At 43.4% G+C, this 144,179-nt stretch overlaps 1 protein-coding gene across 1 annotated transcript; it reads right to left on the bottom strand.

Annotated features, from left to right (window-relative positions):
* Window positions 1-29,340: 29,340 nt before the first annotated feature.
* RSPO3 (R-spondin 3) lies at window positions 29,341-116,623 on the bottom strand. Its single transcript, XM_006139432.5, has 5 exons — window positions 115,663-116,623; window positions 73,542-73,733; window positions 71,235-71,381; window positions 69,155-69,352; window positions 29,341-30,401 (listed from the first exon to the last, which is right to left on the bottom strand). The coding sequence occupies exons 1-5, from the start codon at window positions 115,757-115,759 to the stop codon at window positions 30,208-30,210; spliced, it is 828 nt and encodes a 275-aa protein (XP_006139494.1). The 5' UTR covers window positions 115,760-116,623; the 3' UTR covers window positions 29,341-30,207.
* Between the last annotated feature and the right edge of the window lie 27,556 nt (window positions 116,624-144,179).

Here is a 144,179-nt window from a genome sequence, read left to right as displayed (position 1 = left end):
ACCTTTCTTCCAATTATCTCAGCACTCCTTTAAAACAGTGGTTTTCAAACAAGGGGTCGTGACCAAGTACTGGATTTCAGGCCTTGGGTCTCATTACTGCAGAGTGATCAGATGACCAGTGGGAGTGCTAAGGCAGGCTACCTGCCTGACTTGCACCACATATTGTGCTGTGCTCCAGAAGCAGCCAGCAACAGCCCTGGTTCCTACGTGGGGGGGGGGGGGGGGAGGGATGAGTCCACAAGGATCTGCAAACTGCTCCTGCCCAGAGCACTAGCTCTGCACTCCGATGGGCTGGGAACCTGATGCTGGTTGCTTGTGGTGTGCAGGATGGTCCGCAGGGCCAGGAGAGGCAGGAAGCCTGCCTTTGCACCCTGCTGCATTGCTGACTCAAAGCCGCTTAAGGTAATTCTCTCCTGCCACAGCCCTCACACCCCCAAAGCTGACACCCTCTCCTATACATCAAAGCTCTCATCCTCAGCCCCACTTTGGAGGAAACACTCTAGTCAAATTATGTTGGGTCGCAGGCATCCACATGTAACCCCCTTTTTCCTCCCCGGGTTACTTGAGAGCAGGTCACACTCACAGGTGTGCCTGGGCACCTGATGGTTTTAACCCAAAAGGAGATCCTGAGCACCCCAGTAGTGATGGTGTTTAATTTGGGGGGGGGGGGAACCTTTTCCACCCCCTTGCTGCAGTCCCTTGCTCGTAATGAATGCACAAATGACGGTGCCTCTACCTGGCTGGCCCTGCACACTCTCACTGGTGTGCCTTGAGAGCCTCCAGGAACATACTCATTCCAACTATGACCTGGATCTAATTCCAGAACAACTACAAATCATATACATCTAATAGAATACTTTAAAATAAACCATCTTTACTTAACTTAAATAAATAGGGGTTAACAGATCAGCAATGAACAGCATTAACAAAACGCACAACACTATCTTATATAGCTAACATATGTACTGACAATAGTGATCCCACCCCAGAGTGTGCACACCTCTGGACTCAGAGTCCCAGACTCTTGCTTGCGTTGGCGCGCTGATGTTGCAGCTGTAGTGGAGATTCTGTCCAGGCTAGACAGCAGCTCTGTCCCAGGTAGCACTTTTTCAACAAGGCCCCAAAACTTACTGCCTCATGCTGTGCCTATCGGAAGCAGCCTGCTAAATCTCATCTCCTTGGCAGCAGCCTGACTCCCCTTCAGTTCCAATCTCCAAGGCAGAGTCCCAGACTGCTCGGCCTCTTTACTTCATGCACATGGAGAGAGAGAATCATCTCCCACACAAGAGTCCTTCCTTCCTGTTTTTCCCAAGGGCTCATGGGAATTGTAGTCTGGATTGCAGCACACTGGGTCTTTCCAGGGAAAAAACAGATGCCCCTTTAGTAAGGGGACTACACACAATTTTCTTCAACTAGGTCATGAGAAAAAAAGTTTGAAACCCACTGCTTTAAAAGGAATCAAATAAATCCCAGGTCTCCTAATTCCCCAATCCTCGCCTGAACCACTAGATTATTTCCTTCACTAGGCACATGGGAGTCAAGTCTCCCCTCACATTGGTTTTATGAAACTAGAGCTCTATGTCCTTCACTGGAGTTTCTCCACATTCACGCTGGATTCTGAGACTAGAATCAGACCTTTAGCATTCATGTAACTGAGAGCATACTTTGTCACATGTTGTAGTAGACTGTCCTCAATCATAGGACAAGGAATTGAAAATCAATCCTCCTGTCTGGCCACAGTATCAGTTTGGGGGAGGTTCAGAATAATCTTTTCAGTCCCTAAAGCTTTCCGTGTCTCCTTCACTGCTTGCTGTGTACAAATTATTGCAACGCAAAGGTGGACCCTGAGACAGAGGAGTCAGAGAGCTGGGATCCTTGGGTCTAGACTGCATAGTGGCGGACCAGCTACTTTATATCACCTCTACATTGACATGACCATCTTCAAAGCTGGTTAAGCAGTGTGGTACTCTCCTGCATGGGAGTATGGGGCCTGTACAAAAGATGTTCAAAGGCGGGTAATTGACTAAACATGTAGTCTATACGATTTGTATTGACTATGTCGGGGACTTCTAACCTAGACGGCTTCAGTTCGTTGTCTGACCGCAAAGAGACAGGCAACACCAGCAAGGTCTAATCACAAAGCTCTTTATTGAAGAGTGCACACGACAATAGAGAGCAGCCCGTCTCTACCAAGAACCAGCCCCCAATTTCTATAACAAGTGGGGTTATATAGACAGTTCCGTCGCGTCATAGACTATTTACTTAAGCAACCCCCCCCCTTTGTTAGTTAGAAACTTCTAGCATGGGTGCATACCTTGCCAACTATACAAGGTGGCCTTGATACATTAGCAACTTTCTTATTAAGACAGAAAGCAAGTACCAGGCAACGAGGAGACAGGGAGTTTTCTTATCAGTTTCTTAAGCAAGCTGTTCAGCTCAGCAAGTACAAAAAAGCAGCTGTTCGCTTATCTCATGCCCTTGCTCAACTCATGTCTCAAATTTTGTTCAGGGACTACCCAGAACCCTTTGCTGGACTCTTCTCGGTCTGTCTTAGCATAACCGCCCTAGGCCCAATTTTCTGTGGCCTAACAACTACATGATGAGTTGATAAGGAAAGATGCTCTGTAGCAGCCCCGCTCCTACTACAGTTAAACTGCAGAGGCATAGCGGTGAAGGTTCCAGACTTGCATGAGCTGAGACTCAGCTGGGACCGCTGCTGCTCTGCATTTTAAATGTAGCAAGAGCCATTCGGTTCTTACTACATTTCAAATGCAGAGCTGCAGCTGTCCCGGACCTGCTCAAGCCGGGACTGCTTTGTCCTGGCTTGTGCCAAATCCAGCAGCCTTTGTTTGCAGTGGCCCAAGCTGGCTGTAGGCAGAGGCTACTTCGGCAGCTGCCCCGTCCGCGGCCAACCCTGGCCACAGCGAACAGAAGCTGCTCCGCCACAGGCAGAGGCTGCTTTGTGGCATCTTCTTCTCCCCACTTCTGCTTTTGTCAGATGGGGAGAGGCAGTACCACAGAGATGGTGTTGAAGGGAACCAGCTGTTAAGCCAGCTCCCCCCAGCATCGACTCCTGTTCCCCCTGTATCAGAGGCAACAAGGGGAGAAGGGAAGTGAGTAGTCGAGTACTCAGTTCAACTACTCACTTACATTCCTAGTCTGTACATTCCTAGTCTGTTCTCCCCCGCCTCAGGATTTAACCATTGGACAGCTCAGGGCATAGCAAATTAAATACATGTCAAAGGTTTTTTTTTAATTCTTTGTTTTAAATTTGGAAATATATGGAAGGAAATTTGTTTCTAAAAAAATATATATAGTCTAGTCCAGGCATGTCAAACAGGCCTCTGGCAGGCCGCATGCAGCCCGCCACTACATTTTTATAAAATAATAAAGTGCAGCCTGCTGGCCGCTCAGAGCACATGGCCGAGTGCAGATCACTGCCGGCCGACTGGCCGCTCTGTGCACGGCACCGCAGTGACTGCTTATGGCTGGCTGGGACGTTCTGTACACAGCACCCAGCATGTGCTCATGGCCGGCCCAGCCAGGCCGTTCTGCGCACAGTGCTGCAGCGACTGCTCACGGCCGGCTGGGTTGCTCTGCGCTGAGCGCTCCAACACGAGCTCACAGCCGGCCGGCCGCTCTGCACAGGCATTACGTGCCTGTTCACAGCTGGCCGCTGTGCTCCTGCCACCCCAGCATCTGAGGAAGAAATGTGTGGTGGCGGCGGCAGCTCCAGGACCCAGGCATTAGGTTAGGGGAGGCTGGGAGTGCCTGGCTCTGGGGGAGGAGGGAGGCATTGGGTTGTGGGGGAGGGTGCTCTGGGGGAGCGGAAGGGGATTATGTTAGAATGGGGGAATGGGAGTGCCTGGCTCTGGGGGAGAGGAGGAGGATATTTTGTTAACACTTTGTTACTTATTTATTCCCAAATAAAATAAAATTAATATGCATTTTGTGATATCAATAAATATGTCAATTTTTTGCAATTGCATGAAAATTATATGTTTATGTAAAAATCTCAAACTTACTAAGTATCTGAAATTTTCACAGAAGCTTGTTCTATTTGATTAACCATAGTGTATACTTGTTTTTATTTCAACAAAACAAGTTGTCATATAAAAAATTAAAAAGTACCTTAAATTTATATTTAAATTAAAAATTATTTTATATGGCAATTAACAATTTTACACATCAAATTATTGTATTATATTAAAACAAGACCTGAAAAATTATAAAATATACTTAAAACATAATCTATAATAATAAATAATTATGACTTTCTGATAGAAGTACATTTTCTTCGGTGGCCCTGAAAGCCATCAGTTTTAGTTTGTGCAGCCCTCAGTAGGCTTCAAGTTTGACATACCTGGTCTAGTCCCTTGTTTTTTGTGTACTCAAATTCCCCACTGCTCCATCCCTGACAGCTAAAACCAGCCACCAAATGTGCAGTTGTAGTTAAAAAAGCTCACAAAATGTTAAGAACCATTAGGAAAGGATTAAATAATATGACAGGAAATATCCTAATGCCACTATGTAATCCATGCTATGCTCACACCTTGAATACTGAATACAGTTCTGGTCATCCCACTTCAAAAAGGATCTACTATTAAACTGACATGGTATAGAAAAGGGCAACAAAAATGATTAGGGGAATGGAACAGCTTTAGGATGAGAAGACATTAAAAAAAGAGGGACCTTTCCAGTTTGGAAAAGAGATAACTAAGAAGGCATATAAGAGAAGTTTGTAAAATAATGGTGTAGAGAAAGTAAGTGTTATTTACCCCTTCACTTAATACTGGAACCAGAAGCCACCCAACAAAACTGATGTGCAGCAGGTTGAAAAGGAAGTACTTCACACAATGCATAGTCAATTTGTGGAACTCATTGCCAGGGGATGTTGTGAAGCCAAACTATAACTGGATTTAAAAAAAAAGCAGATAAATTCATGAAGGCTAGGTCCAATAGTGGCTATTAGTCAGGATGGTCAGGGATGCAACCCCATGCTATGGGTGTCCTTAGTGTTTGATTGTCAGAAGCTGGGAATGGACAACAGGGGGATGGATCACTCTATGATTGCCTGTTCTTTTCATTCCCTCTGAAGGATCTGACCTTGGCCATTGTTGGAAGGCAAGTTACTGGGCTAGATGGAGCTTTGATCTGACCCAATCTGGCCATTCTTATGTTTAAAAGACTTTGCAGTGTTCATGGAATGCTGCATCAGGCCTTTGGTTTAAAGCATTTAACAGCTATGCAATAATTAGCATGCCATGCAGCAGGAGATATTAACCTCATGTGTATCATAAAATACATATGCCAGTGTGGCAAAATAATTTAAATCAGGGAGGAAAAAATACATTTGAACTCTTCCTCTGGTCTTTTTCCCTGCCGAATATGGAAGGAAGACAGACTTGACCTCAAAAACCTGAAAGAAACTTCAATAATTCAGTTTTAAATATTGTAATTGTCATTTATGAAGGCAGTCCTTAAGGACTGTATGGAGCAATATACTTAGAAGAACAATGCTGAAAATTAAAAATATATGCCATCATCTGCTTTGATGTCCGTTTTCTAATCATAATGAGTCACTCTTTAGATGGTGCTGCTCTATAGTGCAGAATAATGAACTTCACAGTGACAGTGACTCTGAGATTATAGGATTTTGCTATGCACTCGGGGCATGCACTAATCAGCAGGGCTGCACCGTCCGTTACATCTTTCTCTTTAATTAACAAATTCAGTGAGGGGAAATAGCATCCATTGCCGATAATGTGATGTTCAGTATAGCCTGCAAAATAGTGGGACACTTTTTAAAAATTTGAATATTTATTATTATAATTACAGACCATGGCTCTGATCCTGTAAATACTTAACCTCTTTGGCTGTGTCCACACTCAGGGGTTCTTTCGAAAAAAGTAGCCTTTTTTCGAAAGAACTTCCCCTGCATCCAGAATCAAGCCGCGTTCTTTCGAAATTATTTTGAAAGAACGCGGCTTTTCTTTCGACGGCGGTAAACCTCGTTTCACGAGGAAGAACGCCTTCCTTCGAAAGTTCCTCTTTCGAAGGAAGGCGTTCTTCAATGTAAAGAGGCCGTCTTCGAAAGAGAGCATCCAGACTCGCTGGGTGCTCTCTTTTGAAAAAGCGGATTTCCTCTATCGAAAGATCCGCCTGCTGTCTAGACGCGATCTTTCGAAAGAGGCTCTTTCGAAAGATGCTTTCGAAAGAGCATCTTTCGAAAGAAGCCTGCAGTCTAGACACACCCATGGTTTATACAGATGAGTAGTTCTGTTGGTGTCACTGGGGCAGCTCACCTGTGTAAAGTGCAGCACATGCTTCATACTCACAAGACTGGGGCCCAACGGCTCAGTCTATCCTGTCCACTGAAGCCAAAGGCAAAACTTCCACTGGTTTCAGAGGGAGGAATCAGACATCAAGGCAAGGATAGGAAATACTAGTGAGGTCATGCAGGAATTGCAAAAGAAAAGCTGAGCAATGTTCCCTCTAATCTTTTCCATCATTGTGTGTTTTTTTTCCATCCATGTGCAGAATAAATTGTTATGTGCACTGACACGTGTGAATGTGCACCACGAATAGAAATAAAAAGCCTAGCTGTGAGCACTCTGCTAATCAGCTGTGCAGTGTTTGAATCTCTCCTGAGTGGCTGTACAAGTGCACAGCGTACAAAGAACACCAAAGCTGTGTGAAGGAAATAAACTAAGATTTAGTGAATGACAGACCTGACAGATCATATATATATATATATATATATATATATATATATATATATATATATATATATATATACAGGGCTCAACAAATAATACAATCTACTCACCCGTGGCAAGTAGATTGCAACCCGGAAGAGCCGGGTTCGGGCGATCTGCGCATGTGCAGAACGATCTGCGCATGCGCAGATCGCTGGACAGCGCGGCTGGCGAGAGGGGCTCGCTGCGGTTCGGCGAGCCCTGTATATATATATATATATAAGTTTGGTAAGCCCAAATTTTACCTACCAAGGTTCCTAGACCTTATCACCCCTTCTGATGGGAAAAAAAGACTTCATAGGGAAGGCCAGGAAAACTCAGTGAGATTCCTCCTATGCTGTTTCCCTCAGATAGTTTAATGGGGATTGGGAATGAGTTTTCCTGCTTCCTCCTCCAGAATAGGAAGAGGCGCGAGATCCAGAATTCATGGATCCATAGAGATCTGTAAGCATCTTGGTGAGAGCTGCATTCACACTGGTTCTAGTGCAGCTGTATTTTTAGGTAATCTTCACTAAGCGACTGTCCCAGAACCTTGCTGGTAGCAGTGCCTGTAGCAATGGGGTAGCTCCACAGAAAGAGTAACATGGCCACTGGCCATATCAATTCTTCTGCCGATTCTCTGCATGTTTACTGAAAGGAAGCCTGAGAGCTACTAAGGGTTCTCTCCCCACAGGTTGGATACCTGTATTCTGCAGGAATCTAGTCATGTATTTGTTTTCACATCCACTTAGCAGACTCACTATTTTAAAACTAGCAGCACTGTGTATGTGCCAGTGACGCTGTGCAAAACTGGATATGCCTCAGCAAAGCTATTAAAAACTGGATATTCAACCATGAATTTCTGGAGGAGCCATGGATAAGTATAAGTAAATGTGTATACAGATGAACTGGATATGTAAGCAAATGTGTGGGAAAACTGGGCATGCATCACTGAATCTGTGAAGGAGCAAATCTATGGAGGGGAACTGGATAAGCATCAAGAAATACATGGGAGGGAGAAATGAATAAGCTTCCATCTAATTAAAGTATTTTTGCATTGTACCCATCACCACTGTGTGTCAGTACCCAGGAGAGAGAAATAGAGGATATGTGCATCAATGTAGAAGAGAACAGATACTTTAAGCCAGGGGTGGGCAATAATTTTTGAGCGGGGGGGCCACTTCAAACATTTTTTAAGTGGTCATGGGCTGCCTTGGAAGGAAGGGGCAGAGCCTTTAGAAAGCTGGAGTTGAAAGGGTTCACGCCCCCCTGCAGCTCCCAGGCATCAGGTTAGCCAGAGACGGGAGCTGCAAGCCCTTTCAATTCCTGCTATTTAAAGGGTTCGCTGCTTCTGGCCTCACTGCTAGCGCATTGCCTGGGAGCCAGAGACACATGAGCCCTTGCAACTGCATCTGGTTAAAGGGTTTGCAACTTCACTGGGGCTGTTGCCTGCCAGCCAACACAGCTGCCCAGGAGGTGCAAGCCCTTTAAATAGAAACAGTTAAAAGGGCTCACATGGCTTTGGCTCCCGGGCAATGCCCGAGGGGACGGAGCCTGGACCAACCACATGGGCTGGATCAAAGCCCTAGATAGGCCAGATCTGGCCCACTGAGTGGCTTTTGCCCACTCCTACTTTAAGCAGTAGCATGCATGTATGGGGAGAAGTAGACATATATCATCATGTATGTATGTGCATCAGTGAGCATACTTGGAGAACTGGATGCATAAGAGTGAGGGTGAATAGGAGACCCTGAAATGCATGAGTGAGCATGTCTGAAAGAACTGGACATGGATCAGGTTGTGTGAGGAGGAGAACTTGAAATTGTGACATCACATATTGTGCCACTGGCTCCTTTATGACACACAATTGCCTACTAAAGAATTCTTCTTTTCATATACTGCTCCCTTCTCTTGGCTGTTGCAGCACCAAATAAGCCTCCCACTGACTTCCTCCTGCAAATGTCTAGTTAACTAGATATGCCTAAGCTACATTTGCAGCAGGTTGGGGGAGGAGAGAGCGAGTGAAGCCTGACAAAGAGTGATGCCGGTGGAGTAAAGCCAGAACATTCTACAAGCAATGGACTATTAAGAGGCAGCTTCTCCTCTGCATTTAGAATCTATTAGGGCAGTGTTTTAGCAGTTGGCCTGGCTTACAGCTCAGCATCCATTTTAATTTCTATAAAGGTTGTCCCCTCTTTGGGCCCAATTCTGACATGACTTGAGTACCTCCTGAAAAGTTGAAACAAAAGACCATATATACCAAAGGGATACAATCCAAAAAAGTGAACACATATAAAAAGGACAAATCAAATTTGAGAGCAGAGGGAGGATAAGGGGGGGGAGGTTAAAGTCTGTGAGCTAATGATATTAGCAGTGATAATTGGGGAAGCTATCTTTGTAATGGGTAAGGTAATTAACATCTTTGTTGAGACCCAGTCGTAAAGTATCAAATTTAAGCATGAATGACAGTTCAGAGGTTTCTCTTTGAAGTCTTGTGTTAAAATGTCTTTGAAGCAGGATGCAGGTAGTCAAGTTGTTGAGACAATGCCCTTTCTGGTTGAAATGGCAAGAAACTGTTTTTTCTTTGTGACACTGTCTGATATTTGTTTTTATGTGCATTGATTCTTTGGCGAAGTGTCTGAGACATTTGTCCAATGTATATAGCAGATGGACACTGTCGGCACTTGATGGCATGAATTATATTTCTGGATGAGCAGGACAGATTTGCTCACAGACATTAACCTCCCCCCCCCATCCACCCTCTGTTCTGAATTTGATTTGTCGTTTTTATATGTGTTCACTTTTTTTGATTGTATCCCTTTGGTATATATGGTCATGCCAATATTCTTCCACAATTTGATCTGAGGAAGTGGGTCTGGCCCACAAAAGCTCATCACCTAATAAACCATCTTGTTAGTCTTTAAAGTGCTACATAGTCCTGTCTTTTGTTTCAGCAAGACCATACTAACACGGCTACATCTCTATTACCATTCTGAAAAGTTGTAAGCACTCTCAGTCATTGCCTTCTGAAGTCAAAGAGAGTTGAGATCATTCTTCGCCTTGTGAGGACCCTTTTTGTAAATCACAGTACAAACTTTGATTGACCAGCTCACCATGAAACAAAAGCCATATTTGCTGGCCTTGGCAGATGCTGCTGCTGCTACCTGTTCCAAAGGCGGACATTTTGGAGGCAGACATTTTTTGTTGTAGAGCTTTAACCAGACTTTTCAGACCCATCACACATCGTTCCATATCTTTGAAAATCAGCTCCCATTTTGGCACACACATGTACATTAGCTGGAATTAAAAGGGTTATAGTAGGACACATAACACTTCCCAGAGGGCAAAATTGAACTGGTAATCTGGAGTCTGGGTGTTTTTCAGCAAAGGTTTTGAGTGAGAGATGAAGGGAAATCTGAGCCCCGTCCTGGTAAAACACACTGGAATCTGTAGTTGTTTGGGAGCTTTAGAAATTTAATTTTCCAGTTTAAAAATGTTGGTTTAAATATTTGAGTGGGTGCAATGGGGAAATAGGAAAGAATGTAAATAAGTGCTCAGGTAAAAGAAACAGGGAATGTGAGGCTTCCGCTACACTGCCGTTTTTTGTTTTTTTTAAGAAGAAGATATGCAAATCACACTCACATTTGCATATCTTCTTCTGATTCTTTTTGCGGAAGAGGTTTTTGCTGCTATTTGGCCCCATGTAGACAGGGCCAAATATCGGGAAAAAACCCCTCTTTCGCAAGATCCCTTATTCCTTTTAAATCGAGGTTTACAGAGTCTTGTGAAAGAGGGGTTCTTTTTCTGACATTTGACCCCATCTACATGGTGCCATCTAGCGGCAAAACCTCTTCTGCAAAAAGAATCAGAAGATATGCAAATGCCAGCGCAATTTGCATATCTTCTTTCAAAAAAACCTGGCAGTGTAGCCATAGCCTGAGGGAAAGGAATTAGGCTAAAGAATGGAACAGAAAAGGACAAAAGACACCTTGGGATTCTAGAGAAAGATGGATTCCAGCGTCAGGAATTATTGTGTTCTAATCACTGCTCTGACCTTGACTTTGCCAAGTCACTGATTAATCTCCCTGCTTCAACTTTCCCATCCGCAAGAGCGATAATAATACTTACTATCTCACAGTGTCCTAGTGATGATTAAATAGTGAAAGTTCTTTGAAGATGAAAAGTGCAAAATAGCATTATCATCCCAGTCCTCTTGAGGTTTATAATGTCACCAGGGAACCCTATGATGTATTCCTCAGCCGCAGTTGCTTATTGTTTGTTGTCTACCATAGGCATATAAATCTATACGTACGTGACTTAACTTTTTTCCCAAAACAGGTTGATTGAAGCTTAAACTGAAATTGATTTGCTCAGTTCATGGGGTGTTGCTCTGGGGAATCAATACACCTGATCCTCAATCTTAGTCTTTGCATCAATTAATCATTATTGGTTCTTATGGAATTAAAGGGAGAGTGAACTCTGCTAATGTGCTTTTTTTGTGGATTAGGTAGCTTGAAGAGCCTTTGTTTTTTAAAATCCCTTTCAATAATACTGAATACAAACCTGTGATTTGTGGCCCTCTGTATATTTTTTTTAAAGAACTAACAAACAAAATGTTTATTTTATAATTTTATTAAATACTCACATGAATTATAATAGAAAACAGTTCCAATTAAATGGGATATGGAAAATATTGAAAAGAAATTAAATATTTTTTTTCATTTCCTGCCTGTTGTTGGTGCCTAGTTAGTTCGCTGGTAGGAGAGGGTTAGAAATAGATTAGGGGCCTCATTTTGCATGAATAGTATAATACTTTGGGCTTTATTCTGGTATCCTCACTCATGTTGAGGAGCACATTACTCCATGGCTACATCTAGACTGGCATGATTTTCCACAAATGTTTTTAACGCAAAAGTTTTTCCATTAAAAGCATTTGTGGAAGAGCGTCTAGATTGGCACGGACGCTTTTGCGCATAAGCACTTTTTGTGGAAAAGCGTCCATGCCAATCTAGACGCGGTTTTGCGCAAGAAAGCCCCGATCGCCATTTTCGTCATCAGGGCTTTTTTGCGCAAAACGGTTTTCAGCTGTCTACACTGGCCCTCTTGCGCAAAAGCATTTGTGCAAGAGGGCTTTTTCCCAAACGGGAGAGTCATTGTATTTGCGGAAGAACACTGACAATCTTACATTAGATCGTCAGTGTTCTTGCGCAAATTCAAAGCGGCCAGTGTAGACGCAGCCCATGAGTAGTTTTATTAGATTTTACTCTCTTTTATCACAATTCCTTCTATTTACAGTATATTGTTTTCTTTTCAGGACACTTATGGAGGGATTTTTTAAATACCATCAATAGATTGGACAGTTTCAATTACGAAAAGGGATTTGAAGATCATATTCTGCATGTCTATTCAATTTTATATCAATGTTCGATATAATTTATCTTAACCATGTTTTGGATAAATCCACAGAGATGCATTTACTGTTGGCATACATTTCATTTCCATTCAACTTAACAGAACTGCATCCACTTTACCTAGTAATTAATAGTGCGAAGTCTGTAACTTACAGATATTGTGAACGGTAAACCAAAATCATCCCCACTCTAAATTTATGGATATCTACTAGGGATCAGTTTATGTTATCTGTTTATGTAGAAGTTCAGTTCTGTCATTATTACTCAAGTTGAACAGTATCTTACCACATGAGTAATCCTATTGAAAAATGACTAGGTTCAGTACTAGGAGAAGCAGCTGTAGCTCCATTAAATTAAATGCAATTACATTGGGCTACACCAAGATTGAATAGTTCCCTGTTGCTTTGTCCAAGATGAGGTTAAAGTTCACAATATTGGATGGGGAAGTAGAACTGAATGGGTGACTATAGTCCTGGAGAGTGCACAGTAAGAATAGGAAAGGGATCCTGATGTATGTGAATGAATGAATTTATCAGTTCAGATTCACACCACAAAGCTTGCAGGGCTAAACATTTTGAGGATCAAGTGTTAGATTTTATAGGAAGGGTGGTTCTGCCAACATGGAACAGTAGGGAGGGATGAGTTTAAGGCATTGCCTGTTGTTATGGTATGCAAATCAGGCACATTGATGTGTGGGGGAGACGAGGAGGCAGATGTCCCGGGGCTCCGCAATTTAAAATGGCCTGGGACTCCCAGCCTCCGCCACTTCTTCAGTGGCAATGGCCACGGCCAAAGCCTTGGACCCTTTAAATTGTCTTTGGAGCTCTGGATAAAATTGCACCAGATGGTGATGATGGGCTGGATGGGGGAAGCTAGCTCATAGTCCTGCTCATTTTGCTTGAAGCTCCACCACTTCTCAGGGCCCAGAACAAGCTCCCTTCCACACCTTGCCCAGGGCCTAAAGAAGTCTGTTAGCCATGTTGGTGGAACCATCCATATTTTGTATTGAATTTAGTCATCTTAGGTGGGAATAATATACACAGTTATCAAGGGCTTGCATCTTCCATGGCAGATTTGACCTACATTCTGTGGCAAAGTTTCTATGACAGGTAGCCCAGAGCCCCAAAAAGGAATTAAGATTTAAATAGGAGATAGATGCCTAAATGCCTTTAAGGATCGAGACCTCCAATTCAGGAAAATAGAAATTCTATAGCAGTTCCAAGCAAATTAAAAATGGAGATTTCAATTCAATTAAGTGTGAAAATACTAATACAGGCAGTCCCCGGGTTACGTACAACATAGGGACTGTAGGTTTGTTCTTAAGTTGAATTTGTATGTAAGTCGGAACTGGTACATATTGTAGGGGAAACTCTAGCCAAACATTTCTCCAGAGCTCAGTTTTATTCTCCCACACCTCACTTCCCTCAGTCCTTTATTCTCAAGCTGAGGTGTCTGATGAGAAAAGCCGCTCCGCGTCTCCCTGGTCTGCTGGGGGGGGGGGGCACTAGCTTCGCGTCTCCCTGGTCTGCTGGGGGGAAGCAGCTAGTGCGGGGTTGCCTCACCCCGTTTGTAAGTAGGGATCCGATGTAAGTCGGATCCATGTAACCCGGGGACTGCCTGTAGTGTCAATGCCATGATTCATTTTGTTATTTGATAGGAAATTTAGGGTTTTTTTATAGCACCCGTCATATCTTCAGTTTTTAGGATGGTGAAGAATTTTATGTTGAAAATTCCTGACTGAACTGCAGAAATTGTAAAGGAAGAAAGTGGACGCTTTCCAGCTGGGTTGAGGCCAGTTGGGAATGTAAGGAAGATGTACGAAGCAGTTTAGGATTGTATGATAATTAAATAAGCTGGACACTTTTACTGAAAGGTTCAGCAAGGAAATAAGTAGTAATTTTAACATCTGAGCTGTCGTCATTAAGCTTCAGTGTTAATGAATGGGTGCCAGTGCCACTTCTTTCTATTTCAGACTGTGCACAGACTTTGCCAGGTACCACTGTTGCATATTTGGTGGCTGCAGAATTGTAGAACACATGGGCTCATGCCATAATATTTTCTTCTTATAATAAACAGGAAAGAAGAATCACTATGTTAAATATGGCAGCATAGAGGAACTTGTGCAGGCTTTGAGATAACATGCAGGAAAAGTGTATTTCTATAGATAGATCAGCCAAGAAAAGGTATTGACATTGAAGTTCTAATTGAAGAACTGAACAGGTGCCAAGCAGTAAAAAATGACAAGACAATTTATAAACCTGGATAAAAGCCTGCCTTTGATTGTACTATCTAGGATGGATAAATGAAACTGGAGCACTGTGTCATAGGATCAAGTGGCCACTACACTGGAGTTTATTGGAAAACTAAATCAGTACTTAGCGCAGACCATTAAAGTCCAATATTTAAGCATTAGGTTTAATTTTTAAAGCATATTCTTTTTATGGTTGTTTCAGTCTAAGCATATTAGATCATATACTCTCAACCTCAGTGTTCTGCAGCTAGCTCCTGAAGAGGAATTTACACCTTAGTAAATGAGCAGCAAGCGGACTGACAGCCTCAAGTCACCTGCCTGCCTACCCAGAACCCTGCCTCCTAGAGGGAGTTGCTGAGGGCTCTATACTAGCTCTTCCCTTGCGTAATGCATTGTGCACAAGTCAGCATCACCAAAAGGATGGAATGGAAGTGGCAGTAGATTCAGCAGGCAAATTTCTTTACCAGACCTACATGACTAAACAGGCAAACAACTGCCAAATGTTGTCAAGCATCATCATTTACCCGGTAACACATAAAAACTGGGTAAAGATGGTTTTGAGTAAGGCACAAGATTAGGCATCATGAAATCTGAGTTCTGTTCCTAGCTATGAACTTTAACAAGTCTTTTGTCCTTTTTTTTCCTGTTGCCTCATCCAATAAATGTAGATACCTACTCACTTCACCAGGATATTGTGGGGACCACTACATTACTGTGTATAAAACCCTTTGTGTGGGAAATGCCATAGAAGTATACAATATTAATAGAGTTGAAAACTGTCTTCACTGAGTGGAGGCAGAGTTTCAGACTGTTAGGCTATGTCTACACAGCAGACTTGTTTCAGAATAACTGACGTTATTCCAAAATAACATCGTCCGCATCTACACACAAGAAGTTTCCACATACTCCTGTAGCCCTCATTGTTTGAGGGATAGGGAAAGTTGGGGGAAGAGTGCTCCATCTAAAAATAACTGCAGTGTAGACAGCGCCAAAAATCAAAATAAGCTATTTCGACTTAAGCTATGCAATTAATGTAGTTCAAGTTGTGTAGCTTATTTCAAGTTTAGCCCTGCTGCGTAGATGTGCCCTTACAGATCTAGCTGCATGGGAAGAAATGTATTCCTTCTATTTCCTGCATGGCATCTGTTAGAACTTCTAATTGTCCCTTTTGTGACTTCCACACAAATCCTTTGAATCATTCTTAATAGATGATACTGCTCTGTAATTCCACAAACTTGTTGGCATCTGTATACATGAGTGCTGTGTGGATGGGCTGAGAGAGCTCAATGAGCTAAAATCATCTTCCACTTATACTTGACACAACACAATTAGCTCAACACCTCATCCTGACTTCCCAAAGGCATGAGGCTATCCATGCCAGTCTTGCTACTGGAGGGAAAATATTAGAAGAAGAGTTATTGAGTCTTCTCTGGGAGTCTGAAATCCTGAGTGGTCTTACTTTTGATTAAAGCCTGTCCTGGCAGCAGGAGCAGCAGAGAGAAAAAGAATCATTGAACCGAACTGGTGTGAATCCATGTCCAATGTGAAAAACAAGAAAGCAATATTGTATGCTCTGAAATAAATATGGAGCTGGTAGAATAGGATGATGGAAGTGATCTGATACTATTTTAATATAATTTCCTAGTGCAAACCATGCCTATACATTAGAAAATTGTTGGGAGATGTGGGAGAGAAAGGGCAATACGCTCTCAAAGTATGTGTAAGCAAGAGAGATGCTACTGATAATAGGGTTTGTTATTCTACAGGGCTGCTAAAATCACTTGGTGCCACTTATGAAGCTTGTATCTGGTGGAGGATCAGGTCTTTTGCAGTTATACATTTGAGATATCCAGTAGTGTTAATGAGAACTACAGATGAAAATTCCTTGAAGATGAGGAAAATTAACGGATTCTCCAACGTACACGGGGACACTAAAATGCCCATCTCACCACTGTCCATATTAGTGCAGTAAGGCGCAATAACACAGTACTAGAATAATTACCATAATATTCTCTAACAATGGAAGTCTTGTTGATGGCTGAATTTATTTTAAATTAAGGAATTAATTTTCTGAAAACATAATGAAAGGGTAGTATTGTGAACTGCCGGTGTCCCTAACTTAATACATAACTGTAGCTATGCATGAGCCATGTGCACGCCTGATTAAACTGATTTAACCAGTAATTGAAGGCTTACTGTAATATCTATATAATGCTATTTCCAAACAATTGAAAGAGTAAGGGCTAAAGGCTAGCCAGTGAAACTATCTCACTGTGTGCAAATAAATTATCTAGTCACTATTATAGATTAAAATGCATTGTGTCCTGGCAGACTTGCAAGAAAGAAATCATTATCTGTCTGGCCTATGCACTGGAGAAAAATTATCTGTATTTCTCAAATTAAAAATCTAATTAAAATATTATTATGGCTTCACAAAACAAAGTGTCAATCCTTCTATTGCCATGATTTAGCTCTGTGTCTCAGGGCCCAGTTCTTTACTTGCTAAATCAATAGTTCACTCTTTCCCCATCAGCTAATGTTGTGAACAGTATGAAGCCTGTGTCATAGTTCTTACATAACCCCCTTCCCATGGGATAGACTTGGCTGGGAGAGAGGGAGCATGCTGGAACTCCTCTCCATCACAATCGTTCTTAGTTGCCTATTGGTGCTATTGGTAGTTAGGGTATTAGCAGCCCTCAGCCTGGTGCACAGCAGTTGCAGGTTGGGAGTGGGGCACGGGAGATTCATGAAAATGGTTAAAGCCAACTTTGCACTCTTCTCTTTAGTTGCACTGACTGTGCACCCCATGGTCTCAGCTGAACAGCCACTGCATTTTCAGTGGGAGTAGGGTCTAGCCCTTATTTATATAATGACAGAACAAGAAGCTTAACTGTTCAAGAGATATTATTGGCCATCTTTTAGATAGACAGATTGTTCCCTCAGATGAGAAAAAAAAATCCTTTTGGGATGGGCTGAGCTCTGTTTCATTAGCTTTTAAGGGGCGTGGTTTGTATACAATCTACTGTGTTCACCTCCATTTGTTCTTTGCCTTTTATTTTGTTCCTTCAGGTTCAATGCTCTGTACCTGTTGAGACAAGATGGGCCAAGTTGCCAGTGATATTAATTGAACATACAGGAAGTCAAAGAAGCAAAACAGCAATTTTGTGTGCTCACCTATTGTGATGGTTTGTACTCACCTCTGGAGCACCCTGGACTCATGGTGCTGCTGTTCTCTTCAGATAGCTGACAGAGGGCTGTCAGTTGGCGTCTGTGGTTCTTCTGGGACTTGAGCCTTCTAGGAAGCTCATATAGTCCAATCTACTTCCCCAGGAAAACAAACTAAACAAATAGAAATAGGTTCTTGCCTGTCAGGGCCAAGTACAAACAAAATAGTTTCTTACCCTGTCTTGATTAACTTCCTGTTCTGGAACTGAATCAGCAGGGTTCCTTCTTAGACTTTGTCTACATTACAAAGTTTTGTCACCAAAAACTGCTTTTTGGTGACGAAACAGTGAGAGCATACCAGGGTCGCCAGTGGGGGAGCAGAGTGGGGAGGGGGGAATGGAAGAGCAAAGGAGCAGTTGCCATGGGGCCCAGTGACTTAAAAGCACCTGGGGCTCTAGGCCCTTTAAATTTCTGCTGGAGCCCCAGGCAGCGCAGTTTGGGCAGCACTGAGGGCTAGCTGGAGCATGCACAGAGCAGTCTGGGTGGCAATGAGGGCTGGCTGCCCTTAACCCTGCCTCTTCCCTCAGAGGCCCCGCCTCTTTCAGGGGGGCCCACAGCCTCCCCACATTGTCCAGGGCCTGGCGCCATCTGTTGCTAACCCCGGAATATACACACTGCAATGCAACTTTTGTTGGGAAAATTGACCTGTTTTAGCAACAAAAACTTCTATCCTTGAGTGCCTTTTTTTCTTTTCCCCTCTCTTCATTGTCGACAAAGAGCCAGTGTGGACTTTGCTGTTTGTTTTGTCAACAGAACTGGCTTCTGCCAGTATCCCACAATGCCTGCCCTGGTCACTCTGCTCAAGTGTTTTGATCTCTATTGCCCTGGAAGCATGCATCCCTCCCCTTTCAAAGCTCTGAGAAGCATCTGCTGTGACAGGCTGCTGTGTTGCTTTGACATTCATCACAGAGCTACTCAGGATGCTGCTCCCAGCAATTGAAGAGGCTGTGGGAGAACTCAGGAGAGAATCCAAAGATGTGCAGCGATCATCTCTGCCTTCTCACAGCACTACACTGGTGGGATACACACTGTTGATGGTGGTGTGACACAATCTGTCAACAAAGACAGCAAATATGAACATGCTTTGGCCAATTTTATTTTGTCAATTTTGAGTGTTAACATAAGTTTTGTCAATAAAACTTGGTAGTGTAGATATACCATTAGCTCTTGCCATTGGCTGGAGCCACCATAAGCTTGGTCCTTCCTCACTCCTCAGCTAGGAACTGATTTGCTGAAATCAGACAGCTGCTTTTATTTCAGCCTAGTGGGTCTTGATTTTCTACTGCTGGTCTCCAGACTAGATCTTGATGGTTTCCAAAATGGCTTCTGTTTTCTTCACAGATAACTGTGTTTCCTGAGGCAGTGTTCAGCAGAGCATCCAGGTGGGGACAATGAAGGCCTGGTACATTCATTACCTACAACAATTGGTTTCCCTGAGGGAGAAAATGTGTTTGTTGATGGGACATTTTTATATTCATTGAATATGCTTCTATTGACATTCTGTGCTTCAGGGCCTTATCCTGTGAAGGGTTGAGTTCTTACTGATTGCCATGGGATTTGAGAATAATCAGCACTTGAAAAGAAGTGATCGCTTGGAAGGTTTGGGCTTTTAGTAAGAATCAGGAGATAAGCTGTAGGGGGAAACTTCCCTAAAGCTTCCCCAGTGATGATAGTTTCTCACTTTTGCATCTATTAAAAGTCACCTCCTAGACGAAAAGTTAACAATATTGCTAAGTTTTGGTAATAAGTGTTGGACTACATTATCATATCTACAAAATTATTTGATGCTGAGAACCCCTTTCCCTTTTAGGAGAGATTCCTGTTTTGTAATATGCGAGGGCATTGGGTCTGAAAAAATATGTAACAACCCTATTTTATAATTACTTGCTCAGATACCAGCGTTAGATTTAAGGCTAAGAGTGGTTCAACAAAAATCATAGCAGGATTTTGAAATTAAATCAAGCATGATGACTAGAGTTTTCTTTTTGTGATAGAAAAAAATACCATGAGTCATGGTAAATGTTAATAAAATCACATATCAAAAAATTGTCTCCTCTGTGTTGCTCACACCAAATGTTTTATCCCACCTGTTGCATGTACTTCTTCCTGGTCCTCCATTCCTCCTAATCAGGTCCTTATGTACTGACCCAGCTAGATTTGAACTGTAGTGACTTGAGATTTGACTTGAACTTGACAATGACGACTTGAAGACAACACTGATAATGGGCTTTTGGTTTAACATTTCAGCAAAATGAGAACCCTCTAATAGTGACATTCTTTTTAAATATTAGGTGGGAAATGGTTTTCCTGTCAATTGAAAATGTTGTGAGATTTAAAAAAAAATCCTTTCCTGAATTAGTACAAAAATGTGTAAAACTTTTCACAAACCAATAATCTAGAAAATCATTCAAATCAGGCATCGGAAACATTTCATTTTGATAATTTCAAAACAATTACAGTAGATTTCAATCTTATTCAAAACAATTATACTTTTATTACAAATAAACTAACATTTTGAGATACAAGTAGCTTCTAATAAAAAAAATGACAGACCATACTGATTTTTTTAAAAAATCAGGATTGTTTTTGAAATTGACCCTTTCTGTTTTCAACAAATCAGCATTTTCTGACAGAAAAAAAAAGATTTCACTGGGAAATTCCTGACCAACTCTATTTAATATTGCACTAAAATGTGCTTTCCAACCCAATATATATTAAATAACTAGGAGATGGTATGATCTTTTCTACTTATAAAAGCATAGTAGTACACTATACCCTGCACAAATTAAGCTTAGTGATTTGAAAACAATGCAGCTCTGAAAGCAAGTTTTGACTGATCTTGTGAAAAAAAATCTTTCTTCTTAATTTTTCATGAATATTATATACTTATAATCATTTAAAGGGACATTGTCACTAGATTTAGGCTGAAAATTCAACTTGCTTTCCCAAAATGGAAAATACTCAGGGCTTCTCAATATCATTGCTGTTTAAAATTTCTCATTTCTTCACTGAGAAATACATAAATAAATGAATTAGTTTTTGGGCTGGTCAAGCATGTTTTGTGCTCCCTCTGCTGGCTCAACAGAAGCTGTTACCTGATAACGATGCTGTGTCTCATAAATAAGCTTCAGCACACAGATATGTTTTTAGATGTTTTGCCACTGTGATGCACATCATATCTCCAAAACTAACAGTGTTGGGATGGATCGATCCTTCAGTGAATAATTTCAGAATGTAGGTGTAGCAGAAAGCAGCATTGCTGATCTAATGGCAAGCTTTCCTTCAGAATCCGTAATGAACCCCAGCATAGCAACATGAAATATTCTACTACAGGTGATGTCTTTCAGATGAGATATAAATCCCTGGCCCTGACTACAGGTTGCCATTACAATTCACATGGCATTTTTTATATAAGGGAAAAAAATTTCAGACTTAAGTATTCAATAGTTCTAAACCAGGGCTTCCCAAAATCAAGAGATTCGTATACAAATTCTGCAATTAAAAACCATAGAGTTTTTTACTTGCACTGTGAATTTTGAGATTTTAGGGTTTACTTGACTTTCCATGACTATGACAACTAAAGCCTTTTAAAAAATAAATTTGGGATTCTCATATTAACGCATGAATCTGGGAGCTGGGGATTTAAGAAAAGCACCAGATATCATGATACGCACAATAAAATTGAAAGCGCTAGCAAGACTGAGAAAATAAGTGAAATGTGGTGCCAATGGCAAATGCTAAGTTGGGTCCCAACTTTAATTTTTCTTGCCTAGATTTCTCATAACTTTTAAATTGCTTATTATTTTCTTTTTCACTTCCTGCCCTAAGCTAGTGCTCTTGTGCATTTGTAAACAGAGATGAGCGGCAGATATGACTGAATAACATATTTGAAGACCAGAGAAGATCGTTACGATCATCTGATCCTAATATTTTCCTAACTGAGGCCATAGATTTCAAATTAAGTGGCTTCTGCATCAAGCCCATAACTCCTGGTTGAACCTAACTTTTAGAATGTTGTCCACTCTTTTTTTAAATATAGGGAATATACCACACCCTTGATAGTGTTTCTATCTCACTCTCACGGGTGCTGTCAGATTTGCGAGAAGCTGCATTACAGGTACGAGTGCAAGTCTTCTCATTCCCCATCCAGGTCCTGATAGCTATCACAGTTCCTGTGTTCCCCAGAACATAAGGACTGTGAATGCTACTAACACTAGCTATTCCAAAATGGGTGTGAAGAGCGGTGATATCCTTGACTTCTCTCTATGCCCACAGCTAAGCAGGCTACTTATGGAGGGCAGTGCATGCTGTGCTCAGCCATAGGTTGATCCTCTGTGGTCCAGCACCCTCGGGACCTGACCGGTCCTGAATGTGGAAATTTGTCAGACCAGGGGCAGTCCCTCCCCTCATGGCCTGTGTTGAACGCTGCTCTCCCAGTTAGAGCTCCACCCCAGCCCTGCTGCTGCCTGGCTGGCCGACATTCCCCAGTTCAGAGCTCCCTCGCTGCTGCTGGGGCTGTAGCTCCCTGGCCTCCGCCAGGGCTGGAGCTTTGCAGACAAGGCGGGAGCTCCACAACCACTGTTGATCCCCTGCTTTTGCCCAGCCACTGAGGTCAGAACTCCCTGCTGCACCACCCACCCCACTCCCTGACATGGGCTCCCAGTTGAGTCACTGGTTACCCCTGTCATGCTCCTGCCCTGCAGCCAGACCTACCTATATCAGGGCTGTGGTCTAGAAACATCTGTGGTCATGCCAGACAATGAATGTTGCTGGATCAGAGGCAACGACATGTGCTTAAAGGGATCTTCCTGGACAGCCACTGCTCTGCTCCTGCTTCTGGCTTGCCTACCTCCTAGAGCAGTGGTCCCCAATGTGGTGCCCGCCAAGTGATCGGGGTTGGCCCTGACCCCAGGCGCGTGGCGCATGGGTGGTGTCGGCTCCGGGCGCACGGCGTATGAGCGTCCCCGCCCCTGGGCATGCGGCACAGGAGCAGCACCGGCCCCGGGCATGCAGCATATGGGTGGCCTCGACCCCAGGCACCCAACAGCCCGGGGACCACTGTCCTAGAGGGACAGCAAAGCTGCTGCAGTGCTTGCTCTGGTTGCCCTGCTTCCTCAGACACCACAGCAGTTTATTTGCAGGGGGTTTTTCTGCTTTTCACCTTTTAGTTGGCCGTGGAGCCTGAGCTGCCCCTGGGCAGGCGATGGCCCCATGCTGCCATACTACAGCTTCTGCTGCATCTGCATGACTCTGTCATTAATCTCCTGCCCCATATAGTCTTGGACCACTCCAAGGAGACCCTCCTCCGGGATACAAAAGCTCTGCCCTTGCCCCCAAACTTTTCTGGGAACAGGCAGATTTGGAGGCATGAGACAAGTTCGGACTGGTGGGACCGGCTCGTCACTCTCGTCTAGGACTATTACCACAGGCTCCGCAACCTCTAGATGCAGAAGGCCACATTCCTGGAGCTGTGTGCCTGGCTCGCCCTTGCTCTGGAACACCAGGACACCCACCTGCGGCCTGCCACCCCCCTGCAGAAGCGGGTTGCAATTGCCCTGTGGAAGCTGGCCACCCTGACAGCTACTGCTCCATGGAACACCAGTTTGGCGTGGGGCGGTCTACCGTCGGGGCTGTCTTGATGGAGGTAAGTCACTTTCCGGGGAACAGGCCCTGCTTTGGGGGGGGGAGGTAGGGTTCTCCTTCCAAGTGCTTAGGTAAACTGTCTAAATCCCTGGCTTCTGTCTGTCTATTTGTCTCGTGCTGCAGGTGGTGAGGGCCATCAATGCGGAGCTGCTGAAGAGGCTTGTCCATCTCGGGGACCTGGACAACATCACTGCTGGGTTTGCCACCCTTGGATTCCCGAACTGCAGAGGAGCCCTCGATTTATAAAGTGGAAGGGCTACTATTCCATGGTGCTTTATGGACATTTGTGTCGGGTGGTCGGGGCGGGCACATGATGCCCACATATTCCAGAATGCCTACCTGTACCGCAGGAACATTTTTCCCTCCAGCAGCACCTTGCGCTCGGGGACGTGCAGATGCCAGCATGCATAATGGCTGACGCGGCCTAACCTCTGATGCCATGGCTCATGAAACCCTACACTGGCCACTTGGATGCAAGCAACATGCATCTTAGCCAGGCTCGCATCCAGGTGGAATGCACCTTCGGCCGTTTGAAAGAGACGTTCCATTGCCTCCTCACACGGCTGGAGATGGGCAAACGCAATATCCTGGAGGTGGTGGCCGCACGTTGCTCCCTCTATAACCTGGTGGAGAGGAAAGGGGAGGCCTTCCTGCCGGAGTGGGGGACAGGTGCTGATGGCGAGGGGAGGCCATTTCAGCAGCCCTGGATGGCTGCCATCCACCAGGCTGGTGTCGAAATCTGAGAGGCCCTGAGGGAGAGATTCTCCAAAGGAGCCCACTGACTTTCCCCAGGACCTCCCCCATGGGGAGAGGGGGGGGTTGGCCTGGCCCACCTCTACCTGTCCCTTGTCTACCCTCACCCTCTTCCCATAAAGAATACATACACACCCGGTTTTCTTTGGACACAGACATTAGTTTTTTATTAGAAACACTATCAGTAAAAAAAATGTGCTGTTTTAAAAAAAATCTCTGTTTACTGTTCAAATGTTTATAGATAAAGTAAATCTTTCACTCAAAAATAAAGATGTTGTTATATAACTGAAATGACCTTTAACTGGGGTGGTAGGGGACTGAAAACCTGGAGAGGGGAGGGGGGCTCAAGTAGGCCGCTGCTTCCCTGATCGCAGGGTCCTGCCACCTTCCTGTGTCCTGGCATCACCATAGCCTTGGGATCCGGTGGAGTGAGTCCTAGTCCTGGCCTGGGGCGGGGGGGGGAGGCAGCTGTTGGGCCTGTGAGGGCTCAGGAGCAGGAGAGACTGGGGAGGAAGGGGGGGCTGGGGGTGAAGAGGGGACTGAAGAGGAAGGAGGAGCAGGGGTCTGGCATGCAGGAGGAGCGGTGCTCGTGACAGGGGCAGGCAAGGCGAAGATCTCCCGCATTGTGGCACAGATGGTAGCGCACTGCTGGACCAGCTCATCCAGCAGCCTGGTGAGCCACTCAGCCTCTGCCACCGTCCTCTGCTGGAGGGTCCTGTTCAGGTCCTGTTGGGCCACTACGTGCTCCCTCAGCAGGTCCGTGTAGACCCGCCAGTGCCTGCGGGTGCCACGGGTCCAGGATGGTGGTGGGGCGAGTGTGGTGCTCCCCTGTTGGGTAGAGGGTCTGGCTGTGGAGGAAAAGAGGAGGAGACAATCAACATCTGTATGCACCCCTGCTGTCCCTGAGGGCATGCCGTGGCTGTCAGGCTCTCCTTTGGACAGGAGACTCAGGGGTGTTACATGTGACACCGCGTGTGAGTTGGGCAGTGGCCTGAAAGCCTCCCAGGGGCCCTACAGTGGCAATGCAGCTATATGGCTCCCCACATTGCCAACCCACCCATGTGTGGTGATGCCTCAAAGCACTCACCTGATGTTCCCTCCCCAATGTCCGCAGATGCCTGGGAGGTCTCTGGGGTCTGGGTCTCTGCTGCCTCCTCTTCCTCCTCCTCCTGGTGCAGCTCTTCCGCCTCTCCTGCCTGGTCTTCCTACCTCAGGAGGGGTCGGTCCACGATGTGGTGGGGTAACCTGGACACCACCACACGCAGTGACGTCTGGGCTTCCCCACCTCCCAGGATCTGCTCCAACTCCTGGTAGTAAGGGCAGGTCTCAGGGGCTGCCCTGGAGTGGGAGCTCTGGTCCCAGGCCTTGGCATATGCCTGCCGCAGCTCCTTTACCTTGGCCCTGACTTGTGCCATGGTGCGGGGGTGATGCCCTTTGGTGGCCAGTCCCTGGGCCAGGTGCTCGTAGATGTCCACATTCCTGCGGTGTGTCTGCACGGCCTGCAGGACTTCTTCCTGTGACCAGAGCTTCAGGAGGTTTTGAATTTCTGGCCCTGACCAGGCTGGTGCCCGCCTTTTGGTGCCCCTGGGTGGGTCCTCGTCTCTGTCCCAAGAAGGGCCGGAGGGGCCTTGAGGCTGGGACACAGTTGTCACAGCTGGCACGAGTGCTCTGGCTAGCTGCCGGACAGCAACGCCTGTCTGAGTGCCTGTGCCTTTAAGAGGCTGTGGCCGGGAACCACAGAGGTGCTGTACATGTAAAGACTAGACTGTCTACCAGGGCTTCTTCCTGGAGGCCTTTTTTGTTGCCAGAACTGGCTCCCTGTATCCACACACACCTTTTTTTGACAGCTCTCTTTCAACAAAGGCGTTCTTCCTCGTAAAACGAAGTTTACTGCTGTCGGCAAAACTTCCGCGTTCTGTCGACTTACTGTCGACAGAACGTGGTGGTAGTGTAGACGCAGGTATAGTTTTGTTGACAAAAGGCCACTTTTGTCAACAAAACCCTGTAGTCTAGACATACCCAGAGAGTCCTGGTTAAGGGAGGTACAACTTGTGCCAGGTGAAATTGTAAATTATATATTATTTATTAAGCAAAAAATTGTAAGTAAAGGAATGTTTATTACGAGTACTCTGAAAAGATAATACAAAAATGGCATGTTAAAAAGGAAATCTATATAAAGAGAAGGATTTGACTGCGTTTGTGTTTTTAGGTGCAACAATGCTCATTCAAAGTAGGCTATATATCTGTTGTCTTTTAACATGCTGAGAATGTGCACTTTTTCAAGTGAATATTGAAATTCTCCATGATACTGAGCTGTATTACAGAATGTAGCAATTATTGAATACCCCAAGTTTGGTATGTGTTACCTGAGTGATTATGACTCCAGCTTTGGATATTAACTTTATAGCTACAATTCATGTTGCTAGTCGAGTTATTTTTCTTAAGTAGCATTTTAGCAGAAATTGGCCATCAGACAGACAAAGTAGGCTGCATAGTTCTGAAATCATGATTGTCATTATTCCTTACCAATCGCTTGTTTTATGTTGTAATTAAAAAACCAAAGCCTTCTATATTGGAAAATATCTAGTATGTCTTTAATCACATTTTGGATACAAAGAAGACATTGTGCACTTTAACCTCCTACTGAAATAACTGAAGTTCAGTGCTAAGTTCATCATGCACCCAAGTTTTCTAATATATGAAATTGCTTGTAGGGTTCTTTAGCACACAAGAGAAAACTGCAAAGAATTCTCTCTCATCCTGTGAACAAGTGTTTCTTCACTGAATAATATCTCAAACATTTGTAAAGCCACACCGTGTACAGTTTTTAGTATCTTAGTGTCAGGTGACACCTTAACAATCGACTATTGTCTTTGCTTATAGGGCACACCTGACTTTTTTTAACTCTTACTTTTAAAATGCTATTCTTTTTTTACCCGCTTAATTGTCAATTCATAATCTCTACAGAATTTGGCTTACTTGATAATTTCCCTCTTCAAAAATAAAACAAAACATTGATTTTCTGTTAAGTAGAATTTCTAATAGGAGAAATGTACCAGGGTCTCTCTTCTCTTTCCACCTAAGCAGACAGTGTAATATAGACTTTAGCAAAGCATTAGACACAGCAAATGTAAAATTAATATGCAAATGAGAACAAACCACATGACAGGTGTTAGTCATGCCATTTAGTGCATTCCTGGAGGGAAATGATGAGCGTAGCATAAGAATCCCCACATAAAACAGCATATTAGATTGCATGAAAATTATCTGAAGTGCTGCGAATGACACATACTATAAAAGGGAACGTATCAAGATACTGGGGATGTGCTAGATATGAAGTCACAAAAAATGGTAAGTGCCTCACTCTTATTTAACATTGTCACTTGTATTTTGGATGTACAGTTAAACCATGTGTTTATTACAGTCACCAATATGTTAGGAAGTGAGACCAGTGGAGACAGAGAATACAGAGGGGCCTGTGGTCAAATCTCAGAACAATGATGTCACCCTAACTAGCCAGTCTGTGCTTTTGGGCTCTTCACATTGATTTGGAGTGGGGGAAATTAGCCTGTGTTTCATGTGGCCCTGTTCTTGGAGAGAATGGCTGGCAGAGACACACGCCTCTCACATGTGCTTTCCAAATCCTGACACCCACAGTGGTTAGAAATGTCTAAGAGAAATAATGGGATTAGCCTGGATCTGAAAAATGGGAACTAGCACACTTGGGGAATAATATGAATTAGATATTTGATGAAACAGAGACCCTGGGAAATCAGTAGGGCCAAGATAGCCCTTGGAATGCAAGTGAACAGTAAGGTAGCAATGCTTGTTATCTGATACAGAAGCAACAACACCCAGTAAGGTAATTTGTGCCTAGTTAGCCATTGCACAAGGTAGGGGTGTATGGAGATGCACAGTTCCAGTGGGATAGAGGCATTATGCCTCACTCAGGCTGAATGTCAAAGAGGGTATGTCTACACTACCCCACTAGTTCGAACTAGCGGGGTAATGTAGGCATACCGCACTTGCTAATGAAGCCTGGGATTTGAATTTCCCGGGCTTCATTAGCATAAGCGGGGAGCCGCCATTTTTAAAACCCCACTGCTTCGAACCCCGTGCAGCGCGGCTACACGGGGCTCGAACTAGGTAGTTCGGACTAGGTTGCTATTCTGAACTACCGTTACTCCTCGTGAAACGAGGTGTACCGGTAGTTTGGAATAGGCACCCTAGTCCGAACTACCTAGTTCGAGCCCCGTGTAGCTGCGCTGCACGGGGTTCGAAGCAGTGGGGATTTTAAAATGGCGGCTCCCCGCTTATGCTAATGAAGCCCAGGAAATTCAAATCCCAGGCTTCATTAGCAAGTGCGGTATGCATACATTACCCCGCTAGTTCGAACTAGCGGGGTAGTGTAGACATACCCAGAGTGTTTCTGAACAAAGAGCTCTATAATGTGTGGAATAACCTGCCAAATTAATGGACAAAGTAGCTGCATCTGGGACATTTGATTGACTGGACAAAGTATGGGGGAATGTTGTTATGAAATATTTGCATTGCACTGGCACCTAAAGGCCACAATCAAGAATCACAGCCCATTATAGTAGGAATTTTTTATGAAATAAAAGGTGGTCACTGCCCAAAGGCTAAGTAAAATAAAGGAAATAATCCTGCATTACCAGGGTCCTTCTCCAAATGCCACTGAAATCTTTCTATTAACTTCAGTGTGCTTTTGGACTGGACTCTTGAGGTGAAATCTGGTTCCACTGAAATCAAAGATCATTCTTTGTCATTGGCTATGATGGGGTAAGGATTTCATTGATGTCCTATTAGATATTTTCCATCTTTCCACTATTCTATAAGGGTATGTCTACACTACCACCCTAGTTCGAACTAGGGTGGTTAATGTAGGCAACCGAAGCTGCAAATAAAGCCCGGGATTTGAATTTCCCGGGCTTCATTTGCATCTTGCCAGGTGCCGCCATTTTTAAATGTCCGTTAGTTCGGACTCCGTGCCTGCGGCTACACGCGGCACGGACTAGGTAGTTCGGATTAGGCTTCCTATTCCGAACTACTGGTACACCTCGTTCTACACTGTATCATGATTTTCAAGCAAACAAAAATGGACCAAACTTTATCCACTCTTTCCACAAATATATTTATTGTAGTGGCTTCTCTTTCACTAGATATACATTGTTAAAGTTTTCTCTTCATGTTTCTACATGTTTCTCTCCATGGCGTTCATAAGGCTGATTATTAAAGTAGTAGATTCTTCCAGTAAAAAAAAAAAAAGGAAAAACCCCGCCACAACTATGAAAGACACACATTTCTGTGGTCTATTTTCTGTTCTTTATTAACTCAGCATTGTCTTCTACAAATACGATTTGTCATTCACTGGAAGATTGGAAATGTAAATTTAAGTTACACATAGTTATAAAAAGCATAGAACAGCACACACTGTACCACTGTTTAGACCAGAAAACATTGTGTTGTCTCATAGCAAAGAGTGCTATATGAGCAAAGCGTCACCACTTCTCCTTTAGGGACTTCAAGCTCCAAAGTTGCAGTTGCTTCCACTCCTTTTCCTTCTTTAACTTTCAATGACCTGTAGGTATGCTTCCCCTGGTATATCTCACATGAGTCAGGAACAGGTACCAGGGAACTCCAGCATAATTCAGTTCAGATCCACCACAGGGTAGCTTTCTACTGGCTCTTGAAAAATAGTTTTCCTCATGCTCCGCTCTGAATAGTTATGTAAAATATATGATAGGATGATGTGTCTTTGATTTTGACATATCTCTTGTCTCATACTTTGCTTAAACAATAGCTTGAAAATATTTTACAGAGGAAGCAGGTTGCTCTTCCAGATGTCATTCATTATATTGCTATATTTTATACCCTATTAATAAGTATATACACAATTTCTTAATTGCCTCTTACAGATGCATGGAAGCATATAATATAATAGTTTTAATGTATCCCTTTTTTAGATTTATTTTTTATTCTTGGCTCATGTCAGTCTCTTTAATAAACTATGATTGCCTGGAGAATATAGGAACTATTTGGAATGTTGTTTAAGGTTTAACAATAACTGATAGCAGTGTCCATTTGTGGTTTGAATAGCTCGAGCATCTGTCGTGGGGATCTGGTTGAGATAGCAGCATCATAAGTGTAAAACAATCAGGTAAGGCCATTAGTGTACAGTGCTGACAGGTGCTGGGTTCTGTTGTTTATCTTGGGCTTTTCTTTTCTTCTGCTGCATTTTGTTTTTGTTTTCCCGCTGCTCTCGGTTTTGTCTTCGGGATTCTCGGTCTTTGTTTTCCTGCCTTGTCTCCCTACTTTCTTCTTTGTTTGGCCTTTTCCCTTTCTCATCTCTATTTTTTTTCCCTGAAATAAAAATACATGGCACATTATAAGCAATACTTAGACCATCCCAGTCTTTGAATCCCATCAGTTTGCCAAGAGACTGAAAATTTGCCCTTTGATTACAAGCTCATGAAGCTGACACCGAACAATAACCCAGTAGTCAGGACATCTATCATAGTTTTTCTTCTGTGAATCAGATCTTTACTCTATGCCAACTGCCCCCAACAGAGGTCATTGTGAGCATGGCAGAGTGCACCTGCACTCTGCCACTTCTCATTTCGTGTATACTCCAACTGATGTAAGTTAGAGCACTCCACAGGATGATACAACTTATGCCTGACACAGAAGCCACAGCGAATGTGGCTAGTAAACCACAATGCTGTAAGTGGCTCCCTGCTTATTCCCCTTCTCTGTCCCAGAGCTCTGCTCAGCACAGGAGAAGATCTGGGATCTACAGTCTTAAACTTTTCTCTCTCCTGCAGGGGATGTCCTTCCCTTCAGGGAGAAATATCCCTTACGGAATATTTAAATATTGCTAGTGGCTGTGGACTATCTGTGCAATGTATTTATCCTTTTATTTCTCACGTTCATGTTAGAAACCTCTCCAAGTATGAAAGACTTTAACAGTTAAACTTGGCTTTATACACAAACCAAAACTTGAGTGGGTTTTATATGGGAGAACTGGTTCATATACTGAGCCCTATAAGTGAAATTTACCCATATGCAGAAGAATCCTTCTGATGCTATAGAACAGTATTTGAAATGAGATATAAGTAGCATATGAGGCCTTGTGCTAGCTCCCTCCACAAGGGAAAATTTCACTGTTTGTGCAGTACTGAGAAACACCTAGTTAACTCTGTTTTACGGCATCATGGCAAATGTCATGTTCTGAAAACAACAATCACTGCTTATTACAGCAAAAAATACTTTAGTCCATGTCTCATAAGTGTATAATATTAGAAATACCCTGGGTTTGGTGACGTCTGTATTTGGAAAACAGCTATAACCAAACCCGGTTACTAGGAGATAGATCTCTGTGTTGTCTGTAATGGAGAGGGTGATGAATATAGGGAACCAAGCCGATCCAAGACATGAAAAGCTGAAACAGGAGAAAAGGTAAAAAGCTCTGGCAACTTGTAGGGGATTGAAAACCAGTTCAGGATGGAGGGAGGGAGTAGTTCAGTCTAAGGAAAGATTAAAGGTCAAGGGTGTCAGATCAGGGGAAGAGGAGCTAGAACAGCATGAAGGAGACTGGGAAGAGAGGCAAGAAGTAAGGCTAGAGAATGAAGGGAAGTGTGCAGTGGCCCATGTGCGATGCATAGTTAAGTTTATGATTTAGTCAGGGGTGTTTTTAATAAAAGTCATGGACAGATCATGGGCAATAAGCAAAAAATCACAGTCTGTGACCTGCCCATGACCTTTACTATAAATAACTGATTAAATCTTAGCTGAGTGACCCTAGAGCACCTGCTGGGGAGGGAAGGGCACAGGAGGCTGTTGCTATAAAGGGCCTGTTGCTATAAAGGGACACCACTGCTCAGGGGAAGGGGATGGGAGATGGGGGGATCTGGGACAAGTACCCACCAGCCACTGCTGAGGTGACCACTGGGGCCAGCTGCACTCACTATGGCTCAGGCAGTCCTGATGGCTAACAGCCCAGGGCCATCCAAGCAGCAGCTGGCCACAGGCTGTTCCAGCGGTGGCTGGTGTGGCTGACTGCAGGGCCGCTCAAGCGATTGTCTGCGCGTTTGCTACAGAAGTTAAAGAGGTCATGGAAAGCCATGCAGCCTTATGCATAATTACCCGTCTTGTTTCCCAACAAGTCCATTCCTGACCAGTTCCAACTGATAAAAGTTTCAGATTAAAGTTAAGAGATTTACACTTCCTAAGCCAATTATGGATGAATAACTGAGTCTTTCTTCTGCTACGTCAGAACAGAACAGCGTTGCTGTTAATCCAATGAATTTGGACGGTCAGACAAAACAAGTGTACAAGCCTGTTAACAGCACCAGTGCTCTCTAAATGGCAGATAAGCTTACAGCGTGAAGGACAGCAGACATTAAATGGTGACCTATGGAATGTGTGCCCAGTTCTCAGAGACGACTCAAAGTGTTGGGTTACAAACCATTTCCATTTTGAGTTCCTTTCAGTATGTGAACATGCATCAAGTCCTAATAGTATATATCTATGTGTCAGTGACAGTTTTGAATTCAGTTCCAAACCTCTGTAAAGACTATCAACCCCAGAAGAAATGTTATTTTGATGGAAATCATCCAGATGTTCAATGTTTGACATTGTTCACTTGGTGATGGTCCAATATTGTACAGCTGTAACCTCCTAACCTCAATGGTTTGGACACATTGGAAATGCACTCCCCGGCTGCCTCTTTAGACACTGATTGATTTGGAATTTTTAGACACTCATGGCAACTCACTGATCTAGCCCTGGGAGATAGATAGATAGATAGATAGATAGATAGATAGATAGATAGATAGATAGATAGATAGATAGATAGATAGATAGATAGATAGATAGATAGATAGATAGATAGATTTAGAAAACAAGTGGAATTATTACTCAAGACAGGCAGCAATATTGTTTGGAAAGATCTTGAAACTCAGTAATATTTCTGTTACTGTGCAGTGGGGTGGCAGGTGGAAGGGGAGTCCTGGGTTGCCCGGGGTGCTCTGCTGCTTTTAAATTGTGGCACTTTCAATTACTATCTAGGCTAGCAGTAGTGTGATGCATCCAAAGTTGCCGACCAAGGCGGAGAGGCAGCTCTCTTGGGCACTTTAAATTGCCCCAGAATTTCAGGCTACCCAGGCCAGGCAGTGATGAAGGGTTGTCTGGAGGAAGCTAGCTTCCAACCTTACCCCTTCCACCTAAATCTGAGAAATGATCTAAAGTCACAATATGAGTTTACTACACAACACCAAATTGAAAGGGGGTACCCCTTGTGGCTGCCCCTGGACAACACACTAGAATAGCATATTCCCTCTTGTGCTTCTGCAGAAGGGTTGGTCTACACCAGAAAGTTAGAGCAATCCAGCTATGTTGCTCAGGAGTATGAAAAAAATCACATACCTAGAAGACGTGGTTAAGCTGGCCTAAGCCCTAGTGTTGACAGCATTAGATTAATGAAAGAATTCTTCCCTTGACCTAACTACAGCTTTTCAAGAGGGTGGATTTACTATAGCAGCTACAGTGTCTCTAGTCAAGAGAGAGCCTAAAACTGGATGGAGGTGGAGGGGAGTGTGTACTGAGTCTATTGAAAGGGTGTCAGGCCTGCTGCAGCAGCATACACTCTGCAGGAACAGTAAGAAAAGAATCAGGCTGAGTCAGCCAGTTATACTTGGAAGGTCCCACTGCAGCCCAATCACTCCACTCACCCCTCTAGAGAGGGGAATTTCTTAAAAGTTACAACCTTTAATGAGTTATGCAAAAGCCAGCATAAGCTTTGGCAGTGACTGAGCATAAGCTGCATTGGTGCTCCCTTTGCACACAGTGGGGTAGATTGCTAGGCCCAAGTCAACTTGCACTTGGTGCGGGACCCAGGGTGATGGAGAAGATGGATCTAAGACAACTTCATGCTCCCCAGTGACTGTCCTGACTCGGAGCTACAGCAATTGCTAGCATAATGTAAGAACTCATCTAAATTAGACTGGCTAGAGCAGTTTCTGGGCAGAACTGGTCAGAGAAACTTCAATGGAAACAAAGTCCATCAGAATTCACAGAATTCTATTAAGATCACACTTTGTGAAACTGAGTCAATGTCACTGGAATTTCATTTCAAAAGAAAATGTGGCAAAAAGTTTCCTCGATTTCAAACCTGTCATTTTTGACATCTTTGGAACAATTTTTTTTGCTTTTTTGCTTTTTGCTTTCTTATGAATGTTCTTATTTATTTTTCATTATATTATACATTTTAAGACACAAATCAAAACCAAAAATCATTGACATCAACCCAAACCGGTGTTTTAAAAAAGTTTTATTGGTGAAGATTTTAAAATGTTCAGGTTTCACACCAATTCAGAACTGCAGCCAATCTGGAAATCCCTCACAAAATGGAATTTCCATCGTCTGCACAACAAAGGGATTCCTGGACTCTGTACCGTTAAACTTGCTTTGCACAGCAAACAGCTTTCTCTGCATAGCTCTTCATGTGAAACTCTTAACGCAGTCTATCACAAATGCACACATATTGCCACTTTTTGTGAAGGAGCCTCTGTTCTAGAATGTTGCATTCTGCTTCTCTGGAAAAACAATTTGACCAAAAAGAGTAATCTTTGCAGTTTTTGTAAAGCAGGCACTCATCTATCATCATGCGGTGCTGGCTCATTAGCGCTTTTAACCACACTTTTTATAAACATGTATATAATGGTGTTACTTTGTTTCCATCCTCTCTGGGATATAGATTCTTCTGGCACTTGAAGGTTAGGGGGAGAAGGTGAAAGTTCCTCTTCTCTTAGTTACCCATTAATAAATGGGTAGCGTTTGAGCTTCTTGCTGCTTGTTGCCTTCTCTTCACCTCCCCAACCCCTTTCCCCCCCATCACATGGGCAGCAGCTGGGAATATTTGGAGACACATTTAGTAAAACACAAGTTGATGCCTTTTGCTGTATTTTCACACCAACAAGGAACAAGAACAAAAACTTCCTTGTTCTGTGTGAACATCCTGTGACACATTTAATGAAAACAAGGCTTTTATGCCAGAGGGGAAAAAAAATCTCCTCAATATTATGTAGCACATACTGCACTGTCCTCCAGCCCAGAAGTGATGGCATTGCATTAGACCTTCGGGTAAGTAGCTATAAAGTGCTTAAAGGATTCTATGAAACGAAATGTGCCATATAAAACATATTGTCTTTATAGACGGAGTGCACACTGTGGGGCTGATGGACTTGCTGGGCCCCTGAGCAAGGCAGGAAGGAGGGGGAGCGTTGGCTCTGTGCAACCGGAAGGGGTGGGGCTTAGGGCGGAAGGGGTGGGACCTGGCAGCTGCCCCTGCTGAGGTAGTTGCAGCAGTGCCTGGGAGCTCTGGACTCTTTTAAATTGCTGAGCCCCAGGGCAGTTGTCCCATTTGCCCCCCCCCCCCTTCCCTTGCACTGCCAGGCCTGCGTGCACAGCTTTCTGTAGTATTACTTTCAATATGTCACCTATTTCCATCTAAAGAAAAATGACAGACGAGGAAAGAAGAAAAGTTAATGTTGAATAATGATATAAACTAGAATGAACAATAAAACCATAAGAAAATGTTCAATTTCTGGCATGCAGATTATTTCATGGCACAGAAACTCCCATGATGCATTAAGAATGAGTGGTCTAAAGAACTATACCCTACAGTAATAATCAGTAGAATTAAGTTATTTCCCTGATTCTCCCATAAACTTAATATGTGACCCTAGACAAATCATTTAACCTTATTATCCCTCTCTTCTCCTATTTATAAGATGGCGATAAACACCTGTGTTAAGCACTTAAGATTCAGGGATAAGGAGTATTATATATATACTAAATCATATTATCTCTTTAAGACAGAGGTGGGGAACCTCAGGCTTGAGGGGTCGGATGCAGCTCTCGGCCTGCCTGGATATGGCCCCTGAGGCTCAGGGCCCTGGTGCTGATACTCCAGCCCTTTTGCTGCCCCCCAGTGGGCTGGAGTACACAAAATCTACTAGGTTGGGCCCCTCTAGGCTCTGGTGTGTGAGAGGAATGTGGGAAGTGTCTTTGTCCTTCTCAGTTGGGGACTATAGTGAGGTTTTTTTTCATTCCTCACTTGTGTCCCCTGACTGATTTTTCTGTGGGTCAGTGGCCCCCAAACCAAAAAAGGTTCTCCATCCCTGCTTTAAGAAGTTACACGTGCTGTTACAAGGAGCTGGTGTAACATTTTACAGATTGATGGCTCTGGTAAGCAGAAATTTCCTGGTGAATGGCATGCTTATTGGTTCATTTTGCACGAATACCTTAAACAGAAACTCTTACTTTAAAAGAGTTTTCATAGCTCTTTTAAAATTATATATACATATTGGCATTTATATACACATTGTGGAAGGAAAGTAGAATAAAAGAAAAAGGAGCATCCATCCTAACCTGTTAGGGCTAAAATGCAGGTGCACAGGGACAAAAATGTGCTGCTCAACAGAGACTTGCTCTGATTAATCAAGTGGTTGTATTACACTTTCTTTGATGAACTACAAGTAAAATTCCACTAGGGGGCACCTTTGAGCTTCCCTAGGTCATTCTGGCTGCTCAAAGGAAGACTTTTTACACTGTGAAAAGGGGAATTCACATTGTAAAAAGGGGAATAATCCTGTTACTCTGAGAGGGGGTCCCTCCAGGCCAGGATTGAACCAAGCGAGCATGATAATGCAGAGGAAACTTCTCTACCTATGCTATACCTGCTTTTGGATTAAACTGAGGACTTCAGTGTGAATGCTTCCAATCCAGATCCGTTCCCGGCAATACATTCACTATTATAATTCCTTTTCTACTTAGTACTGTATCTATATTGGGGCAGTTTTATAACTTCAGAAAGAGGATATGAGGTGATGGTGTATTGTGCTGGGACATACTGATATCAACACTCCCACCTGATTGCAGCATTCTGCCATAGCAAGGCCTTTCTTAGTACAACATACTTCCTATACCCTATTGAAAGCAATGAGTAGTCCTGCGGCACTTAAGGCTACGTCTACACTGCAGTGCTATTTTGGGATACCAGAGGTATCCCGAAATAGCTATTCTACGTCTTTTGAGCATGCCCGTTATTTTGAAATATAACTGGCTCACTAGTCCAACCTCCCTGTAAACCTCATTCCATAAGGAGTAAGGGACATTTTGGAATAGCGATTTATTTCTAAATAAGTGCTGTGTAGACAGTACCAAGTTTCAAAATAAGTTATTTTGAAATTGACTTGAAATAAGTTACACAATTTGAAGCTATGGATGCAGTGTAGACGCACTCTTAGGGTATGTCTACACTACCCTCCTAGTTCGAACTAGGAGGGTAATGTAGGCATACCGCACTTGCAAATGAAGCCTGGGATTTGAATTTCCCGGGCTTCATTTGCATAAGCGGGGAGCCGCCATTTTTAAAACCCCGCTGGTTCGAACCCCGTGCAGCGCGGCTACACGGGGCTCGAACTAGGTAGTTCGGACTAGGCTTCCTATTCCGAACTAACGGTACACCAATAGGAAGCCTAGTCCGAACTACCTAGTTCGAGCCCCGTGTAGCCGCGCTGCACGGGGTTCGAACCAGCAGGGTTTTAAAAATGGCGGCTCCCCGCTTATGCAAATGAAGCCCGGGAAATTCAAATCCCGGGCTTCATTTGCAAGTGCGGTATGCCTACATTACCCCGCTAGTTCGAACTAGCGGGGTAGTGTAGACATACCCTTAGAGACTAACAAAAATATATATAGTATCATGAGCTTTTGTGGGCAACCCTTCCTTACTCCCCCATGATGAAAACAAGAATAAATAATTGTCATTAGAGCTGGTGGGAAATTTTCGAACAAAGAACATTTTTCCATCTGAAAATGCTAGTTCATCAAAAGCTAAATAAATTCTACAGAGTACCTTTTCTGGAATAAAAGGGGAGTTTTAGTTCAGAGTAATCTATTCTGGAATAACTCTTTCTGGTCAATTTTCCCATGTAGATTATTATTATTAGTTATAAATGAATTTGTTTAGTTCAGTAAGTCTAGAAATAAGCTACCAGGTTGAGCAGTACTTCATATAGAAATCTGGTGGTGAACTTGAGCATACACTATGTGTCTGGTCACACAACAGAAGGCTTGAAGGCTCTTTGTTTTTGTAAATCTAATTTGTTTTAAGAAATCCCTAAAATATGTATTTTATATAATCCACATTTGAAAACATCTTTAAATATGTAGCCACATAATAGATTGCTCCAGAGAAGCGTTTACATTATTACATTCACTGTTGTGCTTTCAGGTGGTAAATATTTTCATTTCCTGAGGGGGAAGTGAGTGGTCAAAGGGACAGGTATTTTAAATATTTAACAGAATACTCCACACCAAAAACATCAGAGCTGACACAAACAGACTAAGGCAGTGGTCTCCACCCTTTTTACCACAAGATCACTTTTTCAATTTCAGTGCAATGTAAGATCTACCTCAAATCCAAATACCCTTGCGCCACTTCTTTCCTGCCCCTTCTCCGAGACCTGGCCCTTCTCCACCCCTTCTCTGAGGCCTCACCTTGCTCAGTCAATCTCCCTACCTGCCCCATCCTCACTCACTTTCACCAGGCTGGGATAGGCGGTTGGGGAGCAGGCTCTGGTCTTGGTCCAAGCAGTTCGAAGTGTGGGAGGGGCTCTGGGCTTAGCCCTGTGTGGGGATTGGGGTCCAGATGGGGGTTCAGAGTGCAAGCTCTGGGAAGGAGCTTGGTGCAGGGGGACTCATGTCTGGGGCAGGATGTTGGGTGTAAGAGGGGGTTCAGGGCTGAGACAGGCTCAGGAAGCAGGCTCTGGCTGGGCACTGGGTGGTGGAGCAGTAGAGTTAAGGCACCTCACTCCTGCCCTGGCCCTGCACCACCTCCTGAAAGCAGCTGGCATATACAACAATGGCTCCATGGTGCCATGTGCTGCCCCTCATCTACAGGCACTGAGCCCACAGCTTCTACTGGCCATGGCTCTGTATTACTGATCAATGAGCCACCATTTTGCGCAAGGGCTTTTGCACAAGAAGGAGCAGTCTACTCTGCTCCTTCTTGCGCAAAACCCGCCTCTTGTTCAAGAGCCATTCTGCCTGAAAAAACCTTCTTGCTCAAAAGCCCCTTGCTCAAAGATAACGGCTTATGAAGTATGCAAATGAGGCACGTCAATATTCATCGCTGTGCCTCATTTGCGTATGTTCTTGCGCAACAGAACCCAATGTAGATGTAGCCTGTGTGTTTTGTGAGAATGACAGAGACACACAGTGTGTGAGAGACACAAAGATTTGCATTGCCAAGCTCCCTCCACCTCCTCTCTGTGTGGAGATGGAGTACAGGAGTGGGAGGGGGAGGGACACCCTGACATCAGTGACCCCCTCCTCACCTTCCCACATCCTGCGCAGAAAGCACAAGGCTCCTAGAGGGGCACCGCCAAGTCAGAGGGCAGGAGCAGCATGACAGTGGGTGGAGGGGCAACTGAAGTGCCAGCGCTTGATAGCTTCCTGGCCGAACCAGTCAGGATCATCTGTGAGAGGCTCCATGGAAACTCCATGTGCTGGACCTATGAGTTTCAACTGACTGAATTTTTAGGGAATTCTTCTGTGCTTGGGATAAAGTTCTGTCCCTAAATAAAGGAAGTTGGACTCATCATCCTCTTAGCCTGCAGATCTCTTGCAAACTGAGTGAACCTTGTGAATTCATCACAGGCAGGGACATCTGAGCACAGACATTTACTTCTTCACTGCTGCTCCCCACCCATTCCATCCATGTAGGTCCTGTTCAGTACAGTTCCTGCAAGAACTGCTGCTAAGAGCTCCCTGCCTGTGGCTATCCCTGGAGACCTCCTTAAGAGGTATTCCATGTCACAGGTGGGGAATTCATGTAAGATAGGGCAAAACACTGTACAATACAATACTGAAGTAACTTTAAGTGAATAATCTCATTTACTTCAGTGGGACTTCTCATAGGTGTAAAGTTACACACATACCTAGGTAATTGTTGGATCAGAGGAAGAACTCTGTCAAGGTGGTGTTGCTTGATATCTCCAAAGTTACTGGATAGGATGAGTGCAGGATTTCTCGGTCATTTGAATGATACTTTAATTTTGTGTAACATTTGCCACTTAATCATCCTATAGCACAGACCATTCTTTCATGCTTGTTCATGCACCACAGTTGGTAAACTTAATTTAACTCTAACTTATCTAATCCTTCTAACTTCATGGAAGGAGTTAAAAAAATTAATCATAAAAACAACATAAGGCTTGGAGAAAGAACATGTGCTGTGAATTCAATCAGGAATTCCCAGTGGTGAAAGTTGAGACTGGAAGAGCCAACCTCTCAAAAATCTTTGCTGCCAATTATTGCTTGTTCCTGGGTCAGATTCAAGTCACCTATAGTCCATTAATGCAATATTATGTGAATTCCTAGGTCCCTTCTCATTTCCAAGAAGCATGACCCATTTTCTGGAACAGTGAAACTCTAAAATATACTCCCACTGAACTTCTCAAATGCCTGCCAAAAAACAGTATTAAGGACCCTATCCCAATGATCCTGTGAGGTCCAAAAAAGATCATGCTTTCATTATAACCCATTAGCAAATGACTCCTCTATTAAGTGTCTTCAAAGTTTAAACAGCCCAATTTTCTCTTCAGTGATCAATTTATGCCAAAGTATGTGTCAGTCCTTGTCAAATAATGGGATTATTAATTTGCCACTTTTATAACTATTGATTATCACAGCTTTGTCTGTTGGTTTGATGTGTTTTGTGACAGATCTGTATGCTCACAATAAGGCCTTTAAACAAAGCAATTGCTCTTGAGTTGGTTAGCAAAATATACTCACACAAGATTAATGAGAAAACAAAGATAGAAAAAACTGTCAGTGGAGCATCTCTCAAAGCCATGAGTCAGTTGATATCATTTCAGGAGTCCAATGTACCTCATGCTTAGGGAACTAAATCAATGCTTTTATATCCTCTCCTTTGTGTAATTATTCAAATATTTAACCATATGTGCCCATGGTTGGTAACCATAATAAGGTCTGTACCTGCCTATTACCCATTTTGTGTATCTATAATTATGCTTCTGATCATTAACTTAAGCATTTGTGTAAATCAGTTTCTTAATACATCATATATGCCAATGTTGTCTAACTGTCTAGTTACAATATTGCAAAAGCCCCCCGCCTCAACAGATCCCTTATTTCAATATAACCTTTTGTAAACTTGTGACATGCCGGTACTTAAAATAAATCCTTAGCATGATCATATTAACCACTAGGCATCAGGTTAATGAGCCAGAACTTTGTCACAGCAAAGCCTAACAGCTCAGTCAGTTATGCTTGTGTACTTCCCCTGCTAGTGTGACCAGATAACAAGTGGGAAAAATTAGGACACTTTTTTCAGGAAGAGAGCACAGCTGCGTACATAAACAAAGCTCCTAATATGAGGATAATGTCGGGATGTCTGTTCACCCTTCCCCCGGCACATTTCAAGCAATTCAAACCTCTCAATAGTGTCCCTACAGTGTTATTACCAAAAGTGTGACAGGGTCATGGGTCAACCTAGCCACTAGAAAAATTGATGGGCAGAGAATGTGTGAATTGTCACAATTCATTATGTTACATGGATCCACGTGCGGTGCATTTCTCACACTTACTTAAATCACTCTTAAAGCTGCACGTATTGCTAAAGTGGTTCTTGGGCAAAATTAAAAGTGCCTAAGTGCCTGCCGCATTGACTTTCAATGAGACGTAGACGCCTAAGTGACTTAGGTACTTGTGACAGTGGGACTCTGACGCCTAAGTCACTAATGTGCTTTTGACTATATTGTCCCTTGTCTTTTTTGCTTAGCTTTTGGGCTAATAATCCCTCTGACTGCAAGAGCATACAGCATTGTGAGAGGGAATACAGACATTGGGAGAGAGCAGGCAGGAATCATCAGATGCTGCACATAAACTATTCACTACTCTGAGCAGGTGGGCAGGAAGGGGCAGAGAGTGGGAGCATCAGTGTGGATTTGTCCCCTAGGCTGGGTGTGCTTGATACCCCCCACCTCCTGTGCCCATTCCATCCATTCCCCCCAGCTTCCTTCCTTGACCAGTCTCTTCCCCACCTCCTTCCCGGAACATGCCCCATCCCCTGTCGGCCCCCTTCTTAAGTTTCCTGTATGCCTGGAAACAGCTGTTTTGCAGCCAGGTGGGAAGTGGTGAGAGAGAGGGAGGGAGGGAAAGGAGTTGGCCAGTGGGGCCACCAGCTGGTGAGAGGCACTGCAAGGAGGAGGGAGCTTAGCTGCTGGTAGGTGCTAAGCACCCACTCTTCCCCCTCCCCATGTCAATCAACATTCCCTCTAATTTTTTCTATCCCTGTGTAAATTTTTTTTCCATCCCTGTGCAGAATAAATGTTTTATGTGCACTGAACCATCTGTGAAATCTAGCTGTGGACATTCTGCTAATCATCCAAGTAGCATTTGAATCTCTCCTGAGTGGCCGCACAAGCGCATACCTTAGAGCAGTGTTTCTCAACCTGTGGTATGAGTACCCCCAGGGATATTCGAGAGAAGTCTGGGGGGTATGTCAGTACCACTGAAATTTGGAGAAAACTGAATTTTTGTTTTAAGTTTTACAGCATTTTATTATTTTTGTACTTTTTACACCCAAAAATTTCATCACCTGCCCAGCTACCAATGTGTTGCAATGGTAGAAAAAAAATGTTGTGTGTCTGAAAACTGTAGGTACTGGAGGTACTTATTTTTTAAACGGGTACTTTATAAAAAAAAGGTTGAGAAACAGTGCGTTAGAGGGACCACTGGTGTCCATTTGCTGCTATTATAAACAGGCAGCAAGTTACTATACTGCTCAAGTGACTGGGATGCAGGGAGAAAATCAGGTCTTTCTCAAACATATCAGGTCCTTCCCTGTATTGCTTGTGGGCTAGTGTGGCTATACACCCTCCTCATTGCACTTTGGAGTAGACTGTCTGGATATTTCTGTCTTGTGAAGTCTCATACATATACTGCCAGAATTTAAAAAACAATAAATAGTAACTTCTTGACAAGCACTCACTTAGTGATGGCAGATTTCTATGTCTAATTGTGTTTTCCTCTATCTAAATTTTATTGACATATGTTGATATGCACACTAGAGCAGGGGTTCCCCAACTTTTGACACGGGGACCAGTAAATCCATTCATGAGCTTTTGGGGGACTGGTAACATTCATTTGCATATTCATTAAGCAAATGATGAATATGCAAATACGTTGCTTCTGGTCCTCCCACAGCCCCCAGTGCCAGCTTTAGCAAAGCTTCTGATAGGGTCACCCACAATATTCTTGCCAGCAAGTTAAGGGAATATGGATTGGATAAATGGACTGTAAGATGGATAGAAAGCTGGCTAGACCAGGGATTTCCAAACTTTTTACTTTAGTTGGAACCTGTCTTTTTTCAGTACTGTTTTTTGCAGCCAAAAAAGAATGAAAAATGAATAAATTTTCACTGTTTCACTCGGCTGCATCCTCCGCCCAGCCCAAGCCAGGGCTTGGGGGACCTGGCACCGCACGGGCATTCCGGGAGGCGGGAGCAGGAGCAGACTGGGGGTAGGGTATCTGGCTAGGAGGGAGGGTGCAAGGAGGGGACTTGGGTAGGAGTTGGACCTCCCTGGTCTGGCACCCTCTGGACCTGACTGGTCCCGTATGAGGGATTTTTTGGATCAGGGGACATCACTTAAGGGCTCCTGGTTCTCTCCCTCCCCATCTCCCACAATCCAAGGGAGTGCAGCACCAGTTCCCTGCAGCCCCTCACAGCCCAGCTGAGCTGCCCATCTGTTCCCTATGCCTTCCCCCATCCACCCCAGCCCAGTTGAGCCCTGCACTGGTTCCCTGCCTGCCTCCCCACAGCACAGCTGAGCCCCGTTTCCCTGCACCTCCCCCCAAGCCCTGCAGAACTGCTGAGCCCAGATCTAATTTCCTGCCTCTCCCTCCTTTCCTCCCCTTGTCTCTAGCCCCCCGGTTTCTGGCACCTCCCTCCTCCTGCAGCCAAACTGAGCTCTGAGCTCCTCACTTTCCACCCCCACGCCCACAGCCCAGCCCAGCACCCCACACTTCCCCACTCCCACAGACCAGCTAAGACCAGCACCCAGCACTTCTTCACTCTCGCAGCCCAGCTGAGTTACGTTTCACTGCACCTCTCCCCAAACCATGCAGACATGCTGACCCCAGTGCTGATTCCCTGTCCCGCCCTTTCTCCCTCCCCTTGAGTCCAGTGCCAGGTTCCCGTCACCTCCCTCCTCCTGCAGCCAGGTGAGCACAGTGCCCCGCACCTCCCCCCCCTCCCCATTGCCCAGCCTGGTGCCACCCTAGCGTGGCGCCTGGGGGCAATTCCCCCCACTTCCCCTTTGCTACGCCTCCGCCAGGAGGCTGGAACATCCGGCTGCATCTTCTGCCCAGCCCAGGGCTTGGGGGACCCAACACCACATGGGCACTCTGGGAGCCCGGAACACGCCAGCAGCCATGCTGAGGCCTGGTATTTTTTTCACGGTATCGGGCCGCAGCCCGTAGTTTGGGAAACACTGCACTAGAGCATTCATTGGCTTATTTTATTTGACATGCATATGCTGAAACAAGTGAATGAGTTAGCTCCTCCCTTCTTAGGCTCATGACTAGTGATATGATGACAATAGCAAATTTATAGTTATATAAAAGGTGGTATAAATTAGACACAAATTAATTTAAGGCAGGTCCATTGCATAACCACTTTTAATACTAATGGAATTTTAAGAAAACACAACACTTTTTAAATGGATATATGTGTCATTGGCAGAACCCTCCTCACCCTAATGCAGTTTCAAAGTATTAGCAGAAATCTGTAATAGCTTATTCTATTGTTTCAGGAAAGAATAATCCAAACCTCCCATTAGCCTCGCTTGAGGTCATGGATCTTGCCCTTTTCAGAGACTTAGTTCAGCTGGTACAGGCATTTGCGTGAACCAGAAATGAAAATGTGATGCTGTATTATGTCAGGACTGCATGTTTAGTCTGCCTTTCTAGAAATAATCAAGAAAAGTTACACATGATATGAGACAGATGCTACTGCCTCGGCAGAGATTAAAACTCTTTCTAGTACAATACTAAAAAGAAGAAACTACCAAAGCAACTTTAGTTTGTTTAGATTTATCAAATTTGTAATCAAATCATTTGTAAATGAGGGATGAACAATGGCAGCTTTTTTTTAAACTTGGACTTAAAATAATTGCAAAAAATGAGTGTGTAAATTCTTGGAATATCCATATAGCAAAAAATTTCCAATGCATCAGTAAACATGAAAGTGCTATAGCAGCAACTCTGTGCTATTTCCCTAATTGACTATGGGTCTGGCACAGGTAAGTGTCAAGTACCTTCAGTGGGTGGAGGACCTGATCTTAAAGCAGGTCACTAATGCAGAGCCTTAAGCTTGATTCAAGTCCCAGAGAAGACAACAGAGACTGTTGCAGCAGCCTGGACTTATATTAGGACTGATAGTATATATGATTGTGATAAAAAGGCAGAAGGAAGAGCAAAGGTGGCTTTCTACCAAATTTCTGCTCCTAGTGTAAATTTAGAGCAGCTTAAAGTCTGCTCTACATTGTACCTGTTTGAGGCTGCTACACTGCGGGGCAGAAGGACTCCCCAGAGTGCAAAACATTCCAGCACACCCCCTTCAGCTTCCAACAGGTGCCCTGCACTGAGGGGGCTGGGAATAGATAAGGTGGCAATGGCTACACTGGCTTTATGACAGTTTGTGACTTTCGGCTTGTTTATACTGGGAACTAGTTTCTGCATAACTACATTGCACAGAATGTGAAAACAACAAAATTAAGCAGATCTAACTGGTGTAAACAGCACTAGGTCAATTCTTCTGTTGTTTAGATTCCATCCCTTGAGGAGGTGAAGTACCTACACTGATGGGAGATCCACGCCTGCGAGTAGAGGTAGTTAGTGTCTACTTTGAAGTGCTACAGTGGCAGAGTTATGCCACAGTAGTATGTCAAATGTAGACAAGCCCTTTGTGCCATTTTCCTTATCCAAAGGGAAACATCTGTTGCTCAGATAGGGCAGTTTTAATTTTCCTTTCAAACTATTGGAGTGCCATGGAGCAGATTGATTAGGACAAGTCTCTGGCTGTCTCACTGTGATTCAGTTGTTTAGACTCTTAAATTTGTTTGCTCTATCCCACCAAAGGTAGCACATGCTGATAGGCGGCTGGATGACTTCCACTATACTGATACAATGGATTTAGCATTAGTCACCCAGTCATCAGTGCCTAATAAACTGAGATAGACACCTTAGTCAAAATCCTTTGATAGACACCTTAGTCAAAATCACCACGCCAGGACTCAGCTGGGTATTATTACATAGCAGACTATTTAAACCCACAAGGAGCCAAAAGCTGCCTTGGCTACACTTGTGCAAACCTGGTATAAATACATGAAACATTTTCTGGGTGGTTCTTTTAAAAAACGGGTTGAAGCGAATCAGTTTTTCTCTCTCCCTCTTCCACCAAAAAGGAGTATAATAGTAGACCTGGCTGTGGGAGATTCCAAAATGGAACCAAAGCATTCGAAAATGGTATGAAAGTTGAAATTTCCTCCAGGTCAGGGATTCTGAGATTTCATTTAGAAAGTCAAGGCAGCATATCTACATTTTCAAAATATTTCCAAGGCTCTGTGAGCTGCTTGGAGCCCAGCAACTCACCAAGCAGTGAGTCAAGCAGCACAGGGAACCTGGGAGCCAGAGCTCCTAGACCACTAAAGAGCCAGGAGCCTGGCAGCCCTGGATCCTTGCCAGTCCAGCTGGCAGGTTGGGACTTTGGGAATCCTGGCTGCTGAGGAGCTGTGAAATGGCAGCTGCCAGGCTTTTCGCTCCCCTTTCGCTCACCAGCCCAGCTGCCAATGAACCAGGAGAGCTGGCAAGAAACTAGGCAGGCTTCTGGTGGAAACTTACCTGGCAAGAAAATTTAGAAATTTGTCTGGTTTCTGCTGGAATTTAATCAAAATCAAAATGTTCCTGTCGAATGGTTTGATTTTGATGAATCAGCATTTTCCAGTCAAAAACTACACCATGGGGAAATTTCTAACCAGCTCTATAAAACGGAGATACTAACATTTGAACAGTAAGGCTCTCTGGTCTTTGGGCAGATTTTTCTGCCTTCCCTGAAACCAGGATTGACTTTTCTTAATCCAGACTTTTTTGTCTTTGCCCCCCAAAAGGGATATTTCTTATGTAATATAAGTAGGTTTTGTCTTTCTTTTCTTATGTCCCTGTATCTGTAGTTTTCTGTTTTCTCTTCTTCTCCCTTTTGGCTCTGCCCTTGTCTTCTGACTCCCTAGTGCGGTGCTTCCCCTTTCTGCTACTACATCTCCTTTCATGCTATTCTCATTTATACATACTCCTCTTTTCTTCTCCTGACTCTTACTTGAGCATTCAACTTTAGCAGGAGTTCTACAGACAAAATTCTCCAGTGACCTATGGGGTGAAATTTTCAAACTAAAAGACTTTCATACAAAGTGTCCGACTAATTTTACCCACCCCCTCTAATGGAAAAACATGCCGTATTATCCTGAGGGATATTACTCATAAAACTTTGGATGAGGATTTTTTGCACAAGGTGAAAGTCTACAACCTAAAATGAACCCAAGACATTAAGCGAATTTCCTAAATGTAGGTTTTATCCAGGATTTGTCAAGTTTTTTCTATTTAAATTCCCAAAAGAACAAGCAGTAGGCCTAAAGCTGTTTGTAATAACAGAATTTGCACTTTGAAATTAACAGCAAGCTTTCATGAGTAGACAAAAGTGCAATGGAAGAAAAGAATACTTTCATTAATCCATGTAATAACATAAAAATCCAGTCAGGTTCATTTCACATCACACTGGACATTTAACACCACATCCCTTAGACTTGGTCTGAGCAGGCTGAGATGAAACATGTCTAGTGGCCCATCACCATTATCCCCACTACCAGTGAGTGGTAGAATGGTGAAAGGCAGTGCAAAAAAGGTAAGAGGTTCTCTCCAATGTCTAGTATAGGGATTGTCCACTATCTCGCAGTACAGCGTCATAATTCTCATTGAGGCTTCATGGTATTATTTCAGCACAAATTAATTATTGTTATTATTTTATGTCCTTATCCTTAGAATCATGAGGGGAAATATAGGACAAGAAATGTAAGAATGTTCACAGCAACATAATGCTGGTCATACTGGATCAGACCCCGGTACGTCATGCCCAGTATCCTGTCTCCAACAATGGCTCATACTAGCACTTCAGGGAGAGTGTACAGAACAGGGTATTTGGAGTGAGCTACCCATCCTCCATCTCTGACTTTTGGTCACCAGAAGCATAAGGTTGTTCTGAGCCTGGGGGTCGTACCCCTGACTATTAGCAAAGATAGAGCTATCCTTCATGAATTTTTTTGAACCCAGTTATATTTTGGGCAACCAAAACATCCCACAGCAATCAGTTCCACAGCTTAGGTGTGCACTGTACACTGTATATTTTCCCTTTTTTTTTTTGTATTACACCTGTTGCCTGTTAATTTCATTGGATTACCCTATAGTTTTTGTACTGTTGAATACAGGAGCTGACTTCTTGTAGCCCAAAAACTGTTACCTGAGCCAATTTAAAACCAGTCAACCTAACTCAATGTCTGCATTTTAATACCAGGTTTGAAACTGCTATGGGTAGCCCATAGGGTTAGCTTATATTCACTGTTTTGCATTATGATCTGCAGTAATGCAAGGCACCTTCTTCTTGATTTTATGCCTCATCCAGAGCTTGTTCCTTGTTCCTTCCTTTTCCTCTAAGCCCAGATCTACACTAGGGAGTTATTTTGAAATAACAGCCACACTACCAAGCCCATTATTTTGAAATAAGAGGCTGGTTATTTTGAAATAACGACTCCTCTTTCCGCGAGGAATAACTCTTATTTCGAAATAGTTCTCTGAAATAGCGGTAGTGTGGACCATCCACTGCTGCTATTTTAAAACAACTGAAACCCAGAGTCAATCAAAGTAATTACTCTCCAGTGCTTCCTGGCGTTCTAAGAGGAGGTAGCACATCCACATTGAGGGAGCCTGACTTGGACTAATTTCAAGGCTTCCCTGTAGTGTGGACATGCTATTTAAAATAGTCATTTCAGGAGTTATTATTCCTAGTGTAGATATTTCCTTAGAGACTCACTCTCCCACACCCTGCCTCCTGGCTGCACTCACTGTCCCTTCTGGGAGGCAACTGTGGATGCATCTACACTGCACCGTTTTTTCCAGAATAATGGTTGTTATTCTGGAAAAACAATACTAGCATCCACACTGCAATTGCATTATTTCGACAGAAAGTCAAAATAACGGACAGCTTTTTCCGACGGTGGTAAACTTCATTGTATGAGGAATAACACTTTTTCCGGAAAACTTTTTCTGGGGAGGGTGTATGTAGATGCTCCACTGCTGCTATGTCGAAATAGCTCCACATCAGGACAATTCTAAAGTTATTCCTCTCCAGTGCCTACTGGGGCTCTAAATCAAGAGAACATGTTCACATTACGGGAACTTGCCTCAGCCTAATTTTGAGTGTGGATGCTCTATTTTGAAATTCTGAGAGAAGCTTGCAGTGTAGACATACCCTGTGTCTGCTGGGATGAGCCGGCAGGGCAGCCAGGGCTGGTCCTGGAGCGAGGAATAGCTCCAGCCCTTAACCACTTAATTGTAAGTATCGGTATATATTTTTAAACATTACCTATTATTAATGTTATAATAATGCAGTATTTCTTTTTAATGGGTGCTCAGTCAACTTAATATAATTTGGAATGTTTCCACTGCATAGTTCTGATTGATTGCCATTGAACTCACTTAAATCCAAGCAATTTTACCAGATGTCCCGTATTTGCCATTACTCTATATCTGATGCTAATAGCCACCTGCTCAAAAGCTAGTAAAGAGGCATCAGGCTCTTTCCCTGCAGCCATCTCACAGAATTCTGGGCCCACCATTTATTTTCCAGTCCCCTCACAGGAACTCACTAGCTTCTGCCGGAACCTGGGCCTATTCTTTGGTCAGCTCTTGTACAGTTTGTTGCTGCTGCTGCTCCACCTGCCAACCCCAAGTGTTTGCCTCTGGCAGCTAGATTTTCTGCATCTCTTTTTGTTATGCCACCAGCCAGCACAGCATCTCCTCCCATGCATGCAGCTCCCCTGCCTTCCTGCTGGCCATCCTTCAAATATCTTTCCCTCAGGTGAGAGGGTGAGATGCAGACGAGCCCCTGAATCTCACAGAGTGCTTCTGTTCAATACACAGTGCGCTACACCCAAGTGTCAGTAATCTTCCCACAGTAATTTATTCATTGGCTTCAATTAAGCCTGCACTCTTCCCATTGCAGTGGCAACTTTAATGATCAGAGTACCACCCACAGTGGCCTGTCACACAACTGCTTTTGCTAGGGCAGGCATTACACTTGCATTATTCCTTGAGGCCCATCTACACAGGGCCAAATTTCAGAAAAACCTCCTCTTCCGACACATTTCTTCTTCCTCATACAATGAGGATTACAGGGATGGCAAAAGAACATGTCCCCTTTTTTGGAAATTGTTCTGAAAAAGTAGACACATTCCTTGGATATGGCATAGCTTTTCCGGGATACCTCTGGTATCCCGGAAAACTCTGCAGTCTAGACATAGCCTTATTCACTAGTTTAACTCTCTTCATCACCAGTGGGATTAACGTGACAACCATGAGGGCTAATAATAATGAATGATCATATTTTCCACATGTATTTCCCCCCAAAGTACTTTGCAGTCTTTATGCCTATAGCTCTTCTGATATGCAGACATCCTTGGCCAGGAAAACACCATCCAATCTGTATGCAACACGCTTCACAATTAGTGAGAGGAATAGGACACTTTGGCCAAGAATTCAATACTCTTCAGTAAGTGCTATAGGAGTCTTTAAGGTACAGGCAGAGCAGATACAGGGTAACATTTTCAAAAGCTCCTAAGTCTATTAGAAGCCACAGTCAATGGGAATTAGGTACCTATATAACTTCAAAAGCTGGCCTGAAGTACCTATGTAACTTGGGCAAAAGGGATTTAGGTTTAGGATTGCCAGGTGTCCGGTTTTCTACTGGACAGTCCGGTTTTTGGGCCCTCTGCCCGGTAAAAAAAATCCAGAAAATACCAGACATGTGCAATGTCTGGTATTTCCTGCTTTTCCGGCTAAGCGCTGGATGGAAGACTGGTGGGGGCAGGAGGAATGACTGGGAAGCGGGGTGCGATCGGCGCTGGGAGCCCTGGTTGCGTGTGAGGAGGAAGAGCAGCCCGGTCCATGCTCCTGCACACTGATTAAGCGTGTAATGGAGCTGCAGCCAGACTGACTCGCGTGGGACGGGAGCACCCTGAGATCTGCACAGCCCGGGTCAGTCCTGCTCCCCACCGGCTGATTCGCTCCCCCGCTTCCTCCTAGCCAGCTGGTTGGTTGATTCTCCCTGACTTCTCCTCCTGGTGTTCCCCGGCCAGTGCCCCCTCCTCCCGCCACCAGCTCTGCCTCCTGCTGGCCGGTTCCTGCTCCGGATCGTCCCTGGCCAGCCCCGCTGCACTTCCCGCCAGCCCTGCTTCTGGCGGCCAGTTCTCCCCTCCTCCTCCTCCTCCTGAGCTCCCCCGGCCAGCTCCGCCCCCACAGGCCACACACACACACACACACACACACACCCGACCTGCCCTGCTTCCTGTCGGCTCCCCTATCTCCCCCGGCCAGACCCGTTGCCCCCTCCCCCCGTTAGCTCTGTTTCCCACCCTCTCCCCACTCCTCCCGGCTGATCCCTCCCCTCCTCCTTTCATGAAGCATGTCTGGTATTTTTTTTTATCACTACATGGTAATCCTATTTAAGGCTCCTAAAACACTTACAGACTTTTGACATTTTACCTATGACTTTCGTTTCCTAAGTGTCTTTCTAAAGATCCTCATAGAGTAAACTGACAGCTACTCATGATATGTCTGTCATGAAAGGGTGATGGGCTTTTTGGAACCAAATAGGATGAAAATGATTTTCAGTGAGAAAATGTAGGCACTATGGGGCCCAAATCCTGCAAAGTGCTTCAGGCAGGTGGGCCCCTGTTTAAGCGGATGGGACTCCACATGGGCTCAAGGGGACTCCATGTACATAGCGAACCCTGCAGGGTCAGCGTTCACTGTCCAAAACAATGTCAGGTTTTGCCAACTTGTCTCCTTATTGTTTTAGCTTGGCTTATGACCATTAGAAAGTAACAGAAATATATATTGCATTAGGCAGTATGGCCCAAGACTAATATACAGAATGTGTGAACCACATGAAACACTATATCCACGCCAGCTCTCTGGCCTGGTTTCCAGTCTCTAACAGAGAGACACTGATACTGTCCTAACTTTGTAAAATGTTTTGAGATCTACAGATGACTGGGTGTGAGTCAAAGCCCATTGAAGTAAATAAAAAATCTCTTCAGTTAATGTTATATCATCCCCCTACAGGAGAACAAGTATCATTATTAAGTGGAATAGGGAGCTCACAATACTCTTTTCGTGGGGGATCATTGTTTGCTTGTGCTTGAAGTCACCAATAATTGGTTCACCCACTGGCATATTCTCCATGCACCCACCCACCCAACCACAGAAGAAACAAAGTCAATTCCTCTGAGTTTACACTAAATCCTTCTGGTTTAGCAATCCACATTTCAACTTAGGCAATAAACATCTGCCATTCATTAATATTAATTACAAATGGACACTAGCGCTTGGGATCCAAGTCCAGCAGCTGAGATTTTTCAAAATCTGACCTCATTAGAGTTTGTATAAAAAGTGTTCAGAAGGATCCTTCTAAATTTTAAGCCAAGAGTGAGTGCCGTTTGCAGTGTACGGCATTTGGATTATGCATTTAGGACAAGAGCAATCTGAAAGGGTGATGGGAAATGGGGGAAGGGAAAGGGAAAGAAAATGAAACCTGGAAGGGTATTCCTTTAAATGTTTAAACATTTTAGAGCTTTATGTAGGCTAACAACAAGGAGAGGCATTGTCCATAATGACACTGTGCCATCCCTTGAATATAACTGTAAATGAAAGGCTGCATGAATTAAAGGTTGTGCATCTTTTGTTTCAGGAATGTAGCTGTGCTTCATGTCTCAAGCCTGTTTTTCTTTTAAACAAAGTTGTTCAGATGACAAATGGGGGCGAGAATTTCAGAAAGCAAATGGGTAAAAGTAAATACAAGCTTAAGAACAAAGAAGAGACGTGAATGTAGCTGTACATCTTTATATTGGGGCTACTGTTTCCCATAGATATAGCCTGGAGAGCATCAGATTTTAATCAAGAAATGTCACTAATGGCTAATCTCACTCTTCACCCAAAAAACTAGTGGGACATGAAAACTGTCTATTGTTAATAATTAAAATCTACAGAGAGGGGGGGTTAACCATGATTTCTGCAGTCACTAAATTTTTAATAAATAATTAGTTCTGAGGGTTGATTTTTTTCAAGTTCCCACTAGTGCAAAAAATTATGTTAATAAAATAATAATATTCATGTTTATCTCTTCATTTTTATTTGTTGCAGTTCATTTAAAATGTATATATTCTCCCAGGCCTTAGCGTACATCATTATTCAAACGATACTAGCTACCGCAAACTGACATAGCTCTACAGAAGCCAATGAAGCTATGTCAATTTATACTAGCTGGGGAACTGGCCCACCAACCTCATAGAAAAAGTTTGTGAAATACTGGCATACAGTCAAGTCCTGCATGTACCCTACCATAGCAATCCTAGGTTTCTGAAAAGCTGTAGAAAACGAGCCATGACAGACAGGGTGACTGCTCCAACCGGTTAACTAATGAAACAGGATTTTTCATCCCTAACATGGACATAGTGAAATGAAGGGATGGGATACACTGAGCTGGTTGTAGGTCCCTGATTCAGGACTGTCTGGCCCACGAGCAAGTTTGGGCTGCACAAGGAAATCGGGAGGATTATTACTGATCTCAATGGGCAGATGATCAGGCTTTATATTTAGTTTTTGTGGATCAAGCTTACCTTTATGGAGAAGTCTTATAGACTGCAACAGGAATGAATACAATTGGGTTCTACAGCCATTTTATAAATCTCTGTAGAAATTATTGTAATCACAGTATTTCATAGAAATGTGTGTATAGAATCTACAACAATTATACATACATATCTATGCATCTATCATATGGATAGACATTTATCTTATATTTATATAAATCAATATGTGCCTCCAACAGAGATACTCCTCCTCCCAGGTATCTCCTATACACCCAGTGATGGACTACCAACATATAAATCAACCTTGTCCTTACTGTTGTATATAATCCAATAGGTGGGTTAAAAAATCTGTAGAAAGATTTTTCACTCTCTATTAACTTCTTTACTATACGGGAGTAATATACAATTCCTGATTGTCATATGAGCTGTGCTAAACTTCTCTCTCTCTCTCTCTCTCTCTCTCTCTCTCTCTCTCTCTCACACACACACACACACGCAAATCAAATTTGAATTTTATAAGTTACTTAGCTATGACTTTCAGTTAGTTAAATACCATGGAACATGGGGGATTTTCCATTGCTTGGAAATTTTAAATCAAAAGTGGATGTCTTTCTAAAAGATATGCATGCCCAAACTCAACCAGTTGTTGTTGGGCAAGCTGAAAGACTCACTGCATGCCATCAATAGCCTGTGATATGAAGCAAGACAAACTTTATGATCCTAATGTTTCCTCCCAATTTTAAGACCTATGATACCTAACGTGGAGCATTCAGAAGCTCCCCTTAGAGCTTTATAATAAAAATTGCAGTGGAAAGTATTTTCTTTTTAAAAGCTGTGGGGAAGGTGCTTGGAAGCAAAGGGGTGTTGGCCCAAGCAAAGCAGGTGGTGACAGAGCTGGGGAAGTTCATTGAGAAGATACAAGACCAGAGATGCAGAGAGCTGGGGTGAAGGAGTGGGAGAAACTGCTTGGGTGGAGATGAACAGACAATGATTCAGCAGGATGAGTAGGAGCAGCAGCTGGAAAGTCTTTCTTTGTTTACATTTTATAATAAAGGAATTTTGAAAATAACCCCATAAAGCCTCATTCAAATCCCACTGACTTCTATGAGCTTTGGATCAGGCCCATTTGAAGTATGGCAAATTATACAACAGTAAGTGAGTTCTTGCTTTTTTGATTTACACTGCCATAACAGCATTGCTTTACATGGAAGTCTTCCATGAACCAGGATTTCATTCTCATTAAACAGTGCTGTATGCATCACCATTAAACTTGAAAACATTCACTGCTTGTTTTACTCTATGGCCAACATTTTCCAAAGGTTTTGCGTTCTTTGACCCTGTTTGTTAGATGTACTAATGAATTTCTTTCCTCTCCCTCTCTGGCTACATCTATACTACACCCTTTTTTCGCAAAAGCTTATAAGTGAAGTGTGGAGTAGAATATCGCCACACTTCATTTGCATAATTAATTAGGGGCCGTTTTTGTGCAAGAGGCTTTTGAGCAAAAAGGAGATATGTAGACGGCTCCTTTCTGTGCAAAAACCCCTTCTTGCATAAGGCCGTTCTTCCTCTTTTTTTCAGGAAGAATGGCTCTTGCGCAAGAGGGGATTTTAACGCAAAAAGGAGCCGTCTACACAGCTCCTTTTTGCGCAAAAGCGGCCCCTAATTAATTATGCAAATGAAGTACAGCGATAGTCTACTCTGCACTTCATTTGCATAAGCTTTTGCGAAAAAAGGGTGCAGTATAGACATAGCCCCTCTCTCTCTCTCTCTCTCTCTCTCTCTCTCATGCTTCTTTCCATGATACAAAGATTAAGTTGGGGAAGAGCCCAGGTCTGGAGAAAGGCTATGCTAGTTGACCCTTGCTGCTAGCTTATTCCTCATTGCCAGTATGTGGCACAACTTCCTAGTCAAGATTGACCTGCCTGCAGCTAGAGAGTGAGTAAATCGGCAGTTGCCACATTCTATTTTTGTGACAGGAAGATGTTCAGAAGCGATGGTGATTATGGACTGACAGACAAGGTGAAGAGGTTTTCTGAGGGGCAGAAGGGTAGAGGTTTGTAATACAGCAGGTTCTTGTATTTTTTGCCCTCTGTTTTCTCTTGCAGAGATGAGACATCTAGGATAAAATCCTCCAGGAACGCGAGGAGGCACAATAAAAGCTCCTTAATAGTAAGAAAACCAGTGTAATGTGTTCATTTATTTGGTTTAGCAATGTGGGAAGGGTGGCTAGAGTGCGGTCAGCACTCTACCATGCAGTCACTAACAGCTTTCTCTGAATTGTTCCCTTCTCAGGAGCAGCTGACCACACACTTCATGTTTTTAAGTTTCAAAATGGTTACGTACTCGGAAACCAAACAGCAAGGTTGTTTACTCGCAGTGAGTCCAGCACATTTCCAGAAGAGCTAAGGGCAGCTGAATGACCCCTGCAACTGCTCTCTGTCCTGCCAGAATGTGGAAGAAAGGAAGAGGAGTTTTAAGAGGACGAGGTGTCCTTTTCAAAAGAGGTGCAGAGGCAGCGACAGGCAAGCAGCCTGCTCCTCTAAGGCCCTTTTGAAAATCCTGGAATTGTACAGTCACCCTTTGGTCACAAACATTTTCAGCTTACCTAGGTGTATAGCACGTGTTCTCTGGTGCATACAGAATAGCTTCATTGCATGTGCAAAGGGTCTTTGATAGTTTGGCCTTTGTGTGTAAAATACTTGCCCAAGCCTGGCCTGTGTCTCTTCTCCTCTTGGAGTTATTAGGCATAAGTGGAATTAATGCTCATTTAAAAAAAATAAGGGATAGAATAAAGGCCTACTTGCTATAAAAAATAGTTTTACTCCTTATTGGGCCATTAGGGTCAGATCTTAGCTGCGTAAAAATGCAAATTGCACCTCGTTACAATTTTGAAAATCCTATTAGGCCTCTATCTGCTTCTTTGGGTGCCTAAATGCCTTTAAAAATCTGGGGCTGAATGATGAAAAGGAGCTAGGTGTTGTCACACAGCACTTAACTTTTAGGCAGCTAGACAATAACAGGCACAACACTGCAATTCATAAAGCTTGAGTTTGACACCTAGGATCCATAAACTATGTACAGGGGACATGGGGAGACAGGTGCCATAGACTGTGATTCTCAAACACCAGCATGTTAGCTGAGGAGCTGCCTATGCTAGATACCAACAAAAAGACTATCTGTTAAGGCCCTCCCCTCTCTTGGAGATGGGCTTCTGAGTTAGGGTTGCAGGCAGATATCCAGCTCCACATAGCATTTCAAAGGTTCATGGTATGGTGGGCACCTTAGAACTTGTAGGCCAGTGCTTAGAGTAGTTGTGTAGGAAGTTGAGCACCCAGGTTCAACTACAACTTGGACAAAGGAGAGAAACGATTTGAACAGGAGACTCATCTCACAAGTGTGTGCTCTAACTATTGAGCTTTGGGACATTGTTAGAATGTGCCCTCAATCTCTCTTGCTAAAGCTGTTCTACCAGGGCTAAATAATAAAACTAAGCAGCTATTGGAGCAGAGGGCCTGGACTGAGGGTCACCACCACCCTAATCACCAAGCTACTTTTTATTGCTCTCTTTCTCCAGCCCAATGATTATTTACAGGGTTCGACAAATAATGTAATATACTCGCCTGTGGCGAGTAGATTACAACCTGGAAGAGCCGGTGCAGAGCGATCTGTGCATGCGCAGAACGCAGAACTGCGCAAAACCGCATGGCTGGCGAGCGGGGCTTGCCGGTGCTTGGCGAGCCCTGATTATTTACATATTTAATCCCTGGTGGAACAGGTTCTACAGGATAGACTGAGCGAGTCCTATGTCGGAAAATCCCATAGGTGTGTGGAAGGAGACCAGGGTTCAAATCCTTTCAAGCTCTGTGTGTGAGTGGGAAGCCATTGAACTTGGGTCACTGACTTCCCAGGCAACCTCTGTAACCATTGGGCTAAAATGCATAAGGCTTGTTGGTACTCCTTTTCCAGCTGAGTTCTGAATGGAACCTGATCCAATAGGCAGCTGCAGGGTTGAGGCATGTATGTGACTTACTTGTCCGAATGCCCATCTTCCTGTGCTCTTTCAATTGCTCTGGGCCTTAAGTGGGACATAGGTGTTCAGACGCTTTGGGTGTGTGTGTACTGCAATAAAACACTCATGGATGGCCTATATCAAGCTGAAGCTAGATAGTAATAAGAGCTGCCAAGGGAGCCTGGATTGCTGTGGGGAGCCCTGGATACTCTACCCGCCCTGGGTAGCATATCCCAAGGGGCTGGGATATGGGCAGGAGACTGCTTTTAAGTACCCCAGGCCCTGTCCAGGGAAGGTGAAGGGTCTGGGGCTCCTCACAGCAGCCCAAACTCTCTGGTCAGCTCTTACCACAGCTAGCTCTTGATTTCTGGCCTGATCGGGAGATGGGGCCTCAAGGGGAAGAAGGCTTCAGGGAAGGCCTGATCAGGAATGGGGCCTCAGAGAAGGAGGAGGGGCAGAACAGAGAGGAGGTGAAGCTGCTGTATGTGTCCCTCTTTTGCCTTTTGAAATGGTGATTACCCTCAGGCTTTGGCTAGAACCTAGGCTCTGGGACTTCATGGCTGAGGAAGGTCTTGGGCCAGCCCTGGGTGTTTTATTGCAGTATAGACACCATGAAACATGTCTACCCTAGGAAATTATTTCAAAATAAATTATTTCTAAATAATAACTCCCAAAATAACTATTTTGAAATAGCGGGCCCACACTACAGGGAAGCCTTGAAATAAGTCCGAGACAGGCTCCCTTAATGTGGACGTGCTACCTCGCCTTAGAGCCCCAGGAGGCACTGGGGAGTAATTACTTTGAATGACTCTGGGGAGTAGTTATTTTGAAAGAGCAGCAGCGGAGCATCCACACTACCACTGTTTTGAAATAACAATTTCGAAATGAGCATTATTCCTTGTGGAAAGCAGGAGTTGTTATTTCAAAATAGCGAGCCTCTTATTTTGAAATAACGGGCTTGGTAGTGTGGATAGTTCACTAGTTATTTCAAAGTAAGTCCCTAGTGTAGACCAGGGTAGGGGTGCCAGATTGTTTAACAAAAAATACCAAACACCTCCCCTCTCCCGCCAAAAAAAAAAAAAAGCACCAAGAGAAAAAAAAGAAGGAGACCAAAGATGTTAATCAAAAAAAAGGGGGAGGAGGGGAGGAGGAGGAAGGATGGAGGAGCCATGACCGATATTTCCTGGTTTTTTTTTACTGGACAGAGCCCGCAAATACTGGACTGTCCAGATGAAAACCAGACACCTGGCAACCCTAGACCAGGGCTCAGAGTGGAAGCAGCTGTTTGCATATTCAAAAGCAGAAATTTAGGCATGGAAGGAACTTTTACCCTGATAATACACACCGTTTGGGCACTTAAGAGTTAGACAGAAGTTCTGTGCATCTCAGTGGAGCCAAAATGGTGACTTAACCAGCTAGATTGGGAGGTAGGCATGTAATTCCTTTTAAACATCCCTGGCCTTAAGAGTCAGACTCCATACTACTCCTTTCAGGTTTGGAAGCTTACAGGTGGTTTTGTGCTAGCTTTGTACCTCTGAAATTCTGGGCTGGTCCAGGGGCCAGTGCTGCTCCTGTTACCAGTTACATCAGCTTCAGCCAATGCTCTAATTTGCACCAGCTCCAATCAGTCATATGTTCTGCTATGTAGAATGCCAGAACCCAAAGCACTAGGGCCAGTCCTTCCCCTCTGAACTCTGTATGTCCCAGGCTGCTATGCCAGGGGCTGTGAATGGGGGTGACGTAGTGCAGTCTACACCAGCTGTCTGCTTGAGAAAACTGCGGGAGGCCATTTAAACTGGTGTTGCAATCCCTGAGCTGCTGTAAAAGGGACACAGAGCTGGACCCTTGGTCTCTGCAATACTACTAATGAAGGCTAGAAATGTGTTAAAGTTAAAGAGTCAAAACCCTAGCCAGGAAAGGAAACAAAGGCCCTCTTGGCAGAAACAAACAGAAAATAAACAATCAAACTCTTCACAAGACCGATTCCTCAATTATAGTAGCTTGGACTCACAAGAGGCCAAAGCTATGACGCAGTGGCATATACACAATGTAAACACAAGCATGCAGTAATTAGCTTCATGTTAATTTTGAAGCTTCAAAAGCCTGGGGACTGATCATGCACTAAGGTCATTAACCACAGCCACACTGATTTATTTCTCACAGCAGGCACTCCTTTACTGTTGCACCAGAGAAATGACATTTCAACTTGGAGCAGTTTGGCCTTTGTTTCTAATGTCACTAGCTTGTATGGCTATGTCTATAGTACTATTCCGCATCCTTTGAGCATGCCCGTTATTTTGAAATATAACAGGCTCGCTATTCCAATATCCCTGTAAACCTCATTCCACAAGGAGTAGGGGACATTTCGGAATAGCAATTTATTTTGAAATAAGTGCTGTGTAGACAGCACCAAATTTTAAAATAAGCTATGTTGAAATAACATTGAGATAAGATACGCAATATGCGTAGCTCAAATTGCGTATCATATTTCGACCTATGGTGCAGTATAGACACACCTATATGTGTGGGGGAGCATGGAAGGGAGTTAATATTACCTGGAATTGGACCAGTACACCTTCCCATGTACCTAAGGGTGAAACTTTCTAATTACAAGAGTAAGTTTGCTGAGCAGTCAGTACCAAACTTGCCAGAATTCCTGGACTGTTCTTTTTTTTTTTTAGAGGAGGAGTAGATATTAAAACATAGTACATTTGGAAATGACAGGCCTGACTGGCCCAGAGCACACTGAAGTCAATGAAATCCTCCCATTGACTAACAGACTCTGTATCAAGCCTTTCATTTTTAACATGTGGAATGGACAAGGATAGCCAACCTGTTTCATTTCCCGTTCTCTCAGGGTTACTTCCACATTTGACTAAGCAGGTGTTGCTCCACTACAAGATGTCCATTACAATGACAAATACGACAGAACTAGTACATAGTGCTGGTTTGTCAAGAGTTAAGGAGAACAGTATTTACAATCTCTCGCCTGTTGATTTTCATTGGGCAGCCTGTGCCTCTCCTGAAAGAATCTACAGTTTTGCCGGGGAGGCCAGCTTCGTCATTTAGACAACACTGGCCTAGGTGCTGTAGCAGTAAGTTTCTTACAGTTAAGTTCTCTTGCTAAACCTACAAAAAGACGCAGCCAGAAATTTCAATATACCCATTTTATAGCTCTAACTCCTCAAACAGCCAACCTCCCTCAAAATGTCTTTGCCTTAACAGGAAAGAAGATTATGTGCAATCAGTGCAACTTGGAACACTCTATTGACACTGAGGGCCAAAATTTCAACATGCTGTTCCACAAGTGACTTCCTCGCAATGCACATCCAATCCTTAAGCAGGCCCAGCACTTCATTGATACATTCAACCCCACACTGATAGGATCAAATGACTGGTCCTGCTGATCTCAATGGATTTTGCATCAGGTCCCTCATCAATACTTTCTTTGGTGACTAAACAATATGGGTGAGTTCCTGGCCCCAGTAATGTCAGAGAGTTTGCTATTGACTCCAGCAGAGCTCTACTTTCAATACACAATAAAATTCTTTTTTATTTCCTGTTTTGTTTATCTTCTGTTACAAACCCCATGTGATTTTTCTGTCAGTTCTGCCTGGAGCTGTTTAATTGAATGCTAATGAAAGCCAGGCTTATAAACAAAAGAAAGTGATCAGAGATCAGCTACACAACTTTTTCTTCAAGAGAAATACTAAATGAGCAGCTTACTTCACTTAGCTGCCCTTTGTTTTTCATTCATGTGTGTGACCGTGTGGTGTGTTAGTGAGTGTAAGGAAGGGGAATTTATCACTTAATATTTTAAGCCTATTGGTATTATGTTACATTGTCTTCAGCTAAAGTAACAGCTACTCTAACCTTGATGAATGGCTTTGGGAATTTTAGCTGAGTCGTGGTTTTGGAAATCTAATGAAAGCCTGATAGGACTTCAACTATATTTATGAGAGCCAAGTGCACATTTATCAGATCCGGTCTGGAAATATGTGGGACACACACACACACACACAAATTAGGGATGGATGAACTAGTACAATAAAACAGCAGAACTGTTCTGAATCTTGGTCTTCCTGGCTATTCAAATCAAACTTGAACTTTTAGATTCAGATATATGAAATGGAGAATAGGAACATTTTTATCTACCTAGCTCTATCAACTTATATGTTATCCCTTTTGCATGAAACCTGCTCCTTTCCAAATCCTTCTTTTCCTCCTCTATTCATTTGACTCTTCCAGTCTTCACCTATAGACCATTCCCCACCCAAAGAAATTGCTCACCCCTCACTTCTGCGATGCATTGAAGAATCACAAAGCACCCACTTGGTTTTCCTTAGCAAAGTGTTAACTATTAAACCCACGAAACTAACCTGCTTTCAAAGAGCACTCTCTCTTCTCTGCCTGATCAAAAGTAATTCTCAGCACAGAAATACCAGGTTTCCAGAGTTCCCTGCATTGACGATCACTGAACTCCAGTCAGAAATAATTGAACCCATTCAGGCAGAAATACTCATGTATGAAAACCTAAAATTCGTTTTCCACAAATATTTGTGCATGTTTGGTTTCCTGCCAGTAAAAGCCAATCTCACGTACACCTTTGTAGAAAGGAACCACAAAAAGGTCATGAGCATGGCCAAAAGCACATTTGTAAAAAAATGTGAGCAAATCTTTCTGAATAATATGCAGTTTTTACTCAGTTCTGCCAATGGTGCTTTTTTCCACTGTGTTCCATAATGCATTTTGTATCTCTGGAAATCACAGCAGTACTTTGTATTGTTTGCCTCATAACAGTAGCCACAGCAAACTGGTACACTAGTTGACTCTCCTTCAGTAGGGTTTTCATTCAAAGGTCAAAATCAAAGAAAGATCTAAACATGGGAAGGGAAAAGACGCATCTCATTAAACTGGAGGGGGCCTGTGTCTTGGAGAATGGATTACAAAAGAGAAAGTGCAGATGAGAAAGGGAAGCTGGGTCAGTTGCAGGGCAAAGGCTCGAGTATAACGCAGATTGGATGACTTTGGGCCCCTGGCTTGGAAAGGGTAGAAAATGCCAAAATAAATCTTCTGAGGATTTTGGCGAGGCTTGAGATACCTGAACATAGGAATTGCCAGGTTGAATTAGACCAGTGGTCCCCAACCTTTTGGGGCTGCTGGGCACCCGGGGGTGGGGCCGCTCACACGCCGGGCACCTGGGGGCAGGGCCACACATGCGTCCGAAGGCGGGGCTGCGCACGCACCTGGGGGCGGGGCCACCCATACGCTGTGTGCCCAGAGCTGGTGCTACCCATGCACAGCACTCCCAGGGTTGGCGCCACAACTGTGCAGCATGCCCAGGGGTGGGGCCACCCATACGCTACGCGCCCAGGGCCGGAATAGCTCATGTCCCGTGCTCCCGGGGGCAGGGCCACCACTGCCCATGCGCTGCATGCCTGGAGCTGGCGCCTGTGCCATGCATCCAGGAGCTGGCAGCGCCCATGCGCCTGGAGGCAGGGCCGCCCACGTGCTGCGCACCCGGGGCCAGTGCCGCCCCTATGCCTTGCGCCCGGGTCAGCGCCACCCACGTGCGTCAAGCCCGGCCAGCACAGTCCTCGCGCCGCGCACCTGGGGCTGGGGCCGCCTAACCACCGCGTGCCTGGGGCCGGCACCGACCATATGCTGACTACCCGGGGCCGGCACCACTCATGCGCCCAGGGGCTGGCACCGCCCATGCACTGCGTGCCCAGGGGTGGGGCCAGCCCCAATCACTCAGCGAGCACAAAGAAATGGCCCGGGGGGGCGCCATGGCGCCTGCGGGCACCGCGCTGGTGACCACTGAATTAGACCAATTGTTCTCAAAATTCATTGACCATGACTCCCTTCTGACGACAAAAACGTACCACATGACACCAGGAAGATGGACCAAAGCATAAGCCTGTCTGATCCCCACTGCCCTGCATGGGGACAGGGCCTAAAGTTCAAGCTTGAGACCCACTGCTCTGGCCAGGGGGACCAAAACCAGAGCTCAACAGCTACAGCCCCAGGCGAAGTGTCTAATCTGAGCCCCATCACCCAGGGCTGATGCCCTCGGGCTTTGGCTCTGGTCCTGGGCAGTGAGGCTTGGGCTTTGGCCCCAGGTTCCAGCAAGTCTCACTCTGTGGGCAGCAGGTGGAGCTCCTCCTCCCCCACTTTGGGTAGGCCAGCCCCTGGGCTCTGCCACTTTCTCCCATCCCTCCCCCCATGGCCAGAGCCCCCAGATCTCTTCCTACCCCCTCCATGGTCAGAGCCACAAGTCACTCCTCAGAGCCATTCAGAGAAGCCCCAAGTATCCCGCCCTCAGCCAGAGGAGCCCCAGGGCAAGCCGAAGTCTGGAGCACCCTGACACACACTTGTCCAGAGGAGCCCTAGTCTAAGCACCGCTGTGTCTGCCCTCATCTCCCCAAACCAAGCTACCCTGGAGAAAAGTCTCTCTTTGGAAATGGGTTTGCTATGCCCCCTATAGGTTCTGGGGTGGCTGAGATGAGTATGTGCTATTTTGTTTCCTGGATTCTTCAGTAATCTCCATGCAGTCCATGGAGATTACTGAGGAACCCAGGAAACTGAATAGCACATACCACCCTCTTTAGCCAATGGCTACTCCAGAAAAATCCATGGGGCATAATAAAAGAAAAGCCTTAGCCCAAACTCTGCAATGTGGGTCGCACAGCCTCCCCTGGCCTATTATACCCACTGCCCAAGGACCTGACCCACTTTGGGATTCTGATCCGCAATTTGAGAGCTACTGATCTAGACTAATATGGGCCTAGGATAGCCTGTCCACAGAAGAATTTACAGTTTGATCCACCTAATTATCCCAGTTGTCTTACACTCCACCTCAGAACCTAGCATCGTCTCCCACGAAGACCTCTCATTCTACTTCAATGGGGAGAAAACGGAAGCAGAATTACAACCCATCTTGACAGACCAAAGGCTACAATAGCAGAATGAAACAAAAGAATCCTTCCATGTGCTTTATCTGAATATGCCTACTCACCATAGGCAAATGCCTATGAGCGATACCAGTGATTCAGCTGACTAACAGCCTGTCTCTAATCTCACCTTCCTGAGCCAAGTCACAGAGACAATTGTGGCAAACAAACTCTGTCATCACTCATCCTTTGCCAATGTCCTAAATCCCTAACAGTCAGGAGACAGACTTAGATGCAGCATGGCAACAGTACTTGCTGAATTAGCTAAAGTTCTGCTTATGACTATGGAGGAATGACTAACATCAGTGCTACTAGATCTATCAGTGGCCTTTAGCAGATGTAACAACATACACATTGCAAAGTGGCTTTTGGTGTTAAGTGTGGTTTTCATTTTTTTCTTAACAATGAACCCAGTTTTGCTTGTCTTCCTTTTGCTTTTTCTAAGACTTTCCCCCCCCCCTGCTTCCTACTGTGTAGTTTGCTGAATGAATTTAACCTGTGGAGCTCTTCTATATTTGAGGTGTCATTCAAGAAGGAACAGAACTTTCTTTTTGTAGAAGAGGGGTAGTTTGGAGTAGGGAGACAGAAGTGGCCTGAAAGTTGAGCTAACGGGCTTCATTTCCCCTACTCCAGTAGAAAAATAATCTTAGACTTTTAGCCTTAAATCTCAGTTTCCAGGCTTGTGTCACCATAATCCAGTCGTTAATATTATTTTAACCCAGTTGTCTTTATATGTGAATTTCCTTGATTTTATTAAAGATCTTTTTTTAAAAAAAAGTCCATCTCCTTTATGGAGGTGTCTGGAAGCAGAGATGTCAGATGTTCGTGGCTACTGTTACTGGATATGGTGTAGCTGTGAATTTAATAACTTTTAAAAGAGTAAAGGGTTCTATTTTGCATTCAGATGTACACACGCAGAGAAATCTCATGGGAGAAAGATGCTGTTGTAATTTATGCTTCATCTAACCACATTGGCTTCAAAGAGGTTGAGCACTGGTATAAAACTGGGAAGACTATGGTCCATTACTCGCTCAAAAGAAATCACCTTATGTGCTTCATAAAGAGATTTATTACCTTAAAGGACTTTTTTGTGGCATACAATATTTTGCAAATATGGTTTGGCACAAGTCCCATAAAGCACAAAGTAAGATTTGACAGTAAAATATATGAGGAGTTTCTTTTAAAGTACTTACTACATATGAACAGCAGACACTTTTCAAAGTGAAATGTCTTGACCAATAAGAAGATGTTGCCAAAATACAATGTACATACACAACATCACCATCACCCAGAGAAAAAAAATTACAGTTCCAAGCATTAAAGTTCACTCCTGTGCTGTTTGCTCAGGCTCTGACAGCTACAAATAAAATGAATCCCCTGTCCTTCCTCTCAAAAAAACAAACCAAAAAAAACCCCATACTGGATATGACTGTTAGTTATTGCAGGGCAGTGAGGTTGTCTCTCAAGCTGTGCAACTGTGTAGGAGTGGTCAGAGGAAGTAAGAACCCATTTCTGTCTCTGGATGAACACCCTGGAACTTGGATCAAGGTCTGTATGATTAAATGGGTGCTATGCTCTTGCTATCCCCAGAGAAACTGGGTAGGGAGTGTATGGGGAATGAATGGACTCTTGGCTCCACTGCTTTCAGTACACTGCCCAGGAAAGCTAACCCAGTACCTGGGAGCATTGAGGGGGTGGGGTGGGTGGGTGAGGGGTAAGGTAGAGATAAGAGTATGAACTGCTGCTCCCCATAGACCAGGCTTGACCACTGACTTCCACAGCAAGGAGGAGGCAGGGAGGGAATTGTAGCTCCCTGAACCATCATTCCATCCCTGTGATGTTCCAGCATGGGGCAGCAAAACTCTTCCCTTTATTGTGCCCTGTGGCTTTATGAAACAATTCAGCCCTAAAATATTAATAGTAGCAAAAAGTTTGTCTGGCACCTGCACAACTCATTGCAAATCTTCCAGCACACACTCTAACTGGCTCCCCAGACACAAATCAACCACACAGCTAGCGCACATATTCACCCCAAACATCACTCGGAAGCTTAGAATCATAGAATAATAGGACTGGAAGGGACCTCAAGAGGTCATCGAGTCCAGCCCCCCGCCCTCAAGGCAGGACCAAGCTCTGTCTACACCATCCCTGACAGATGTCTATCTAACCTGTTCTTAAATATCTCCAGAGAGGGAGATTCCACCACCTCCCTTGGCAATTTATTCCAATATTTGACCACCCTTACAGTTAGGAATTTTTTCCTAATGTCCAATCTAAACCTCCCCTGCTGCACTTTAAGCCCATTACTCCTTGTCCTGTCCTCAGAAACCAAGAGGAACAAATTTTCTCCTTCCTCCTTGTGACACCCTTTTAGATATTTGAAAACCGCTATCATGTCCCCCCTTAATCTTCTTTTTTCCAAACTAAACAAGCCCAGTTCATGAAGCCTGGCTTCATAGGTCATGTTCTCTAAACCTTTAATCATTCTTGTCGCTCTTCTCTGTATCCTTTCCAATTTCTCCACATCTTTCTTGAAATGTGGCACCCAGAACTGGACACAGTACTCCAGCTGAGGCCTAACTAGTGCAGAGTAGAGCGGCAGAATGACTTCACGAGTTTTGCTTACAACACACCTGTTGATACAACCTAGAATCATATTTGCTTTTTTTGCAACAGCATCACACTGTTGACTCATATTCAACTTGTGGTCCACTATGACCCCTAGATCCCTTTCCGCCATGCTCCTTCCTAGACAGTCGCTTCCCATCTTGTATGTATGGAACTGATTGTTCCTTCCTAAGTGGAGCACTTTGCATTTCTCTTTATTAAACCTCATCCTGTTTACCTCTGACCATTTCTCTAACTTGCTAAGGTCATTTTGAATTATGTCCCTATTCTCCAAAGAAGTTGCAACCCCACCCAGTTTGGTATCATCTGCAAACTTAATAAGCGTACTCTCTATCCCAATATCTACATCATTGATGAAGATATTGAACTGTACGGGTCCCAAAACAGACCCTTGAGGAACTCCACTTGTTATCCCTTTCCAGCAGGATTTAGAACCGTTAACAACAACTCTCTGACTACGGTTATCCAACCAATTATGCACCCACCTTATCGTGGCCCTATCTAAGTTATATTTGCCTAGTTTATCAATAGTTATATTTGCCTAGTTTAGGATGTCTGTTGAGTCAGTGTGAAGCAATGGAAACAGCTACAAGCATGGTGAGGCCTCTTTTTTTCCCTGAAGGATCACAGGTTCAATCTTCCCTAGGCTTTGCAGTCTGTTGTTGTTGGGTTTTTGTTTGTTTGTTTGTTTTTTGTGTTTGTAATGTCTGAGCTTTTTTACACACGTGACTTTATAAATTACACCTGTAGGATAGCACAGATTTTCAGTGACTAGCTTCTAGTTACATACTTATTAACTGATTTGGGCCTAAAGCATGGCCTGCCAAGTGCATCTAGGGTGTTAGGCCCTCTCTTACTCTGTGGCCCTCTCTTCACATGTGGGCAGGAGCAGGGAATGGGAGGAGCATGGGTTCCCTTCCCACCCATATGACAGTCAGTGTAGCTGTGTCAATGCATTGGGAGAAAAGACACTGTCAGGGATACAGTTGATGCAATACACTTTCAAACCGAACTCTGTGTGTGTGTGAGTAGCTTATTGGGTGGAACAGAAATTACTTTTAAAAAACAGGAGGACAGAAAATCCCATAATATTCAGCAGCTAATTCACAGCTTAAAGTACAGTGCTAACATTTTCGGCCTCAGCTAATTCAGCTGTGTAGATTTCCTTTAACTACACCCCCCAGTTCTTGCACTAACATCAATGGCAGTTCTGCCTGCAGAACTCAGAGAGAGGAGATGCCTCTAGGGGTGGATCAGCCAGGAGGGATTTCATAAGGGATCCACATGGTTTTTACTCGGTGTGAAAGCACAATTCCATATCTCCTCCCTCAGGCCCAAACACACACTAATGCCAATGGGAGTTTTAGTAGCATAAGGAAAGCAGACCCAGGAGTTCAGAGGCGAATGATTAAACAAACCCAGTGTCAGTCTCATATGATGATGATAACAACATGGTACCTTTTCCTTCCTTCTGACATCTCTTTCTTTGTACAATACATTTTCTGTTTTCGCTGGTAGCTGGGCATGGGTTGCCCTGTGCTGAAGGATGCTGTAGGATTTCTCTGACTCTTGTTTCATTTCCTCTCTTGAAGCCACATGTTTTGCCTTTCTTTGTGCAGGAGCTCCATGGACTCCACTCACTAGCTTCACAGTGCACTGTAACAAACATAGGTCATGCTGAGTGGAGCAGGGGCTGTAGGGCACACAATGCATGCAAGATATTCATTTTATTCTGTATCAAACAAAATGTAAGAAAAGTGAATTCACCTTCAAACTGAAAAGCTGGCTGGCCTTGAGCAAATACATCTTTCTAAGGCCAGGCTCAGATCAGGAAGGGTATGTCTAGAGAGAGGCGCTATTTCAGGATACCGGAGGCATGCTGAAATAGCTACACATGTCTTTTAAACACGCTTGTTATTTCTAAATATTTTTCAAAATAACGGGCATGCTATTTCGGCATCCCTGTAACCCTCGTTCCATGAGGGTTAAGGTATGTCTCGAAACAGCACGTTAAACTTGGAAATCTGGAGCTGTGTAGATGTGCCGAATTTCAAAATAAGCTATTTAAAAATACAGTCAAAATAAATAAGCTCTTTAAAAATACAATCAAAATAAGATACACAATTTGCGTAGTGCAAATTGCATCTCTTATTTCAAATTTAGGGTACGGTGTAGACGCACCCAACCCGGGCTCTCAATTTTACCTGTCCAAACTGGGAGTAACTCTGTTTACCTAAATGGCATTACCTACATGGCATTACTGAAGAGGTATAACTGAGAGGAAAATGTGGCCTGTCCAGGATGTACTCAACATGAAATAATGCAAATCAGTTATGTGTAAGTAGGACTATTTCGCACTGGCTGCATCACTTTTGCCAGCTGCATTCCAGGGGAAAAAATGGTTTTGGCAAAATGAGGCATTGGGCCTGATTTTGCTCTCATGCTGCATTGTACAGAAACATAGTTCCACAAACTTCAGTGGAATTAAACTTGATTCACACCTGTGTGAGAGGAGAATCGGGCCCATGTTGCCAACTCCCTTGGTACTGAACAGCTTAGTCAAGATTCATGAAAACGATGCTATTTGTAAAACATACCGAGTAAAGATGGGCAAAACTGGGACAGATGTTGGGTTTGAATAAGTGACCTAGTTTGGCCCATCTCTTCATTTTTCGTCTGCAGATTAAGTGTGGTACAAGTTTCATACCATAGATCGCTTCTATCATACTCTGCAACAATATGAGAATGGATTTAACGGCCTAATAGATTTTTCCATCTCTGCAACTTATTTCCAAATTTTACAAACCCTAGAAGACAGTTGCTCACAAGCAATCTCCACTTAATTATTGTGTGGCTCATTCTACAAGGGTTTAGGGATGTCTCAAAATAGCACATTATTTTGAAATTTGGCACTGTGTAGAGGTGATAAATTTCTAAATAAGCTATTTTGAAAAGCAATCGAAATAAGATGCACAATTTACGTAGCGCAAATTGTGTATCTTATTTTGAGTTTAGGGTGCTGTGTAGATGTACCCTAAGACACCTCCTCAATGGGTGGGAGGAAGGAACCCCACCATCTACTGCTAGGAGCTGGTTCGCAGAGCAGGTTGGGTGTGCAAGAGGAAGCATACTGCATTTTCTGAAGGAGTGGAGTACCACCAATAGTCTGCTAGAGAGTTTGGGAAGAAATCTGTGCAATAGGATTACTGAAGTGTTCCGTATTTTCCCAAACACTGGCCTATGCTTAACTGGCACAAGACAGCCCATCATAATTGGAAGTTGCTCCTCAGAGGGCAATGGGTTATTCTGATGGGGCCAGAGGACAGATGCAGGAAACACCTTGAGATTATGGCATTGAAGAACACCCCCTGTGACTGAACTTTTTTAAAAATAAGTCAGATGTAATTTTGAGTTTGTGTTTCTAACTCTGAACCTATTCCTGCAAGTCCTGTCCTGCGCAGACTCCCTGAGAGGTCAATATGAGTTCCTCACGTGCAGGGCTTGCAGGCTCAGGTCTTAGGCTGGAGTCTCTACTTACCAATACTGGTGCACTCCATCGTGTGATTGTTGGGTTCCAGCCCCTCAGGGCAGTTTTCAAGGCACTTTCCGTTATGTAAGTAAAACCCACTTTTACACTTTGTGCAGAAATTTTTGGTGAAGCAGGTATCACAGTCAGCTTTACATTCTGTAATGCAAAATGGGAAGAATTACAGCCTGTGTCACCCCAGTTAGACATTAAAGCCCTGATTTGCATGTATGCCGCTGTGCTTTACACCACTCTGACAATGTACAAGGGCCTGCCAGTGAGAGTACATTTTATTCATAGCCACATTAAGTCTCCTTTACACTGTGGGAAATGAGAATTAGGCCAAAGGGGCTGCATTCAAAACTGCCTTGCCCTTTGAATAGTCATTAAGAACTGTGCAAAATGGGTGCACAATGCCCCCAGACCAGAATTGTAACATATATCCACATTGGACTCACATTGCACAGGGGTAAACAACCAGTTAAAATGCAAGGCACTGGAGAATCAGTTCCACCAAGTATATCTCCATTTGTTCAGGAAAAACTAAAAATGTATTTCAGAATTTAGATTTATTTATTTATGTATTTCTGGTCCATTGCATTTTGTTGCAATCCCACAGGATTTTCCAGAACTATTATGTTTATATCATTCATACAGGACAGAAGCAAGCTATCAGACATGGATTTTTAACAATATGAGAAAACCTGTATATCTAATATTCTGCAAGCAAGATACAAAGGCCATGAATACATTTACTCTAGAGAAAAGTTCACAATCATTTAAAGTTGTTTAGTAGCTTGGAGGTTATACAAAAGTAGAATTGAGTTTCAGCATCCACTGGTCAGGAAGTAAGGAGAATTACTTAGCTATAATTCCTATGTCTGATTTAGTCACCTAGATGGCTGGTAAATAAAGTCAATCGAAAAGGGAGTTCTCTAGGTTTTGGTTTAAAAATTTCAAAATGTAAAATTTGATCAAAATTCAAAAAATATTGATGGGGAGGAGGAACTAAGAAATGCAAGTTAGGCATCTAAGACCTCTGAAAGTCAATGAATGGGACCGTGCCAAGTTCACGGCTCATTTTGGTCAATTTCACAGACATGGAATTTTAAAGATCAGAAATGTCATGAGTTCAGCTATTTAAATCTGAAATTTCATAGTGTTGCAATTGTACGAATACTGACCCAAAAAGGAGTGTGTTTGTGGGTGAGTGGGGGATGTCACAAGTTTACTGTAGTTGAGTGGCAGTACTACCATTTTTAGTTCTGTGCTGCTACTGCTGGTGGTGCTGCCTTCAGAGCTGAGAATCTGAAGTAGCAATTACTGGTCAAGAACCCAGCTCTGAAGGCAGGGTCACTACGAGCAGCCATACAGAAGTCAGGATGGCATGATATGGTATTGCCATCCTTACTTTTACTGATGGGGCACTACCTTCCAAGCTTGGCACCTGGCCAATAGCCACCATTCACCAGGTGCCCAGCTCTGAAAGCAGCACAGAAGTAAGGGTGGCAAATACCACAACCCCACTCCCCCAGTATAACAAGGTAACCCACCTGCAACTCTCTTTTGGACCAGGATCCTTAAATGAGAAATGCTGGTCCCCATCCCAGTGACATCTGAATAGTGTAGGGTAAAAGCACACAAAAGTCCAGATTTCACAGGGAAACACCAGATTTCATGGCCCACAGCATGTTTTTCATGGCTGTGAATTTAGTAGAGCCCTTTCAGTGATAGTCTGGCATCTACCCACAGATGGACAGTGGATCAAACATCCAAATTGCAGAAGCACCTTTGTGGTTACGCTATGCACAGAGTATAGTTACAGCGAGGCCATGCAAAGGAGCTCTGGAAACCTCACCGTTGAGCAGTGCTCTCCGGTATCAAACTCTGTCTTATGGAAGAACTGAGGTCCAGCTGGGATGACAAGTGCATTGCCAGTGAATTTATAAACAGCATGGATCTCATAGTCACAGGCTCCACTCTGGGAAGTTGTAGTGGCCCATGACCACTGCTACAACCATTCAGCTGTAGCTGTGGCACTAGGGGATTAGACTACAAACCTTTATCTCTGAATAAGGATGCAGGAGAGAAATCCATCCCCAGTGCCTAGATAGGTTATCCATACAAAGACTTTTTACCTAATATGAATTTCACTCTAACCTTACACTCAGGTGAATACCTATTGTACCAATATAAAAAGACTGACCAAACTAAAGAATTTATCTGTCTACTATTTAACTTCCTTGATTCATTATGATGTTTAGTCTCATATCAGAACAAAAACGCACAAAGATACAGTGTTGTTTCTCCAGCACTTACTTGTACACTTATTTATTTCTGGATACCGGGTTCCAAAGTATCCGCTTGGACATGAAGAAAGACATACCCCGATCTGTTTCATGCCAATCCTCTCCAGAACAAAAAAGAGTCTGGGTTTGCATGACAAGCATCCATTGTAGTCAGAACATGTTGCACACCCTCCTTGGCAACCCTGGCTCACATTGGGATGCACTGAAAAGACAAATTATTTTAAAAAGGAGAAAACTAGATTAGACAACCCAGTTATATGATTATGCCTCTGTACTGAATGCTGTGTTAAAATCTTACATGACAGCCTTCAAGGGCTGGTTCACTTTTGCTTCCGTCGTTTATGACTTGACATGTTGCCTTCATACGTATTAAAATGGGAATCTCAGATGATATGCTCATATGCTGCAGGAATAGCTAACAATAAATTACACCTGAAATTGATTTTGCGATATACCTGCACCTTGGGCAAGATTCAGGATTTTCCATCAGGAGCAATGGCTTTGCTGATATTGCTTGTGTTGGCCTAGTATATGTTTGCACGGCAAAGTAAAATTTGAGCATTAATATGCTTGTGCTTTTTGTTTCATACTTAAGATGATAAGAAAACCCACCCTAGTCTGTAATGGCTTTTATTTAAGTATCTTTTTTAATTGATACTGTGCAAGAATGTGGTAGCGTTAGATCCGATACAAAACTGCCTTTTAAGAAGACACAAAGAACCATCCTACTCACTCATTTTTTCCCTGGAATGTTCACTCTGGCATGTTTAATCTTCAGCAATTACAACCTGATGTTCAGACTTAACTGTGACATTTAGACTACCCCCATCCCAGCATAGAACATAGGTAGGAGTTATACTCCAGTTTCAATGGCTTCATTCTATATTTCTGTTTCTTCAAGAAACAGAGAGAAAAACCATGCCGCCTTTTACTACATAGACATATGTATTACTATGCTTTCAAATATTTGGTACTCGTTGTACTTATGTGCACCAGTTGTTTTTAAAGCAAACAATAGGAAGATATTGTAACCGACCTTTTCAGCAGGAGAGAGACGTCAGTGAAATATTTCTCAGTGTGATAAAGGGCAACAATTTGAGAGGGCATGACACTATGCATCTTTCCACACTTTAGAAGTATTTATACCACAGGTTGTTTTCTGTGGTGCATACTTAACATGGGAGTCTACTCTGAAAAGTGACTATGCATACAGAGGCCATTTTCATAGGCAGGAATGGTCAAATGATTAAGAAACTGAAATTGTTTGAAAACTATCCGTCATTTTCCATCACTGACCCCAACAAGGAGAAGAATATGAAACTGAGATATAAATATTTGTCATCAAAGCTAGTGTATAAAATACACGAGCACTTCTGACAAGAAATATATGTCAGCACCAGTGACAGGTAGATCTTTATGAATAACCTCTTTTGACAGAGCAAACCCTATGAGCAGCTCCAATTAGGGAAACCTTCATGTGTAAGGCCTTATGACAAGCAGAAAGTTTTATTATGCAGAGCTGACAATTTATCAGCATTAATATAAAATCCATTAAAAGTAGCTCGGGATCTACTGGTAGATCTTGGAACCTTTGACGGGTGATACTGACTGGTTTGGTCAGGAGGCTGTCAAGTGCCAGCACTTCATCTGCCCCAAGCACTGCCATGCTTCTCTGGCCCTCTGCCTTGGAGCTTTTTTCTCGTTGTGCAGGGCACAGGAAGAACAGGAGGGGGTGCTGATGTCACAGTGCCCCCCCATCTCCACAGAGCAGAAGGGGGCAGGGATGGAGACAGTTTGCTGCCTGTTTTGGGGAGTGGTGCAGGGCCGGGGAGAAGTGAGCCTGCCTTAGCTTCCTGCACCACTACCCAGCAGCCACCTGTGGTAAATGGTGCCCAGCTGGGGCCTGCATTCCAAACCCTGGCCTCAGTCCTGACCCCCTCATTCACCCTAAACCCTTGCCCCAGCTCTGAATCCCCCTGCACCCAAACTCCCTCTGAGAACCTGCACCCTGCACCTATGGTGCACCTCAACTCCCTCCCCCATGCTCAGCCCAGAACCCCTTGCCACACTCCAAATCCTTTAGCCCAAGATCAGAGCCCACATCCCCCTCCCTTGCACCCCAGTCCTCTACCCCCAGCCTGATAAAAGCGAGTGAGGGTTGGGGAGGGAGGATGGAGTGAGCAGGGGTGAGGCCTTGGAGACAGGGCGGGAAGGAGGCAGGGCAAGGGTGTTTGGGTTTGAGGTGGATCCTGGATTGCACTTAAATTCAAAAAGTGATCTCATGCGACCACTGACATATAGCAATGTAACCAGTTGGGGCAGTAGGGGTCTACAGAAGCTGCAGCTGTGCCTCTGTAGCATTTTAAGTGTAGCCATAGCCTAAGGCTGTTACCCGGGGCCCCCAGACAAGTGGTGTGAGGGGGCCTGGCTCTGCACCCCTGGAAGGGGAGAGGCCTTGGGGAAGGGGCAGGGCTTTGGGGAAGGGATGGGTCCGGGGCAGCCAGCCCTCAGTGCCACCCAGCTCTCCGTTGCTCTGGCAGCAATTTAAAGGGCCAAGGGCTCTGGCTGCTGCTGCCACCAGAGGGTCTGGCTCTAACCCAGGCTGCTTTATAATGTTGATTTTGAACGCTGATATAGAATCATAGAAGATTTGGGCTGGAAGATACCACATGGGGTCATCAAGCCCAATCCCCTGTTCAAAGCAGGACCAACCCCAACTAAATCATCCCAGCCAGGGCATTATCAAGCTTAGCCTTAACAGCTGCTAAGGATGGAGATTCCATCATCTCCCTAGGTAACCTATTCCAGTGCTTCACCACCCTTCTAGAGAAGTTTTTTCCTAACAGCCAACCTAATACCATCAAAAATGAGATGCTGAGAAATTTTTAAATAAACTGAATCCTTTTTAGATTAAATACCTTAAAATGGATCCTTTTTGACTACAGGCAGTCCCCGAGAATACAGGCAGTCAACACTATGTTCTATCATGGAACCCAATGAAGAAAAGAAATGTGGATGGAAGGCTACTTTTGTCATTGATCTCCAAACCAGTGTGGAATATTTTTCAAAATTAAACAGACACTACCAAAGCTATTCTTTGTTGTGGATAAGAGCAGAGATTATTCAGTTTGGATAGCTTTTCCTGGGCCTAACTTGAAATCATCCCAGGAGATACGTAATAATGTAATGGACATAAACATTGTATATTTAAAATACTTACAAGTCACAAATAACTGAATGCAAGGTGTGTCTGTATCTATACCTTTACATTTGAGGAGCTGACCCAGGAACAAACTGGAACAAAAGGTTTAGTTTCTCAATAGATTACATTTTGATTGAAAATATTGTGGATAAGAAAACAATACAGATGAGAAATGGGAAGAGGGATCTGGATAAAGGAACTGATCTGGATGAGTGGGTCTTTATATGGGAAAGGGTATAGACATCTTCAGTTTGTGTACCTCATATAAATGTGTATATACTACTGTAAAGGTTGAGGTGGGCAATGAGAGGCCTGCAGGTCAGACAAGGTTCACCCTGCAGGCTGCCACTTTATTTACCTGCACATCTCCAGATACAGCTTCTCATAGCTCCTGTTGGCAGGCCTGGCTTTTGGGCAAGGCGAGCGAGGTGGTTGTCTTGGGCCCCATGTGTTCAGGGCCCCACAGCTCCACGCATTCAGGACTCTGTACTGCCCACCTCCTGACCCCGCCCACCCAGCCACTCACTCGCTGTCCTGACTGGGGGCCATGCAGCTCAGCCACACTGCCTTGAGCCCCACAAATTCTTTGGCTGGGCCTGCCTATTGGCCCCTAAGGAACTGTGGTAAGGTAAAATATGGACTATCCTTAGGAGAGAAAAACTTTCATGCTGGCTACTTACACAAGAGAACTGACAAGAAGAGGCTAGGTATTTAAAAATTTGGTCACCCTATTTAATGTACGCAGAAGAGGAAAACTCCCCATCCAGCAAGACAGAATCTTCATCCACATTCTTTGAATATGCCCTGGCCCTGAGTGAGTAACAAGTAATGTTGGATGTTAACATTTTACTGCAACTTTGCTTTCAGAAAATGTGTTGGTTTAAAAAAAAAAAAATCTAAAAGGACACTTCAAAATGTGGTAAAACTTGGATGGCTTTCTCTCTATTCAGCTTACCCTTGCATGGGCTACCTTGGTCCGTGGTGGGTGTGTGAAGGAGAGGATGCTGGCAGAGCTTAGACTCTGAAAAAAACCTTTTCCTTATGCATAGACCAGCACGGCTGAGTTGGCATGGAAGTGGGGAAATCATCTACACTAAGTATAAAGCTCAAGTAACAGGATAACTAGGGACAGATCTCTAAGTCACAATCTAGCTCCTGCTCTGCTCCTGGGACTATGAAAATAAGCACTGACTCTTACTCTGGCTCTGTGATAAAGCCACAATTGAATGCTTAGTGAGACCTCACACTTTTATGGGGGCTGATGCTGCTCTTGTCCAAAAAGGGTAACTGCAACAAAGCAGAATGACTTGCCACAGGAAAGCTGGAAACAGAACCCAAATGAGCGACAAGCCCACTCTGGCACTCCAAGGCTACGTCTACACTGGCATGATTTTCCAAAAATGCTTTTCACGGAAAAGTTTTCCGTGAAAAGCATTTTCGGAAAAGCGCGTCTAGATTGGCAGGATGCTTTTCCGCAAAAGCGCTTTTTGCGGAAAAGTGTCCGTGGCCAATCTAGACACGGTTTTCCGCAAAAAAGCCCCGATCGCCATTTTCACTATCAGGGCTTTTTTGCGGAAAACACTACTGTGCTGTCTACACTGTCCCTTTTGCGCAAAAGTCTTTCGGAAAAAGACTTTTGCCCGAACGGGAGCAGCATAGTATTTCCGGAAAAGCACTGACAATCTTACATGAGATCGTCAGTGCTTTTCCGGAAATTCAAGCGGCCAGTGTAGACAGCTGGCAAGTTTTTCCGGAAAAGTGGCTGATTTTCCGGAAAAACTGGCCAGTCTAGCCACAGCCCAAGTGTAGAAGGTGAGGCCTGAAGAGACCTTAAAAATACCTTGCCTTTATACACTTCTGCTTACAAAAACTCCCCAAGGTCACAGATTCACTGGCCCTGGCAGATAGGCTGCCACCATCAAATGAATTAAACCCCTGAAAACCAGGAAGAAACGCTTGAACTTCTTCCTCAGGGGTACCCCCAAGCTCTTTTGCCACAAGAGAGGTTGAAAAAAGAAAAAAAGAAAAGAAAACCAAACTGCAATCTCTGATAGCTGACCTCTCTGGCTAGGCAGGCACACACACAGACCTCCTGTTACTTTTCAGGACACAAGAATCAAATCATCACTTTAAAAAAGGTGATTTTATTAACAAAACAAAAAGATAAGTATGATAAAGCATACTTGCTTGCTAGGCGTTACAAAGCAACCGAGAAAGGAACAGATTAAAACACAAAGAAACAGCGTCTCTTTGGGCTGCAGCTTAGATACAGTGAATGGGGAAGGGAAGGCACATGGATCTCACACAGAGAAGCTTAACCAGCAACAAAACAAAGAAAATAACCTGATAGCAACTAAATAAAAATTTCCCCCCTATTTACTCACAATCCTTTCACAGTACAGTCCATTTCCATGCCCAGTATTCCTTGGAGGCATGGTCGTTCTGCCTGGATTTAAATCATCCTATTTCTCCCAACTCCTGGCTTAAACTCAAAGAGAAATGGCAAGCAAGTAATCATTACAATGCTAATTTCAGCACTGTATCCCATTGGTTCTTCTGGCTCCCTGCCAACACCCCCTCACTAACTGAGTTTAACCCTCTAATAACCTAGTACTGGCCAGCACTACTCCTATCCATCACAGGGGCTGATGCTGCTCTTGTTCAGACAGGGTAACTGCAATACAGCAGAATGACTTGTCACAGGATCTACGAGTGAAAAAAAACATGCTAGGGGAGTGCAAAAGCATCTTTAGGAACTACAATTTCCATATCTGATGGCTAAGGCACAGAGAGGTCCAGTGGCTTGGCAGAGAAATGATGTGGCATAGTGGGTTAGGCACTGATGGCAGAACTAAGAAAGCTGAGTTTTAATCTTGTAGGCCTGGTCAAGAAATGTTCTCTTGTGAAACCACATGACATCTGGTGCAATCTAATTCATTCCAAAGCAAAAGAAAGAAAGAAAGAAAGAAAGAAAGAAAGAAAGAAAGAAAGAAAGAAAGAAAGAAAGAAAGAAAGAAAGAAAGAAAGAAAGAATCCCTATTGATTGGAACAAAAGGCCACACATTAGAATTTATGTATCCCTTTTTCTGTTCTCTGAGTTGATTTGTAGTGTAGCCTGAGACAAATCAGTTATTCTCTCTGCCCTTCAGTTTACTGAGCCTATCACCTTTCAGCTCTAAGATGTAAACAAAGAGACCAGCTTCTAAAATAGACCTGCTCTAGAAATGAGTCTTAGTCCCCACTACGAACACCTGGTTATTGGTATCCTCCTGGACCAACAGTCTCTCATGTGATGCAAATGTTTAATTTGATCAGCCACAACAGATATAAAATGAACCAAATTCCCCAATAAGGTACAAAGCTAAAGGATTCTGAAAGTTGTAATCCTCCATATAGCTCTACTCTGGAGCAGCTAATGAAGTCTATATAATTATAAACCAAACCTCATACTTGACCACATCTGTGGAAACCCTAGTAACTCTTACTTAGCAAGAAGATGTAGTCACAAAAATAGAATAGTTATGTCTGGAGTTCCCCTTGTTTAGGTAAGCTTTCTCTACCTCCTCTCCACAATCTACAAGCAATTGAGTATTTCCTCCAAAAGAGGATGGGATAGGTGGGGTCTGTTTCTCAGAGTCAAAGGACTTGCTTGATTTAATCTTACTTCAAAGCTTTCTTGCCTAATATGGTGCAAAGCGTAGGGTAAGCAATCTCAAGACTACTAAAATAGTTTCAGAAACTGCTCCCAAAAGGATTGCAAAAAATTTCCTCAGATATCTGTCTGGCTTGACAGAGCATTTCCATCCACGTGAGGCACTTTGCCTTTGAAGGCAAAGGAGCCAACACTTTTTGAACATTGTGGCTGTGTCCAGACTGGCATGATTTTGCGCAAATACTTTTAACGGAAAAGTTTTTCCATTAAAAGTATTTGCGCAAGAGAGCATCTATACTGGCATGTGCCTTTGTGCAAAAGATTTGCTTTTGCACTAAAGCATCCGTGCCAGTGTAGATGCTGTCTTGTGCAAGAAAGCTCTGATGGCCATTTCTTGTGCAAGAAATTAACGTTGCTGTCTACACTGGCCTCTTGTGCAAGAATACTTATCCCTGAGTGGGAGCGTCACAGAGTATTTGTGCAAGAATCACTGATTTTGTACATTATAAAGTCAGTGTTCTTGTGCAAATACTCGCGGCCAGTGTACACAGGTGGCAAGATTTTGCGCAAAAGCGGTTGCTTTTGTGCAAAATCATGCCAGTCCTAGATGCAGCCTGAGTGTCTGCAGGTTGGAAGATGATCACAAACATAAGTATGGGACTGCACCACAATCTCAAAAAGTATCCATCACCATTTTATAGCAATATATATCAATAAAGAAGCCTTGATCACACATGGCCAAGCATTCACTGGGGATTGCCTCTGTATTTTTAAACATGTCTGGCACAAAGAGCCTGATCATTAGATATGCTGGCTGCCAGAAACCATTCTGCTTCAGTTTGGTTAGAACGGCCTGTAAAACCTCACTTGGGGGGGAGGGGGGCACAGAAAGTTTAATTCAATTGACGAGCATCTTCAGAATAGCAGAAATAACCTCCAAATCAGCCACAGCCACCACAAATGGCTCATTCTCATTCCAGGGAGTTTTGTAAATAAACTGAAATTCTTTGCATGGAGAGGGAATGGAAGTTGCTGTTTTCTGATACACACTGCATATCTCCATCAAAATTCAGGGTAAAGGAAATTCAGACAGCGAAGGGACTGAAGTAGATCTACAAGGTACAGCTAATTTACTAGGTTAAATAACAGAAAACCCAGGTCATAAATCATATATAAAGCAGTAATATTAGAAAAGCCCTGCAAAGCACCCACAGATCTCACACAAATAGCTGAATTTATTTCCAAATCCCTATCTGACCCCTATCCCTCAAGAGAAGAGGCCTATAAGTCTTTCTAGGCATAACAGATTGCAACTGTTCTATTACCTCCGCTTATTTTTAGACAAGATGATCTATAACATAAAAAATATAAGGAACACTTAGCAGTTACATGACCAATGTCCCGCCACCAGCCAAAGTCCAGCCTGTTTATATCTCTCAGCTATTAGTAGAGAATTGTTCATGCTAAGCAAGGTAGAAAAGATGAAGGGAAGAATTATGCAGTATAGTTGTTGCCATGCCTGTCCTAGAATACTAGACAGACAAGCAGGGACCAACTTCTGCTGAGAGAGACAAGCTTTTGAGCTTACACAGGGCTCTTCTTCAGGTCAGGGAAAAATGTAAGTCTTGAACAGCTGTCATATTTGGTGACTATTCACTCTGAGGGTGCCCCTTTTATGGCCTAATCTTGCAAGATGAAGCTCCCCAGACACACAGTTCTGAGGGGAACAAATAAAATTCGAAATGGACCACAGAATGCCTTTTGGAGATGTGCCTCCATCAACTCTTCCAGACAAAAGAGAAGGTTTATTTACCTCACTGAGCTTCAACATATAAACTCAAGATTTTTATTTTTCTAAAAGATGAGCTGTATTTCAAATGGGCATCCGTACAGGGAAATCCTATGGCATGTGTTATACAGGAGCTGATCACAGTAGTCCCTTTATAACCTATGAATCACAAATGCACCGTCAGAGTCTCTGTATGCCACTAACCTTGTGTTCCCGGTATTAAAGATTGCAATTCTAGGGAAGTACCTTTTAAGTCAATGGGATTGCACTGGTAGAAATGAGAGAGAAGCTAGGTCCCAGAGCTCTGTTTTTTTGTGACTTTACTCCACTAGAGACTTTTATTGTTGAGCATTGCAGCGATGCTCATTTACTTGCAAGCTGTACAAGGATCACTCGGCTCAGTGTGTCAACATTACACAACTACAGTAGCATTTGAAAGTTTCCCACACAGTCTTTTGAGACCAGAGCTTTTCTCTCTCAGTTTATTTCAGAAACCACAGAAAGAACAGCAGGAAATAACAGATTTTACTTTACATACTGGGGAATAGTGAGAAGGGCTTAAACAGTAAGAACCCACAACCCCATATAAAATTATGATTTTCTGCTACCTTGTTTGCAATGTTAAAATAATTAATGAATCATGTAGCCAGCCAGCCCACTGTTTTGGCTTTACTCAACAGATGTGTTTTCTATCAATTGCACATCCTCTTCTGAATCCTCTGTGTAAATTCTAATCCGTGGCACAGAGCGCATGTTTCATGTGAATGCAATAGTGTTTCCTTGTGCAATAATATCCTTACAGGTAAAAACATCTGTATATTTTTCATAAATACATTATCTAATTGTATAATAACTACCAGAAATTTGGCTCAGTTAGTAGCACTCTCATCTCTGAAGTAGAAGATTATGGTTATGGGTTTAAATCCATGTTTCACTCACTCTAATGTAAAAAAAAAAAATGTTTCTATTGTTTCTTCAGTGGCATTACCCTGGATGTACCACAGTATATATTAAATCAGAATTTATCCCCAGAATTCAACCTTTGAATTTCTTTGTTGGGGCGGCCAAATGAACTGGCCCACCAAGGCGCATACAACAATCTTCAGAAGTTCAAGAGGTGAGCACCCCTGCCAAGGGCCAGGACTTGGGGCTTGAGTTCTGTGAGAGATGCCCAATGGGGCTCAGAGCTTCAGCCCTGTTCCTGCTGAAGCCCTGAGCCCTGATTCCCCCACTGCATAGGGATGAATCCCTGGTGCCCCCCTTCCTTATTGGGCTGAAGCCCCAGTACTCCTATCCCTTCTGAGCAGAAGCCCCTACCCCCCCACCTAGCTGGACAGCAGAAGTCTGGTAGGTGGAGAATGCATGGAGGCATAGGGGTTTCCATGAACTGCACTTTAATGGTAAAAAAAGCCACATGTGGTTCGTGAATCACAGTTTGACCGTCCCTGTTCCATTCAACGCTGGTAGTATAATTCTGAAGGATATTGTATTGTTAAAGGTACTATTAAACCAAGTTCCTTTTTGTCTCAGAGCCAATTACTATCTCACCATACTTTTCTAAAAGACATGGGGAACATTTGAAATGTTGGGTCAACATTCCATCTTACTGTGAAGTAAGTTCTAGTGATGAAGGTTCCTCATTTCAGCTGCAACACAACCTTCATTTTACAAACATCTATCTTACAAACAACCAAATATAAAAATCAAATGTTTGGAGACGGGAAAAAAAAATCAAGTCTAAATGTTTTCAGTAGTGCACTATACCGATTTACGCACTGTATCTACTGTAAATCTGAGATGCTAAATTTTATGCACTTTATGATAATATGAACGCCCATCCACAGGTATAGTTATTTTTAAAACCACGCACAATCCATTGAAGCACTGTACCTGCCTTCTGATCTTGTGCTTGATTGTTGTTCAACATGAGCTAGATCCAGTGCTCATGGCAGTTAACTGCAAAACGTCCATTGACTTCAAAATGTCACCTTTTTTAAAAAAAATCAGTAATTTTAAAGTAGCCAATGGTTTTGTTTGACTTTAAATACCAACTCTTTTAGGGTGTGTCTAGACTACCTAGTTTTGTCGACAAAAGTGGACTTTTGTCGACAAAACTATACCAGCGTCTACACTACCGCTGAGTTCTGTTGACATAACGTCGACAGAACTCAGCAGTTTTGTCGACGCTGGTATACCTCATTTTACGAGGCATAACACCTTCTGTCGACAGAACTCTGTCGACAGAAGGTGTTATTGCCTGTAACATTGCGTCCAGACTACGGAGTTCTGTCGACAAAGCAGCTTGCTTTGTCAACAGAACTCAATGTGTCTGGACGCTCTTTGTCGACGGAAGTTTTGTCGACAGTATCTGTCGACAAAACTTCCGTCGACAAAACGCGGTAGTCTAGACGTACCCTTAGATAATCAATTTTTGCTATGTTTTAGTTATATGAGGAATATGATTTAAATTGTATTACTTGGTTCTGTTTTTCTATATTTCTTGATCTTTTCATGAAATATACTTGAAATATGTTTGGCATTCACTTCAGGACTACTTTCATCACTCTTTATGCACTACCTTTTGCCTTTGAGGTATGTGCCCTTCCTCTCTCTCAGAAATATACCTGTCTATACATGAGAAGTTTAGTATGTGAAGTACCATTCATATCCTCCCCTAAAGTGATTGTAATATTGAAATATACCACAACCAAGCATTACAAACCCAGGAAATTCAGAGTTAAGATTACACCTGAATACCTTGAAATATTATGGTAGGAAATGTTCAACCAAATAACCTTAACTTTTCTTTATAATACATTAGGAGGCAGAAAAAAAGAAGAAAAGTTACTGTGTCTTTACAAATCCATTTAATTTAATTAGACCACAAACACTTCACTACCATGATCATTGTTCTATGCATTAAACTCATGGTTTCCTAGAGGTGGTTGGATTTTTTTAGTCAGATACTCTGAATGAATATTGCTGTTTTGTACCATATAATACATGTGACAAATCATTTTCTTGACAAATTCAACCATCTGGCCAAAAACTATTCATTTAACTCATTATTTTACTAACAACAACAACATTTATTAAATAATGTATCCAAAATTACATGTGTCACTAAGAACAGAGATAATAATGGTGCTCGTTTAGGTAAGCGCACATTTCAGAAACATCTCTCTCTGCCCAATCCATGTCAGATGAACTGGTCCACTGGATATTTTAAACTACTCTTTTCAACTGACAGACTACTCGGCCAACTTACAAAATATTCCTTGGCACTTCTAAAATATCCTAACAGGGCTCTGTGGAAGAGCATTTTTTCGAATAGCAATGGTATTAGAAAAATTGGCACATTTGTCCTGCTGCAAAATAACTAATTTCAGAGAATGCAAATTGCAAGATACCACACATAGGATTAGAATCATGTCTAATATAATTTAATTAACATTTAAACGTGGCTTTGGTGACACCCTCCTCCCCAGATATTAGAAAACCATTAAATCACAGCATTTATTTTTAAAGTACCCAATGTGATGAATGGTTGGCAGCCTGACTGGTGGCCAGTGGCTTGCGGCAGTGCAATGGACTGTCATGAGCCAAAGCCTGCATTTGAAATGACCGCAACATCATCACTCCTAACACTGGGCTGCCGCAGCCGAGTTGTGTTTAGATGACACGTTTGGCTCCAAGAACAAGAAAAAGGAAAGGAATACAGGAAAAATTGAATTGTGCTTGGCCTATGTGGGCATTTGCTCTTAGTTGCTCCAGGAGCAGCCTTGGGAAAAATATCTGATGGGGTCATGCATCTTGCCCTCCAGGGGAGATGAGAATTTCATGTGTTTTTTTAACTAGACTCCAATGGATAAAGCAATCACTGTAAGAAAGAGTCTTGCAATTTGCAAGGAAGGAATTAGTGTCAACATTTTCAAATGTAGGTATCTAAAATTAGAAAACTAATCCCTTATTTAAATTGTGAAAGAGGTCACCTGATTTTCTAGTCCTATGAGAGTTGCAGTTGCTTGGAATTTCTGATATGCAGGCCATTTAAGGAATCTAATTATCAGATTAGGTACCTAACTCTAGGCACTCCCGTTTGAAAATTTTGGCCTTATCTTCTCAGTGCTTCAATTTTTTTCATCTTCAAAATAGGAATAATACCTGTCTCACAGGAATGTTGTGATACTTAGTGCACTAATGCTTACAATATGGATTTGTTTGCTTAATTTTAGCTGCCTCTTTAATTTAACCCAAATTCAATAAGCAGCCTCTGATTTGGCATGCACTATTTTTTAACATGCAACTCATTTCATGTCATCAGTCTTTCTGGTATAAAGATTTTCACATATAAATTGGATACTTTATGCAGGAGCATATAGATATGGTAATGGTATTCAACAGCTGTGCATACAAAATATTCAGGCACAGAACTGAAGACTGGGTTGAAGCCAGTTGCAAATTTAACTCTTACTCATTTCTAACTGTGCTTATGATTGCAAAGATTAGAACAGTGATTCTTTGGACGTGTCTCTACTATGCTGGGGATTGAAGCTGCAGTGATTGATCCACCAGCCATTGATTTATCATGTCTGCTTAGGTGCAATAAATCAATCTCCAAGCGCTCTCCCTTTCACATCGGTACTCTACCGAGATGAGAAGAGTATCCAGCATTGATGGGAAAACAGCCCCTGCTGACCTTACCTCACACAAGATGTCATGATAAATAAGTCGACTTCAGCTACACTGATTGACCATAGGGGTTAGTATAGACTGGGTCTCAGTCCAGGAGGCAGTACTTTGGGGATGTGCAGAGATCTTCCAGAGGGTACATCAACTCATTGAAGTCAGTGTTTCTGAACTTGGAGGTTGTGACACTCCCCCAGGGGTCACATAAAGGATTTAGGGGGGTTTCAAGTGCAATGCGGACAAGTGGAACCAAACCTCTGGAGCTTAGTGCATAAGACTCTACCACTTGAGCTAAAAGCCAGCTGACTCTCAGGTAAGGCTGTAGAGCACACTTATTCTTTCTCTCTGTAAGTGATCTAAGTGTCACTACATGGGACACTGAACCACTCCCAGTAGGTGTATAGGTTACACAAGTACAGGCCCAGCATTGGTAAGCAGGACAACTGTGTGAGGCCCCATACCACAGGGAGCCCTGAAATTATGTTATGTGCTTCAGCTCCAGGCAACAGGACGCAAGATTCAGACTCCTGAAAAGGACACAATCATCTGGAAAGGTTGAGAACCACTGGAATAGACTATAATAGGAAAACAGGCTGTTATGACTGGGCATACAGACAAAGGAATCTGCTCTGCCCTCTGCTAGGGGTGCTGTATTTCCTGTAAATTAAGCAAAAAGGATGAATAAGTTACTCCGAAAGGAATGTACCCTTTGGGAATTGTCCCCTGCAAATAAGAACTGTGGTTGGTGAGCCAGGAGCAGCAGGGAAGAAGAAAAATAACAAAAAGAGTCAGAAATTTCAGGGATAGTGGAGAAATTTATAATCAGAAGGGACTTCTCATTCCCTTTGTTCATAACCAACATTAGCCAGCATTAATTTATGCTGTAGTCACTGAGTTAACTTTAAAAACTTCTCTATGTCTGTGCTCCCTTTTATATTTACCGCTACTCACCCTGGCCCCAGCTCACACATGCTTAAATGGTCATGAATGTGTTCTAATCCCTTGACTTCCATGAGACTTCAGTATTTGCTTAACATTAACCACATGCCTGTGTGCTTTCTTGAATAGTTTGTTAATCAGTAAAACAACAAACAAACAAATCCTTATATTGAATTTACCTGCATATAAATGTAAATACAATCTCCTAACCCTTTAACTAGTTCAAAGATCAATTAAAATGTATTTTTTAAAAGAGTATTGTGTAGGGGTGACATTTCAAAATGCAAAAAGCGGACACATTCAGGAGCCTTACCCCCTTCTTGTCCCTGCGCCTGTTCCTCTTCTTCTTCCGTGACCTTATCTCCTGATCAGACCAAAAGCTGGAACCCAACTAGGATTTCCAGATGGTTTCAGAAATACCAGGGGGGGAGGAGAGGAAAGGACCCCGAGAGTTGTTAAGCAAAAAAAAAAAAAAAAAAAGTTGTGGCCCGTTTAAAAACCACATGGTGAGGCTTTTTGGTCCTAACAGGCTGCCGGAGGCCACCTGCTATCTTGCTTCCCTGTGTCGGGCTGGAAGGCTCCTCTGTGGAACCCAGTAAGCACTAGGGTTGCCAGGATGCCTCCGTATTGAGGACAGCCTGGGATTTTCGCCTCCTGGCTGGGAAAAAAAATCAGAAAGTACTGAACATTTTAGGTATCCGGTATTTTCTGAATTTTTTTAACAGACAGGAGGTGGAAAATACCGGACACCTGGCAACCCTACACCCAACAGTGGTAAGAGCCACCCATGTGATTCCCACGTGAGGCTCTTAGCTTTGAAATGTCTGCTCTTTCTTTTTTCATAAAAATAAGTTTTAGCTCTGATGGCTAGAGGATCACGATTGACTCTTAGGGTGCATCTAGACAGCAGCATTATTTCAGAATAATGTCATTATTCTGAAATAACAATATGAGCATCTACACAGCAATTCCATTATTTCAGAATAAACTCCGACTTCTGTAAAACTCATTCATGAGGAATAACGTCTATTCCAAAAGAGCTATTTCGGAATAGCAGTAGTGTGGCTGCTCCACTGCTGCTATTTCAAAATAGCTCCACCTCAGGGCCATTCAGAGTAATTACTCCCCAGTGCCTCCTGGGGCTCTAAATCGAGGTAGCATATCCACATTAGGGAAGCCTGCCTTGGACTAATTTTTAGGCTTTCCTGTAGTGTAGACATACTATTTCAAAATAAGCTATTTCAGAATATTTCTTCCAGAATAGCTTATTTAAAAATATGCGTGAAGTATAGACGTACCCTAAGTAGATTCATTGAGGATCTCCCACCTGAGTACTCGTGCAGAATGTTCCTGGTAAACATGTGAAAACCTAACAGCAGGTGGTATAGCCATTAGGAGGATATAAGTATGCTGGAAAGTTAGAATAGGCTGCTTTTTTTCTACATTTCCAAAGCAGGGAGCAAGTCTTAGCTGTGCACATTCCATTTATATAAAAAATAACTGTTTGGCTGATATTGGCTCACAATACTTTGAAAATGCTGGGATTCATTCCTTCTATGTATAAACAACATAGGCCTGATTCTAGTCTCAGTTATGCCTCTATCAAACAAAAACAATTCCATTAAAATCAATTGAATTACAGTCTGTATTTTTTTCCAAAATCAATTCAAGTATGAATTGAACCAGTTCACACATCCTTTCCTTCACCATTAAACGTATTTTAGCCTAGGCAGTTTAAAACTCAAGGACTACAAGCACCTACACAAGGAGAAAACATCTGCTACTAGAAGGCTATTCAATTAAAGCATATAAACACATAACAAAATCGAATGTCTGGAAGATGGAGTCAGCAAAGTTCAAAATGTAGCTAAAAATTTGGAGTCATTGAAACAGATTACCAAGGGAAGCAATATCTCATCAACCACTGGGAGTTTCTAACTCAAGACTGGATGTCTTTCAAAAAGTGCTCTGTATTTCACTCATAAATTACTGAGCTAGATGCAAGAATTGTTGGGTGAGGTAGGTCCTATGGCCTGTGTTATGCAGGAGATCAGACCAGATGATCACAGTGGTCTCTTTGGGGCTTAAAAATCTATGAAATACACAACTACAAGCTCTTTGACACCCTGCAGAATAATTTAGAGACACTGAAAACAATGATGTTATTTCTGTTTTCAGGAACATAATCCTTATGGCCCCTTCAGACAGAGTCAGATGTTCCCTGACATAATTCATTTGGCTGTAGCTAGTACACATTGATGAGTCAGTGAATGGCATTAGCACTTCTCATAGGATAGCATCAGCATCAGTATTAACAGATCGTATTAGCACAGGTTGAACCTCTCTAGTCCAGCACCCTTGAGACCTGACCAGTACCGAATCAGAGAATTTGCCGAACCACGGGAGGTCAATATTCTCTAACAGCGTTACCAGCACTTACACTGCTTGCTGGGCTCTTAGAAGATAATATTGCTGGACCAGAGAGTGCTGGACTAGAGAGGTTCAACCTATAGTAGATAACTTATCACTAACATTTGGAAGCTCATCAGTGACTATAAGGACCAATAAAAAAAGAGAGAAAAAATAATTGTGGATAAAAACAAATGCAAAAATTAACGCTTTCACTAGAGCATGATCCACTATATTCTCTCCAATTTGAGACCTATTTTCTTCATAAGAATTTTCTGTCATAAATAAACTCCAATTTCTTAAGAACAAACTCTGCATTAGTACCTTATAAACACAATTTGATCTTTATATCTCAAAGGATTTTTATCTTTCTTACTCACGGGATGAAGTTCAGTATAGGCAAACTGATGGCGAGGGGCTTGTTGAATTTATCACAACACATTTGTGTAGAACAAGAAGAGACCATAACCTCAAAATTTAGGTTAGAAAACATCCTTTTGATTTCATATATTTTTTTCTCTTTTTGTGACTGACTTGTCTGAAGCAATTCAGCAGATTTTCCTTCCTGTTGCATGAAATTATTGGCACAATCACAGAAAAATGAAAACTACATATTTTCTCCAGATACTGGACATCTGTCCATACAGTTGCTCAGTATCACACATCTGCTATGCCATTTGCTCCTTTTACACAGCATGTCAGTTTGCTGCATTTATTAATGAGTGTCTTAGTTGAGGAAATGTAGAGCTGCTTTGTATAGGATCCACTTTTTCAAGTTAAAAGCCTAAAAGCCACCTTTCATGTAACCATCCCCCCGCCCCCTTCTTCTCTGGGTCACATGTGTGTTGTTCCTTTCCACATTGGCAGTAGAAATCTTTTTCTTCTAACTACTGTCTGTGTAGGAAAAAAGTGTAGTGGCTTAGATGCACAGCTGATGTGTCCAAACAAGAAATCAGCATATCCCCTCAGTAGGTCTAATTTCAATTTTCTGGATTTTCTTTTCCTGGAGTTTTTGCATTTCTTTCAGGCTATGGCTAGTGTAGTGGAAATTCTGGGCTGGATTCTTTGCTACCATATATCCTGTGTAGTTATTTACAGCTGTGCAAATGTTGCCATTCTGCACTGCTCATATTTTACACCCACCTTGCATGCACCTTATGTAGGTATAAATACCAGCAAATGATAAAAGGCAGAGGTAGAGAAAATCACTGAAAGAATCTCTTTAATTTTCACTGGGATCTTACATGATTAGAAAACGGGAAGGAGAATGGTCTGCAAAATCATAACTGGAAAGAGGGCTGGTCCACCAGATAATCTATGCTACGATGTCGTTCACATGAACAGAAGGTTTATGATCTAAAGGTCTACGTGCAGGAAGAGGTATTACAGATCTCCCAACAGTTCCACATTTCACGGAACTATCTTTCCGCGACTCCCCAAACCATCTCTCTCAATTGCAGCAGAACATTTCTCACATTAAGGTCTGCCCAGGAGTGGAGGTAGAGGGGAGGTAGTTTGCCCCAGGCTCTCCCCCCATTTGAGGGGGCCCCTAAACCAAGTGTGGGTGCAGTTCTACTCAAGTGTGGCCCAGCCATCCTCTCTGACTCTATTTACCGAGGGGCAGATGGGCCAAACTTGTGTGTTGGGCATCCAGCTTTAAGCACTGGAACTGTTGGGGGTTATGGAATTAAATGTGCCGGAATTCAAAACCCTTCTCTGCTACTTCCTTACCTTGGGGCCTTAAGCAAATTGCTTAAACCCATATTTTCAATGTTGGGCCTCCAGTTCCATATTTAGGGCCAAATTAGTCAATGGTGTAAATTGGAGAGTTACACCAAATTACAATAGTAGTGAATTTGTTTCTTAGTCACATCAGTGAACCACTGATTCTCAGAGGCGCTGAATACTACAGCTCTCCTTGACGTCAGAAAGGGTTGTAAGTATTAAGCATCTCTGAAAATTAGGCCACCGTCATTTGTAAATGTTGCTCTTAGACATTAACCTACCTGCCTCGGTTTCCCCATCTGTCAAACAATCTTCTTACCAATCTGTCATGCATATAACTGGAGAAATCATTAATTGGTATTTGTATTTTTTTTTTAAAGACAAAATCCTACATATCTGCAAATTATTAAGAGTATATGTATAAAACTACCAGTAACACTAAGGATGTTTCTGTTACCAAATTCAACCTTAAATAATACATTGATTTGATTATGCTATGAAAAAGAATATATATAAAAAAAATCTCTCCATAATGATGTAGACTTTGCTTAATTTGCTGCTGGAAGATCACCTTAGATAGATTCCAAGGCCAGAAGGAACCATTGCGATCATCAGGACTTGACAAGCGGCGGCGAGCCCCATTCGCCATCTGCGCAGTTTGGCATGCTGTGCACGTGCAGACTGAGCTGAGCATGCGCTGATCGTGCTGCGGTGCCATGCTGGGCTAAAATCTACTCGCCACAGGCGAGTAGATTGCCCTAACTGTCGCGTCCTAGTGATCGTCTATTCTGAGCTCCTGGATTACCTGGGTCACAGAACTTGCCCCAAAATATTCCTAGAATGAATCTTTTAGAAAAACGTCCAATCCTGATTTAAAACTAGTCATTGAGAGAGAAGCCATCAGGACCACCGATAAGTTTTTGCAATGAATGATTAGCATTTAGGCTACATGTACACTGTAGCCTTCTTCCGCAAAAGCTTATGCAAATGAAGCGTGGAGTGGAATATTGCCATGCTTCATTTGCATAATTAATTAGCAGACATTTTTGCGCAAGAGGCTTTTGCGCAAAAAGGAGCTGTGTAAATGGCTCCTTTTTTGCACAAAACCCCCCTCTTGCACAAAAGCCATTCTTCCTCATTTTTTCAGGAAGAACGGCTCTTGCGCAAGAGGCGGGCTTTGCCGTCTACACAGCTCCGTTTTGCAGAAAAGCCTCTTGCGCAAAAGTAGCTGCTAATTAATTATGCAAATGAAGTGCAGCAATATTCCACTCTGCGCTTCATTTACAAAAGCTTTTGCAGAAGAAGGCTACAGTGTAGACGTAACCTTATTGTTAAAATCATACAACTTATTTGCCATCTGAATTTATCAAGCTTCTGCTTCCAGCCACTGAGTCACTAGTTCTGACAGGAAACTATTTCTGCATACAGCAATTCAAATTTGTGACCAAAAATTCCAGCAACACTTTTAATGTTGCTATTTTTTGACTTGCTATATGCAATCCTAATTTCCCTCAGCACTTTTCAACCTAGTTCCCACCAATGTACAGTCAGTCCCCGGGTTACGTACAAGATAGGGACTGTAGGTTTGTTCTTAAGTTGAATCTGTATGTAAGTCGGAACTGGCGTCAGCCGCTGCTGAAACTGATCAGTTTCAACCGTGGCTGAATCTGGGCGCCAGTTCTGACTTACATACAGATTCAACTTAAGAAACCCAGGCATCCCCAAGTCAGCTGCTGCTGAAACTGATCAGCAGCTGATTCCAGGAAGCCTGGGGCAGAGCAACTCTGCCTCGGGCTTCCTGTAGTCAGCCGCTGGTCAGTTTCAGCAGCGGCTGACTTGGGGACGCCTGGGGCAGAGCAGCTGGGGTGCTGCTGGGTTGCTCCAGTAGCACAGCTCCTCGGCGCTACTGGACCAACCCAGCAGCACCCCAGCTGCTCTGCCCAAGGCGTCCTGATTCAGCTGCTGCTGAAACTGACCAGCAGCGGCTGAATCAAGACGCCTGGGGCAGAGCAGCTGGGGTGCTGCCGGGTTGGTCCAGAGTGGGGAGACGGGGGTGGGGATGCCCAAGTCCTCCACGGCTTTGCTCTGTCTCCCTGGTTTGCTGACCTGGGAGATGTGGAGCAAAGCCGCAGAGCACGCGGGCAGCGGGACAGTCCAGGCGCATCGCAGCTGTCCCACTGCTGGTGTGCTCCGAGGCTTTGCTCCCCATCTCCCTGGTCTGCTGGTCAGACCAGGGAGACGGGGAGCAAACCCGCAGAGCCCGTCCGCAGCGGGACAGCCCAGGCACACTTGGGCTGTCCCCCTGTGGGCGGGCTCCACGGCTTTGCTCCCCGTCTCCCTGGTCTGCTGGTCGGGAGACGGGGAGCAAAGCCGTGGAGCACGCCCGCAGGGGGACAGCTCAAGCACGCCCGGGCTGTCCCGCTGCGGGCGTGCTCCAAGGCTTTGCTCCCCGTCTCCCTGGAGACCAGGGAGACGGGGAGCAGCTTTTCTCGCCCCGGAGGACGGGGGCGGCGGACTGCGGCGCATCTGGGAGTCCCGCCGCTCCCGTCCTCCGGGGCAAGAAAAGCCCCGTTCGTAACTGCGGATCCGACTTATGTCCGACATAAGTCGGATCCGCGTAACTTGGGGACTGCCTGTATCTATTCTCCAGATTAAGAACCCATCCTCTACCCACGTAATGTCTTCACATTCAGAACCACTCCCTAGGTTCTGTACCCTACCTGTGTCACACTTATAGAACCCAAATACTCCACCCACCCACATACAGGCCACCTGGCTTAAAAGGCTCAAAACTCTTCCCTTCCTACCTGATACCTACCCCTACCACTAGGCTCAGAAATCCAGTGGGTATGATAATACAGGAGCAGAGGCAGCAGGAAGCATGATAAACCTATGATATTTCTCAGTGGAGCTGGCCCTAAAGCAACCCCTGTTATTCTAGAACTCTTCCCTCTTCACGTAAAGTCTAGGAATGGCTGGGGCAGAAGTCCCACCAGGAGCAGATCCCACCAGGCATTCCCCTATTGCACCCTGCAACACCTTAGCCCAGTGGTTCCCAAACTTTTTGGCATCATGCTCCCTTTTTGATTTTTGAGAAACCCTCACCTTCCCCCTCCCCCCATATAACAGCAAAACTTGAGCAAAAACAAAAAAAAGAAACTGACCGTGGCGGAAAAACAAAAATAGCAGCAAAACTTAGCAGGGGATATTTAAAGGGGGGGCCTGGGTCTCCTTGTGCCCCCCCTGGAATTTCTTCACACGCCCCCCAGTTTGGGAACCCATGCACGCTACATAATTGTGACATCAGTACTGATTCAGCAAGGTACTTACAGCACATGCCTAACTTAAAGCTTGTGAATGGCTCCACTGAAATCAGAAAGATTACCCACATGTTTAAAGCCCAACACATGCTTAAGTAACTTGCTGCAGATCCGTTGTGGGTGGTGGATTTTGCTCCATTTACTTAATACCCCAGCATAGATGTAACTGTAGTGTTCCTCTTCATCCTCACTGCCTGACACGCTCCTGACATCCTTCTGCCAGAGAGGAGGGCAAGAGACTTTTTCTGGAAGGCCGCCTTTAAAATTTTTACCTGCTGAGGATGATTCAGAACATTTCCCTAAGAGAGGGAGGAGTCCCACTAGAAGAGAGAGTAGCCTGCTTCTTTGACACCTACCTACTACGATGACAGAAGCATTAGGAATACCTAACACAGATGATTCCTGCGTTCCTGACCTTGAAAGGCAGATAGCCTAGAACTTGCAAGGTTCAAGGTCTCCAGCCTTGGGAGCTCTGAGACACTGTACACCACCACTGTCTTCAACCTTTACTATACACGTCTCCTCTAACTGAAGCACAGCCAAGTATAGTATGACCTGCTAATGAATGGCAGTGTCAGACCATGGAAGGAACTGAGAAAGGGGAAGTTCCCAATGAAAATTAAAACCACCTACTGAGGAGTACAATACTGTAAAGCTGGGGGGGCCAATCCTACAGTCTTCCTTTATTCTGTTTTTTTACATAGTCTTTCCTCAGGCAAACTGAGGTAAGACACTGAGTAAAAGACCATAGAATCAGAATCAAAGCCTTTCACTAGTTGGAAAAACTAAACTCTACAATGAAATACAACATGCTTGATGTTCACCATCTTCGCAGAGCTCTGTATATCTTTACCTACTAAATTCCTCAGTGCAGGGGGTCCACAGGCCTTCATAAATGCCAAATCAGACACCATAAATCAGTTTTTTCTCCCCTCCACCTGAATTGGCTCCAGTGTGGTGAAAACCCTGTAAATGGTGCTACTACTGTGCCTCCCTTGCATCCTGAGGCCGCTTATGCCATTAACCACTTCACCATCTATAATATCAGAGCACGCCCTGAACCCTTCAAACACTGTTCAAACACTGTTCAAACAGGAAAGCCTGGAATATGATACATGTAGTGAGTTCCATCAGATTAATGCCCCTAAGGCTCAGGCTTTGCTTACAGAGTAATTATGTTATGATGTTTTAATGTGTGACATTAAGATACGGTATTTTTGTTCATGCAAAGACTTTTTTGGCCCTTTATTTTTCACAGATGCTGACCATATAAAGAAAAAAAATCCAGCCAAGGACTGTGAGCCCTTTGTACAGGAGTATATTTTCAGCTTGATAGATATCATTTTATAATTCACTTGTTGGTGTACGTCCTTAGCATGATCTGCCAGTTACTATCTAGGAAGATCTCCAAACATTGTGTGCACACATTACAGAATGCTGTCTCTGCACTGATTATTTATAACGATAACACAGTGAAGCTCAAATTACACTTCGTTCTGGCTCCTGCCTTCTATCTTGTCTTTTTTCTATGCAGTGTGGGGAAGTACACCACATATAATTTTGTACGGTGCCTACAGCTACAAACATTAATAAGAGCTATCACTTAGGAACAGTTACTTACACTTTGTTTAATCTTTAATGGAAAGGATTCTTCTAAATATTTACAGCAGAACAGTTGTCAGAATGAGTGCTGGAAATTACTGGCATTTTCCCAGGGGGGAGGAGGGAAGGAAGGGGAAAAATACAGCTTTGTTGCTATACTCTTATGTTGATCTTAATGTTTCAGGGTCTGCCTTCTGCAACACGATGAGATTGCATAACAAAAAGGTACTTCAAGAATAAGAGTCATTCATGTACCGTGTTTGAGAACCACTTTTGTATCTTACCCCCGTAAAAGCTCCTCTCTCACTGCTAATCTCAAGGGAAGTGATTGTTTGTTTTGCAGACCGTGGAGTAAATAAACTGTATATAAAGAAGGCAGCTACTGCAAGAGAAGGGAGAAAGTCCAAACAATTGTGGGTGTTTCATTAGAGCCCAACCCTGCAAGTTGCTGAGTGCCCTGAATTCACTATCCACTTCTCTGAACTGTCCCGAGGTGGTTACTACTTTTCAGGATTCGGCCTCTGGGTCTTTGGCTTCCATCCCGCACACACAGTTATGCACATGCTTCCCTTTATTCCCAAGTCACAGAAGGGTAGCCGTGTTAGTCTGTAACTTTAAAAACAATGAGTGGTTGTTGCACCTAAGGCCTGTAGCACCTAAGGCCATGTTTTCACGGGGAAATTATTTCAAAATTACTAAATTTGACTTACCTCCCAAGTTAACAAATTTGAAATAGTGTGTCCTCACTAAAGGGAAGCATTAAAATTGGTCTGAGGCAGGCTCCATTAATGTGGATGTGCTACCTCAGACTTACAGCCCCAGGAAGCACTGAGGAGTAGGGTTGCCACGTGTCTGTTTTGAACCGGATAGTCCAGTATTTGAGCTCTCTCAACAAATTGAGAAAATATAAATGAGAAAATATAAATGTCCATTATTTTCTAAATAAGATGTAATGTAGATTGTGATGTAATGTCAAGTGTGTCTGGTATGTTTGTTGAAACCATCTGGCAACCCTATTGAGGAGTAATTAGTTCGAATTATTGTGAGGGGTAATTATTCTGAAATAGCAGTACCGGAGCATCTACACTACCGTTATTTTGAAATAACTATTTTGAAATTAGCATTATTTCTGATGAAAAGCCAGAGTACAGATTTCAAATTAAGCGGCCTGTTATTTCGAAATAATGGACTTACTGGTGTGGAAGCTACACTTATAAATTCAACCAAAGGGGGGTTATTTCAAAATAAAGTCCTAGTGTAGACTAGGGCTTTAGAGACTAACAAATATATATGTATAGGATCATGAGCTTTCATGGGCAAAACCTACTTTCTCCACTCTGCTCATTTGAGGAAGTGGGTTTTTCCCATGAAAGCTCATGATACTATATATATATTTTTGATAGCAAAGTTTCTAATCTAAGGCCATGTCTAAACTAGGAAACTATTTCAAAATGACTAAATTCTATTTAATAACTCCAGATTTAACAAATTCAAAGTAGCATGTCCACACCACAGGGAAGCCTTGAAATTAGTCCGAGGCAATTAGTCCATTAATGTGATGTGCTACCTCGGACGTAGGAGCCCCAGGAAGTATTGGGAAGTAATTAGTTCGAATTACTGGGCAGTAGTTATTTTGAAATAGTGGTACTGGAGCATCCATACTACCATTATTTTGAAACAACTATTTTGGAATTAGCATTACTCCTGATGAAAAGCAGGAGTACAGATTTTGAATTCCACAGCTCATTATTTCGAAATAACAGGCTTGGTATTGTGGACGTTCCACTTATAAATTCAACTTTGGGGTGGGGGGTTATTTCGAAAAAAAAGTCCTAGTGTAGACCAGGCTTAAGGTGCTACAGAACTATTCGTTGTTTTTATTCCCAGGAAGAGTCTCAGAGTCATTGGGATTACGGTGAGTTACACAAAAGCCTACTGAAGTCCATACAAAGACTACCGTGGATATTGGATCACTCCCTCCAAAGTATTTGCAGAACCAGGGCCTTGCTCTGGTAAAATTTTCATTAGTTTCAAACTGGGAGTTTTGCTTAAATAAGGATCTTGGGATTTGTCCTGTTAACTCAAAGCAGAGAAGAGCCCTGCTCTAATATCTACCATTTGTAGGACTTGCCCTTATTATAAGAAGTGTATGTGAATGTGTGTGCGTGCATGCGTGTGCATGTGTGAGAGAGAAATCTTGCTGCCTGAAAGTGTACTGCCAAGATAAACGTTGGAGCATTTTATAAATTAACTCTGTTCTGTGTGTTTATTTTTCTTTTGGAGGTTCTAAAAGGAGACTGTTCAACTCGTCTTATTAGTAGCAGCACATTTTTTAGAGGAAAAAAGGTTAGTACTCTGTACTGGAAAGTATTTGCTATTTTCAGCTGTACGTATTCTTCCTTTCTGACCTGGCATATTAGATAAGATTTATATTTCTGACCTGACATTAGGTAGTTAAGATTTATTCTTCTATGTTAACTTTACTGTGCTTGCAGGCTATTCATTTACATCATGGGAAATATATTTATGGAAGAAGCAAATAAAGTGCATTAAATAAGAGATTCTCATGAACTGGTGAAAATGGTAATTTACCTGGCAGCTGGCTCCCTTCTTTTTCATCTCCCCCTCCTATTTCTTCTTTTTATTTCTTATTTCGATATTAGAATTTGAAAATTCTGAAATCAGATCAAAGCTGAATAACTTAAAAGCACCCAGACAGCCCCCATATATCCATATATATGCTGGAGTGACATGAATGCTTACAGGATTCTGCAGCAATGACCAGGCATAAGTAATATTGGACTTAGTTCTGTTCTCTAATGTAAATCAAGAATAACTCCACTGACGCCATAAAGACTGGTGTAAATGAGAGCAGAATCAGAACTACAGTATTTATATCTGAAGGTATGAGTCCAGACAATTGTTAATGTCTAGCCTATTTTAATAGAGGAACCACAGACACTCATGGAAACCTGGATGTACATCAGCTCTACATGGACAGAAAGTTGGAAAACTAAAGGCTTCCCCAGCTCCCACTGTAGCCAGTGACAAAACTCCTGTTAACGTCAACAGGAACAAAAATAGTCCCTATAACGGTTGGAAGCCAAAGAACCAGATGTCTCAGTGAATAAGTAATAGGAGCTGATGACTTTTACCAATAAATCACCAATTTAAATCCAGCCCTGGTTGGTTTTGACTTCAGATTGCTGTCATCTGATATTTGTTTGCACATGTCTCTACACTATAAAAATTGCTCTGAGAATTTCTCAGAGAAAAATTGCTCTTGCTCATCAAGTGGCCAAGGACTGAAGCGGTGTGGAGTGTCAACTACCCCATATCAGTACAATCTACCAAGTGGAGGAACACAAGCCAGTCTATGGAATACAGCACTTACTTCCTGCTGGGCATTAGAGGGTTTTAATTTCAGTGACTTCAACCTAACACATTTCTCCACTAAATTCACATGCTCTTATATTTTAATGCTCCATAGGCCAAGAAAGGGAGGCAGCTTTTTTCTTTGGTGGATGTTATTCGGTTGGAATCATGATAATGGAGATGTGCACAAAGCATGGAAAAAAAGGTGACCCAGCAGGTCTGGGCCTGCAGGTGTTCTATGGCACTGGCTGGGGAAGGTGTGAGAGCTTGGAGTGGTTATGCAGTGGGCACTCCCCAGAGACAACGTTCACGGCTCTGTGTACGCCATAGTTAATCAATGGACTTTCTACCTTGCTGCACCTGACAGCAACAGAGACAGTGATCTCTGTCTCAGTGGTCCCTTTTGGGCACACCTCTGGGCACAGTGATGTGGAGGTGCATGAGGGGACAATACCTTAGAGGGAAGGGCACCAATGGTGTTAGTTAATAGAAAATAATTGGCAGTGAACTTAGGATCACTCGTTCTGGGTGGAGGGAGATAATGGGTATTTAAGGAAACATGGTGACTTGATGGGGAATTTTTAAAATGATATACAAAGTTAAAAGGAACACATTAGCTTTTAGCCTGTGTAACTGTGTGATGTTATTATTGCTGACTTCACCCTCCTTCCCTGCCTACCCACTTCTCCTGTCTGGTACGTTTACCGGTTGCACCGTGACCCATAGCCAGCCTCATTCTACAAACATACAAATGGGCAACTTTATACAGTTGGCTAGTTGGAGATCCCAAAGGACTTTTCTCACTCTGGGAACACCAGTTCTTTCTGAAACAGACACCAAATTCAACACATGCAAATTAGTAGGGGGTAGGGGAAAGGCTGTATGTTAATTAGGACCAGGAAGGTGACAAAGTATGAGAGAGTAAGAGCTTGCTATAGTCATCAACACTATGCAGTGTGGGCAGGGTGAGAAATTAAAGCAGGTGGAAAGCAGCACAAGTGTTGCTTCCACCCTTTCTAATGACAACTTGCAGATGTCTCATTTACAAATGCCTGGTAATTCTGGATACCTTCCCTCCCTTTAATTGCTGGCACCTTTTGTACAGGAAATGCAGATTGCACGCATTGCTGTTCTTTTTGCCACTTCTTCCCAGCAATGATCATGCTTGTTAATTTATGAGGGTGCATGTATGAAAACTTGGACGGGACACTTATCTCATGCAGGATTTTTTTATACTGGTATAGCTCCATGCATTTCATTGGAGCACCTTGCTTCTGTACTCAAATGTATCTGAGAACAGCATCAGGCTCTTTTTGTGAAGTAATTCATCCTGACCCAGTTCCTATAGTCAATAGAGTCTCATTGACTAGAGTTGGACCAAACCCACAATGAACTGCAACGGAATGACCAGATGTGGTGCGACGGTCCTCAGAGTTGGTGGAGTGTTCCCGTGGTGATTGCAAAGGGCCCAGGGCTCCAGCCACTGCTCCTGCCACAGTAGTGGTCACAGCAGCTCGGAGCTCCAAGTAGGGGTACCATTTCAGATTTTGGGGGGGGTGACCTGTGCATGCTGTGATGGGGGTGAAAGTAAATGCGGGGGAGGGGGTTGGACTGAGGACAGAAGCTTCAGCAATGTTACTGAGCATGCTCAGTGTAAGCCAAGCCCCAAATGGGATGGGGGGGAACCAACCCCATCCACCCTCCCCCACACATGCATCATCTCTATCCAGGGGTTACCAAGGTAATGAAAAATTCTACTTTTGCTGGCAGACAACTTAGCAGCTAGCTGACATGAGCACTGTATCTAATTCCTATATAAAGGAAAGAAAATTAAATGAATATTAGACCCTCCCAGCTCTAATACTAACATATTCTGACATCTTGTGGCAAGTCATTTAAGGGACACTGGTTAGTCTTAAAATTTGAATGTATATTCTTACTTTGTTACTAACTGTGGAGAGAGACAGACCCTGTCAGGACTCCATCTCATCTCTAGAAGCGGACTAGGAGTTGCAGCAAGGGGGCAGATACATGTCAGCTCTATATAAGAATATCAGAATGGCCATACAAGGTGTAGTAGTTCGAGTCAGTGGGGGCTACACTGACTCCCGGTACTCCCCAGTCAGGAGCCTTAAGAGCCTGACGGTCGGCCAATTAATGAGTCTAGGGACCCTCCCCGGTTCAGGGCCGGGAGGTAACTAACAGTTAAATAGTTGTCTGGTAGGCTGCACAGCAGTTCATGAGCCCCGGCCCTGGGTCAGGGCAAAGCAATAAACAACAAGTCAAACAAGAGGAAAGTTCAGTGGTGCAGGCCAGTTTGCAGGCAGCACCAAGGGTCAGGAATCCTCACTAGCAGAGCTGACAAGCGCAGGGAGTTTGCCCCACAGAGGCAATCTGCCACCCAAGGAAAGGAGTGGCGGGGGGGGACGTGGGCCCTCCCTACTCCACAGCGTCCCAGCCCAGGGCACTAGTAGTGGCCGTATAGATGCGACTCGATAGGCAGGGCTCCCACCCATAGCGCGCTGCTCAACCAACCTCCATCTCCTCAGCCGTCCCAAGGTCGGCTGTCCCTGGGCCACTTTCCAGTTCCCCCTACTTTCCAGTTCCTCTACCTGGCTTAGAGTGTCCCTGGGCCACTTTCCAGTTCCCCCTACTTTCCAGTTCCTCTACCTGGCTTAGAGGTCGCTCATTGGCATTGGGTAAGGTCGGTGACAGTGGCAGCGTGTTCATGGGTTTGGGGTCCATGTCTGCTACTGGTCCAGGCAGTCCGGCCCACTTGGCTGGGCCCTGCAGACGCTCAGGGGGTCCGGATTGGCGGGTGGGTACCAGCGGCAGCACCTGTTGATGTGTCTCAGGGTCCTGTTCCAGCTGCAGCCGGCGTGGTCTAGGCCTCAGCTCAAGGCCTGGTAATGGCCCAGGTAGCCCAACCCAGTCGTCCACCGGAGAGCAGCGTAGCAATGCCCTCCGACGCTGGGGCTGGGGGAGAGCCTCTGCCTTGCTCAATGGCTGAGAGTCAACTGAGCTGGGAGCTGCCCTTCTTATACTCCCAGCCCTGGCTTCCTGTTTCCTGTGGCTGGGGCTGGGTGACTCTGGCACCAACCACCAACGGGTTCAGTTGGAGGCCATGCTGACTCACTACACTAGGTCAGACCAAAATTCTTTCTAGCCCAGTGTTTTCCAACAGCAGCCAATGTCAGGTGCTTCAGAAAGAATAAACAGGAGAGGCAATCATCATGATCCACCCCCTGTCACCCATTCCCAGCTTCTGGCAAACGAAGCTAGGGACACCTGCACATTCTGCCATTCTGACAAGTAGCCATTGATGGGCCTATACTCCATAAACTGATTTTGTTCTTATTGGAACCCTATTACAGTTTGGGCTTTTCCACCATCTACTGGCACAGAGTTGATTGTTGAAAAAAATAATTTATTTTGTTTTAAATCTGCTGGCTATAAATGTAGTTAGGTCAGCTTCTTGTGTTATGCTAGTGAAGGGATGAATTTCATTTCCTTATTCTATTTTTCTACACCATTCATGATTTTCTAGACATCTAACATATCCCCCACACTTGAGTCATTTCTTTTCCAAGCTCAAAAATATCCCAGTCTTGTTAATCTCTTCTCATATGGAAGCTGTTCCTTACCCCTAATCATTTCTGTTGCCCTTTCTGTACCTCCAAATACAATATATCTTTTTTTTCAGATGGGGATGACCAGATCTGCATACAGTATTCAAGATGTGGGCATACAATGACTTTATGTAGAGGCAATATGATATTTAGTCTTATTGTCTTTTCCTTTCCCAATTATTCCCAATATTCTGTTAGCTGTTTTAGTTTTTAGATTGCCACTGCACATTGAACAGATGTTTTCAGGGAACTATCCACAATGATTCCATGATCTTTTTCTTGAGTAGTAACAGCTATTTTGTATGTATAGTTAGAATTATATTTTCCCATGTGCATTACTTTGCACTTACCAACACTGAATTTCATCTGCCCTTGTGTTGCCCAATCACCCAGTTTTGTGAAATCTCTTTTTAGCTCTTTGCAGTCAGCTTTGAGTTAGTCTCTGTTCACCCCTTTTTCAATAATATTTATAAAGTTTAACACAGTAATCAAAATGCAAATCCCAGCAGCACAACACTCATTCCTACTGTTTCCCCCGCCCCTATCTTTTAAGTGGCATATTTGGCAATGTTTTCATGATGATCTAACGATTCTTCAATTTTTTGAATGTCCAGCCTTTTGTTATTCTTAATCACCGTCTTCCTCTTTATAACAAACTCCCTGCACCAAATGCAAAGCTGCAAGCAGCTCAAACTCTGTTGCATTTAAGAACTGCCCCTGGAGCCAGGGCATGCAGCTTTAAGACCTTGAGTATGAAATCCAGGGGTTCTAACTCAAGAGGAGGGGCTACTGCCCCCTCCCCAAGCTCCAATTAATGGCCAATTAATGGCACCCTTGGCTCCAGGCCCTTTAGAATTGCTGGGCCCTGGGGCAATTCTCCCACAACTGTTGGCAGGCCTGGGTACATGTCCAGAATGATCTTGCCATATTAATGAAGATTATTTAATGAAAAATGGGGTTCTCTTTCTGATTTGCAATTAGGATGCTAGCACATACATTTTAAGGCTCCTGTTCTCCTTCAGCAATACACACATGCCATAATTACTATTCACAACAGATATAGATATCACTGATGAAAATGCAGCCTCTGCTTCCTTAGCATAACAACATTAACCCCCTCCTCTGATCATCCAAAGCATGGGAGGTAGTAACATTATCTTCCTCCTTTTCAAAATGAGCACATCTTCAGCACCATGGCAAACATTTTACCATGGACTCTATATTTTCCACAGTGAAAGCCAGTGCATGCTGAATGAGTCAGGGCACCACAAAATGTGCACCTTTTGGTGCTGACTCAACTTGGTGCAATCAGAGGGGAAGTAGAAGTCCCACTAGGACTCGCCATAACTGGTGGGGCAGAGGTTCCAATATAAAGGTTGTTTTATTTTTACATATGATCCTGACTAAAAAGAGGTCTTTTGACTGGCCCTTCAGAGGAGTTGTTCCAACCATAGAAATTCCATTGTGCGACTGTGTGATCCTAGGGGTTGAAAGTGACAGGTAACTCAGAGAATTTGATGTCATTGGGTATGGGCTGAGAGAATTCATTCTTTATAAGCTCTCCTCCCCAATGGCAATTCTGCAATTTCTATGGCCAACCTCTTCTCCATGGAAAAGGCCAACCTCAGTATCTCCCAGATAAACAGCATAATACATACTAGGAAATGGTGCTAAAACAGGCAGGAAATAGTAAATTGTTCATCTTAGAAAGCAACTTCAGACAACTAGAAGATTAGCATGGCAGGCTCATCGAGGTAGGCTTGCAGCCTCCCTTACAATAACTTACTGATGGCTTGTAAATGGACTGTGGACATTCATGATTTGCTGTGGTCTTTGGTGCTGGTTCTATATTTCATTAGCTGCCTCTTTGACATAAATGAAGCACATAATGGAAGAGTATGGACTATCAGACTGATCTCCTGAATTAATACTCTATTTAATATTCTGTTGTGGCTTATGTTGAGGCTGGTGTGAGTGGCCCTGTTCCACTGGGAACCAAGGCAAGAACTGTGCTTCAGGAAGAGGTGTGTTGTCTTTGCATCACATTTTGACAGGGTGTGGCATATGCCTCCCACTAGGGCCAGCCAACAATGTTGACACAGAACTATCATTTCCCTTATGCAAATCTAAAGCTCTAGCCACCTTTGTGCTCATCTGTGTGCCCAATCCCTGTCTAGGGCAGAGATAAAAGAAGGGAGAATCACCGAGATCTCATTCCTTCCTTTTGCATCTGTGAAGAGATCAGACACAATCTGACCCTTTAAGCAATCACACAACTGTGATATACTCAAATTGAATTTGAGTCTCTATTTCATTATTGGTTGAGATCCTAGACCATCCTTTCTGTTATGTTACAATGTATCTTTTTTGGAGATATCCAATACTTACAAACAAATGTACAGGAACACTTCTTTATGATAAACTGAAGTGGAAGTATAACATGGAGGCCAATTCGATGAGGGGCCAAATGCTCTCAAATTCCATTTATTTCACTGGGAAATGAGATGACTCAGCACTGAGCAGTATTGTACCCTATTCCTGAGTGAATAATATGATTGAAAGAAGCATGTCACTCTTACAGAGAGAGCAGCATTATATAGTGTATTGAATGTATGATTGAAGTTGATGTATGATTCAGAATGGGCAGTTTATCCTGTTTTCTGTTCTTGAATTGTTGAGGAATAGGTAGCAATTTGCTTAATGTTTGTCACGTTCTTCAGCAAATCGTCTCTGGCCTACAAATTCTTCATGAATGGTTTGCTGCAAATATTTAAACAGTGCATCATACTGGTTACTTACCCACCCCACAGTGATACTGTTTTAGTTCCCTAAATGGGTGACTTATGTAACGTATCTAACTAGGGCCCCAGGTCTCTCATATATTTGGCAGTGGCACAGCATGAATTACAAATTTAACATCATCGAATTCTATATTCACTTCTTATTATACTGCAGCATCTGAGCTTAAAATTCATTTTTCACGAATGGCAATAACAGCAAAGCTAGTTTGTGAGAACGTTCCTGGAACATGAACACAAAACTGGCCCAACTAATGGCAAAGACAAATCATTTCAAATTGTAAACAGTTGTTTCCAGAAAAAGCCTTTGTTTCCCTTCCCATCCTTTGTGAGTGTTGCTTAGAATTTAGATTGTAAATTCTTCCAGGTAGGACTAACTCTTAATTTGTGCATGTGCAGCACTTAGCACAAAGGAGGACAATCTCAGTTATGGCCTCTAGGTGCTATTATCATAGTAATATTTATTTCAATCATCATGCTGATCTAGTGATGTCACCATTTAGCAAATGCAGATAGAAATATTTCCCTCCAACTCTCAGGTTAAATGAATATCCTCTGGCCTCATTTAGTTCTATATTGAGTATGTAGAATAATGCTCTATTCAGCAATATAATACACAAATAAATAAGTATACCTCCTTTCTTCAATAACCCAGAAAAAGTTTAGGAACTGCTTGCCAGAACTGATCTTTGTAACCTCAGTGAACAAGCAATGCAATAATGCAGTCGAGTGCGTGTGTGGGAGGCACACTGTGCAGAAATGGGCTGACTTTCCTCCCTCTGTCTGGCTGAACTAGTATGAATCAAAAATGTTGCTGTTAAAGTAAACTCGCTTCAGTTGTGGTGGGATGCCTGTGTGTGCCGGTAACACACATAAACTTTATGAACATATTAATATGTCGTGTTTTAGCTGTTTTGTTTTGTGTTAATATTAGTATGTGACCGTCAAGAGATATACTACAAGTATTCTAATACCAGATGGTTACTCCTACATCTCCAATTTGTCTTTTTATCCAGGGACAGCTAGACACTTAAAACAGGCCCTGATTTTGCAGGGTTGGCTTAGAAGACTGTCATTAAAAATATTTTCTACCTATATGACTATTCTCAAAGATCCTACCTTGTGTTTGTCACACAGTCACCCAGCAATTCTTGTCCTCTGTAGCTGCCTCAGTGGAAAATTACTACAGCTTTCATAAGTCACTAGTATACACTCCCTAGAGAGATCTGTTCACTAGGTGTTTCTAACCTGTCATATGCTAAGAAGCTATGGAAATCACATGAATCTGTATTCATGAGATTTCCAGCCCAATTTATAGACCAAAGAGATTCACCGGTCACTTTCCTAGACCAAACCTATGAGCTATTTTATTTTAACGTCCAAAAATCTGCAATGCACGCATGAAATATGACAAACGCCATGGCTCCTGTCTAAAAGATATTTCAAGTCTAAATATAAATCATGGCAATGAGTAATGGTGACAAACTATAGGGTGAGGCTGGGTGGTAGAAAGGTGGCTTTTATAGCTCTCTGTGAATGCTACTTAGTATAGACACATTGTTCAGGGTTTTACTTTCATTTTTTTAATATAAATATATACTATTATTTTGTTCAATGAGTCTGTAAAATACCAACAGAACATAATGCTACTATGGAGACCAGGAGGGGTTCAGTCAATCAAAGTCAACAGAAAAATTCTGATTAGCCTCATTGGTGCTTCGTTCTCAGTCTCTTTAGTACTGATATTATTCTGCATGACTGAGGGGTTTAAATGATGTGGCTCCTTCATTCAATGTGTTTTATTTTTAATCACACACATGAAACACACCAACTAAAAATATATGTTAACCAGTTTGTCATAGCATACAATGACGTTTCTCTTTTTTTTTTTTAAAAAAAAAAAAACAATAGCACTATGTATATCTCTAATTACTATTTGTTACAAAAATGTTGTTAAAGCAATCTTAAATAAATCCTGCTGGGATATTCTAGTTCCTCAAAGTGTCTAATAATTAATTATTTTCAATGCCTGGTATGAAATATTTTCCCCTTGCCAGAAGTCCAACTCTTGAAATTATCTACAAAGCATTACTTTAGCATTTCTTGGAAAACTGGGCTGTGTTTTACATGGTGGAATTTCTTCAGAATAATTTGTTTCTGAGGCATTCCCTGTGGTAACAGCAGGCAGACAGACTTTAATATAGCTGTGTATGGTTTCAGCTGCCTCCTGTTATCTGATAAGAGCATTTTGTTATGAATAATTTGGGTACAAAGATGGCAAAATGATGCTGCCTTGCTCTGATGCCAAAATTACAAACGAGAAACATTTTTATTAGTTATTTGATATATGTAACCAGGCTATTGCATTTTTATATTTTATTTTGAGGCCAAGATAAAGCCAGTTACTGACATTTTGTTTAGGGGGAAAAAGTTCTTATGAGAACTCTGGATATTACTAGATGAGATTTCCTGTAGCCATTGGTCCTAATACGTTAAAAACTAAAATGCGGACACCCCAATAATGTTGGTGAATGGCTATTGTGAAATGAGAAGTATGTTTGTATTTTTCAGAGAAAAAAGGGTCCAAACATACTAAACAATAGATAATGAATAAGCCAGATCTTGATGTCTTTACTCTCATTTTATTGGGCAAAACTTCCACTTCAGTTAGAATTTTGCCAGAGTAAGAAGTTAGTCAATGCAAATTGACTAAGCCCTTCAGGATCTGGCACACTAATAACAGTTTTAAAGGGACAAACTCATCCCTGAATTAAATCAATTGATATCAGTGGAATGACAATGGATGAATTGGTACAATTGGCTAAAGAGGTAAAGTGGTAAAATCTTTATTTTTTATTCATAAGCAGGTTTACCTTACCAGACGTACTACAAAGCATAGAAACAAAAATGACAGAGCCTCATGGTCCCCTACATGGATAACTCCTGCATAAGGCTTGGGAAACTGCAAATACCTAAACACAGGATTTATCCTAAACTCAAAATCCTCCCTTGAGGTACTGAAGACTAATGTCTTAGTCTTGCTACACTGAAGTCAATGTGATTTTTTCCATGGCGTTCATACTCTAAAACTATTGTAAAAAGATATTTAATACATTTGAGATGCAAGATAAAAGGCTTTTAAAAAATCTCGTTACACAATCTTGTGTTAGGAACATCAAGAATATGTTTTAGTTTAATTGTAATCTATGGCAAGTGATTACCTCAGCACCTTAAAAAACCTAATTTATAACTACATCAGGTATGGAAATGTTGACACTATGATTGCATATAATGTCATGCGTAACTACATTTAAAATTACATCATTTTAAATGTAGTTACGCATGACATTATATGCTTAGCAAGAAATTAACTAGGCCTAAGAAATCCTGCTTATAATATTGGGGAAGAAATAAATCCATTATATTATTTTAAATGTGGCTATTGCTGAAGATGGCTGTGATTTATGGAAGTATGATGAAACATGACTATGGTTCCTTCACAGAGGACTGGCTTTTGCTTCTAATGAACACAATGGGAATTTTGTTGTCTGCCTCAACTGGATCTGACTCCCAAATATGTGGAATATACTTTCACAAGGAAAAAAAAAGATGGACTTGTCATCAGCAAATTATTACTCTGCCAATACAATCGTACAATCAACAGGGAGAAAACATCATCAGGTGAGCACACAAAATATACTTTAAAATAAAATGCACAATGGATAACATACAGTAATCCCATCCAAGGATGGATTCAGCTTGTCTGCTGGCAGTTTACTTTCAAACGGCTGTTTAAAAACATTGATGTAACAACCTTTATTTTCTTTCTTTAATAAGCATGTAGCATCTATGATGACAATACGTATGTCATAGTGAACCTGTGGCATATTACAGTTGTGAAGGTTCTGTCAAATTTTTGACAATCTCAATATATTTGGAATTTTTAACAACATACGTATTTCAATATTTGATGGACGGAAATATCTATTCAAATAAATTAATCTTCCAATGTACAATGATGCATTTTTAAATTTCATTGTTCTTTGCAGAAACTGTAGCTTTGCTTGTCAAAAACAGAAAATGTACATTTTACTTTCTCATGTATGGTGTCCGCTACTGAGGGTATTAATAATGCAGATACGCAACAAAATGCTGGAGTGTTTTAAATGGTCCTTCTTTTCTGTGTCACCGTTTTCTTATTGGTGTAGAGCTGCTGCCATGCTCTGCTTCTGCCAACCCTTAATGCATATGTTTTATTTACTTTAAGCAGCACTATTAATTTCAGTGGGACTACTCATGTACTTAAAGTTAAGTGTTTGCATAAGTGTTTACAGGACTGATGCTTCAATTAACAATGGTTACTATGGTGGGCTGAAGTAGGTCTACAGTTCTACATTATCACTAGCTGTTGTGAACATGCAATCACACCAGTGAATAAAAAAAGGAAGCAGAAAGGATGTCTCACTAATCCATGCCTGCATGGCAGTTGTGCTTCACAATATCATTAGCTTTGGTTTATACATAGAACAAATATCCCTGGTCCCATGTGTAGGGTCTATGGAACAATCACTGAATTTATAACCCACTTTGCCTAATCCTGTTCTTTTTTGTTCAACTTCTGTTTATTATGTTATTTTATTATCTACACTCTGAGCAAGTTAGTTAATCTCACTTGCAGAGCCTGAAAAAACAACTTAATTTGTTAATCATTAGTGTTCTTATCAGAATAAAAACAACAGATTATTTTACTAACTGTACCTTCTGTTTGAACTGTTATCCATTGTATCTTGTATGTCTGAATCAAGACTCAGACCCTTGTCCACACTCTGTTGTTAACTTCAATGGGGGTCTGGCCTCTTAAATGCAGGTCTGGGCATTTAACTTGATCATGAAATACCCTGAATGCTTTCTATTAATTTCAGTGGCTGTTATACTTGGGCCAGGAATGCAGGTTCAAGCTTTGGTGTTGGTAAATATACTTTACAGAACTTTGTACTACTAAATAAAATAAGTTCAAGTTTCCCGGCCATAACTTCTTGCTGTTTCTAAAGCGGCATAGCTGGGTTGCCATCAGTGATACTACACCAGTTTATGTCACTGAGACGCCAGCCCAACATATTCTGAATTACCCAGAAATCTGTTTTTAAAAGGGGCACATCTAAAATATAATTAATAAAGTGGTCTGGATATTTAATAAAGGAGAAAATACATGCATACAGATTGATAGTTTGTAAGTATTCTGTATTTTGTCCTTTATTTTAAAAAAATGAATTTTGAAAGGGCTTTCCTAATAACAGGTTTAAAGATTAGGCTCCTCTGAAGTGCAAAGCAGATGACAATGTTTCGAACAGTGGTGGGCCACCTGCAGCCCATCAAGGTTCTATGTGCGGCCTGTGAGTTTAACACTGCCCAGGTGTGGAATTGCCAGATTCCACTGATTTCTGGGCGTGTAGGGTTTTTTATTTTTTAAACTGATATTACTAAAATGACATGCATGTAAAACAACGATCCGTGAAGTGAGGGGTGTGCTGATTGCACACAACATTGACTGTGAGAGCTGTGCAGTCCTTCTGCATCCAGTTGAAGCACTGCTATGGTTCAATCGGTGTGCCCCACAAAGTTTAGATATGCAAGAGCAATGAGCAAAACTATCCTATCCCAGGAGATTGTCTTGATTCTGAGAACCTTGCATCTCGCTGTGCTGAAGGAGGGCCATTCATGAAGCCCACTCATTAATCTAGGTTGCCTTTGCTGGTAGAGAGCAAATCTTACGTGGATTGACTAACTTCATTTTATAGGTGTTTTCCCTGTCCACACTTGAAAACTTTCAAGTTCAAAGATTCCCTAGTGTCAAACCGTAGGGCTTACGGCTAGAAGAGACTATTCTGATCATCCTGTGAGATGTCCTGCATAACATGTACAGAATAAATTCACCCAGTAGTGCTTTTATTATACCCAACAACAACTGGTTGTGGCACTAGACCATAACTTTCAGAGAGATGCCCAGACATCAAGGGGATAAGAATCCCTGAGGTAACCTCTTTCAATGATTATTACCTTCACTATCAAAAATGTATGTCTTTTTTCTGGTATGAATGTTTTTAGCTGCAACTTCCAGTAATTGAGTCTTGTTATGCTATATTAAAGGGCTCTCTGGCATGTCTCAAGTTTAACAATGGCATTTTAGACCTATGAGAAATTACAGACATGAATCCAATGCTTTAAAACAAAATCATTTGTGCTGTTCAGTCAGTTAAACCCCAGAAACAACGTTTTCAAACATGCCTACCTAAAGTTAGGCTGCTAAATCTGTAATGGGCACCTAGTGACAATGGCCCAATTTTCAACCAAAGTGAGCACCCTCAAATCCCATTGGCACTTCAGGGGCTTTATAAAGAAGCCCTCTTCTAGTCAGGTGCCTAAGCAGAGATGTAGTAGGTTAATTTTCACGTGTGAAAATGCTGGCTCTGCGTCCCTGATTAGTTTATCCAAAGGGTAAGAAATGACTCTCCAGAATGGGATCTAAACAGCTGTTCCCAGTCACCTGATGGCTTCACTCACCTTTATGCTTTCTAAAGACCAGCGTTTAGGGATCCATCCCGCCCCCATTTTCATCAGTGGCAACCCTTCGATGGGAGCAGGATCGGGCCTTTGAACCAATCTGGCCGGTGGGTGCTACCGCCTCCCTGCGCCGGAGCCCTCGAGCCAGCAACCTGCGGTTCGCTAGCCGAGATCTGGCCCCACGCTCCGTGCTCCCAGGCTCACGCCTACACCTGCAGAGGATCTGTCTCCGCAGAGGACACAAGGGGTCGCACCTCCCACGGCATTGAGCTCCGCGCAAGCGCCTGGAGACGCAGGCAAGGTGCAGAGAGACAGAAAGGCAAAGCCCGGCCCATGGGTGCTGCTCCCCCTTCAACCTCCCCATTTCCCCCAAAAAAACTAGGAGCCTGATCCTCTATGGGACGCCCCCAGGACTCTCCTCCCCCCGCATTTCTCACGCAAGGAGACAGGTGTAGCGGGTGCCTGCGGTCCCCAAGCTCATCAGCAGAGCCCGCCCCACCCCTGCCAGGCCAGGCGATGGGCTCAGGTAGCGTCTGTAGCTCAGGGAGCTCGATGCACGCAGCCTCCCACCCACTGCCACAAGGCGGGTGACCCACACAGGAGGCAGGAACGCACCGAGCCAGCGCTCGGGTAGACACAGATAGGCTGAGGATAGGCCAGATCCCGAGGGTTTCCCTGAGCTAGTCCTGATTTCCATGAGAGCTTGCTGGGGGGTAGAGCCAAGGTCTGGCCCAGGCGGGGCAGCTCCAGCCGTGTATTCTCTGCCCCCCTTCCTCCCGCCTGGACCGAGCTCTCCTTCCACCCTCTTGGCTTGAGGGGCAGAGGGAGGCTGCTTCGGTCTGGGGATTGTGGAGGGCAGGCAGCCTCTCCTATTGGGAGGGTGCCCGCTAGGAGATCCAGGAGTGGGTGGGGCGCTATCAGATCCCGGACCCGGCACTGGCCAAGGAGCACACCTCGGGTACCCGGACTGTTTTCCTTAGCTCGCTCTGCTCCCTCGGCTTGGGGACTGGGCAGGCGCCAGCCCGACACTCTCGGTGAATCAAAGGTTTTAGGGAGCCGCCGTGCCAAGGCGGAGAAGGGAAAGTTGAGTAAAAGCGAGGAAACCACCCCAGGTGCGGTTCGATCAAATATAGGCGGCCGTTGTGCTCGGACACTTCCCCCACCTCCCCATATCAGCTGTCAGAAGAGGCAGAAATAAACAACCCGTCTCTCACGCCGTGGCTAGGCAGGGCCGAAGAGAGCTGGGCTGGCTCTACAGGGGGATGCCGGGGCAGAAGCGATCGAGAAGGATGGTCCTTTCTAGCCCAGTTGGCTCTCTTCAGGGACACCCTCCTTCCCCATCTCAGGGGAGATGACTCTGAGCTAACCAGGCACCTGATCCAAAGCTCTGCGCAGTCAATCGAAAGGCTCCCACCGGTTCTGCATCAGATCTCAGCCCCTTTATGGGGTAGACAGCTAAAAAACTACGGGCATCTTCCCCACCCACCGCCCAAAATGTGGACAGCCCCTCCCCCCAAAAAACAGCTGTTTTCTAAGGAGTGTGCTGGTTGTGGGGGGTTCCTGCCGCGTGTCTGGATGCTGAGCTCGGAGAACCCTGCTCCTTTCTGGCCACGCCAAAGGCAGAGCGCAGCTTAAACCCGGACACTGGGAAACAACGCGACGCTGGAAACCCGGCTGCTGGCTCACAGCACTGCAGCCCATCCTGTGCCAGCGCGGTACGCACCTACTCTCTTCAGCGGCGTTTCTCCCGGGGCTTTTCCCAATTCCCCCTCTCCTCCCCCCAATCCCTTCAGGTGCGCCTCAGGCTGGATTTGGTGCGGGCTCGGAAAAAGCAGAAATCAACCTTCTTAATGCCAAAGGGCTTCGCAATCGCGCGTTTAACGCTACAGCCGGGGGCCTCTCAGTGGTGCGACCCAGCCTTATCCTCACGCCCGTCAGGTACAAACTCCAGGTGCCTACGTACAAGCCCGAGACCCAAATCCCCGGCGCGTCTCCGCAGCCCAGCATCAGCGCCCTCCCGCTGGGCGGGTGATGCTAAAGATGCTAAAGGCAGCCTGGTTAGTCCAGACCCGAGGAGAAAAAAATGCCTTTTTTCCTCATCCCTGAGTGATGCCCGGGGTGGGGTAAGGCGATCGCTCCAGAAAGTTAACTGCCGTTAACTCTGGGCTAATCCGAGTCACCTGTTGTAAGGGAGGCTCCTCGGGGGGAGGGGGGGGTGTTTTCCCGTTATAAAGAAGACCCCCCCAACCTTACAGCACCCCCCCTTTCCTGCCTTATAAATCGCAATGATTATTGAGAACTACAGAAAAGTCTCCGCAGCGTTTAACTCCTGTTCCTGACTCTCTCTTTCGCCAGGACAGCGAGGGGTGGGGACACCGGTGGCTACCTGAATAGCAGAGGATAGACTAAGAGTTAGCAGGTATAAATCTCCGCGCACTTACTTCTTCCCTGTCGCCGTACCCGGGATGCTTGCTGGGTCCGGATGTATTCCATCAAGTTCAAAGTGATAAAGAACCAAGAAACCAGTCGCAATTGCATAGTAACCCCGGGAGAGTTCGCCTTTTCTTCGTGTTTGGGGAGGGGTGGGGAGTAACACCGTAGTAGCGATACCTGCACTGAGCTCTCCCCCCGAGATCCAAGGTCCTCCCGTCTCTATTGCACTTCCAAATGGCCCGAACAACGGTCTTCTGCCAATTTCAGAGGGGAGTCACCAAGGGGAAGGCGCCCTGAAGCAGCAGCGAGGGTCCATGCCGTGGAGATGGCAGGCAACATGTTGCAGGGTTCGGGGGAGGGCGGCGTTGAAGGGGGATAAGGGAGGGGGGACCGACTCCTACTCCGTTACAGCGAAGGCTCGCTTCGCTCACATTCAGCACCTCGGCTACAGCCTCCCTGCGCCGGGGAGGTACGGCCCCCCGGTTTCTCCTGGCTGCCACTGAGCCGCCCACGCTTCATGCAGGAGTCTGCCGACGTTCTGGGCAGCAGAAGTGACCCAGGGCACCCAGCAACTTTCGGGCGTGTGTAGGGTGGGGAGAGAATAAACCTCTCCGATCTCGCCGGATGGAGGCAAGGGTCCCCCTAGGGCTCTCCCCGCGGAGTCTGCACCCGAAGCATCGTCCAGGGCAAGGCGAGCGCACAGGAGAACAAGCGGCAGCAGGCTGGGGGGTGCGAGGGCTGCCCAGCGCTCCCTGGGTTTGGAGGATCTAGGGAGCCTGAGTGGTTTCAGCGTCTCTGGGTTGCGCTGCACCGGGAGGGGAATTCGCGCTGCTTGCAGCCTCCTTCCTGGCAGCACTGGTGGGCTGGCTGCGATCTCTCTGCCTCCCTCTCTCCCCCCTCACCCCGCCCCCCCCCCGGTGGGATTTTTCAAGCCCACATGGAGTGTGCAAAGCGGGCTCCAATAGGCCGCGGGGCAGTCCTAGCGCGGAGCCTCCAATCGCCGCCTGGCTGCTCTGTCTGAGATTAGGGAGAGAGGGAGGGATGCGCCAGCGGGAGCTGGGGGAGGAGTGAGGGGTGGAGGTGTGTGTGTGGGGGGGGGGAGGCTTGTGCCCAGCACCCTCTGGTTAGAAATGCCATTGTGTGTTGCCTCCTTCCCCCGAGCGAGCCTCCGAAGATGCCCCAAAAGGAAGATACCTGGGGGCGAGGGAAGGGCACTAGAGATGCCACGTTCCCATCTAGACGGAGCGTCTTGCTTTGTCAGTTTCAGGAGGCTACCGACCCTAGTGACAAAGCATCCAAGCAGCAGGACCGAAGCAGCCGAGAACTGTACTTCAAGCTATTGTGATCGTGATTCTCTTCCTCTTCCCATCCGATCCAGTTTACGTTGGATTAGATTCCCCCCCCCCCCTGAAGACCCTTTAAGGAAGGGACTTGACTCACACATGCAATTCTCCCCTCTTCGATACGAAGAGGTCTTTAGGGTTAGGAAAGGTAACTAGTGAGAGAGAGAGGGTGTGGATACAGTTGTTTGTGTTGTGACCCCTTTAACAGCCTTTCTTATTCATTTCAAGAGATCTAGTTTGTTTCAACAAAAACAAGAACATTTTAAAGATTAACTCTAAGAAATTCGTCAGTCTAAGTGCCACCAGTCTCCCTGGCTTTTTTTTTTTTTTTTAAATGATGGTTTTGAGGTTTCGAAGTCCGAGAGAATCACCCTTAGGAAAAGAAGAAGAGTCCCTTGCCACAGACCTTCAGAGTCAAAAATCGCCTGTTAGCTGATTGGTATCACATGGCATTCAAAGCGTGAACCACAGCGCTAAGGCGCTGGGACTGCTAGCTTGAGAAAGAAACCAGAAGCCATGGAACAGGTATGGTTTGATGCAACTTTAGTCAATGGGAGAACATGTTACTCTCCGTTTGCAGACATACGATCATTCCCCTCTAACCATGCCTGTTTGCATCCCGTTTGCCTTTCAATCAGATAGGTTGGGATCATTACTAGATGGCTAAAAGGCCCCAGATTACACGTCTCTTTAGCAGGATAATTCCTATTTTTTACTGCAGGGAATTTTTTGTCCTCTCTGAGGGCTGATGCTTTGAAAATCTGCAACATACCACTCCCTTGCTCGCTTTGCATTTTATCTCCCTGTCGGTCTCGGAAAAGGAGAACCAGTAACAACAACTTGATTAAATCAGGGCTCTGAATAAAGTCCCACTTTTAACTGCTTTTCTCCGTCTGCCTTTGCCTCCTCTCCCGGAGTTGTAAAATATCTGTACCATAAAACGTGGGGGATTTCAAGATCTGTGGGAGGCTCCCTTTGAAAAGGACTCCAGGGAAAGCCTTTCTAATCCAGGATACTTGAGCCGGATGGGGTGAGATTGCCACAGAGACATAAAATAAAAAAGAGCAAGGCAGTGGACGGCCGCGGGGGTACAGAGGCTCACACGAAGAAGGGGCCCTGCGCTTTTTGGTTGCGTGAAACAAGCTTTCGTGTGCGAATCAATTTCAGGAGGAGCCAGACAAGTAAGCAGGGCTGGGCAGCTCTCGGGGAATAACGCGGTCGAGCCAACCTGCAGCACATTTTACAGCCCCGCTCCAGAAGCGCTAGCGCCACCGGGCAGAGAAAGCATGTCAAAAATAAACGAGCCTGGAGGAAACATAAGGAAAACATTAAATAAACAGGAGTGCAGTGCGCTCCCGCTCTCCTCTCACAACGTACTTCAGAGCTTCCTTCTCCAGCGCTTGTCTGCCTCCAGCCAGTTCCCTCCTCGGCCCCACTACACAGATTTCACCAGCATATTTATCCGGCTCCGTTAGTCCCCCGATACTGTACGCGTCACTCAAGAGCATCCCAGGATGGCACCCGGCAGACAAACGCAAGCAGAGACAATCGCATCACGAATTTAGGGCCAACACGAAGGGAGGTTCAGCGGTTCGTTTGGGGGAGCGCGAGGGGTCAGGGGTGAAATGGGAGTCGCGGGGAGCAAGATTTGAGTCTCCGCCCTGGAAAGAGGCTCCTAGTCACTGACCAGCGAGAAAAACTGGGTCTTAACTTGAAATGGGATTTGCAAAGAGCGCCCAGAGTCCAGGAGACAGGCAGGTGGGCAAAGTGTACAGCCCGGTGACCGCTCCAAACCAGCTCCTCTGCCAGACTAATTTTACCCATTGCACCAGGTCTGTGCTCAAACCAGAAGCTCTCTCTGGCTGGGAGAGCAGGCAGGCAGGCAGAGGTGGCAGGAGTTTGTTCCAGAGGGCAAGACTCTACCCTCCTGTCACTCATCATGATGAGCCATCCATGGCAAAAATCATGCGGATACCACCACAAATCCAACAGGCAGCGCCTGGGCCCACTGATCTACACAGCAGCACAGAGTGCCCCCAGGAGTCAGAGACGCTGGGGCTGGAGGCACTGAGGCGAATCAAATAAAAAAGCTGCTCTTACTGGGGTCCGAAGAATTCACAGCAGTGAGAGGCTCAGTGGGATGTAATATTTCTTTGGTACGGAAACCAACCAAGGCAGTTCCTGGGGGGTTGGGGGGGGGGGGGGGGAAGAGATATTTGAATTTCTTTAAAAAAATGACTGAGGGTCCATATTGCTTTAGGAAAGTGAAAGATTTCTATGCTTGCTGTGTTATTAATCTACCATTAAAACCAGAAGCAGTAGATTCTAACATCAGCAGTGAGTTGTAGGTTTTGGGGGGGAGGGGGTTTGTTTGTTTTTTGTTGTTTTTTTTGTTACTGAAAATAAATCTTTTAATCAAAAGAGGAATAGCATCATGGTTTTTCCAATTGCAAATATTACATTTACTTCAGATGTTTCGGTTGTTATAAAACACTTTTGCAGTTTAGACTTACTTCTGGATTTTAGGCAGTATTGGCATGCTTAGATTTTCAAATATCTTGGAATAAAAAAGAGCCATTTTCAAGATTTTCAGATTACATCCAACATAAGAATTTTAAATCTTGATGTTCTTCTTAAATCCATTACTAGTTGATATCTTGCATTTAAAATATTTTGGTCAAAATCTATCCACTTGAACAAGAGTGGGTGAAATTGGACCATTTGTCATTTCTCACCACATTGGAAACAGTGTGCGAAAAAGCAAACAAATAGATAATCAACTTACCTTTTCTCTGAAAAAAAAACCACAGCACAAGAAATGAAGGAGTTAGAGTAATTATGACAGATAATCTCAAGAGGAATGTAGCCTACTGTATCAACTCTAATTTTCTTTCCTTTTCAGGTGTGTTGCCTGGGCTTAACCTGTGCAAACCACACAAACTTTGGTCAGAATTTACTCCCAGAAGAATCCCATTTACTTTAGTGAGTAATGTTCACCAGAAACACCACTGCTGGACACCAAATTCCCTGTCACAATCTATCACATCTATTATTACTATTTGTTAAGCACTGACAATATGTTTGGTAACACAAGACCCAAAATAACAACAGTCCTTTCCCAGAGTTTTTACAAAGTAAACAAAACTGATACAGAGCAGCGAGGACATGCTGGGAAGCACATGGAAGGAAATTACTAGGGTTAAAGATGTGTGTGCGTCTGCCTGTGCGCTTCCTAAAATAACCCATTTGTTCCTGAGTCATGTTCAATTTAGGAGGTTAATCTTCTGTAACACTGCAAGCATTCCCAATAGCTGTTAATATCACAAATAGGAGATTATGATCTCATAGTTTAAATAAACTGGAAGAAATGAGTGATGAGAAATGATTTGCTTGCAGTAAGTTCAAGCTATGATGGTTTGTTTGCGGCACTTCTTTTTTAAAATAAACTGGTTCCTAAAAACTCCAGGCCTGCAGTCTTTAAGAAGCAACTTATACTTTAGACATTTTAACAGATGTAATGACAGGGTATTAGTAAAAATGTACAATAGGGAACAATCCTACATTGGCAGGAGACAGTCTGGATGACCTAATTGGTTTTTCCCATCTCTAATGTCTGCAATTCTGTCATTGTAATGAAACCAAAGGCAGTTTTGCCTGTGTAAAATCTGGAACACTGGGCCCTAAATTAGCAAGTTAGTCTGGAGTGTCTCTCAATTTGGGCCTGATCCAAAGCCCATTAAAGTTAGTACAAGTCTTTCCATCAGTGTCAGTGGGTTTGAGGTCAGACCATCTAGATGTTATTGGATATGAGCTGACTTTCTGTTTTATGGTATGTAAGCATAAAAAAGTTTTGTGGGGAAACATGGGCAAATTCTGTAGTACAAATACTTAATAGGCATTTCAGTTAAGCAAGTGCAAGCAGGTGAGCCCCCCTAAATAAACCTGAGGGATGCATGGAAAAAAGTTTTGCTAGTTATATCTGTGTAATTATCCCGATTAAACCATTGCCAAATCATTGTGATGATAGATTCCTCTATCTGTCTTTATCTCATATACTTAGATGCAAGCTCTTTGGGGCAGGGACTTCTTTTTTTATTCTGTATGGCTGTGTCTACACTGGGCCACTTATTCGGAAAATCAGCCGCTTTTCCAGAATAAGCTGCGAGCTGTCTACACTTGAATTTCCGGAAAAGCAACGACGCTCTACTGTACAAAATCAGCCACTATTCCGGAAAAACTATTCTGCTCCCGCTCGGGCATAAGTCCTTATTCTGGAACACTGTTCTGGAAAAGGGCCAGTGTAGACAGCCCAGTAGTTTTTCCGGAAAAAAGCCCCGATCGCGAAAATGGCAATCGGGGCTCTTTTCCGGAAAAGCGCGTCTACATTGGCCACAGACGCTTTTCCGGAAAAAGGGCTGTTCCGGAAAAGCAGCCTGCCAATGTAGACTCTCCTTTTCCGGAAAAACTAGAATAGTATTCCGTTTTAAGCAGTTCCGGAAATTCATGCCAGTGTAGACACAGCCTATTTGTATAGTGCCTAGCACAATCTGTGCTAATCCGTGACAGGCCACCAGTTGCTACAATAACACAAATAAAAATAGTACATAAATGGGTGTAATTATATATGACTATAATTCCATGACTACACACTTATTCCAGAACTAGAGTCTGTTTTTGTACATGTGAGGCTCTTCTTAACTCCCTTCCAAAGCTATCCAGGCTAAACCAAAAAAGGCATGCTTATATCAGAATAAGTGGAACCATGCAGGGAGACACACTGGCATATTTTGACTGCATTAAATTCACACCTTCGTATACATGGGTATAACTTTCCCATGTTGGCAAGCCCCCAACATGGTGGGAGTTTTGAAGGGTATAGGTAACACAGAGCAAGGGTTTCCAGCGGGATCCCAGACTCTGACTCGGTTTGCTTATTTATTTGTTTTTCTGTAGTGCTCCTAGTACATGAGTGCCTACAGACAAAATGCTTTAGCATTTCCCAAAAGTTGGCATTTCTGATTTGTTGGCTCATCTAAATGTATGGGTACCATTTGGAATTAAGACAGAAATGTAGCCATGTTAGTCTGGTGTAGCTGAAACAAAAAACAGCACTATGTAGCACTTTAAAGACTTTAAAGTGCTACATAGTCCTGTATTTTTATTTGGAATTAAATGTCCCTAAATTCACCGACTGCTCACAGAGGGCAAGACTTGTGGCTTTTCAGCTATGCCCCATGCTGGAGCTGCTGTGCTACAGTGGGAGTCCTGAGTCAGCCAGAATTCCTGCTGGGTTTCTTGTAAGCATATCCTGCCAAGGCAATTCCGCCACTCTTTAAACAAGTGTAGCGCGCATTCCTACCCTCTGCATGAGAAGTTGTGCTCACTGATGCATGGGTGGTCATTCTTCTGTATCCTTCCGTCCCTCCCATTCTTCTTTACCCTTTTCACCCACTGCGAGTATTAGAAAGAGTGGCTTCTTTCTGTAGACACACTAGCTGGTTCCTACTTAAAGGAACACTGGAAGGTATCTGGACTAACCACAATCTAGCCCTTAATTAGGATGTTGTAAGATAGAATTGATTGCCAAATGAAGATGATTATTTAAAATTTTATGAGGGGTGATGCTTAGCTAAATTTAGAGAAATGTGTCAGTAATTATGCAATGGATATGAGAAAGTGCAGTGAATGTTTAATAATCAATTAGCACCTTTTTTTTACACTAATCGGCCCCTTTTGTTTATTTTAAAGGTGTAAAGCGAAGGTCCTGAGATTCTGGGGTAACAGATCTAAAGAGTGGCACATGACGTTTAGCACTGATCCAGCAAAAACCCTTTGGTCTTTATAGAAGAAAGCATTTACATACATACTTACATGGATCCCTTTCCTGGATCGGGGCTGGGCAAGATGCAGCTCAGGGGCTGGATCCAACCTGCCTAACACTTTGATCTGGCTTGTGGACTAGATCTGGCCACTTTCTATTTATGATGCCTATGCCACCAAATTTCCAGGTGGAGACTCAAGCAGCAGGATCCTATTTAAATGGCTCCTAGCCACAGTGCTACCTCAGCAGGGATCAGAGCCATTGAGCCCTTTAAACAGCCACAGCAACCCCAAGCAGCTGCCAGGCAATGCAGTAGTGGCAAAGCCACGAGCCCTTTGCTGTGTTTTTAATTCAAAGCCTAAGGTACTAGACAACTGTAGGGGGAGGCTAGTTTCCTTTCACCCCAGGCTCTGCCCCTTCCAGAGGGTGTAGCTGGCCCATGATTATATACCAAAATTCATTAAGGTCCCCCCCTCCCGCCCCGTGAAAGTTATTGCCCACCCCTGTCCTGAACAATATCTAGGTCAATAGGATTTAAGCATGTGCTTTGTGCTATCCTGGATTGGGATGCTTTCCTGAATCAGGGTCTTAAACACACTATACATTTCATGTTATAGGTGCTACAGTGCTGTAGTTATATAGCTGTGGTATAGATGCCTCTTATAGAAACCCAAGGATTTTTTCCCATTAATCTTTCTCAAGCAGCAGTAGCTAAGTCAAGAGAAGAATCTTCCATTCACTTGGCTGCATTTACAACCGTGGTTAAGTTGGTTTAACAACAGTGAATTTTTCACACCCCTCAGGGACCTAGCTAGGTCAGTTTAAATTGTTAAGCATAGACCAGGGCTCAGCATGTCCTACTAAAGTTACTGCTCACCCATGATCCTTATTTATGACTTGGAGGGAACACTTATAAGGTGGAGAGGAGTTATTTATTCAGTCCTTGGCCTTTCCTCTCAGCCTGCCAATGGTGATGGAGCATTTTGTGAATTGGAGACCTTCCCATTGGGGCTTGACTGATCTCAGTGAACTAATTTCATGTAAACAACAACATAGTCATCAGACTGTCACAACATTTGGCTACTGTCAACCTAACATTCTCATGGAGCACAACAAGATAGATACAAAAACATTAATACTTGAACCCAAAACCTAGACAAGAAGGGCCTCTCCGTTTCTTAGATCGTAATATCCCACAAACTGCCTTTTATAACCAACATTAAATCTCCAGCTATTTAATCAGTGACCATTTAAAAATAATTAACTAAATGGGAGGATTTCAGTGGTCATAGATTCATGACAAGGCAACTAGAGTGTGTTTCATAATGGAACTGCAGGATAGTCATCAAGAAATTATATCCTGATGATACAACATTAGTCATAATGTCTGGAATCAAGGTATTGAATCTCAGTGTCTCCTTATGCTGCTGGCAAGCTATTTAACCCAATATACTACATTATGATATTTATTGTGTAAATGTATGTAAATGTATAGGAACCAGAGGTCCACTTTGGAATATGGAGTCAACAGTCTCATTTTGCATTTTCACACAGGACTGTGATTTCTTAACAAAGGCACTAGAGTTGCAAAACAGCAGGACTTTGTTGTAGTCAGTAATTAATGAGGTGCTAAAAGTGCCTAAACAGAAGATCCCAGACAAAGAATGCATGACTCAAGAGGATAAGAAGCCCCCATCCTTTCAAACAACAGTGTCACTTAAATAAACAGAAAGACAAGTAACTCCAGTCTGTGGGATAGGATAGGTCCATTAGCAAACATCACACAACCATCCACTGCCACAGCATTCAGATTAGTTGGCACATTTTACAATTTGTGGGAAGCCAGAATTGTGTTTTCTCAAGAAACCTGCAAAAGATAGTCTGCTCTAAATCTCCAACTGACGTCAGAGCTGTTTAATTGTGAAACATTTGTTTTAGTCACGATTAAAAAAAAAAAAAAAAAAACTCACCCACAATTATTGTCCATATACGTTTCTGCAGTAGTGCTAGTGGAATTATATTAGTCAAGTTAATAATTAAATAGCAGTGGCCAATCTGAAGGGCTGCTACCTTTCAGGCAGAGTTAGGCAGATGAATTAAATACCTCAGACACTTCATTTCTCATAAAAAAATTAGTGCTATTATGAAACAAGTAAGCATTTTTTAATCAATTGATTGTGTCTAGATGCTTGGTTTATATTTCCCTGAATTTGTTTTAGCAAGAATAAAAGTTCGATGTCATCATAAACCAAGTTTTAAAAAAAATAATCCATTTGGTTTCAAGTAAATGAAATAGTTACAGTTATAAAGGGTGTAGATTTCACAAAACACAACAACCCCTCAAATCAGTCAAATATTTCATAAGAAACTAATGTGAAAGATGAGCAAAGGAACACTTCAATGCTATGTTAAGGAGGTTTTTTAATGTAGGGGGAGAAGATGGAATATGTCATATTGACCTTGTGGATACTGTGGCATAATGGCTCAGATTTATTCCTGGGCTACGTCTAGATTGCATCCCTTATTCGTAAAAGGGATGCAAATTAGACGTATCACAATTGCTAATGAAGCGGGGATTTAAATCTCCCCCACGTCATTAGCATAAAAATGGCTGCCGCTTTTTTTTGGCACGGAGCTTTGCCAGAAAAAAGCGCCAGTCTAGACGCGGTTCTTTCGGAAAATAAAGCCTTTTCCAAAAGATCCCTTATCCCTTATTTTAAGAGGACTAGAGTGACTACAGTCAATGGTTAATTGCTGCTGCAACTCCTATCTACCCATCCCTCTAAGTAACTGTTTGCCTGGAAGTCTAGAAAATGCCACTGTTTCCTTAAAAGGAGCTTTAGTACTCAAAGACTAGGTGTGAACCACTATCTTGGAAGTAGCAGTTGAGGATCCATATGATGGGGAGTAACTAGTGAATCATGCACCAGTTGTGGTTATGTTCCAGCATTTAAATCTTATTTCTATCTTTCAGTACCTGCCAGGATTGCATTTTTTCACAGGGTATCTTCCCAATTGCATTTCTAAGTGACCTATAAAGGGATGTGGGAAAGAATGCACAGTTCCCTTTTTAACTTCCATAAAAGTTTGAGAAGTGTTATTCTGTTTTTTACATTATACTTTAAGATGTAATCTGCCTTGAAAGACCCTAACTTTGCTACCCATTTTTTTAAAGCTACCCATTGAAAACAAAGAGAGGAATTCTACTCAAAACTCAACTTGCCAAACACCACTTCCCAGCATCAATGGCTTCTTCTAACAAATGTGCTATCATTGTTCATATCCATGGCAGTTCTACCAATGGTAGCAACAGTGGGAGCATTAAAAAGACACAGGCTGCGTCTAGACTGGTATGATTTTGCGCAAAATCTTGCTACGAGTATTTGCGCAAGAACACTGACTTTGTACTGTACAAAATCAGTGGTTCCTGCGCAAATACTCTGACACTCTCACTCAGGGATAAGCCCTCTTGCGCAAGTATTCTTGCACATGAGGGCCAGTGTAGACAGCAACGTTAATTTCTTGCGCAAGAAAGCCCGATGGCTAAAATGGCCATCGGAGCTTTCTTGTGCAAGAGAGCATCTACACTGGCAAGGATGCTTTTGCACAAAGGCACATACCAGTATAGATGCTCTCTTGCGCAAATACTTTTAACGGAAAAACTTTTCTGTTAAAAGTATTTGTGCAAAATCATGCCGGTGTAGACACAGCCACAATGTCACTGGCCAATGGCATTTTTACCACTTGTAAACAAACATGCCTTGAATATCCATTACCTTGAAACTGACAGTTTTTAAATGAAGAGTTAGTAGCCTTTTTGCCCTCTTCTCTGGTTATTGCCCAACCACAGTGCTCCACACTCTGGGGTCCTCCCACTCTGGGAACCCTAAACCCCCTATTCCTACCTTGCCTCAGTGACCCACTGCCGGTCTTCATCTAGCCCCTGCCTCCTGGGCAAACTGCAGTCTGAAAGGGCCACTCGTCATTGGCAAGGGGATGTGGACCTACTGCCTTCGCCTACCCTGGCTGCCTCTCTGCAGACCTAGTAGCCTCAGTCCTTACTTCAGGCTCAACTCCATAGCTGGAGCAAAAGTGTCTCCAGCCCTCCTGGAACCTTTCTTTATAATGCCCTCAGCTGGGTCCTAATTGGCTAATTCCTGCCACAGCTGCTGGGTCCACAGCTCCACCACTCCAGCTCTCTTCAAGAGCTTAAACCCTTAAAGGGCCAGTGCAGGGCAGAGGGCCGGCACACACCACAAATGGAAACCACCACCAGGGAACATTTAATTGCCCAAGATTAAGTAGAAGTGGCTTAGGAGACAATTCTACTATAAGTCCTTGTTTGTGTAGCACTATTATTATGTCAATGAGGGTTTTGCACATAAAGGAATGATGTCCTTATGTTTTAATGTAGTCATTATCAGCCATATCCCACCCTTTGCTCATGGAAGTAGTCCCTTCACTTCAGTAGGAACAGCTGCTTGACTGAGACAAGCAGGCTTAGGCCTACCTAGCTGGTATATATGGGGACATGTACCATTCCTGCTGTTACATGTTTTTATTCAAAATGAACTTTTTTTTTTCTTCCATGTTTTGCTCTAGTGTTTTTCTTTGCTCTGAGTTCTGCAGGAGGCTGAATTTGAATGGTGCTGAGAGCAATGTTTGGTGTAAGGGTGTTATAAAAAGATTGCATATAGAAAAAGCTGCATCTTTGAGAGGCTGGTGTGGGAGGGTTTCTGTAATAGAAATCTCCGTAATTAAGTCTTTTCCTTAAAAATACTCTAGAGGGAGTCAAATCTAAGAAAGCTTATTTATTTAATACATTTCAACCATTGTTTCTTCTTTGGAAACATTCTATTTGCTTCCTGTTTATCCATTTTAGGCCTGTCTATTAATATAGAGCTTTTGTTTGTATAATTTGTACATTTTCAGATCAGATATGTGCTAATGGCATTTAAGAAAGCATTATTTACCATGATATATCACTGCCATAAGAATAAATATTCTCTGAAACCAGCAAGTATCAGTTTTAGCTTTTAGCTAAACAGAACTCTGGCAACTAAAGAAGAAACAAAAGTAAAGTTAAAATTGTATAAACTAAACAGACAGAGAAAGAGATTGTTTCTGAGTCAGATCATTTCTGTGAGTTCATTGTATGGCTCTAGTATCTGAGAGGCATTGATTGAGCCATAGATTTCTCAGGTGATTTTGAGGAGATTTTGGGTACCTTTTACTGATCCTAAAAATAATAAAAGTAAAATCTATTGTACTCTAAATTGATTTATGTGCGTCTAATCATGAGGTAGAACAGTTACTATATTGTCCCCTGATGACACTCGGGCTATGTCTTAAACTAGTGCTTTTCAAACTATGGGTTGCGACCCAGTACTGGGTCATGGAATGTCAGGCCCTGGGGCTCATTGCTGCAGGGAGATCAGGTGACCAGTGGAGGTGCTAAGGCAGGCTACCTGCCTGTCCCGGCACCGCAAACTGCTCTGTGCCCCAGAAGCAGCCGGCAGCAGGCCTGGCTCTTGGATGGGGGAGGGATGGGAGAAGAATGAACAAGGCTCCATGCACTGCTTCTGCCCCGAGCACTATCTCTGCACTCCCATTGGCTGAGAAGCTGCTGCTGACTGCTTCTGGTGTGCAGCATGGTCTGCGGAGCCAAGAGAGACAGGAAGCCAGTCTTAGCACCCCCACAACATTGCTGACTGAGAGCTGCTCAAGGTAAGTCCCTCCTACCCCAGCCCTGACATTCCCAAAGCCAGAACCCTCTCCTACACCTCAAAGCTCTCAACCTCAGCCCACACTGTAGTCAAACTATGTTGGGTCGTGGGCATCAACAATTTTCTTCAACTGAGTCTTGAGAAAAAAAGTTTGAAAACTACTATCTTAAACTGTAGACCTTACCGCGTCACAGATCAACTGCTACCACTGTGCCACTGTAAGGTTTCCCAATTTAGCTGATCTTTGCCAGCAGGAGAGAGCTATTCTGCTGAAATAATTATACCACTCCCAACGAGTGGCATTAATGATGTTAGCAGGACTGCTTCTCTTGCCAACACAGCAATGACCACACCAATCAATGACATTTCTCAGTCATGGGTGGGGGTAGTATAGACAAAGCCTAGGTTAATCTCTGGCATCACTTAACCATGTAGGCCAGGTATGGGCAAAATATGGCCTGCCCAGCCCCCAGATCTGGCCTGCTGTGCAGCAGGAGCTGACAGACAGCAGCAGCGACGCAACAGCCAGCAAACAGAACTGTAAACAGAGGAGTTTGAGTGGGAGTTCTGTTGAAGAAGTTTGGATTGTGTGACTCGTTTAGGGTTTGTTTTTGCCATAGGGGGGGTGTTTTGGTTTGTTTTTGTTTTTGTGTTTGTGTTTGCCGGACTAACAGGATTTAGGTGAGAAGGCTGATTAACATAGAGATAGCAGTGGCCATAACCCAAGCAGTGGAGGACACAATGAGACTGAGTGGATGTGGCAGCTGTGATATGTATATGATTCTGGAGGGGGTACCCGAAAGGAGTTTTGTTTGTATGAAAGGGAAAGCTTAGACATGCATACTAAATTAGGCTCAAAGGCCTCAGAGGGGGGACTGCTGGGTGAAGAAAATGGACAGTGGAAGCATGTGACTATGAGAACCAGGCAGAGGAAAAGATGGGCCAGTGAAGGAGAAATAGAGCTCAAGAACGGGTATGTGAAGTTGGAGAATGGAGAAGGGATACAGCAGGTGGCCACTGAAGGTGGAAAGGCAAGGAAGCAGAGAAGACTGGCTAGTCCAATACATAAAGGGGAAGAGTCGATGGAGACAACACCAATAATGAGCACAAAGAGGAAACAGGATGGGTTGAAGAAGATTACAAGGGAAGATAGGAATGGAAAGGATGTGCAACCAGAGGAAACAAGGGATAGACCAGAGAATCACAGTCACCAGGAAAAGGCAGGTCTACGTGATTGGGGACTCCTTATTGAGAAGAATAGATAGGCCTGTAACCAAAGCTGATCCAGAGAACAGAAGGGTGTGCTGTCTGATAGGTGCTAAGATACAGGATGTGGAACTAAGGTTGAAGAGGATCCTAAAGGGAGCAGGAAAGAGTCCATTGATCATCCTTCATATAGAACAAATGATACGGCTAGATTCTCGCTGGAATGAATCAAAGGAGACTATGTCAGGTTGGGGAGGACGCTTTAAGGAAATTGAAGCTCCGGTGATTTTCTATGGGATTCTGCCTGTTCCTAGAAAAGGGCAACAAAGGTGTGATAGGATTATGATGCTCAATAGGTGGCTCAGGCAGTGGTGCTATAAGGAGGGCTTCGGGATGTATGGCCACTGGGAGGAATTCACGGACAGAGGACTGTTCTCTTGGGATAGACTTCACCTAAGTAGGGAAGGAAACACACTTCTAGGATGGAGGCTGACACAACTGAGTAAGAGAGCTTTAAACTAGGAATTTGGGGGAGACGGTTGGGAGATGTCTAGGTAATGTCTATGCCGGATTTTAGCATTGAGAGGTAGGAAAACGAAGTAAGACAGGATATAGCCGGGGGTAGGAGAATGTACATAAGGAGGAAGGTCAGAGTGGATACTAGTCTAATAGGTCATATTGGAGGTACAATGCCCATTCCAAATGGGGTAAAGAATGTGAGTGAGGTGAAACAGCAAAAATTAAGATGTTTGTACATCAATGCGAGGAGCCTAGGTAAGAAAATGGAGGAACTAGAGCTACTGGTCCAGCAAGTGAAACCAGATATTATATGAATAACAGAAACATGGTGGAATACTAGGCATGACTGGAGTACAGATATTGAAGGGTATGTGCTGTTTAGGAAAGACAGAAATAAAGGTAAAGGTGGTGGAGTAGCATTGTATATCAATGATGAGGTAGATTGCAAAGAATTAAGAAGTGAAGGTATAGAGAAGACAGAGTCTGTCTGGGCAAAAATCACATTGAGGAAGAAAACTATTAGATCCTCCCCTGGGTGTGCTATAGACCACCAGGATCTAATTTGGATATGGATAGAGACCTCTGTAATGTTTTTAAAGAAGTAAATACTAATGGAAACTGTGTAATCATGGTAGACTTCAACTTTCCAGATATAGACTGGAGAACAAATACTGGTAAAGGTAATAATAATAGCGCTCAGATTTTCCTAGATGTGATAGCTGATAAATTCCTTCATCAAGTAGTTGTTGAACCAACAGGGAGGGAAGCCATTTTAGATTTGGTTTTGGTGAGTAGTGAGGACCTCATAGATGAAATGGTTGTAGGAGACAACCTTGGCTCGAGTGATCATGAGATAATTCAGTTCTAACTAAATGGAAGGATAAACAAAAATAAATCTGAGACTAGGGTTTTTGATTTCAAAAGGGCTAATTTTAATAAATTAAGGAAATTAGTTAGGAAAGTGGATTGGACTAAAGAATTTTTGGATCTAAAAGTGGAGGAGGCCTGGGATTATTTTAAGTTAAAGTTGCAGAAGCTATCAGAAGCCTGTATCCCAAGGAGGAGGAAAAATGTATAGGTAGGTGTTTTAGACTAAGTTGGATGAGTAAAATCTCAGGGAGGTGATTAAGAAAAAGCAGAAAGCATATGAGGAGTGGAACATGGGAGGGATCAGCAAAGAAAGCTACCTTATTGAGGTTCGAGCATGTAGGGACAAAGTGAGAGAGGCTAAAAGTCATGTTGAGTTGGACCTTGCAAAGGGAATTAAAACCAATAGTAAAAGGTTTTATAGCCATATAAATAGGAAGAAAACAAAAAAAGAGGAAGTGGGACCACTAATCACTGAGGATGGAGTGGAGGTTAAGGATAATCTAGGCATGGCCCAATATCTAAACAAATACTTTGCTTCAGTATTTAATGAGGCTAACGAAGGGCTTAGGGATAATGGCAACATAACAAATGGGAATAAGGATATGGAGGTAGATATTACCAAATCCGAGGTAGAAGCCAAACTCAAACATCTAAATGGGAGTAAATCGGCGGGGCCCTGATAATCTTCATCCAAGAATAGTAAGGAAACTGGCACATGAAATTGAAAGTCCGTTAGCAAAAATTTTTAATGAATCTCTAAACTCAGGGGCTGTGTCTAGCTGCATCCATTTTCCGTAAAAGGGATGCAAATTAGACACATCGCAATTGCAAATAAAGCGGGGATTTAAATCCCCCTGCTTCATTTACATAAACATGGCTGCCACTTTTTTCTGGCTCGGAGCTTTGCCGGAAAAAAGCGCCAGTCTAGACGCGGATCTTTCGGAAAATAAAGCGTTTTTCGAAAGATCCTTTATTCCTTATTTTAAGAGGAATAAGGGATCTTTCGGAAAAGGCTTTATTTTCCGAAAGATCTGCGTCTAGACTGGCACTTTTTTCCGGCAAAGCTCCGAGCCAGAAAAAAGCGGCAGCCATGTTTATGCAAATGTAGTGGGGGGATTTAAATCCCCGCTTCATTTGCAATTGCGATGTGTCTAATTTGCATCCCTTTTACGGAAAAGGGATGCAGTCTAGACACAGACAGGGGTTGTACCATTTGACTGGAGAATTGCTAATATAGTTCCTATTTTTAAAAAAGGGAAAAAAAGTGACCCGGGTAACTACAGGCCTGTTAGTTTGACATCTGTAGTATGCAAGGTCTTGGAAAAAATTTTGAAGGAGAAAGAAGTTAGGGACATTGAGGTTAATGGCAATTGGGACAAATTACAACATGGTTTTACAAAAGGTAGATCGTGTCAAACCAACCTGATCTCCTTCTTTGAGAAAGTAACAGATTTTTTAGATAAAGGAAATGCAGTGGATCTAATTTACCTCGATTTCAGTAAGGCATTTGATACAGTACCACATGGGGAATTATTGGTTAAATTGGAAAAGATGGGGATCAATATGAAAACTGAAAGGTGGATAAAGAACTGGTTAAAGGGGAGACTACAGCGAGTCATACTGAAAGGTGAACTGTCAGGTTGGAGGGAGGTTACTAGCAGAGTTCCTCAGGGATCAGTTCTGGGACCATTATTATTTAATCTTTTTATTACTGACCTCGGCACTAAAAGTGGGAGTGTGCTAATAAAGTCTGTGGATGACACAAAGTTGGGAGGTATTGCCAATTCAGAAAAAGATCAGGATATCATACAGGAAGATCTGGATGATCTTGTAAATTGGAGTAATAGTAATAGGATGAAATTTAATAGTGAGAAGTGTAAGGTTATGCATTTAGGGATTAATAACAAGAATTTTAGTTATAAGCTGGGGACACATCAGTTGGAAGTAATAGAAGAGGAGAAGGACCTCGGAGTCCTGGTTGATCACAGGATGACTATGAGCCGCAATACTGACATGGCCGTGAAAAAGGCTAATACGGTCTTGGGATGCATTAGGCTAGGTATTTCCAGTAGGGATAAGGAGGTGTTAGTGCCGTTATACAAGGCATTGGTGAGACCGCATTTGGAATACTGTGTGCAGTTCTGGTCTCCCATGTTTAAGAAGGATGAATTTAAACTGGAACAGGTTCAAAGAAGGGCCACTAGGATGATCCAAGGAATGGAAAACCTGTCTTATGAAAGGAGACTCAAGGAACTTGGCTTGTTTAACTTAACCAAAAGAAGGCTGAGGGGAAATACGATTGCACTCTTTAAATATATTAGAGGGATAAATGCCAGGGAGGGAGAGGAATTATTTAAGCTCAATATCAATGTGGACACAAGAACAAACGGATATAAGCTGGCTATTAGGAAGTTTAGACTCGAACTTAGATGAAGGTTTCTAACCAACAGAGGAGTGAAGTTCTGGAACAGCCTTCCAAGGGAAGTAGTGGGGGCCAAAGACCTATCTGGCTTCAAGATAAAACTAGATGGGTTTATGAAGGGGATGGTTTGATGAGGTAACATGATCTTGGCAATTAATTGACCTTTCACTATCAGTGGTAAACAGGCCAGTGGTGGGAAGATAGAAGTTGCTATAGAGAACTTTTTTCTGGGTGTCTGGCTTGTGAGTCTTGCCCACATGCTCAGGGTTCAGCTGATCGCCATATTTGGGGTCGGGAAGGATTTTCCTCCAGAGTAGATTGGCAGAGGCCCTGGAGGTTTTTCGCCTTCCTCTGTAGCATGGGGCACGGGTCACTAGCGGAAGGATTCTCTGCATCTTGGGGTCTTTAAACCATCGTTTCAAGGACTTCAATATCTGAGATATAGGTGAGAGGATTATTCTAGCAGTGGGTGGGTGAGATTCTGTGACCTGCATTGTGCAGGGGGTCAGACTAGATGATCAAAATGGTCCCTTCTGACCTTAAAGTCTATGAGGTGCCTCGGGCAGGCTCTCTGCCTCCCCTACCTTCACACACCACCTAAAGCAGCTGGCTGCAGGGCCATTTGCTTCTCTGAGTGCTGCGAGCTGGGGAAGGGGGAAGAGGCTTTGCATGCTACAAATTTTTATTACTAATGCTGTATATTAGGTAAGGAGGTCACCAAAATGTTGGCTCTCTTGGAGAAATTAATCTTAATGTGATTCTAGAAACAAAGCCTGTTTTTGCTGAACATTATAATTAGCTTTGGTCTACCCTTTGGATGAGGGTGATGGGAGAGGAAGAGGGTCAGCTCTTGTCCTCCAACCATGAATTATCTGGAATTATGGTCTCTCTTATACCTCAACATTTTGGGGATTAGTCACAGTCTATAGTGAACTTGGCTTCTTAACTCCTTCTAGTCACAAGTCTGAGGCTATGTCTAGACTGCAGGCTTCTTTCGGAAAAAGATTTTCCAGAAGTGATGTTCCGAAAAAATTTCTTCTGAAAGAGAGTGTCCACACTGCCAAAGTGCATCGAAAAAGCAATCTGCTTTTTTGAAAGATAGCCTCCACGCAGAATGGATGCTATCTCGCATTTAATCTGTGATTACTATGGACAGAGTGGCCACCAGGGCACCTGTGCTTTTTCTTCTTTCCTCTTTTGAAAGAACTCCCTCTTCCTCATCAACACGTGCCTTTTTCTTGAAGAGCTCTTTCAGAAAAAAAAGGCTTCTTCCTCATAGAAAGAAGTTTACCTTTGTTTTTTTGATTTTTTTTTCAAAAGAACGTGAGTGAAGTGTGGACGTAAATGAAGTTTCTTCGAAAAAACGGCCGTTTATCAAAAAAAAAAAAAAACCTCTGTAGTGTAGACATACCCTGAGTTTCACTCAGGAACAAGACAGGCCTTATGACTGCTGGAAAGACCATATGTGAGCCTTACAAAATAATCATAACTGTGACCGATGGAGAGCAGTTTTGGGCTAATATAAAGCATTTCCCTGAATCCAACAACAAAGATGATCACAAGTGTTCTTTTTAAAAGTTTTTTTTATTATTAAAAATGATAAATTAGAGCTCTGAAAGTACAAGAACAACTAGTGCTTTGAAGTCTGTGCATGTTATCATGTGTAAATTATGGACTGCATGTGCCCTCTTCTACAGCCAAGAAACAGCATCTTTAGAACACTGTGACAAGGCATTTTGTTTTATTTAAAGTGTTGGCTGCTCCCCTCGATGTACCTACCCTCTTCCAACTCCAGTCATAAGTTATAACACTTCGCAACACTTTTCATCTTCGGACAACTGTTACCAACATTAACTAATTACTGCTCACAGCACCCCACGCAAACATCATATCTTCTTAATTTGCAGAAGGGGAAGCTGAGACAGAAGCTGAATCCAAACTGGCGTTTTTCCTAAAAATGTCTCTCTACCACTGCTGCAGCTCTGCTGGTGATCATGTTACTGTTAATGGGCCACCAGCAGCCATCAACATTGATTTTAACTATCTTGATGTGCATCAGGACCATATGCCAATACACCCTCCCTGGTTCCCCAAGTAAGCATGCTCTGCCCAGACAGGGGAAGGCGGGAGCAGCACGCTGCCCGACCCTCCTTCCTCCATGCTCTGACCAGCCAGGGGAAGATTGGGGCTGATTTCCCCACTTACTTGGGGACCATGGGGGGTGCATTCACACCCTTTTGGTTCACAGTTACGAAAAAAGCACCCCACACAGAAATTCCTGCATAAGGTCCTGTGCTTTGAGCCACAATGAGAGGACACAGTTGTTAAATTCCTACAAGTAAATCTACATTAGTGCAACTATTTTTGCTTCCACCAGTGGAGTTGCACCAGTGAAAATTTTCTTTGGAACAATGCTAATATAAACACAGCAAAAGAAGTAAAATGACTTGTGCCTGTAGGAGAGAGGGATTCAGGGAGGGCCACCTAAAGGGGCAGAGAGGGGACATATGAGGACATCCCATTTAGCAATTAACATTTTGGAGGGGTATAGGGGGCGGAGTGCTTCTGGAGTGTTTAAAAACGTAGGAGTTCTTTATTCCCCATTCTGAGGACTGATCTGCACTGCAAAGTTAGGTAGACATAAGTTGACATGTCTCTGTCTACACACATTTGTGTCCCACTGAGATAAACCCTCATTTGGGCAGCACAGTAATATTAACTCCCCAAATGGTGGTGAGCCGGGGGCTCACTGGAAACACTTCTACTTACACTGCAAAATGTCATACAAGTAACACCTCACCTGTCATCCCTAGGTGGTTGGTTCTAGTTATTTCTCCTTTCAATTCTTGTATTGCAGCAAACTCTATGTCATGTGTGAAGTTGTGGGGAAAGAATCAATCCCAATGAACAAAATATAAACACAAGGACAATGAACTAATCTAACATACTGCAAAGAAACTCAAAAGAGGACTAAATGTCTCCTACCTGGGTTATCATCCCAGACAGGGCTGGCCTTAGGGAAAATGGCACCGTGGATGAATTTGTGTTTTGGTGCCTCTGACCCCAGTGGGCATAGCACCACCCATCTTCCCTGGCCCCCATGGGCTCCTCAGCTCCTGCATCCCATCCTGTGCTCTCTTTACCACTAGCCCCTCCACTGTGCTCCCTTTGCCACAGCTTCCGCACAGTACCCCCTTCATCCCAACCCCTGCACTTTCCTCCCACCTGTGTCCCCAACCTCAGCTCTGCACTTCCAGTATGTTCTGCCACACTGCCCCCTGCCCAGTACCCTCCACCCCCTTGCCCAGCCACACCCATGCCCTCTTGCCCCTCACCCTCTGGCTACGGGGCCCTGGGCATGGGTCCAGTTGCCCAGCCCTAAGGCTGGCCCTGATATCAGATCTACTCTGACTAAATTTGCTGGACAGTTGTACAGTTGACTTTAATGGGAGGAGGTCTTAAGTTACTGTGGGCCTGATTCTGACTCACGCTGAGTACCATTTACATCAATAATAGTCCAATTGAAGTAAATGAACCAAACTCAGAGGGGCCCCCCTTGTTGTATGGGAAAGGAGTTGCAGAACTGGGCCCTAAGAAAGTTAGGTATTATATCAAGAGAGTGTACATAACCCCCCTCCCCCATTACTAGAACTGTAACCCTAAAAAAAATTCAAAAAAGGATATAGAAAGCAAAAGTCAGGCTACATCTAGATTGCAAGCCTCTTTTGAAAGAGGCTTTTTCGAAAAATACTTTAGAAAAAGCCTCTTTCAAAAAACAGTGTCTAGACTACAACCAGTACTTTAAAAAAAGCAAGCCGCTTTTTTGAAAGAGAGCACCCAGGCAGTCTGGATGTTCTCTTTCGAAAAAAACAGTTTGCATTACATAGCGCCTTTTTTCGAAAGAGCACTTTCAAAAAAAGGCATGTCTCCTCGTAAAATGTGGTTGTTCGTGGTCGAAAAAACTGCCGCGTTCTTTCGGTTTACTTTCAAAAGAACGAGGTAGCAGTCTAGATGCAGGGGAAGTTTTTTCGAAAAAACCCTGTAGTCTAGACACACTCAAAGTATATAGTGAAGCTCACATTGAAAGTGCTCAAGACTATAAATAGAATCTTGCTGGGGCCAGTATGGTGGGTTAATGTACTAACCTCTAACCTCTGGAAACTAGTTTAAATCTTGCCTTAGGGCAATAAAGGGAAATTGAGTTTGATGGTGTCAAATTAGTCCCTAGTAGTCTTTTTCTGCATCACAAACCCATCAAAAATTTTGCACAATTTATGATGATTGGCAAAATCTGATCAGGATGGGATTAGATGGTATGTTGTGGGCTAGAGTTGAGGAGCACTGACAAAGCTGTTTGAAAATGGCTATAATATTATCAGTCTTTCACTGTCAGAACAGAGCAACAAAATCAACCTTGCTCAGTAACAAACAAACCAAAACCAAAACCAAACCAAAACAAAAATGAAAAAGCAAACAAAAGGAGAACCCATCCGTCTCATGACAAAATTAAATTCTTATGCACCTCAACCCAGGGAGCATGGTCTGCGTCTGATTTGGCTTACTCCAGATTTATACCAGTGTATTTCATTCATGTCAGTTGAGTTACTGTAGATTTACGGCAGTGTAACTCAGAGCAGAATCTGGTGCTGTGTATTCATTGCAGATTTTTTTCAAATAAAAAGATGGTATTTTACAAGATGAATAACTTGTAAGAAATGAAATAGTAACAGATGGTAGGATCTAGTTATTTCATTTGGACACCAGTATGTGTGAAATCTGTATGTAAGATGACTATTCCAAAGTGTGTGATATGTTTGAAAGTGAGTGAGTTAAGGGCATTTGCTGTGCATCACATTTTTGAATATGGGCTTTCCTTAGCAAAAGGAAAAATGTTTTAAAAGACTTAGAAGAAAAATTTCAAGTATAGTAGAACACATAAAACAAGAATTTAGAAAAAAAGAGCACACATTTGGAGATGGATCCAGATTAAAACTTGCTCAAATTTGAAGGGTCTCCAGGTCCTCGTTTTTGGCTTGGAAACATCTGTATGATGAGAGCTTCCTGGTACAAAAGTTCTTCTTTTATGAAAAAATACATAAGGGAATGGAATAAAAAATATAAAATAAAGCAAAAATAAAGCAATAAAAATATTAAGATAACAGAGGGGAAAATTCTGTGATTGATGTACTTGAACAAAACTCCTATTTATGTCAATGGGAGCATTTTGCTTGACTAAGGACTGTAGAATTTGGCTCACAGTCATTTTGTTCTTCAGGGGAGTTTAAAAATAAACAAATCTGTCTTGTGTAAGAAGAGACAGGCCTGGGGTTAGGCCAGTTTGATCCTAGCCCAGTTATGCCATTGAGTAATAGCCCAGTTTACTTTTATAGGGTGGTATTATTTCTAACTGTTTTTGAAGGCATCTCAACAGCTCTTTGCGTTATTATAGCATGTGCAGCTGACATGTCTTCACTTCGAGCAGGAGGAATTGTCAGACCACAAACTTTCAGAGTTATTGACATTTTTCATATCCTGTTGAAAATTCTAAATAAGGCTGTAGATCTGAACATAAACATGTGTGATGTGTTTGAATCGAAAGCTTAAATAGTTTGCAAAGATTAGCTAGAGTAACTGGCCAATGATTTGTGTAGACAGTGTGACAATTGCTTTAAACAACCTACAGAAACGCTCTGTGCACATTTTTCTGAATATAATCTCTTGACAAAACACACTTTATTTGGACATTTGGAGCTAAATATGGCTCTTGGTAATGCATATATTGCTCTCCCTGTGTTGTCCAGAAAGCTAAGAGATATTGTGCCTGCTTTAGGCATATTGTGCCTGCTTTCCTGTGTTTCTACAAGCGCTAGACACTTCAGTGCTTCCTCAATCACTAAGCTGATCATATTCTGCAGTCAGGCTTTCAGGCCAGGTCTATACAACCCTTGGAAGGCTGGATTACTATAAGCAACTCCAGCTACTTAAACAACAAAGCTGGAGTCAACACACCTTAAGCTGAGCTTGGTGCTGTTTCCACAGAGGGAGGTTGACAGGATAAATGCTCCCAACCACTACCCTTAGTCCTCGCAACAGTGAGGAGTACCTATGCTGACGGGGGTGCCCTCAGCATTCAATTTAGCGGATTTTTTACTAGACCCGCTAAATTGAACACTGGAACACTGACTGATGCAGCGTCAATCTTCTCACAAGTGTTTTTATACATTTACTTATGGCCAGGGCTCGCCGAACCACGGTGAGCCCCGCTTGCCAGCCGTGCTGTCTGGTGATCTGCGCATGTGCAGATCGTTCTGCGCATGCACAGCTCGCCTGAACCCAGCTCTTCCGGGTTGCAATCTATTCACCATGAGTAGATTGCATTATTTGTCAAGCCCTGCTTATGGCAATAAAATCTGTTATATGTCACTTTCCTTAGTATCAGTTTTAGTTTAGTTCTGAGCCAGCATCAAAATCTCAAATGAAAATGCTTCTCAACTGGGGGAGCGCTGAAATCCAGAGCAATGAATCCAGCTGTGAACTTGGCTCCTATCTTTATTTCTGTTATGTACTGAAAATTCCATGTAAACAGAGCAGACTGGTTTTCAATCACTAACATTTGTCTCCCCTGCTGCCAGCATCACTGCTCTTCCACAAGTTGGTAGATATCAAACAGAGCTTTTATGGAGGTGAGCACAGTTCTACATTTGGGTCAGGTACAGACCGGCTGGGTGACTTGAGTAAGTCTCCTCTCTATTCTTTGCCTCTGTTTCCCCTCCTATCCTGCCTGGGATTTGCCTGGTTAGATGGTAGTCACTTTGTGGCAGAGACTGACTATTACTATGTATTTGCACAATTCCTAGGGCAGTGGCTCGTTGGGCTGGGGCAGCGGAGAGGAGGCCTCTATGGATTACTGCAATGTAATAGAGACAAATAATAGCTAAGGCTGCAGAAATGACAATATGAGTAAAAGAAAGCTATATTTTCACATCCAGATTTGGCTACATTTTCCAAGGTGACCGAGGAGCCTAACTGCTACTTAAGAGGCAAAGTTCAACAGTTAGGCACCACCTACCGGCATTTACAAAATCCCCAGTCAGCTGCTGCCTAGCCCTGGAGGTGCGCAAAGTCTATAGGCATAAAAGATTCCACCAGTAACATATCCATGGTGCCTACATTTCAGTAGCTAGGCACATGACCAGTCATTACACCACGGAGAAGCCAGTAGAGTTCACAAAGTTGGCATTCCCCCACTGATCTCATCTGCAGGGCCTGAGCTGGAGCATGCCTAACTCTTCACATATACCAAGAGTGGCTATGCCCTCTCCTTTCACTCAATAGCACAGTAGTTAGAGTATTTACCTAGAATATGGGAGACCTAGGGTTAAATCTCTCCTCTGCCAGAAGGGGAGCAATGATTTGAATCCAGCTCTTCCTGATGATTGGCCTCACCATTAGGCTACATAGTCATTACCTTTCTCTTGCCAGCCCAATGAATATTTAAGTATTTATACACACTCCCCCTTGTGAATCTGGCCCCTTATTTTTATAGCTGGCAAGAAATGCTTTCCACCAGGGGAACTTTTAGAAAGCTTGAACACAATGGACAAGGTTACAGATCAATTTTTCATTTTTACAGCTCTGTTCTCATTCCTAACAGTTCTGTTTGTTGCATAGCTGCTTTACTCAGTGTTTTATGAAGTTTTTGTTCAGCAAACTCCATTGTTTTGAAGATTTTCATCCAGCTCGCCAATAGGAACAGGTGCTAACAATTTAAAATAAATAAATCCATCTTCTGTGAATGCAGGCAGTGATGATAATGAGCGATTTAGTAGATCAAACTTAAAATCAGCTGGTTGTTCTATGCTGTTTCAGATGCAACAGCTGTACAGATGAACTACAAAGCTAAGTTGAAATTACATTAAGTCCAGAACTATGTGATGAAAACCCTGCTAACAAGGCCTGTAGGAAAAACTTGGAACTGAAATAAGTTTAGGGTGCTTTTTTAAATATTCAAATTCCCCTTTAAAAAACTTCACACACTTCCTGGTTTGTAAAAAGATATCCCAGAATGCATCTGTCTGTGACAACACTTTTCCCAATGGCCCCAGGTCAGCAGCAAATGGCACTGGTCCTGCATGAGATTTGGGGCACTCTATGGGTGTACTTTCACAGTTCTCAGTACAGGTTAGGCAAATGTGTACATTTTAGCAGACATAATCACTATAAATCATGCATTATCATGGAAGCAAGGACTAGAACTTTTGTGCTTCAGCTCCAAAAACACATACTGAAATCTAAAATGGGGCTTCTCTAGCTGGTTGCAGGAGAGTTTTTTAATCTTTCACGTGGGGAAGCAGGATATGAATAGCATGAATTAGATTTTGAAAATTCTTTCTGTTTTAAGTTCTAATGTGTAACTATCACCATAAATAGGGCAATGATTTCAAAATGCTCACTTTTACCTTTACAGTGAGTGACTCTGAAAAATGTAGGAATCATAATACATAATCACTAATGCAAGTAATATCAAGGTGTTTGACTTAGCTTGAGAAAAATACTGTATTTCTTTTGTCCTGCCCTTAAAATATGTGATGTACTGCTGTCCAGTAGATTTCACAGGCGGGAGAAATCTCTATCCTTGAGACAAAGCAAACTGCACAGTACCTAAGTATTCTACTTAGAAAAACTATGTCATCAAGTATGCCCCATAGAGAAAGCAAGTTGTTTCCTAAGAACATATGGAAACCACTGACTTCAGGAAATATTTGAAGAGTGCACACATATTTCTTCAAGATTTTTAAAATCCCAGGGGTAGAAGAGGAATAAAAACATGACCGAGAGTAATTTAAAATGGCAAGTACAGCACTCTTCCTTTTCTGCACTGAAAACCTAGTATTTGATCTTTGAGATTTTTTTATACATAAAAGTTGCTAACTACAGCCTTGTACCAGCTTTCTTATTATTTTGTTTTACATTTTTAATTTTTGCTAATAGCAGCCATATTACTAAGACTGTGACAAGCACCATCACATTAAAGCTTTGGATCTATATTTTAATCTCCTACTAGACAAAAGCTCATGAAATGTTTTGTTGGGAATGCAGAATTCCTTGCCTTTGGTGTTGCAGACTGCAGCTCTTCAATTTGTGAGGGCAGTCACATTCAGCAGAAGATTAATCCCCAAGGGAAGCATACACCGTTTGCCCAGTCTCCTTCCCCCTTCGATTCGTAAAATCATAGAATCACAGAGTTGGAGGTCATGGAGTCCAGCCCCCTGCCCAAAGCAGGACCAACCCCAACTAAATCATCTCTGCCAGAGCTTTGTCAAGCCTGGACATAAAAACCTCTAGGGATGGAGATTTCACCATCTCCCTAGGTAACCCATTCCAGTGCTTCACCACCCTCCTAGTGAAATAGTTTTTCCTAATATCCAACCTAGACCTCCCTCCCACTGAGACCATTGCTCCTCAATCTGTAGTCAGTCACCACTAAGAACAGTTTCTCTCTATCCTCTTTGGAACCCCTCCTTCAGGTAGCTGAAGGCAGCTATTAAATCCCCCCTCAATCTTCTCTTCTGTAGACTAAATAAGCCCAAATCCCTCAGCCTCTCCTCATAGGTCATGTGCTCCAGCCTCCTACTCATTTGTATTGCCCTCCACTGGACCCTCTCCAATGTGTTCACATCCTCTCTGTAATGGGGGGCCCAGAACCGGACGCTGTACTCCAGATGTGGCCTGAAGTGTGCTGACTAAAGGGGAATAATAACTCCCCTACATATACTGGCAACGCTCCTCCTAATGCACCCTAATATGCCATTAGCCTTCTTGGCTACAAAGATACATTGTTGACTCATATCCATCTTTTCAGCCACTGTAATCCCCTGGTCTTTTTCTGCTGAACTGCTGCTTAGCCAGTCAGTCCCCAGCATGCAACAGTGCTCGGGATCCTTCCATCGCATGTGCAGGACTCTATACTAGTCCTTGTGGAACCTCATTAGATTTCTTTTGGCCCAATCCTCCAATTTGTCTAGGTCACTCTGGACCCTCTCCCTGCCATCCAGCATGTCTACCTCTTCCCCTATTTTAGTGTAATCTGTGGTCTTGCTGAGGATGTAAACTATCCCCTCATCCAGGTCATTAATAAAGATGTTGAACAAAACTGGCCCCAGAACCAACCCCTGAGGCACTCCACTTACACTGACCACCAACCAGACAGGAAGCCATTGATCACTACCCATTGAGCCCCACAATCTGGCCAGCTTTCTATCCACTTTACAGTCCATTTACCCAATCCATACTTCCTTAACTTGCTGGCAAGAATATTGTGGCACATAGTGACAAAAGCTATGCTAAAGTCAAGATATATCAAGTCCATTGCATTTCCCATAACCACAGAGCCAGTTATCTTGTCATAGAAGGCAATCAGGCCAGTAAGGCATGACTTGCCGTTGTTGAATCTATGTTGACTATTGATGATCCCTTTCTTCGCTTCCAAATGCTCCAAAATGGATTCCCATCGATGATTTTTGCAGGGACTGAGGTGAGGCTGACCTGTCTATAGTTCCATGAATTGTCCTTCCCTTGTTTAAAGACGGGCACTTCATTTCCCTTTTTCCAATAAACT

Source organism: Pelodiscus sinensis, chromosome 3, assembly GCF_052426305.1.
Source record: "Pelodiscus sinensis isolate ZL-2025 chromosome 3, ASM5242630v1, whole genome shotgun sequence".
NCBI lineage: Eukaryota > Metazoa > Chordata > Testudines > Trionychidae > Pelodiscus > Pelodiscus sinensis.
The sequence above is the reverse complement of the archived record's forward strand: the minus strand, read 5'-3'. Positions and strand labels throughout refer to the sequence as shown.

Bases quoted from the DNA above. Each gene is read 5' to 3' on its own strand.
- RSPO3 (XM_006139432.5), bottom strand. From the start codon at position 115,759: ATGCAATTGCGACTGGTTTCTTGGTTCTTTATCACTTTGAACTTGATG. The intron at 71,382-73,541 runs GTAAGTGCTGGA...TTTGCATTACAG, and splicing joins AGAAATAAATAAGTGTACAA to AATGTAAAGCTGACTGTGAT. The intron at 30,402-69,154 runs GTACCATGTTGT...TTTTTATTTCAG, and splicing joins ATGTCAGAAGGAAGGAAAAG to GGAAAAAAAATAGAGATGAG.